Raw genomic sequence first — 102,014 nt, forward strand, 5'->3', positions numbered from 1 at the left:
AGGTATTGGGGACAGACGCCATAGATGGCGTTTCCACCACCAGGAACCAGTCATCACTTGTGTGACGCCCTTATGTCAGACTGGTGCTGCATCCCTCTATGGGGTCCCTCTACCCTATAATGTCACTTTATAATGGAGTTTCCATTTTTGTCCACCTGCGCCATTGTCGGGGTGAGGGAAACAAATGCACAGCTTGGCCTTCCTAGAGTCACATTTACAACTGTGTACTGTTGTGGGGAAGATATTTATTTTAAAATCCTCATTTCCTCAGCAAGGATTTAGTATGATTTGTACTGCCATTCCCAATATGGCAGCCACCACTATGCTTACTGAAGAAAAAAAGGAATCCCGTACCAGAGGGTGTATGTTTATTGACTGCAAAGAAAGTAAAAAGTTAACATGAATTTAAAAAAACAAAACGGTTTATCACAGAGATAAAGAATATAGCTGGACAGAATCAGGTCTGTACTATTCCAGTCAGTTGTTGAAAGCAGCCATCTTTGAAATATCTACTTAGGAAAGGGGAACTTTCCTGTCATTATCACTATGATGCAATGCAAAAGCTGGAGTTTGAAACACACTTACAATGCAGGTAATAACTCTGTGCATATTGATGGAGTGGAACAGTAGGAATTCTGAAGAAACTAACTAGCTTGCTATGCTTTGCCATTTGAGCTCTTTGCTCTATATCAAAACCATTTTGGTCAAGGTCTAAGAAATATGGGGTGTTTTTTTATTATTTCTCATACTGTAGAACAAAACTAAACTTTTAACTACAGGCTTATTAAAAAAGAAAATTTCATAAACAAAGTAAAACTGTATTCTACCATCACAGATAAAAAAAAGTAATGTTTGGGTTTCGCCATCCTTTAACTACTGGACTGCTGTATCTCTCACTGAGTGGAATGCCCCAATTCTAATCAACAGGAAATGCACTATCTCACCTTCAAAAATCATTGGTAAACACTACACATTTAAAGTTTCTCTATCTATCTGACTTTGTGGCGAGAGGAACGCCTGCAGCTTGATGAGGTTTCGTCACAAGACGTTTCTTCTTGGGCTGTCACTTGGTTTTGCTCCAAATTCCCTTCCATTTCAGCAAGCAGCACTTCAGGCTCCAGCAGGTAACCCGCGTCTTCCTCACTTGTACTCACAGTGTCAAAGACCGTAATGGAACCTTCATTAGTACCAGAGCTGCAACCAAGCTCTTCGGCTACTGGAATACTTCCTTTCTCACACTGTACTTTTTCCGGCTTTGTTGGTTTAGTGCCATCACTTTCCAAACCAACACTCCCGGCGTGCTTCTGGTTTTCTTTTTCATCCTCCTGTGGTTCCTTGGAAGAATGGTCAGCCTGCAACTGCCCACGGTTCTTCACCGCTTTGCATCTCTGCAAGCAAAGTACAAAATGAATTAAAAACCGCCAATACAGGAGTGAATCCTGTTTTCTGTACAATGGTCCTCTGTTACTCACATGGCAAACCAGGGCCACACTGTACAGTCTAAAACTGTTGTTCCCCGCTGTATCTTTTTGTTATTTTAAATCCAGAAGTCTGTCCCATATCAGTTTACGGCATGTAGATGGTCTATAATGAGTGCAATTGTTTTGGTGCCACCCAGGTGGCAAACTGATATTTTACATTATTGAAACCCAGCGGACCACATTAATAACTGGTCTCTCACACCCTCACCCACAGGCACTCAACACCATCCGTCAACCACACCCACCCAAACACAGTCAACCGCACCCACTCAACACAGTCAACCGCACCCACTCAACACAGTCAACCGCACCCACTCAACACAGTCAACCGCACCCACTCAACACAGTCAACCGCACCCACTCAACACAGTCAACCGCACCCACTCAACACAGTCAACCGCACCCACTCAACACAGTCAACCGCACCCACTCAACACAGTCAACCGCACCCACTCAACACAGTCAACCACACCCACTCAACACAGTCAACCACACCCACTCAACACAGTCAACCACACCCACTCAACACAGTCAACCACACCCACTCAACACAGTCAACCACACCCACTCACACACTTTTTAGTCCCCAAGTATAGTGTGCATTTCCACTATGGGTACAAGAGAAGATCCTGTAACTGATCCTTTATTATATTTGAAATCCTTCATATTGCTGTGAAGGTGAAAACACATATTTTAAAGAGCTTCTATGTATTCCATAATACACCTGTCAGACAAAGACGTATAAGTGTACAACCTAGTGTGTGTGTGTGTGTGTGTGTGTGTGTGTGTGTGTGTGTGTGTGTGTATCCGGTCTTCGCATTTACATACAAATCACACTATTCCACAGAGACACAAATCTTACAATCCAAACATTAAATCTAAATGGCTGCTTCCCAGCACAAGTACAATGTAGGCTGTCTGCATGGTGATCAGACTGTAGTCATACAATTATACATACTTCAGCCAGCTTCAACTTTAAAACTCACTTTTGGATGAAAGTTTTCCACCTTATTTTATGAGATTATTGACCAATTAAGCTATCTACGATTCCTTGTATTGTATAGATGGCCACCCACCTTGAGTGACTACCTAACAATCCGACAAGCAACTGCTTTGTAAAGTACGAGCCCAGCTGTATCGCTGTAAATTCAGCGTGGTCAGTAAATATTACACACCTTTTAATCGGACGGTACTTGTTATGTGGGACAGATATGAACTACACTAGAGATCGCCTGGCTTAATGCTGCGCACATAAGCGATTATCAAGGAGCAGATGCTAAACGCTGTAGGATGGCAGGGATATAAGCAGATGATCATAAAAATCCATGGTATGATATATGTAAACACAGTGATCTAAAGTAACAGCTAAGAAAAATGGAGCGGGTAGTCAAGCGACAGCAAAGAGAGAGAGAGAGAGCGCGAGTGTCAAACAAAACAGGAGCCAGGCCATGCAACAGGAGAAGGGTCTAACCTGGACGTTCTGAAAATGCACCAGGGACTTGCAGTGCGTGAGCCGGGCAGCAGAGTCACTAGGATAGAATTTGTGACACAGCCTGCAGAGATAACCCGCGACGGGGACCATATAATCCAGGCCTGCGAAACGGGAGGGCAAATCACAGAATGGATATCAAAAGGGAAACACGAAATAAAGAACAGAGAAGAGAGGGTGTTAAAGGAAACAGAGGAGAGACATGAAGGGGATGGATGGATGTTCCACAGATGACAAACAATGCACAGGACTAACAGCAAACTCCTACAGCCAATGTGACAGAGGACAGTACCAGCAGGAAACAGACAAACAAAAAGGGAGAATGGTTTTTTGAAAAGCAGAAGGAGAGAGCAATGTTGATGGTGTAGATCTCCCCTGACTACGGTGCTTCGTCTGACCCATCAAACCTGTAATAGCTGCAGTAAAAAGCATAAAGTGGATACAGGGGAGGCCCAAAGTACTCACCGTAGGCGGTGTCTGATTTATACTCTTCCCCTTGTTCATGATCCGCAAAACTGTCCTCTTTTTGAACCTGAAATCAAGTTTGCAAACCAGCTCATATTTAATACCAGCAAATGTTACAGTGCAGAACAATTGTCAAGAGCAAGGGGTTCAACTCCAGTCCTCTATCCCGCCATGTTTTGTGGATGTCTTTAATCATGCATAGATGAGTTCATCTTTTTTGCAGGGTCAGTAATTATCCCACAGACAGAAATCCTCAAAGCATGACCTGCTGGGAAAACCTGACAGTCCAGGTTGAAAAACCACTGGTCAAAAGCCAGGGATTAGGAATGGAGTCCGACCTGTTGTCTGTAATCCGGTCTGTACAAATGGTGACATGGCTCGAATCTAGGTCAGGAAGCCATGATTTAGAAATAGGGTTCTACCTATTGAGCTTATAAAGGGGGAACCAAAAGGCTTTAGAGATTTGGGCAAAAAAATAAGATTTTACTTACCGATAAATCTATTTCTCGTAGTCCGTAGTGGATGCTGGGACTCCGTCAGGACCATGGGGATTAGCGGCTCCGCAGGAGACAGGGCACAAAAATAAAAGCTTTAGGACTAGGTGGTGTGCACTGGCTCCTCCCCCTATGACCCTCCTCCAAGCCTCAGTTAGGATACTGTGCCCGGACGAGCGTACACAATAAGGAAGGATTTTGAATCCCGGGTAAGACTCATACCAGCCACACCAATCACACCGTACAACTTGTGATCTGAACCCAGTTAACAGTATGACAAACGTAGGAGCCTCTGAACAGACGGCTCACAACAATAACAACCCGATTTTTTTGTAACAATAACTATGTACAAGTATTGCAGACAATCCGCACTTGGGATGGGCGCCCAGCATCCACTACGGACTACGAGAAATAGATTTATCGGTAAGTAAAATCTTATTTTCTCTGACGTCCTAGTGGATGCTGGGACTCCGTCAGGACCATGGGGATTATACCAAAGCTCCCAAACGGGCGGGAGAGTGCGGATGACTCTGCAGCACCGAATGAGAGAACTCCAGGTCCTCTTTAGCCAGGGTATCAAATTTGTAGAATTTTACAAACGTGTTCTCCCCCGACCACGTAGCTGCTCGGCAGAGTTGTAATGCCGAGACCCCTCGGGCAGCCGCCCAAGATGAGCCCACCTTCCTTGTGGAATGGGCCTTGATAGATTTAGGCTGTGGCAGGCCTGCCACAGAATGTGCAAGTTGAATTGTGCTACAAATCCAACGAGCAATCGTCTGCTTAGAAGCAGGAGCACCCAGCTTGTTGGGTGCATACAGTATAAACAGCGAGTCAGATTTTCTGACTCCAGCCGTCCTTGAAATATATATTTTCAATGCCCTGACAACGTCCAGCAACTTGGAATCCTCCAAATCGCTAGTAGCCGCAGGCACCACAATAGGCTGGTTCAGGTGAAACGCTGAAACCACCTTAGGCAGAAACTGAGGACGCGTCCGCAGTTCTGCCCTGTCCGAATGGAAAATCAGATATGGGCTTTTATACGATAAAGCCGCCAATTCTGACACTCTCCTGGCTGAAGCCAGGGCCAGTAGCATGGTTACTTTCCATGTAAGATATTTCAAATCCACCGATTTGAGTGGCTCAAACCAATGGGATTTGAGAAAATCCAAAACTACATTAAGATCCCACGGAGCCACTGGGGGCACAACCGGGGGCTGTATATGTAGTACTCCTTTTACAAAAGTCTGGACTTCAGGAACTGAAGCCAATTCTTTCTGGAAGAAAATCGACAGGGCCGAAATTTGAACCTTAATGGACCCTAATTTGAGGCCCATAGACAATCCTGTTTGCAGGAAATGTAGGAATCGACCCAGTTGAAATTCCTCCGTCGGGGCCTTCCTGGCCTCACACCACGCAACATATTTTCTCCAAATGCGGTGATAATGTTGTGCAGTCACCTCCTTCCTGGCTTTTACCAGGGTAGGGATGACCTCTTCCGGAATGCCTTTTTCCCTTAGAATTCGGCGTTCAACCGCCATGCCGTCAAACACAGCCGCGATAAGTCTTGGAATAGACACGGTCCCTGCTGAAGCAGGTCCCGTCTTAGAGGTAGAGGCCACGGATCTTCCGTGAGCATCTCCTGAAGTTCCGGGTACCAAGTTCTTCTTGGCCAATCCGGAGCCACGAGTATCGTTCTTACTCCCCTTTGCCGTATAATTCTCAGTACTTTTGGTATGAGAGGCAGAGGAGGAAACACATACACTGACTGGAACACCCACGGTGTTACCAGAGCGTCCACAGCTATTGCCTGAGGGTCTCTTGACCTGGCGCAATACCTGTCCAGTTTTTTGTTGAGGCGGGACGCCATCATATCCACCTTTGGTTTTTCCCAACGGTTCACAATCATGTGGAAGACTTCTGGATGAAGTCCCCACTCTCCCGGGTGTAGATCGTGTCTGCTGAGGAAGTCCGCTTCCCAGTTGTCCACTCCCGGAATGAACACTGCTGACAGTGCTATCACATGATCTTCCGCCCAGCGAAGAATCCTTGCAGCTTCTGCCATTGCCCTCCTGCTTCTTGTGCCGCCCTGTCTGTTTACGTGGGCGACTGCCGTGATGTTGTCCGACTGGATCAACACCGGCTGACCCTGAAGCAGGGGTTTTGCCAGGCTTAGAGCATTGTAAATCGCTCTTAGCTCCAGTATATTTATGTGAAGAGACATCTCCAGGCTTGACCACACTCCCTGGAAGTTTCTTCCCTGTGTGACCGCTCCCCAGCCTCTCAGACTGGCATCCGTGGTCACCAGGACCCAGTCCTGTATGCCGAATCTGCGGCCCTCTAACAGATGAGCACTCTGCAACCACCACAGAAGAGACACCCTTGTCCGTGGAGACAAAGTTATCCGCTGATGCATCTGCAGATGCGATCCGGACCATTTGTCCAGCAGATCCCACTGAAAAGTTCGTGCGTGGAATCTGCCGAATGGAATCGCTTCGTAAGAAGCCACCATTTTTCCCAGGACTCTTGTGCATTGATGCACAGACACTTTTCCTGGTTTTAGGAGGTTCCTGACAAGTTCGGATAACTCCCTGGCTTTCTCCTCCGGAAGAAACACCTTTTTCTGAACCGTGTCCAGAATCATTCCCAGGAACAGCAGACGTGTCGTCGGGGTCAATTGAGATTTTGGAAAATTCAGAATCCACCCGTGCTGTTGCAGCACTACTTGGGTTAGTGCTACTACGTCCCCCAGCTGTTCTCTGGACCTTGCCCTTATCAGGAGATCGTCCAAGTAAGGGATAATTAATACGCCTTTTCTTCGCAGAAGAAACATCATTTCGGCCATTACCTTGGTAAAGACCCGAGGTGCCGTGGACAATCCAAACGGCAGCGTCTGAAACTGATAATGACAGTTTTGCACCACGAACCTGAGGTACCCTTGATGTGAAGGGCAAATTGGGACATGCAGGTAAGCATCCTTGATGTCCAGGGACACCATAAAGTCCCCTTCTTCCAGATTCGCTATCACTGCTCTGAGTGACTCCATCTTGAACTTGAATTTTTGTATGTACAGGTTCAAAGATTTCAGATTTAGAATAGGTCTTACCGAGCCGTCCGGCTTCGGTACCACAAATAGTGTGGAATAATACCCCTTTCCCTGTTGTAGGAGGGGTACCTTGACTATCACCTGCTGAGAATACAGCTTGTGAATGGCTTCCAATACCGTCGCCCTGTCTGAGGGAGACGTTGGCAGAGCAGACTTTAGGAACCGGCGAGGGGGAGACTTCTCGAATTCCAACCTGTAACCCTGAGATACTACCTGCAGGATCCAGGGGTCCACCTGTGAGTGAGCCCACTGTGCGCTGAAATTCTTGAGTCGACCCCCCACCGCCCCTGAGTCCGCTTGTAAAGCCCCAACGTCATGCTGAGGGCTTCTGCTCCTGGGAGGGAGCTGCTTGGTGCACTCTCTTACCCTTTCCTTTGCCTCGGGGCAGATATGACTGTCCTTTTGCCCGCTTGTTCTTATAGGAACGAAAGGACTGCGGCTGAAAAGACGGTGTCTTTTTCTGTTGGGAGGGGACCTGAGGTAAAAATAGGGATTTTTGTTTACTTACCGTAAAATCTCTTTCTCTGATTCCATCTGGGGGACGCTGCGCCATTACTTGTGGGTTAGAGGTGTGTGGTAGTGGAGTTTGGCACAGAACTATTAAAACCTGACTCCTCCCCCCTCTAACCCCTCCCATCTCCTTCCTGCCTAGCCAGTACCTCAGTTAACGTTTAGCCAAGCCAAAGGAGATAGACCAACAAAAATTTTCTGGTTAAACCAGACAAGATAGACCAACAAAAATTTACTGGTTAAACCAGACAAACATCTGGGAGGGATCGCAGCGTCCCCCAGATGGAATCAGAGAAAGAGATTTTACGGTAAGTAAACAAAAATCCCTATTTCTCTTTCATCCATCTGGGGGACGCTGCGCCATTACTTGTGGGATTTCCCAAAGCAAGCCAATAAGAGGAGGGAGACGGAGACGGCATAGCCGTCCGCAAAATGTGACGCCCAACAAAGGCAGTCTACAAACTGAAAGTATGAAAACTGTAAAATTTATTAAACTAATGCACAGATGACCATGTCGCCATCCGACACAGCTGCTCAATAGGCGCACCCCCGCGAACAGCCCAAGAAACTCCAACAGCTCGAGGTGAAGGAGCTCGGATTGACTCAGGAACTGAAACGGCAGAAGACTGATATGGTCGAAGGTACCCAACGAGCCACTATGTACTTGGAAGCCGGACAATCTCGTTTGGACGCATCAATTAAAAACCAACAAAGCATCCGTACGATGGATATAATCCGCACGAGATAAAGAAAACCATAAGGTCCTAAGCTCATCTAAAAAATCAACTGGGAATCCTCCGTGGAAGGGGAAAGAGTAACGCTGGAAGGACAATGTCCTGATTTAGATGAAATGCTGACACAACTTTCAGAAGGAATGTTTTGTTCGCAGAACCCCCCGATTATCATGAAACACCAACAAGGGTGGACTGCAAGAAAATAGCTGCCAATACAGATACTCATTTTGCTGAGGCAATTTTCTATAGGAAAACAATAGAGGAACGTTAGACACCGCAATTCTACAGATTCCAAAGGGTCAATGGAGATTTTTGAAGAGACGTAAGGACTAAGGTAAAGTCCCAGGGAAGAACCGGAGGAACAAAAAGGTAGCTAAATCCGCAGAAATCCCTGAAGGAACGTCAGAACCTCTGGAATGATAACCAGTCTCTTTAGAAAAAAGAACCGTCAAGGCAGAAACCTGACCCATTTGTGAAGAAAGTCTCAGACCCTTATTGAGACCCTCCGGAAGGAAGAATAACAGACGAGGAACTCTAAACAAATCCGGTGTTAAACCACGCTTTTTACACCAAGCAACGTAAATACGCCACACTCTGTGGTAAATCTCAGAAGCCACCGGCCTGCTAGTCTGAATCATAATTTACACAACAGGACGAGAATAAAACTTTTTTTTTTTTTTTTTTTTTTACTTGAAAACCAGCCGATTCAACCTGGGTAGTGAGATGGTCCTTGAATCCTAAGATGTGGATGCGGAGGGGGTCGGAATGGTTCCCTGATGACCATAGTGCGCAGAAGAGCGTACCACTGTCAGCCTGGCCAATCTGGGCCACCAGAATGATTGGAAGATCTTCTCTCCGAATGCGTTGAAGCAGACTTGGAGTTAGTGGAAATGTTGGCACCTAACCCAGCTGAAAGTGCCACAGCGCCATCAGTGCATCGATTAGAATTTCTAGAGGGACCCGAGTACTACATCGGGTATCCCCGACCAGCTACTAGAGTCAGAACACCACCCGGTGAAGTTCCCACTCTCCTGGATGCACCGTGTGACGGCTTAAGAAATCCGCTTTTCAGGTCTCGATTCCTGGCATGTGAATCTCGGATCTGGTCGGAACCCAATGTTCCGACCATATGAAAATCTTGTTTATGTAAGCAACCGCCGTGGTGGTGTTGGACCGAATCCGCACTTGATGACCCTGTACTCTGGTTTGAATCCGGAGTAGTGCCTACCGAATCGTCCTCAACTCCAAGATGTTGATCTGCAACTCTGACTCTTTGACTGGCCTCGAGCTCTGGTCAAATTGGAGCTGTGAAGCCACCAGCGAAGTGACTGACGAGTCTGTACAGACAAGCGGAACAGCTGTAAGTTGAGGTGAGGCCCTGTCCGAGTCCAACAGTTGAGAATCTGAGCCTGAAGGAGTCGAGCATGAAACTTGGCATATGGAACTGCCGCGAAGGTTGCCACCATCCTGGAAATGCAGCAGTGCTCAAATTCTGGACTGTATGTCCTGAATGAGGGAGAACACTTTCTGTTGTTGGTATCGAATAAGAGTTCCAGAAACATTATCTTCTGGGAATGAAGCCAAGACGACTTTGGACAATCTATTATTGATCCAAATAACTGTAGGGTCTCTATTGTGAGACGCAAGGTCTGGTGAAGAATCAACTCTGACGGTGCCCTGATCAACAGATCATCCAAATACAGAGTAATGTTGACTCCCTGACGCTGCAAAACTGCAACCGCATGGTCTATGATCTTTGTGAATACCCGAGGAGCCGTGGCTAGGCCAAAGGGAAGAGCCTGAAACTGAAATGTCAAGGCTGACGGTGACTCTAAGAGCTTTATGATCCGTACAAATAGGAACAAGCAGATATGCGTCTTACAGTATGTCTAATGCAACCAAATATTCCCCTGTTTCCATGGCGATGATAATCGAGGGGATGTAGTCCATTTTGAGCTTTTGGGTTGAAACGAACCGTCCACTTTGTCCACGGGTAAAATCCCCAACCTCTCTAATGAGCGGGAACTAGAAAAATTTTCTTAATTTCGTAGATGAGTGGCTGTTGCATGACGAAGAACTCGACGGCTGGAGGGACCGTTTGGAAGAGAAGTGAAGAACACACGATACGGGACTGGTTCCTCGAGATCTAACGTATATCCTCTGGATATGACCTCCGTCACCTACCTATTTGGTTTCGACAGGAGTCGCACTTCTTTGAACTGTAGTAACAGAGTCCCGACCGTCACTGCTCCCTCCGGCGTTATGCAGTAGGTTTGTCGGTAGGTTTACTTCTACCTCTGAAACTGTTTTCGTGGATATGTGGAGACAGCACGAAAGGAATGGAACTACCTCTGTCCTGTACATGAAAGGAACAAACCCTTGTATTTGGTTTCGGAAGGAACAGCCGGAAGAAAGGGCTCCTGCCCTCCTGTAGTAGCTGAAATAATCTTCTTTTATTCCGACCCAAAGAGAACTCACCTTCAAAGGGTACCGCCGACAAGGTCTGTTGGAGTCAAAATCGGCATTCCAACCCCGAAGTCAAAGAGACCGTCTTGCTGTCACGGTCAAGGCAGAAATACGGGAGTGTAGTGTAGCAGAATCAATCAAGGCCTCACCCACATAAATAAGAGTCTCTGAAATCTGTCCTGCTAATTGAATGGCTTCCGATGGATCGTCAGATTGCATTCCAGATATGACCTGTGCTAGTCCGTCATCCGCGGCCCTGAGGACCCAAGCGCCAGCTAGAATCGTGATAAAGAAAACAGATCTAGGCATTGCTTCAATCATCCTATCTGTAGGATCTTTCCATGTCACCGACTGTACCGAAGGAATAGCCGTAGCTCCTGCTAAAAGTGAAATGAGTGTGCCTACCTTTGGGCTGTTTTCTGTAAAAGGATATAGAAATTTTAATTTCTTAGGGACTTGGAACGATAATCCGGTTTAAGTCAGGCCTCCTTTAAAATATCCCTGTTATTAAGAGTCTGCCGGATGGTGTCTAACAGCAATCTAACACTTGAGCTAATAACACAATAATTTTTTCAGACCGAAACTTTGTCCCACTCTGGGTCTATGTCCCCATTCTCCAATGGGACTGACTCTAACTCCTCCCCCATAAAGTTATAGCGGGCAACGGTTGTGACCGTGTTGTAGTAGGAAAACTGTCGGCAAGTTTACAAACTTGTTTAGGGATTGAGTTAAATTAGCAAGACATCTGCCCATATTTTGAGCCCACGGAGGCAGAGACAGGTCCGCAGAACCTTCCTGTTGGTCCACCACCGATGCACCAGAGCATAAAGGATATAGGGTACCCGCGTCCGCCCTACCCTTAGCGAGCCTTGACTCACATTGCAAGTAGGCAATTTAAAAACCCCTAGGGTGTCTTCCCCCTTCTGGAAAATTCTGGTCTCGCCAGGATTCGAACACGGGATGCACGCATTACAGGTGGAGACTGAAACCACTATGACATCACAGACCACCTTATGTTCATAATGAAATTTTTTAAAAACAAATGCACTACCAATGTACTATAAACTCAGTAGAGTAGTGGTCAGCACTGTGAAGCATACTGTGTAATTTATATTGAGACAAATTCTGTTCACTCATTAAAGTATAGAATACATAATGCCCCCAAAGTATACTTGTTGTTAGGTGACCTCCACTGAATAAACAGGGTGAGTATTACTTAAAAGGTGTCCAAGCTCAGTGCTGTGTGTCTCACCGCGTCCCCCATACTGCCTGGAGAAGATGGCGGCCGGAGCTTTGTAAACGCTGTACGGGAGTGTGTGTCAGGTAGTGCAGGGCGGGAATCCGTCCCTTCTCTGAAGCAAGTGCGCGCCGGGTAGCTCAGCGTAGGCGCGCTATAACCGGAAGTTTACAGTTCCCGCCGCGTCCCCCTGTTCGGGTAGCGGCTCCCGTACACCGCTACATACAGTGACTCTGTTCGGCAGCAGCTACCGGGTGTCGCTACTTACAGCGGCCACCGGGTGTCGCTACTTACAGCGGCCCTGCTCAAGCAGTGACTCCCGTGCGCCGCCATCTGATTGCTAGTGGCTCCCGCGCGCCGCTACTCACAGCGGCTCTGTTCGGCAGCATCTATCCACATATCTCCCAGGGAGTGACTCACCACTCTCCCGGGCTACTCCGCCAACAACCTTAGTAGGAATAAATAAATCCTTGGTAATGCGCTCCTCCGTTCACCTCCCGAGAGAGAGCTGGGGTGGGGGTGGGGGGAGGGGGGGGGGGGAGATAGGGGGAACATAATAAATATATAAAGATATAGGAAGGATATAGGAAGGATAGACCAATACTGTCAGAGACAGATTGTGTCTATCCTGTACCTTCTCACTGCCGACTTCTTAGAAATAGGAATCCAGCCCCAGTGACCGAAGTGTGGTGACCTCCAGCGGCAGATTATAGAGTGGGAACTTATCTAACCCCACTCTAATAGTACCTGTCACCTGTATACAGGGACTAGGCACTTAAATAATAAAATAAGAAAATACCTAACTAAAATATTCAGAGAGAAAAAAATCTGTGTCTGTACTCCACAGGCACAAAACAAAAACTGAGGTACTGGCTAGGCAGGAAGGAGATGGGAGGGGTTAGAGGGGGGAGGAGTCAGGTTTTAATAGTTCTGTGCCAAACTCCACTACCACACACCTCTAACCCACAAGTAATGGCGCAGCGTCCCCCAGATGGATGAAAGAGAAAGGTGGATTTCCCGGCTGTTGCCGTGGCCACCAAATCCGATAGACCGACCCCAAATAATTCCTCCCCTTTATACGGCAATACTTCCATATGCCGTTTGGAATCCGCATCACCTGACCACTGTCGCGTCCATAAACTTCTTCTGGCAGATATGGACATCGCACTTACTCTCGATGCCAGAGTGCAAATATCCCTCTGAGCATCTCGCATATAAAGAAAAGCATCCTTTAATTGCTCTATAGTCAATAAAATACTGTCCCTATCCAGGGTATCAATATTTTCAGTCAGGGAATCCGACCAAACCACCCCAGCACTGCACATCCATGCAGAGGCGATGGCTGGTCGCAGTATAACACCAGTATGAGTGTATATACTTTTCAGGGTAGTTTCCAGCCTCCTATCAGCTGGATCCTTGAGGGCGGCCGTTTCAGGAGACGGTAACGCCACTTGTTTTGATAAGCGTGAGTGCCTTATCCACCCTAGGGGGTGTTTCCCAGCGCGCCCTAACCTCTGGCGGGAAAGGATATAATGCCAATAACTTCTTTGAAATTAGCAGTTTTCTATCGGGGTTAACCCACGCTTCATCACACACTTCATTCAATTCCTCTGATTCAGGAAAAACTACAGGTAGTTTTTTCAGACCCCACATAATACCCCTTTTTGTGGTACTTGCAGTATCAGAGATATGCAAAGCCTCCTTCATTGCCGTGATCATATAACGTGTGGCCCTACTGGAAAATACGTTTGTTTCTTCACCGTCGACACTAGATTCGGTGTCCGTGTCTGGGTCTGTGTCGACCGACTGAGGTAAAGGGCGTTTTACAGCCCCTGACGGTGTCTGAGACGCCTGGACAGGTACTAACTGGTTTGCCGGCCGTCTCATGTCGTCAACTGATTTTTGTAACGTGCTGACATTATCACGTAATTCCATAAACAAAGCCATCCATTCCGGTGTCGACTCCCTAGGGGGTGACATCACCATTACCGGCAATTGCTCCGCCTCCACACCAACATCGTCCTCATACATGTCGACACACACGTACCGACACACAGCAGACACACAGGGAATGCTCTTATCGAAGACAGGACCCCACTAGCCCTTTGGGGAGACAGAGGGAGAGTTTGCCAGCACACACCCAAGCGCTATAAATATATAGGAACAACCCTACAGAAGTGTTGTTTCCTTTATAGCAGCTTAATATATCAATATCGCCAAAAAAGTGCCCCCCCCTCTCTGTTTTTTTTACCCTGTTTCTGTAGTGCAGTGCAGGGGAGAGTCCTGGGAGCCTTCCTCGCAGCGGAGCTGTGCAGGAAAATGGCGCTGTGTGCTGAGGAGATAGGCCCCGCCCCCTATTTCGGCGGGCTCTTCTCCCGGTGTTTGTGAGACCTGGCAGGGGTTAAATACATCCATATAGCCCCAGGGGCTATATGTGATGTATTTTTAGCTAGAACAAGGTATTATCATTGCTGCCCAGGGCGCCCCCCCCCAGCGCCCTGCACCCTCAGTGACCGCTGGTGTGAAGTGTGCTGACAACAATGGCGCACAGCTGCAGTGCTGTGCGCTACCTCATGAAGACTGAAAAGTCTTCTGCCGCCGGTTTCTGGACCTCTTCACTTTTCGGCATCTGCAAGGGGGTCGGCGGCGCGGCTCCGGGACCGGACTCCATGGCTGGGCCTGTGTTCGATCCCTCTGGAGCTAATGGTGTCCAGTAGCCTAAGAAGCCAATCCATCCTGCACGCAGGTGAGTTCACTTCTTCTCCCCTAAGTCCCTCGTTGCAGTGAGCCTGTTGCCAGCAGGACTCACTGAAAATAAAAAACCTAATAACTTTTTCTAAGCAGCTCTTTAGGAGAGCCACCTAGATTGCACCCTGCTCGGACGGGCACAAAAACCTAACTGAGGCTTGGAGGAGGGTCATAGGGGGAGGAGCCAGTGCACACCACCTAGTCCTAAAGCTTTTATTTTTGTGCCCTGTCTCCTGCGGAGCCGCTAATCCCCATGGTCCTGACGGAGTCCCAGCATCCACTAGGACGTCAGAGAAATAAGAATGAAAGAAGGTGTACACTGCCTACAGTGTGTGGGAATGGGGAGAGACCAGACAAATTAATTTCTTTACACTATAAACTCTATACAACTATATCGATCTAAATATATTTTACACATACTGTATATACAGAGGACACCCAATATTATTCAACAAGAAACAAGCCCTATGCTCCAACAGGAGTTTACTAAGCTTGGAAGAGCAGTTGGGGACACTTATGAAGTGAATAGTAGAACTGTGCTGTTGCCTGCAGGCTCTAACCAGAAAATCAAAACAAGCCTCTTATTGGTTAATATGAGCTACACGACAGTTGACCTGTGCACCAGTTTTCATAGATGTCTCCAAGTGTGTTGGTGGCAGCGATGGGACCAAGCAGTATGCATGTGCAATTCTAACCGCTGCATATGAATATGGCACCATATAACAGAACTAGTTTAAGTCTATGTTCCACTCTGAAAACCCATTTCAAAAATAAATTCCAAATTTTTTGTTTTTTGTTTACCGGAAGACATTCGGTGTCCTCGGAAATGTCATCTGCGCTGATACCCTCTTCTTCCTCTTCATCATCTTCGTCGTCCTCGTCCTCAAAACAGCCAACGGCATCTACTGTGATCAGTTCCTCAGACTCCTCAGGGTTCCACGGTTCCTTCTCACGAAGCCGGACCTATGGAGGGTCATAAGCGAGTCAGTCACTCAGATAAATTCCTGAAGTAACGTGTCCTGGGTACATGCTATAGATAGGCATTAAAAAGACAACAAGTGTACTGAAAGCTGCTGTTAGGAGCAATAGTGGTACCGTGCATACAGCCTGATTAAGAGTTGCATGATGGAAATGCATTTGCAATTGTGGTTCTTAAGGCTATGGAATTGCTAACCATCACAAGTGACGCCCACCGAAAACCCAATCACAACCGCTGCACATACACAAAGAGGAACATTAACTGTTAGGGTAGCCCTAGGGCTACACAGACTGGACACAGCAGTAGAGACACAGGACCCATGTTTCTCTACGTAAATGATCGCAGCTGACAACATATACACTCCCTATAAACACACCTGAGTTTTTGCCACCACTCCCCGTTACATTTCCCAAATGGTCAATACCGGTCAATCACTCTGCAATGAAATCCTCACAGCAAGCGGCTTTGCGAAGGCACCTTTACACATGCTAAGCGCAATCACAGCACATGTGCAGTCTGTCGATAGTCGCGAAAACATCGACATATCGTAGAACTTTGAATCAGGCCCATAGTCCTAAAGCGGATACACACTACAGAGATCTCGCCCCGATATGTTTCTGGATGAATCGGACTGATATATCGGCCGGGCTGTTCAGTGTGTACGCCCAATCTGTGCGCTCCTGCGGTCGTTAGCGATATCTTCCGGTTGGCCATGTTGCATGTCCAACCGAACGATATTGCATGCGGCGCCGCGCAGTGTAGTGAAGGATGGAACGAGGGATCGCTCTGTCCTTCATTACATCGTTCTGATACATATTGCAGATATATGACAGCTGGCATATCATCTGGGTACACATCTTGTAGTGTGTACCCAGCTTTAAAAAATCAGCACTGGACGTGGCATAACAAAGGCAAAAAACCTAGCACACATTAGTGGTCGTCACTGCTAGAAGAGAGGAAAAGGAAAACAACAGACAAGTAAAACATCTTTAGGTAGATGCATATATCAGACTATGGATTCTGTTCAGTCTCCTCTTACCTCTTGCGACTTCTGCTTGTGCTCCGGAGACTTCATGTGCTCCACAAACTTCCGAGGGGTCTTAAAGTGGCGGCTGCACACTGTACAGAATGGTCTTAGGGAGCGTTTTGCCATCTGAAAGGATTGAGATTGTTAGCGTGGATCACAACTATCTTACGAAGCAATAGGCTTGGGCTTCAAGTCATTTTCAAAACACACACACACACACACACACACACACACACACACACCTTATATACAATACTGTGCAAAAAAGTTTCAGGCAGGTGTGAAAACTGCTGCAAAGTAAGAATGCTCTCAAAAAGCAAAGTGCTAATAGTTTATTTTTATCAATTAACAAAATGCAAAGTGAATGAACAGAAGAGAAATCTAAATCAAACCAATATTTGGTGTGACCACGCTGTGCATTCAAAACAGCATCAATTCTTCTAGGTACACTTGCACAAAGTCATGGATTTTGTAGGATTATAGTCAGTTGTAACATTAACCAATCATAACAACCAGGTGATAATAATCATTTTCAAATGTAGGTTGAAACAGTCACTAACTGAAACAGAAACAGCTGTGTAGGAGGCTTAGAACTGGATGAGGAATAGCCAAACTCTGCTACAAAAGGTGAGGTTGTGGAAGACCGTTTCAAGTCACAGGTCATTCACCATAGCAAGACTAAGCACCACAACAAGACACAAGGTCTCTCCCAGGCAAAGATTTCAAAGCAGACTGGGGGTTCAAGATGTGCTGTTCAAGCTCTTTTGAAGAAGCACAATGAAACGGCCAACGTTGAGGTCAGTAGACGCAGTGTTCGGCCAAGGAAACAGAGTGCATCAGATGAAAGACACATCATGCTTACTTCCCTTCGAAATCGGAAGATGTCCAGTAGTGCCATAAGCTCAGAACTGGCAGAAACCATGGGACCCAGGTACACCCATCTGCTGTTCGGAGAAGTCTGGCAAGAAGTGGTCTTCATGGAAGAATTGTGGCCAAAAAGCCATACCTTCGACGTGGAAACAAGGCCAAGCAACTCAACTATGTACAAAAACATAGAAACTGGGCTGCAGAAAAATGGCAGCAGGTGCTCTGGACTGACGAGTCAAAAACGAGATTTATGGTAAGAAGTTACCGTTATTAAATCTCTTTCTGCGAGGTACACTGGGCTCCACAGGGAATAACATCGGGGTGTAAAGTAGGTTCTTGATCAGAGGCACCAACAGGCTCAAAGCTTTGACTGTTCCCAAGATGCATAGCGCCGCCTCCTCTATAACCCCGCCTTCGTGCACAGGAGCTCAGTTTTTGTCAACCAGTCCAATGCAGTAGCAGGTAAAAGAGACAACAATCGTTAGTAGCCACATACACCACACATAACGACAGGAGAGGGTGTCAGCGGCTAATGCCATACCAACCCAAAGAAGCTAAGTGCGTCAGGGTGGGCGCCTTGTGGAGCTCAATGTACCTCGCAGAAAGAGATTTAACAACAGTAAGTTCTTACCATAATTCTGCGGCGGGGTACACTGGGCTCCACAGGGAATAACATCTGGGATGTCCTAAAGCAGTTCCTTATGGGAGGGGATTCACTGTAGCGGGCACAAGAACTCGGCGTCCAGAGGAAGCATACTGGGAGGCGGATGTATCGAAGGCATAGAACCTTATGAACATGTTCACCGAGGACCACGTAGCCAACTTGCACAATTGTTCAAGGGTCGCACCACGGCAGGCCGCCCAAGAAGGTCCAACAGACCGAGTAGAACGGGCCTTAATAGTAGCAGGAGCTGGACGACCAGCCTGTACATAAGCATGTGCAATCACCATTCTAATCCATCTGGCCAAGGTCTGCTTGTGAGCAGGCCAGCCACGTTTGTGAAAACCAAACAGTAAAAAGAGGGAATCAGACTTCCTAATAGGAGCTGTCCTCTTCACATAGATACGGAGAACCCGTACCACATCCAAAGACCACTCTTTGGAAGACAATTCAGGGGAGGCAAAGGCCGGAACCACAATCTCCTGATTAAGGTGGAAAGAAGACACCACCTTAGGTAGGTACCCGGGACGTGTTCTAAGAACCGGCCCGGTCACGGTGAAAAATCAGATATGGGGACCTACAAGACAAAGCACCCAGATCAGACACCCATCTGGCAGAGGCAATAGCCAGCCGAAACAACACCTTAAGAGAAAGCCACTTACGGTCTGCCGATTCAAGCTGCTCAAACGGAGACCCTTGCAACGCCTCCAGAACCACCAAGTCCCAAGGAGCCATAGGCGGGATGTAAGGAGGTTGAATCCGCAACACACCCTGAGTAAATGTATGAACATCAGGTAAAGTTGCAATTTTTCTCTGGAACCAACCCGACAAGGCAGAAATATGAACCTTGATGGAGGCTAGACGAAAGCCCAAGTCCAGGCCCTGTTGTAGTAAAGCCAAAAGTTTGGCCGTACTAAACTTGTAAGCATCATGATTGTAAGATGCGCACCAAGCAAAGTAAGAATTCCGGATCCTATGGTAAATCCGAGCAGAAGCTGGTTTCCGGGCCTTCAACATGGTTTGAATGACCGCCTCAGAAAATCCTTTGGCCCTTAAGAAGGAAGCTTCAAGAGCCATGCCATCAAAGCCAATCGGGCTAAATCCTGATATACACAGGGGCCCTAAACGAGGAGATCTGGGCGCTGCGGAAGTAGAAGGGGACGCTCTATCGAGAGACCCTGAAGGTCTGAGAACCAATGCCATCTGGGCCACACTGGAGCGATCAGAAGTAGAATTCCTCCTTCTTGCTTGAACTTCCTTATTACTCTGGGCAGGAGTGGGTAGGAGTGACACCGGAGGGAACACGTATGGCAGCCGAAAGTTCCATGGAATTGCCAGAGCGTCCACGAACGCTGCTTGAGGATCCCTTGTCCTTGCTCTGAAGACCGGAACCTTGTGATTGCCATCATGTCCACATCTGAAAGGCCCCACTTGTCCACGAGGAGTTGAAACACATCTGGATGGAGGCTCCATTCTCCGGCATGTACGTCCTGACGACTGAGAAAGTCCACTTCCCAGTTTAGGATTCCCCGGAATGAACACTGCCGATATGGCTGGCAGATGGCGTTCAGCCCAATGAAGAATCCATGATACTTCCCTCATTGCCGCCTTGATGACTGATGTACGCCACCGTGGTGGTGTTGTCCGACTGCACTTGAACAGGTCTGTTCTGTAATGCTGGGCCAAGTTCAATGAGTTGAACACCGCCCGCAATTCCAGAATGTTTATTGGGAGGAGAGACTCCTCCTTGGTCCACCGACCCACCAACCTCTCAGACTGGCATCCGTTGTCAGAAGAACCCAGTTGGAGATCCAGGAGGGACGACCCCTGCTCAAAATCGTTGGTCCTGAAGCCACTAGCTCAGTGACAGATGGACTTCCGGAGACAAGGAGATCATGCGAGACCTGATCCGGTGAGGCAGGCCTTCCTACTTGGCAAGAATCAGCTTCTGCAGAGGGCAGGAAAGGAATGGAGCGTACTCCACCATGTCAAAAGCCGACACCATGAGACTTAGCACTTGCATTGCCGTATGTATCGGCACTTGTGGACGAGATAGGAGGCATCGAATCCTGTCTTGAAGCTTCAGGACTTTCTCCTGAAAAAAGTACCGCTGGTTGTGAGTGTCCAACATCGCCCCCAGGTGCACCATGCTCTAAGCAGGGACCAGGGAAGATTTCTTCCAGTTGATGAGCCACCCGTGGGCTTGCAGACACTGGATAGTCAGATCCAGATGGCGTAGGAGAATTTCTGGGGAATTTGCCAGGATCAACAAGTTGTCCAGGTACAGTAGGATCCTGACCCCTTGACAGCGGAACACAGCTGTCATTACCGCCGTGACCTTGCTGAAGACTCGCGGAGCCGTGGTCAAACCAAAAGGTAACGCCCGAAATTGGTAATGGAGGTTGCCAACCGCAAACCTCAGGTAATGCTGATGCGACACTGCAACGGGAATAAGCAGGTAAGCATCCTGTATGTCTAGGGAGACCATATAATCCCCATGTTCCAAGGCCAGAACAATAGAGCGAAGGGTTTCCATACGAAACTTGGAAACCCTGACAAAGTTGTTCAAGGACTTGAGGTTGAGAATGGGCCGGGAGGACCCACTTGGTTTTGGGACTAGGAACAGCGGCGAATAGACCCCTGGCCTCTCTGAGCTAGAGGCACTTGTACTACCCCTCCTGTGTCCAGGAGGGACTGTACCGCGAATTAAGTTTTCACCTGATCCGAAGGGACGTCTGTCAGGCAAAATCGATGAGGGGGGACGTTTCTTGAAGGATACGGCGTAACCTCGAGTGACGACTTCCCGTATCCAGGCATCGGAAGTGGTCTTCAGCCATACCTGGGTAAACCCTAGAAGTTGGCCCCCCACCCTGGGATCCCCCAGGGGGAGGCCCGCCCCATCATGCGGCAGGCTTGTCAGTTTTGGAAGCAGGCTGACAGGCAGCCCAGGCCCATTTGGGTTTGGGCTTAGCAGGTTTGGAAGTGTGACAGTGTTTCGGGTACGCCTGACCTTTTGCTTTTCCTGGTGGACGAAAGGAACAAGAGGAAGTACTCTTAGCCTTCGGCGCCGAAGGAGCAGTACTAGGCAGACATGCCGTTTTAGCAGAAGCTAAGTCAGCCACTATCTTATTGAGGTCTTCTCCAAAAAGAATGTCTCCCCTTAAAAGGGAGCACCTCCAGGGTTTTCTTGGAGTTCAGATCTACGGACCAGGACCGCAACCAAAGAATCCGGCGAGCCAGTACAGATGTAGTAGAACAAAAAGAAACAGAGAAGGATTGGACTTGAAGTGGCGCACTTAAACATTAAATTGATACATAAATTATAACTTTATGTATCAATTTAATGTTTAAGTGCGCCACTTCAAGTCCAATCCTTCTCTATTTCTTTTTGTGCATAACTATATATTGGCAACAATATATTCAGTGGCAGCACCCCCTATATAATTCAAATATCTGATATAGAATATAACTAGGGGTTTCCTTTGTTCTAATTTGGAACTTTTCTATAATATGCTAGTGCAGTAGTATCCCTTTCCCTGCTAACGTACAGATGTAGTAGAAGCCTTGGCCGCCAGAATACCAGCATCAGAAGCAGTCTCCTTCACATAATGAGAAGCTGTGACAATATACGACAGGCATTGTCTAGCATGATCAGAAGCATTGGAAGGCAACTCAGCTTCCAACTCCTGGGCCCACGCCTCAATGGCCTCTGCAGCCCAAGTTGCTGCAATAGTGGGCCTATGCACAGCACCAGTGAGGGTGTAAATAGCCTTTAAACAACCCTCCACACGTTTATCCGTCGGTTCCTTCAGAGATGTGACGGTAGTCACAGGCAGAGCTGAGGATACTACGCAAGGCAAAGTTCCTTTATCAGACTTCCAGGCTTTTTCTTTTGGTAAATAGAAGGTGTAAAGTCCAGCTCCTCCACCAACGCGTTTCGCTGTTTGCCACATCTTTTTCACCTTGGTGAAACGCTTTGTAGAGAAGCTGGACTTTACACTTTCTATTTACCAAAATGAAAAGCCTGGAAGTCTGATAAGGGAACTTTGCCTTGCGATTTGAATACTTACAAAACGGACCCGAGCTTATAATTGGACCAGTTGGATTCCCTAATCAAGCTGTATAAAGGTACCCATCACCAATTCAAGTTGGTAATTAGTTCCATCTCGCTCATTACATGTTCCTGGACTGTGGCTACAATAAATAGGATGAACTTGATATCAAAGTTCCAGCTCACAATCATTTTTATCATCGATAAAATCAAATGCAGTGCTATGATAGACCCTTTTTCATGTAATTGAGTCTTGACTTTATATATGTTGCAACATATGGAATTTTATGTAATGTGCAAATAAATTTGTTTAAATTTTTTATTATATTCAGCTCTCTAGCGCCAATTTCATTTCTGTATATATTGTTTTGTGGGGACTAACTATGCTGATATTTATTGGCTGCTTTCAGTAAAACAGCTGACGTTCAGCGCCAGGTTTATTACTTTGCAATTTATCTACGTTCAATGTCATTAAGAACTATCTTCTAAGTAAAGAAGAACAAGGAGTCCTGGAAGTGATGATATTGCCCCCCACAGAACCCTGATCTCAACATTGAGTCTGTCTGAGATTACTTGGAGACAGAAAGTTTTAAGCAAGCCTACATCCACAGAAGATCTGTGGTTAGTTCTTTGGAACAACCTCCCTGCCGAGTTCCTTCAAAAACTGTGCAAGTGTACCTAGATGAATGGAAGATGTTTTGAAGGCAAAGGGTGGTCACACCAAATATTGATTTGATTTACATTTCTCTTCTGTTCATTCACTCTGCATTTTGTTAATTGACAAAGAAACTATTAACACTTCCATTTTTTAAAGCAATCTTACTTTGCAGCATTTTTTTCCATGCCTGCATAAAACTTTAGCACAGTACTGTACATAAATGTATGGCTTAGCCAGAGGCAGTCAGTATGATGCAGGAAATAGGTCTGCTCTATGGGCCCGAATCATGTTTGTAAGTAAAGCCAAGAAAGAAAAAAAAAAAGCACATAACTTTGTGTCTGGGACATACCATGTTGTAATGCTAGGGGAGCAAATACATTTATATTATTTCTGTGCAGCATAAATACAGGCTGCTTTTGCATGTAGCCCACAAATGCTAAACAGGTTATTCTTACACTGCAATTTCGACTTCAGTTTGAATACATTCAAATCAAAATCTCTCTGCACATGTTACATCTGCCCCTCTTGCAGTGCAGAATGGCTTTGCCCTGTTGCTTGCTTTTTTGCTTTACTTACAAAAAGGAATAAGGCACTATGTACCAACAGTCACTCATGCCAAGTGAGGAGATAATTAATACTGCAGTATTGTTCGGGGTTCATTTAAAAAGAAGGATTTCTCTAATTCCACCAATCACCGTTTTACAGACATCACAATACCACACAAACCTTATGTTCCGGAGTCCGGCGATGCTTTATAAGATCACAGCTGAAATGAGCCTGACAGACATTGCACCATCTCATCTGCTTCTTTTTACTGCATGGAAACAGAAATGTTGGTCATAGACCAGAGCATCACAATAAAGTCCATGTTATAGCCCAGTGGGATGTACTGTACTTGTCCTTATTGTAGCTGCCTGCTGCCCTGTAATAAGGTCACAACCTGCAACTCATGAACTACAACACTACAGTTTAAGAACAATTAGGAATAACTGACTTCCTGTCCTTACCCATCTCTGCACGCCATGCCACCCTGGCTGTCTTTTGCAGTGGGCATAAGGGTAACCAGACAGGCATTACTGAGATGTTGGATCTCCTGGATGTTCTGCTGGTGCTGAGCGTTCACCAGGTGAGACTGGAAATTCTGAAACAAAAAAAAGTAACACTTGTCACCACTACACCTGATTAGCGGCTATCTGTAACATTGGGGCAGATGTATTAGGCCAGGAGAAGGCATAAAGTAGTGATAAAGCAGTGATAAGTGCAAGGTGATAACGCACCAGCCAATCAGCTCCAATATGTAAATTGACAGTTACGAGCCGATTGGCTGGTGCGTTATCACATTGCACTTATCACTGCTTTATCACTTCTTTATTCCTTCTCCAGGCTGAATACATCTGCCCCAATATACCATGCTCATACAGAAGATACACTTTACATTTACACAGGCCAGGTTACCTTACATTGCACATTACAAGTGTTCCTTTCTATCCTGCACAGTGCTGTATGCTCCTGAAAGCAGTATGTTACGTAAGTTCTTATATTAGCAATGGAAAAATCACTACACATAATACACAGAACTACAGAAGGCAGAGTATGTACTGTATGTTTCCCTGTGTTTGCGCGGTAGGTACACTGGTTGCTGACAAATTAACGAGCGTGTGTTGTCACGCAATATGTGCGCTATTTAAATAACATAATTAATAAGTACACGTTGCTTTGAATTAGTGTATACAGTAGATACATCAAAAGTACACAATGCAGACCTTTTACATGGGGTAGGCATGGATGTTTAAAAGTTTTTGTTTTATTAGTGATGTTTTAGGCTTTCCTTACTTTACATTTACATGAATCTAACACTGGTATATGTGTGTATAATTATATTATATTATATATATATATATTATATATATATATATTTTATTATTATTATCCTTTATTTATATGGCGCCACAAGGGTTCCGCAGCACCCAATTACAGAGTATTTTAACAAATACTCAAGCAGGAAAACAGCAACTTACAGTTGACGACAATATAGGACAAGTACAGGGTAAATAAACATAGCTACATCAGCAGATGACACTGGAATAAGTATCAGGTGGCAGAAGACTGCTGGAGTTGGTGCAGTTGAATATTATTAGAGTAAGAAAAGGATAAGCACATGAGGGAAGAGGGCCCTGCTCGTGAGAGCTTACATTCTAAAGGGGAGGGGTAGACAGACAGGGGTGAGACAGATGGGGTACATAGAGAGCATGGAACAGAGGTTTAGGATGAGATTTGGCTGGGTTTGGTGAAGAAGTGGGTCTTGAGAGCCCGTTTGAAGTTTTGTAGAGAGGTGGAGAGTCTGAGGGGGAGAGGCAGGGAATTCCAGAGAAGTGGTGCAGCACGTGAAAAATCTTGGAGGTAGGAGTGGGAGGAAGTAATCCGTAGGCAGGAGAGTCGGCGTGCATTAGCAGAGCGAAGAGGACGGGTGGGAGAGTAAAGGGAGATAAGGTCAGAGATGTAGATGGGAGAGGAGTGGGTGAGGGCTTTGTAAACAAGTGTGAGAAGCTTGAAATGGATTCTGAAAGGGAAGGGGAGCCAATGAAGGTCTAGTAAGAGAGGAGAGGTGGACGTAGTGCGTTTGGTGAGGAAAATGAGCCGGGCAGCAGCATTGAGGATAGATTGGAGTGGAGAGAGGTATTTGTCAGGAATGCCAGTCAGGAGGAGATTACAGTAGTCCAGTCTGGAGATGACCAGTGAGTGGATAAGAGTCTTCGTAGCATCCTGGGTCAGAAAGGGTCTGATCCTGGAAATTATTTTATTTAGATGAAAACGGCAGGTTTGTGAGAGGTGCTGAATGTGTGGTCTGAAGGAGAGGGAGGAGTCAAGGATTACTCCAAGACAGCGCACTTGGGGGCTAGAGGAGATAGTAGTGCCATCAATAGATAATGAGATTGTAGGAGGTGAGGTTATGCGGGAGGGAGGGAAGATGATCAGCTCGGTCTTAGACATGTTAAGTTTAAGAAAGCGCTGGGACATCCAGGAAGAGGTAGCAGAGAGACAGTTGGGAGATACGAGTGAGGAGAGCAGGGGAGAGGTCTGGAGAGGAAAGATAGATTTGAGTGTCATCAGCATAGAGATGATATTGAAAACCAAAAGAACTAATGAGCTTACCTAGTGAGGACGTATAGAGAGAGAAGAGAAGAGGACCAAGGACAGAACCTTGGGGTACCCCTACAGTTAGTGGAAGTGAGGGGGAGGTGGAGTCATGAGAGGAGACAGAGAATGAACGGTCAGAAAGGTAGGAAGACAGCCAAGAGTGGGCAGTGTCACGCAGACCAATGGAGTGAAGGATTTGCAGTAGGAGAGGATGGTCCACAGTGTCAAAAGCAGCAGAGAGATCAAGTAGAATAAGTAGAGAGTAGTGTCCCTTAGATTTAGCAACATGGAGGTCATTGCATACTTTTGTAAGGGCAGTTTCAGTGGAGTGGAGAGGACAGAAGCCAGACTGGAATGGGTCAAGCATTGGGTGTGAGGAAAGAAAGGAAGTAAGGCGGTTGTAGACAATACGCTCAAGGAGTTTGGAGGCAAAAGGGAGGAGAGAGATGGGTCGGTAGTTGGAAAGAGTGTTTGGATCAAGGGTAGGTTTTTTAAGAATAGGAGAGATGAGTGCATGCTTGAAGGCAGAGGGGACAGTGCCTGATGAGAGGGAGAGATTGAGAAGGTGGGAAAGATGGGAACAAGCAGAAGGAGAGAGGTAGCAGAGGAAGCGAGAGGGGATAGGGTCAAGTGGGGAGGTGGTGAGGGGACAGGAACGAATGAGGGCCATGACTTCCTCTCCAGATGCATGGGAAAAAGATGTCAGAGTTGGTACGAGGGATGGGGAGGGTTGGTAAGGGATGGGAGAAGGCTGGTTACTAATGGTCTGTTGTGATGTGATGTCCTGACGTATGGAGTCAATTTTGGATGTGAAGTACGTGGCAAAGTCAAGAGCAGAGAGTGAGGAAGGGAGACGAGGTGGGCAGAGGAGTGAGTTGAGAGTGGCAAAGAGGCGCCGGGGTTTTTTTTTTATATATATATATATATATATATATATATATATATATATATATATATATATATATATATAGATATATATTTATATTTATACATACACACACACACATACAGTCAGGTCCATGAATATTGGGACATCTACACAATTCTCATATTTTGGGCTCTATACATCACCACAATGGATTTGAAATGAAACAAACAAGATGTGCTTTAACTGCAGACTTTCCGCTTTAATTTGAGGGTATTTACATCCAAATCAGGTGAACAGTGTGGGAATTACAATGGTTTCTAGATGTACCTCCCACTTTTTAAGGGACCAAAAGTAATGGGACAAATCGACTCAAAAGCAATTTCATGGACAGGAGTGGGCTATTCCCTCGTTATTTTATCATCAATTAAGCAGGTAAAAGGTCTGGAGTAGATTCCAGGTCTGACATTTGCATTTGGAATCTGTTGCTGTCGACTCTCAATAGGAGATCCAAAGAGCTGCCACTATCAGTGAAGCAAGCCATCATTAGGCTGAGAAATCAAAACAAACCCATCAGAGAGATAGCAAAAACATTAGGTGTGGCCAAATCAACTGTTTGGAACATTCTTAAAAAGAAAAAACGCACCGGAGAAGCTCAGCAACACCAAAAGACCCGGAAGACCACGGAAAACAACTGTGGTGGGTGACAGAAGAATTATTTCCCTGGTGAAGAAAAACCCCTTCACAACAGTTGCCCAGACCAAGAACACTCTCCAGGAGGTAGGTGTATATGTGTCAAAAGTCAACAATCAAGAGAAGACTTCACAAGAGTGAATATAGAGGGTTCACCACAAAATGTAAACCATTGGTGAGCCACAAAAACAGCAAGTCCAGATTAGAGTTTGCCAAACAACATCTAAAAAAGCCTTTACAGTTTTGGAACAACATCCTATGGACAGATGAGACAAAGATCAACTTGTACCAGAGTGATGGGAAGAGAAGAGTATGGAGAAGGAAAGGAACTGCTCATGATCCAAAACATACCACCTCATCAGTGAAGCATGGTGGTGGTAGTAGTGTCATGGCGTGGGCATGTATGGCTGCCAATGGAACTGGTTCCCTTGTATTCATTGATAATGTGACTGCTGACAAAAGCAGCAGGATGAATTCTGAAGTGTTTCAGGCAATATTATCTGCTCATATTCCGTCAAATGCTTCAGAACTCATTGGACAGCGCTTTACAGTGCAGATGGACTATGACCCGAAGCATACTGCGAAAGCAGCCAAAGAGTTTAAGGCAAATAAGTGTAATGTTATGCAATGGCCAAGTCAATCACCTGACCTGAATCCGACCGAGCATGCATTTCACTTGATGAAGACAAAACTGAAGGGAAAATGCCCCAAGAACAAGCAGGAACTGAAGACATTTGCAGTAGAGGCCTGGCAGAGCATCACCAAGGATGAAACCCAGCGTCTGGTGATGTCTGGTGAGGCTGTAATTGACTATAAAGGATTTGCAACAAAGTATTAAAAAGTGTACGTTTGATTTAGGATTGTTTAGTTTGTCCCATTACTTTGGGTCCCTTAAAAAGTGGGAGGCACATATAGAAACCGTTGTAATTCCTACACCGTTCACCTGATTTGAAAGCCGCAGTTAAAGCACATCTTGTTTCATTTAAAATCCATTGTGGTGGTGTATAGAGCCCAAAATATGAGAATTGTGTCGATGTCCCAGACTATGTATGTATGTATGTATGTATGTATGTACTACTACACTCTTTATGCTTTTATGTTGTTATGTTTTATTGATATTAGATTTTTTAGGGTGTAGTAGTAGAAGGAAGGAGTATGTGGCCTGTGGGCCAAATATGTATTATGTTGGTTTTAGATAGTGTATTCATGTCACATTGTGGGGTATTTTGTGTGATACATTAATGCCGCTGAAATCCCATGGGGTGTGTGAACTTGCACATACTGACATCTTTTCACTAAGCATCTGTTGGGTCGCTAGTCAGTAATTTTTACAGCTCTGTCCTCAGATACATATATTGCAGTTATCTCACGGTATTTCACCGATTTTGTATTTTGTTTGCACCCGTTTTTACACTATGGTTGTTGTTTTTAGTATTTTCTGTATATTTTTTTAACACAGTATATATGGACACTTAGGGATGTCCTCTTACACGATCAAGTTATATGTACACCCTCTGGAGCATTATCAGCGGCGTTTCTGTAAGCATGTCTTTGTTTGTTTCACAGCGTTACCGGGGCAACGCGGCCGGGACCCGAGACGTCACCATGTGACGCAAATTCCGGCGGGAGTGGTCACTTCAGGTGGGCGGACGAACGGGCCCGGAATGGCGTGGCCAGCGGGAGCCAGACATGGGGGAGGACGGAAGGGGTGAGTGTATCTATAAATAGGTTTGTTCATGCACTTTATTGTTATCCTGACGAAGGGGTGAAATACCCCGAAACGTTGATTTGCTGATGCAGCTCTTGCACTAAAGTCACTTTGCAATTCCAGCCTCTGAGTGCCGCCTCATTCTTTGCCGTATGTATATGGGGTTAATACCCTAGTAGAGGGCACCAGAGCAAGGTAGCCCATTGGGGCAGACAGAGTGCCGGCGATTGGTGTGGAGAGAGATATAAATATATATATATATATATATATATATATATATATATATATACACACACACACACACACACACATACATATATACATACATATATACATATACACACATATACATATACACACACATATATATACATATAAACACACACATATATACAGGTTGAGTATCCCATATCCAAATATTCCGAAATACGGAATTTTTTCAGGGACAGTGAGATAGTGGAACCTTTTTTTTCTGTTGGCTCAAAGTACACAAACTTTGTTTAATTCACAAAGTTATTAAAAATATTGTATTAAATTAACTTCAGGCTGTGTGTATAAGGTGTATATGAAACATAAATGAATTGTGTGAATCTACACACACTTTGTTTAATGCACAAAGTTATTAAAAATATTGGCTAAAATTACCTTCAGGTTGTGTGTATAAGGTGTATATGTGACATAAATGCATTCTGTGCTTAGACTTAGGTCCCATCACCATGATAACTCATTAGCGTTACGCTGCACTATTACATCCTCGCTGTGATTTAGTTCATTTGTTCAAACACAAACACTCAAGAAAAAGATATAGATAAAATAATATGCATATACAAATTATACAAATACTTAGAGAAGTGGATCTCAGTAAACCATCCGCCAAATTTACTGCAGCGCATAGCGTGTTAGATTTCCACCGGAGTGCTATACCTGAAGATTCTGGTAGCTGGTTTTACAGATATAACAGCAGAACCTGGTGCCGCTGTGCGTGGAGCTTCCAGCCGTACCGCTTTTCTCTGCGCAGGCAGGCTGCAGAGCAGTGGTGCGACTCTCACTCCTACGCTGGATGGTCACTTTCAGTGCACGCCCGCCACCTATCCCCTACCAAGAGAGAAATCACAAGTTATCAGCCATCTCAGCACTGGAAGAAGTACACGCGTTGTATAAATCATTCATTCCTTCACACCGACCTCGGGAGACTGCGACTCCACGCTGCGCTCTTCAGAGACATCTGCCTCTTCTGTTGTCCCTGTAATAAGGAACCCACGTAAACCAGTAACAGAACCATTAAAAGGAGTTCACAGGGTGTATTGGAGTCTCATAAGTTGTGGGCCTGTTAATGTGCAGAATGATCGCTCGTAGTCCCTCCTTAGATTCCCGGCTGCACGGCCAATCAGAAGATCTCGTATGTGACCTGGTGCAGGGTAATGAAGGATGGAACAAGGTATTGTTCCGTCATTCATTACATCGTGTAGTGTGTACTGGCAATCTCCGCTTGTCCAGGGCGACCATCGGCAAGTCATTCCTGTCACTGTAATGTATACCTGGCCTTTGCCGCAGGACTGCCACACTGCAGCACTCGGATCTGCGATGCATGCAGGTGTCTTTTTTCTACTGCATTAGTATATTTCTTATACGCTACCATACATCTAAAATCAGGTCCTAGGGCCACTGTACAGTTAATTGCAAAAAAATAAAGGCTACCCTTGTGCTGGACAATTTCAAGCCTGCTTGCAGCCTATATGGGGTCTGACGTGTTTACAACCTCTCAGTGCCGATCTTCTGCTATTGCTGCCGCTACAAATTAGGTTTCTGAGAAAGTTTGTATGAAATATGGGAGGATAAAAAGTGATGCCATGTAAATGAAACGTACATAGGCAGGGTACAGGCGTGCATATGCCAACTGCCCTGCAAAGGTCATAGATGTGCTCTGTAGGCTAGTCGAACATATGCTGGATAATTTATTTGGCAGAAAAGTCCTTTATTTACCTTCTGCTGCTTCATCTGTCAGGGTCTCAGAGCTGTCAAGAGATCAGACATACATGTATTAGCCATTACTAGTATTTACTCTGCTAAAAAAAAAATCATGCGGACACTAACTTGGGAAAAAATAAGATTTTACGCACCGGTAAATCTATTTCTCATAGTCCGTAGTGGATGCTGGGAACTCCGTAAGGACCATGGGGAATAGCGGGCTCCGCAGGAGACTGGGCACTCTAAAGAAAGATTTAGTACTATCTGGTGTGCACTGGCTCCTCCCTCTATGCCCCTCCTCCAGACCTCAGTTAAGGAAACTGTGCCCGGAAGAGCTGACACAATAAGGAAAGGATTTTGGAATCCCGGGTAAGACTCATACCAACCACACCAATCACACCGTATAACTTGTGATACACTTATCCAGTCAACAGTATGAACAACAACAGGGTATCAACAATGGATGCCAACATAACATAACCCATTATTAAGCAATAACTATGTACACGTATTGCAGAAAGTCCGCACTAGGGACGGGCGCCCAGCATCCACTACGGACTATGAGAAATAGATTTACCGGTGAGTAAAATCTTATTTTCTCGAACGTCCTAGTGGATGCTGGGAACTCCGTAAGGACCATGGGGATTATACCAAAGCTCCCAAACGGGCGGGAGAGTGCGGATGACTCTGCAGCACCGAATGGGCAAACTCAAGGTCCTCCTCAGCCAGGGTATCAAACTTGTAGAATTTTGCAAATGTGTTTGAACCCGACCAAGTAGCAGCTCGGCAAAGCTGTAAAGCCGAGACCCCTCGGGCAGCTGCCCAAGAAGAGCCCACCTTCCTTGTGGAATGGGCTTTCACTGATTTTGGATGCGGCAATCCAGCTGCAGAATGAGCCTGCTGAATCGTGTTACAGATCCAGCGGGCAACTGTTTGCTTTGAAGCAGGAGCCCTCAACTTGTTGGGGGCATATAGGATAAACAGCGAGTCGGTTTTCCTGACTCCAGCCGCTCTGGCTACATAAATCTTCAAAGCCCTGACTACATCTAGTAACCTGGAATCCTCCAAGTCACGAGTAGCCGCAGGCACTACAATAGGTTGGTTCAAATGAAAAGATGACACCACCTTTGGCAGAAATTGGGGACGAGTCCGCAATTCTGCCCTGTCCATATGAAAAACCAGATAAGGGCTTTTGCATGACAAAGCCGCCAATTCTGACACACGCCTAGCCGAAGCTAAGGCCAATAGCATGACCACCTTCCACGTGAGATACTTTAGCTCCACGGTCTTAAGTGGTTCAAACCAGTGGGATTTTAGGAAACGCAACACCACGTTGAGATCCCAAGGTGCCACTGGTGGCACAAAAGGGGGCTGAATATGCAGCACTCCCTTAACAAACGTCTGAACTTCAGGAAGAGACGCCAGTTCCTTTTGAAAGAAAATGGATAGGGCCGAAATCTGGACCTTTATGGATCCCAACTTCAAGCCCATAGTCACTCCAGACTGTAGAAAGTGCAGAAATCTGCCCAGTTGGAATTCCTCTGTTAGGGGCCTTCCTGGCCTCACACCAAGCAACATATTTTTGCCATATGCAGTGATAATGCTTTGCTGTCCCGTCCTTCCTAGCCTTTATCAGCGTAGGAATAACTTCCTCCGGAATGCCTTTTTCCGCTAGGATCCGGCGTTCAACCGCAATGCCGTCAAACGCAGCCGCGGTACGTCTTGGAACAGGCAGGGCCCCTGTTGCAACAGGTCCTGTCTGAGAGGCAGAGGCCATGGGTCCTCTGTGAGCATTTCTTGGAGTTCCGGGTACCAAGGCCTTCGTGGCCAATCTGGAACAATAAGTATTGTTCTCACTCCTTTTCTTCTTACGATTCTCAGCACCTTGGGTATGAGAGGAAGAGGAGGAAACACATAGACCGATTGGAACACCCACGGTGTTACCAGGGCGTCCACAGCTATCGCCTGAGGGTCTCTTGACCTGGCGCAATACCGTTGTAGCTTTTTGTTGAGACGGGACGCCATCATGTCTACCTGTGGCAGTTCCCATCGATTTGTAATCTGAATGAAGACTTCGTGATGAAGTCCCCACTCTCCCGAGTGGAGGTCGTGCCTGCTGAGGAAGTCTGCTTCCCAGTTGTCCACCCCCGGAATGAACACTGCTGACAGTGCTTGTACATGATTCTCCGCCCACCGAAGAATCCTGGTGGCTTCCGCCATCGCGACTCCGCTTCTTGTGCCGCCCTGGCGGTTTACATGAGCCACCGCAGTGATGTTGTCTGACTGAATCAGCACCGGTTGGTTGCGAAGCAGGGGCTCCGCTTGACTCAGGGCGTTGAATATGGCCCTTAGTTCCAGGATATTGATGTGCAGACAAGCCTCCTGACTTGACCACAACCCTTGGAAGTTTCTTCCCTGAGTGACTGCCCCCCACCCTCGGAGGCTCGCATCCGTGGTCACCAGGACCCAGTCCTGTATGCCGAACCTGCGGCCCTCGAGAAGGTGAGCACTCTGTAGCCACCACAGAAGAGACACCCTGTCCCTGGGGGACAGGGTGATCAGCCGATGCATCTGAAGATGCGATCCGGACCATTTGTCCAACAGATCCCATTGAAAGATCCTCGCATGGAACCTGCCGAAGGGAATGGCTTCGTACGATGCCACCATCTTTCCCAGGACTCGCGTGCAGTGATGCACCGACACCTGTTTCGGTTTTAAGAGGTCTCTGACTAGAGTCACAAGCTCTTGAGCCTTCTCAGTCGGGAGAAACACCTTCTTCTGGTCTGTGTCCAGAATCATGGCCAGAAAGGGCAGACGCGTCGTAGGAATCCACTGCGACTTTAGGACATTCAGAATCCAGCCATGCTGCTGCAACACTTCCTGAGAGTGCGCTACGCTGATCTGCAACTGCTCCCTCGACCTCTCCTTTGTGAGGAGATCGTCCAAGTATGGGATAACTGTGACTCCTTGCTTTCTCAGGATCACCATCATTTCTGCCATTAACTTGGTAAATATTCTCGGTGCCGTGGAGAGCCCAAACGGCAACGTCTGGAATTGGTAATGACAGTCCTGTACCACAAATCTGATGTACTCCTGATGAGGCGGATAAATGGGGACATGCAAGTAAGCATCCTTGATGTCCAGAGACACCATAAAATCCCCCTCTTCCAGGCTTGCAATGACCGCTCTGAGCGATTCCATTTTGAACTCTAATTTTTTCAGATAAATGTTCAGGGACTTTAAATTTAATATAGGTCTGACCGAACCGTCCGGTTTCGGTACCACAAACATTGTGGAATAGTATCCCTTTCCCTGTTGAAGAAGGGGAACCTTTACCACCACCTGCTGGAGAAATAGCTTGTGAATTGCCGCTACCACTACTTCCCTTTCTATGGGGGAAGCTGGCAGGGCCGATTTTAGGTAACGTTGAGGGGGCATCACCTCGAATTCCAGCTTGTATCCCTGAGACACAATCTGTATAGCCCAGGGATCCACCTGTGAGCGAACCCACTGGTGGCTGAAATGTCGGAGACGCGCCCCCACCGCTCCTGGCTCCACCCGTGGAGCCCCAGCGTCATGCGGTGGATTTAGTGGAAGCCGGGGAGGACTTCTGTTCCTGGGAACTAGCTGTAAGGTGCAGCTTTTTTTCTCTACCCCTGCCTCTAGCAAGAAAGGAGGCACCTCTGACCTTCTTGCTTCTTTGTGCGCGAAAGGACTGCATTTGGTAATACGGTGCTTTCTTAGGTTGTGAGGGAATATATGGCAAAAAGTTTGACTTCCCAGCAGTAGCTGTGGAAACCAGGTCCGAGAGCCCGTCCCCAAACAATTCCTCACCCTTGTAAGGTAACACCTCCATGTGTTTTTTGGAGTCTGCATCACCTGTCCACTGCCGAGTCCACAGGACCCTCCTGGCAGAAATTGACATTGCATTAATTCTAGAGCCCAGTAGGCAAATGTCCCTCTGGGCATCCCTCATATATAGGACAGTGTCTTTGATATGCCCCAGGGTCAGCATAATGGTATCCCTGTCCAAGGTATCCATTTCCTCAGACAGATTATCTGTCCATGCTGCTACAGCACTACACATCCACGCCGACGCAATTGCCGGCCTCAGTAGAGTCCCTGAATGTGTATAAACAGATTTCAGGATACTTTCCTGCTTTCTATCTGCAGGATCCTTTAGGGTGGCCGTATCCTGCGACGGCAGGGCCACCTTCTTAGATAAGCGTGTGAGAGCTTTATCTACCCTAGGGGAGGATTCCCAGCACACCCTGTCCTCTGGCGGGAAAGGGTACGCCATAAGTAACCTTTTGGAAATCAGGACTTTCTTATCTGGGGAATCCCACGCTCTTTCACATAACTCATTTAACTCATGTGAAGGGGGAAAAGTCACCTCTTGCTTTTTCTCCCCATACATATAAACCCTCTTGTCAGGGACAGGGTTTACCTCTGATATGTGTAAAACATCCTTCATCGCTATAATCATGTAACGTATAGCTTTTGTCATTTTTGGTTGCAATTTTGCATCATCGTCGTCGACACTGGAGTCAGAATCCGTGTCGACATCTGTGTCAACCATTTTGGATAGTGGGCGCTTTTGAAACCCTGAGGGCCTCTGCGCTGTAGGATCAGGCATGGGTTGAGACCCTGACTGGCCCGAGGTATCAGCTTTATCCAACCTTTTATGTAAGGAGTTTACATTATCATTTAACACCTTCCACATATCCATCCAATCAGGTGTCGGCACCGTCGGCGGCGACACATCAGTCAACTGCACTTGCTCTGCCTCCACATAGCCCTCTTCGTCAAACATGTCGACACACGCATACCGACACACCACACACACAGGGGAAGCTCTAAATGAGGACAGGACCCCCACAAGGCCTTTTGGAGAGACAGAGAGAGAGTATGCCAGCACACACCCCAGCGCTATATAACCCAGGGATTACACAGTAACTTAGTGTTTACCCAGTAGCTGCTGTAATATTATTAATGCGCCTAAAGTTATGTGCCCCCCCTCTCTTTTTTAACCTTCTACCGTGATTCTGCAGGGGAGAGCCTGGGGAGCTTCCTCTCAGCGGAGCTGTGGATGTAAAATGGCGCTGGTGAGTGCTGAGGAAGAAGGCCCCGCCCCCTCAGCGGCGGGCTTCTGTCCCGCGATTTTTTTTGTAAAATAAATGGCGGGGGCTCATACATATAACAGTGTCCCACTGTCTATATGCAGCTTTCGCCAGGAGGCATCAATTGCTGCCCAGGGCGCCCCCCCCTGCGCCCTGCACCCTACAGTGACCGGAGTGTGTGGGTTAGTGTGGGCGCAATGGCGCACAGCTGCAGTGCTGTGCGCTACCTCATGTGAAGACAGGAGTCTTCTGCCGCCGATTTCGATGTCTTCTCCGCTTCTGCCGGCTTCTGTCTTCTGGCTCTGCGAGGGGGACGGCGGCGCGGCGCGGCTCCGGGAACGGACGACAAGGTCAGGTCCTGTGTTCGATCCCTCTGGAGCTAATGGTGTCCAGTAGCCTAAGAAGCGCAACCTAGCCGCAGTTAGTAGGTTTGCTTCTCTCCCCTCAGTCCCACGTAGCAGAGAGTCTGTTGCCAGTAGAAGCTCTCTGAAAATAAAAAAACCTAACTAAAAAACTTTATTAGCAAGCTCAGGAGAGCTCACTAAAAGCACCCAGCTCTGTCCGGGCACAGATTCTAACTAAGGTCTGGAGGAGGGGCATAGAGGGAGGAGCCAGTGCACACCAGATAGTACTAAATCTTTCTTTAGAGTGCCCAGTCTCCTGCGGAGCCCGCTATTCCCCATGGTCCTTACGGAGTTCCCAGCATCCACTAGGACGTTAGAGAAAATAAATAAATAAAATAAATTAAAAAAAACCAACAGATTTTTGTTTTACCTGTAAAATTCTCTGAAGCCATGGTGGACACTGGGACTGTGGGTATGGTGGCTTAGGAAACCTGGGCACCAAGTAGTTACATTTTTTGAGAGTGCAGCAGAAGCTCCTCCCCACTTCACCCCCCCCTGCGCTCAAGTAGCTAGTGTCTTGTAACAAGCCCAAGGAACAGGAAAAATGAGTGAAGAAACGTAACCGGCACACACACACGTTGCACCGAATGACAGATCTAAAGACCCTCCACCAGTTAGTGTCCACCTCTGCTTTAGTAAAAAGGATTTTACAGGAAAGACAGAACTCTGTTTTTTTTTTTCTTTCAGTCTAGGTGGACACTGGGGCTTTGGGATGTCCCAAAGCTGTCCCTTCATGGGAAGGAACGCTCCTGAGCTGCACTGTGGACCCAGCGCCCAAAGGTGTCGAACTGATAGATTTTAATGAAGGTGTGGGCATACGACCACATAGTCTCCTTGCAAAGCTGCATGGCGGGCCGACCAAGAAGGGCCAATCGACCAAGTAGCATGGTCCCTGATCGATTCCGGAACTGGTTTCCCAGTCAGCAAATAAGCTTGGCGAATAGTGACATGTAGTCAACGGGCAAGAGTATGTTTAGAGGCTGGCCAGCCTCGTTTGTGAACATCGTAGAGGAGAAAGAGGGAGTCCAAGTTGTGGAAGAGTTGCATCCTGCGGACATAAATATGCAGGGCCTGGACCACATCCAACGTGACAAGAGTTACTTTCATTCGTGCGATAAGCAGAAGAAAAAGTACCACAATTTCCTGATTAATATGAAATACTACCTTAAGAAGATAGACAAGCAGAGTACGAAGCATGGCACGATCAGAGTGGAAAACCAGAAAAAGGGTTTTGTAAGTCTGAATCCCGGTGTGCCCAATCAATATCTAACAAAAAGACAGTTATACACGTGAGCCAGTGGAGATCAATGGACTCCAAAGGCTCAAACGAAGCCTGTTGGGAGCAACTGGAGGACCAAGATCAAGTCCCAGGGAGGATGTATGTTGTGAAATCCCTGCAGGAAGGTCTGAACCGCCAACGAACAAGCCGCTCGATGCTGGAAAATACTGAATGTGCAGGGATCTGCACTTTTAGGGATGCCAGACGAAGCCCCAAGTCCTGTCCCGTTTGGAAGAAAGCGAGGACTCGAAGACGATACATTAGCGGGTTGTAATCATGGGCAGCACACCACTGGAAGTATGTCTGCCACACCCAGTGATACATTCTATCCGAAGGCGGCTTCCTGGCAGAGAGCATTGTCTGGATTGCAAAAACCCTCTGGTTTTTAATACCGACCATTTAATAGCCACCCCATGAAAGCCAGTCAGGGAAGATCGGGGTAAAGACACGGGCCCTGGGACAATAGATCCTGACAGAGAGGCAAGCTCCACGGAGGCGCTATGGACAGACTGTGTAAGTCTGCCTACCAAGCTCAATTTGGCCAGTCTGGGGTCACGAAGATGGCTGTGACCTCCTACTGCTTCAACCTGCAAAGGACCTACGGAAGGATTGCGATCGAGGGAAAGAGATACACTATCAGAAAAGACCATGGAGCTGCAAGTGTGTCTACCAGAAACGGGTCTGGGTCTCTGGTCTGTGAACCATAGCAAGGAAGCTTATGGTTGGAGCGAAAGGCCATGAGATCGATATGTGGCCAATCCTAATAAACTAACAGCTGCTGAAAGACATCCGGATGGAAAGACCATTCTCCGAAATGGATGACCTGCCTGCTGAGAAAATTTGCTTCCCAATTCTGGACTCTGGGGATGAAAATTGCTAACAGAGTCAGAAGGAAGCACTTGGCCCAGCAGAGAAAGTGAGTGACCTTTTTCATTGGCGGCCCGACTTTTGGTGCCGCCCTGATGGTTTAGGTATGCGACTACTGTTGCATTGTCTGATTGGACTTTTACCGGACTGCTGTGTAAGTGGGGCTACGCCTGACAAAGTGCTCCACAGACAGTGCGAAGTTCCAGGACGTTTATCGAGAGACTTGCCTCGTGGGCGGACCAACGACCCTGAAACAAGTGACTCCGCGTGACTGCCCCACCTTTTTTGGAGACTGCCGTCTGTGAATAGAATGACCCAATCCTGGATTAAGAATGGGTGTCCGTTGTCAAGATGAGACCTCTGGAGCCACCATAGAGTAAGAAATTGACTTCCCTGGATAGAACGATCTGCTGGGATTTGAGGCGTATAGGTGAACGGTTCCACTGTCAAAGAAGCTCGAGCTGGAACGGTCTGAAATAGAACGGAGCATGCAAAATGAATTGAGACTGTGGGCTGCTTGATAGAGTCTCGGATTAAGCACTGAAGATCCTTCAGCTTTTCTCTGGGGAGAAAGACTTGTTGAGCCTTGGAGTCCAAGAGTGCCTCTAGATGAAGCATTCTGGGATGGAGTCAGGCTGGACTTGCACCAATCGATTAGCCAGCCGTGGGTCTGTAATAAGTTTACAAGGAAGGATAGAGGGTCGCACAAACTTTGTTTTGATCAAATTATATTCATATATTGTTTTATGTCCTTTCCCTTTTGTTCAATAGCATAGGTATATATTTTTTATATTGGGAGGTGCTCCAAGGAATACAATAACTATAGAAGGTCAAAAGAAAACAAAGAGATTCCTTGTATTGGGCACACTCGGACTATAATACTTTCATAAAGTCAAGTATCTGTCATGATAGATGACCACAAATTCTAAAATGTAACTTTTATTAGAATCTTTTAAAACATGTTTTAAAAGATTCTAATAAAAGTTAAATTTTAGAATTTGTGGTCATCTATCATGACAGATACTTGACTTTATGAAAGTATTATAGTCCGAGTGTGCCCAATACAAGGGATCTCTTTGTTTTCTTTTGACCTTCTATGGTCTGTAATAAGTCCAAGGTCAGGCAAAGATGGTCCAGTAAGATGTTTGGGGACTGACCCATAAGAAGAGTTTATCTAGGTATGGAAGGATGCGGACCCCCTGAAAATGGAGGTGGACCGCCATGACCTTTGTAAAAACACTCTCTTCGAAGAGGTCGAAATGCAAAGCCAGAAACTGATAGTGCCAATTTTGCACCGCAAAGCGCAGGAAACGCTGCTGGTGTTCCCGAATTGGGATGTGCAAGTAGGCGTCTTCAATGTCCAAGGAGGCCACGAAATCTCCCGGCTCCAGGGCCTGCATGATGGACTGAAGTGACTCCATCTAGAACCTGGGAACCCAGATAAAAACAGGTTCAGCTTGAGGGAGAATCCTCTGGATACAATTCCTGACAACCAGGAGTCAGACGCAGTTGCCAGCCAGATGTCGCCGAACTGCAGAAGCCGCCTGCCAGCCTTGGAAGAGACCAGGTGGGGATCCGGTCAGTCATGCCGCAGGCTTGTCATTTGGTTTAGATGCTTGGTGGCATCTTTTAAAGAGCCCTGAATTCTAGAAGAGGCTTGTCCTCTCACTTTGCCCTGTGAATGAAAGTAACAAAAGAAAGTTTGCTTGGCTTTTAGCGCCATGGAGGGGAGAAAAGCAGTCTTAGAGGCTGCAACTGTAGCCTCAATTTTATCCAATTTAGGACCGAAGAGAACATCTCCGGAAAAGGTTAGGGTCTCAAGGGCCTTCTTAGACTCATTATCATCTCGCCAAGAGCAAAGCTATAAGGCTTGCCTAGCGGTCACAAAGGAAGCAGAGATCTTAAGAGGTAGAGGCACCACCAAGAGCCGCTTCGCCCAATTATGTGCTAGCCTATCAGATGTTATTCACAATGGCTAGCTAGTCTGAATGACGTGCCCCTGACCGAAGAACTTCGTCTAAGTAGTCCACCCAGCTGCCAATGGCTTTGGACAACAAAGCAGAGGCAAAAGCTTGACGAACAGCCACACATGAGCTGGTGAAAACTAACTTAAGGAATTGCTCCAGTTTCCAGTCAGTGGGAACCCAGAGCGATGTCATGTCTGGAATAGGGAGGCTGGTTAATTTTACCAACCAAGCAATGCGAGCATCCATTGGTGGAGGCATCTCCCACTTCTTCCTTTCCCTGCCAGATAGCAGGTAGAATGAAGTAATGTGTATCGATACCAAGAACTTTTTTGTTACGGTGTGACCAAAATTCCTTAAAGAGGTCTTCCAGTTGAGAAAAAGGCTGCGGATCGGTAGCTTTAATTTGTAAGACCGATCTAACCGCCTTGATCAGGTTCTGCACTCTGACCTAGGTCATGTGGTCCTCCTGTCCCAAGGATGTATCGAAGTCAGACGTCTGGGACCAAGCATCCGCCTCTGAGGAATCCTCTGACTGGGAGGACAGAAGTCTGCCACATAGGGCATTTTGTAGAGAACTTGAAACCTGGACTAATCCTTCTACGGACTGGAATAGGCCCTATACCCAAGCTGGTTCCAAAAGAGATTGTTGTGAGTCAGGTTGCTGTGGGGTGACCTGAAGAGGGAGCTGTTGCTGACCTTCAGGCGGGGTGACAGGTGGCACAAGAAGTCTAGAAGCCACTAGCTTAGAAGCCTGCTCCCACATGGCCAGTGACACCACCCAGTCGGTTTGGGTTCCTGTGGGGGCGGCACCACCAGGGGTATCCCCGAAGCAACTATCACAAACGTCCGTGTGACCCTGTGCTAAACAGGAAAAAATCTACTTGCAGGCCGAGCACGCATAGGCATGCAGCCCAGGAGCAGCCTTTCCTTTTAGGAAGCTTGGAAGATCCTTTATAGGCCATCTGAAAACCTTTAAAGACAGGATCAATACACACACTCGTAGTACAAGGACAATGTGGTTTGTAAGGGCCAGAGCACTGCACTAAAAGACCACAAATAAAAGAATAAGTGGTCCAGGTACTGTAGCTGTGAGCCAACACAGCAGCAACTACTGTTAAATGAAACCGCAGGCACACAGAACTATAATGAAGGCTATGCTATACTATAAAGCAATAGACACACTGTAAACCTAGAGAATAATAAATGAAAGGTACTCTAACACAATAAGTTCAGTAAAACTAAGCAGTTTAACTAACAATACCAGCAATAGTCCAAAATCATGCCCTTCCCTGCAGGCACCAAGGAAAAACTGGCCTCTTGAGAGCAGGTGGAGTGCAGAGGAGGAGGAGTCTCTGCTGCACTGTCAAGAAGTTTTACTACTCGGAGCCTGGGTCTCCTAAGCTCAGTGTTCACCTTGGCTGAAAGAAAAATGTTCCTTTAACTTTACCGGGCTTCCTTCTGTGTCTTTCAGTCATGCAACTACATCATCAGCCAGGGATTGCTTTCATTGTCCTGGAACAGAATAGAGCTTGGCCGTGCCATCTGTATTGGAAAATACAGGTTGCAGACAGCAACTACTGTCAGGTATAGAAAATGAAAGATTTTCCCGCTAGACATCCTTCTCGTCAGCTTGTGTATTAATGTGTGCACAGCTACTGCGATCATACCAATGCACATATGTGTGCGTGTGACAATATTTTAACTGCATTATGCACCCTTAATGTCGCCAGGAGAGCACAAACAAATGTACATATAAAGTGTACCCTCGGGCTAACTGCGGCCTCTTAGTGCATCGCTCCAGGCACTTAGCCTAGAACCTATGCATTTCCATGGGTTAGCCACGGGTTATAACGGAATAGCTCCACGCACGTAACCTGGGAGCTAAAAGCCTACGGTAAGTCCTGCAGATAACGAGGTTCCCCAATAAAGACTGACCTACAGGTGGACTATTCGGCTGGCCAGGGCAAATTAACTAAACATTACCCCAATATCCTCATAGTCTCAAACAACTCTGTCCAATAAGAAGTACATGGCTGAAAGCACAGCATGAAAACCTTTGTATTTTGTAGAACTTGCAAAGCTCTGTATAAGCCAAAATGGAGTCGGCTCCAGGTGAAAAAACCTCCAGATTATAGGACTTCAGCATTTGCATTATACTCTTTTAGATATCTTAGTTCAGTTTATATGTACACATTCATCAACATGTGTTATACATTATTCTAAAATTCCCAAATGTGACACTTTTGAAAAATCTATTTATCTTGTAATAATGGTGCCCCCACCCCACTCCCCACATTGACAGATGTCAGTGTGCTTTAGCGTACCTCTGCCTATCACTATATTAAGGAGGTCCTTATTACAGTGTCAACCAATCAGCTGACACCTATAATTCTACAGAATGTACTTGATAAATTATACCTCAAAGCTGATTGTGGTTGCCATGGGCAACTTCTCCACTCTTTTCACTGCTTAATACATCTCCATGCTTTTCAGAGACATGGACTCTCACTGCTTGCTACTTGCAAACATTCTCTAAGTTTTGGTAAAACAAACAAAATATGACAACTACAAATCCGGTTGCTATGAGTTACCGCACATAGACCATTTTACCTATCAAGCTATTGAATATCTTAAACCGTAAAACGATCAGTGTTCAAGTATCAAATTTTAGTATTGGGAGTCGGATTATAGTACGCGGGTGATAGGACAAGGACAATAAAGGCACGCAAACAAGCACCAAGGAGAAATCTAGACAACACATAACAGGAGGATGGGACAATGAACAGACGGGTGGGGGGGCCGTTAGTGCAGCTCTGTCATCTGAAAATTACCTCCTTGCTCTCTTGGATGATGGCTCAAGGGGGTCAGTAATGCTGCATTCAGTTAGATTTTCATTATCTGCAATGACACAAAGTTACAGTGGGGAGAAATGTGACAGATCAGTGACACTCCAATAAATAGAGGTCTTTCCTTTTACATCCAAAGGACAGACTGTAGCTACAGATGTGTCCTCGTACATCCAGCCTCAATACGCCATGCAGCGTGAGATGCCAACTCTGGCCTGGCATCATTTGTGGCGAATATGCGCCTTAAGCGCAACGCTATGCGACTAGGACACACGAGGAGACTGTGCTGAATAATGTGATTTATGACGTGTGTATTGTGTGTGACCGAGTCTGTATATGGAGCAGAACTTGTATTGGAAAAAAGCTGCGGATGCTAAATTGTAGCACTTCGTGTACAGATTCAGTGTCGCACACAGATATACAAGTGTCATTTAATTAATCAATCGTGTGTCCTAATCACACTGCGACTAAGATGCATCTTTGGTAAAAAAGAAGCAACAAGACGCCAGGTGCTAGAAGATTCTCACGCGTGCCAAGAGGGGCTGTTTGTAGTGACTGCAGTAAAGATAAATGAGGACACACTTGTATAACCTTTGTATACAGCACACAAACAAGAACATAAGATGGGCATTTAAACTCCATATCTCTCTGCTGCGCTAAGCGCTCCCACCCTTACACTAATTTCTGGGGATGACACCGATCATCGGGCAATCGGCAAAACACTGCAAGTTAAAAATCCCAAACTCATAGATCCCAAACTATTTTTTGGTCGGAACCGGCTAATCAAGGATTTCCAACATGTAGGATTTCCCCAATCCCTTGACCCAGGCATCGGGAAAATGGGGAATTGCCCCAATACTTCCATGATGTATGGGACTTATTACTCTGTCAAGGAGAAGTTTACTACAACAGTCCCATCCACATTTTCCGATGTTACTTAACCTTTAAGCTAAGATACTGATAAAATGGGAAATAAAGGCACTGAAATGAGTTAATACAACTTGCCTTCACATTCAACTATATGGTTGTTTTTTTTTTTACTCTAGCCATAATTCTTAATAAACTGGATTAGACATATTCCTAGGGAAGCAGGAAACACAGGAATAAACCATTGAAGATACACGTTAGTGAAGTAGTGCGACATTTACTCCCTTACGGACAACTGGATCTGACAACTATGGATAACTTTATATAGCATCTACATATTAGGTCACACTTAACAGAGAATATTCACATCAGTCCCTACCCCAGTGAGCTTACAATCGACATTCCCTACTATACAGAGGGGGTAATTCCGACTGGATCGCTGCAGCGGCAGTGATTGCAGTCTGAATCCCTTTGTGGATTGCGTATGCGCACCCCGGGAGGCCCAGTGAGATGCTAACAGCATTTCAGGGCTGCGATCGACTCTGCCTGAATGACAGGCAGAGGCAGTCGTGGGCGTGTCAACAGCGTTAGAACGCCGTTGGCGGGGACGTTCCGGACAATGCAGGCGTGTCCGGACCATTGCGGTGGCGGGCCGCGGCGGCTGTGTGACGTTACACGCAGCTGCTGTGACCCGGGATGCTGCCAGCCCATGCAGGTAGCTACTCGCCTGGTGCGAAAGCATCACCGCCGTGCGATGCTTTTGCATCCTTGTGGGGGGGGGGGGGGGGGTAAGGCCTGACATGTGGGGCATACCCCTGCATGTCTGAGTAACTGATCGTAGATGGTCTAAATTTAGCACATCTACTATCAGATCTGAATTACCCCTGAGTTCTTACATTTATTTAATTATTTTTATTTTGAGGGGTGTCCCAACATTTTGCTGTGGCTGTGGGATCCTTGAACAGTACCTCCTCCTGCCTGCTCCCTTGAGAAATAAACCTCCAGGAAAATCCCAGTCAACGCAGCTCCATCAGGCACACACAGCTACAGTTTACAAGTGGCTGACCTTCCCTCCTAAGCTAGATGATCCCAAATCTCACCTAAGACCGCCATTACTAGAATTCCAAACACTGCTGTCTCAAAGGATTGCAAGTATTGGTAGACTGAGGCCGACTATAAGTTGGCTTACGTGGTGACCGAAGCGTTCTTTAGACCCATCTTAGCTTTGGCTATTGTCCAGTGGGATCGCTATGTGGAACAAACTCCTTACCACAATAAAAGTGACATACTGCTGTAATAGTCCGTATAAAACACCTGTAACTGTATATATCAATGTCCTGAAGCATTTTTTTCTCCTAACCCACAGGTTACCAAACGTGGCCCTCAAGGAACACCAACAGTCCAGGTTTAAAGTATATCCATGCTTGGCCACAGGTGACTTAATTAGTACACAAACAATGGCAGTTGCTCGGTCATTCCTGGAGATAATTATATATCAGGTGCTAGAAAGGGGGAGGGGGTCACAAACAAACAGCAGACAGAAAGGGGAGGGGGTGCTCTTTCCCCCCCTGGGTATCCCCCAAGCACACTAAAAATTACCTGTAACCATACCTGAACCTATCTGGTAATAGAAATTCAGAGAATTAGTCACACGTTGGCAAACGCATGTTTAGCTGCTGAGCCACTTCACGGCTTCTCCGATATCAGCAGTCCTAACACTACCGAACAGCAGTGCCCACATAGGGCCATGTAATTTGTCTACAGTAGGCCTCATGATAAAGTACTTAATTAGTACTTCAGTCAATTTAATTTAACCATGTGCTGAGCCATGTATATCTTTAAAACCTGAAATGTTAGGGTGCCTTGAGAACCACGTTTGGGAAACCCTGTTCTAACCTACCATTTTATCATAGGCAAAAACTTTAGGCAAGACGGAGAAAAGCGTCAGTTTTGTTAATAATTCTGTGTGCCAGCAAAACAGGAGAAAGCTATCACCTCTGGGACCAATAGCTGATCTAAAGGAGCTAACACTTTTCAGGTATGACTCCTCATTTTAGGTGTGGATTTATTTATAGCAGACAGAGAACACTAGGTTGGTGTATATTTTATATACAGTATCACACATGCACACCTCACAGGTCAACTTATCACTTAAATGCCATATTGTTTTATTGATCTCATGAAGAGTTCCTTTTAAGATACGTCTGTGAATTAATCATACAATTATAGAAGATTTATTAACTCATTGGGTGGTATTCAAATGACATATCACACCCAATCTCCTTTCTAAAGTGATCTCCATCATTGCGCATATTGCGGCCATAGTAATCAGGTTTAGCTGCAAAAATGGTTGGACGCCTCGCTACCCCAGGGGTAGCAAGCTTGAGGTAGGTAGGTAGGTATGTATGTATGTATGTATGTATGTATGTATGTATGTATGTATGCATGCATGCATGTATACATACATACACTCCGTATTATATATATATATATATATATATATATATATACATATATATATATATATACATACATACATACATGCTCTGTATATATATATATATATATATATATATATATATACACATACACACACACACACATATATACACACACACAGTGAGTGTGTGTGTGTGTCTGTGTGTATATATATATATATATATATATATATATATATATATATATATATATATTTCTTTTTTTTGCTATTTTAGTTTTATTGTTTCGGTGGTGAGAGGGCTTTTGTCTCACCACAATTGCCTACATTCTGGTGTGATCAGCTCCCTTCAAGGGTGAATACAACAAGGCCTGCACATTCTGCACCTGTAGTGAAGGTTTATAATTTCTGAATTGCACAGCTACAACTCGAGAAACAGAGTTCCGGGTTTTCCAGCTTACCCAGAGACAGCAGGAAGTCAGGTGCAAGGGAAAAGTTTAAAACTCCCATTTACCCAGAGTTCTGTGTGCGGATGCCTGTTAGAGGCCAGTGAGAAGGGAACAGTTTGTAGCACCAGGGACTGTGTACATTAGCCATGCCAGGAGATCATGGCATGTGCGGCTACAAGCTACTGCAGCAGTAGAACTTATAAGCACCAGAAGTGCTAGGACCTTTTATGTTTTTTCTGCATGTACCAGTGTGACCAGCCCCAAGCCTGTGTATGCTGTTCTACAGTGTCTGATACCGGTAAAGACACGGTGTTGTAACCGGAAGACCTGCCTCACGAGTCCTTATTTCAGTAACCCTTTTACTATAATATATATTATATACACACACACACAGAATATATTACTATTCTTTTCTGCCACATTTGATACTGGTAATCTATTCCTTTTTAATTTCTTTCCAGCGTCATTTTGTATTTTTGTTGTACGTAACTGGGGACTTTGGTTGCTAGACTAGGAGACTGTCACCCTTTAGTGCCATTTCCATTGTATTAGGCCTGCCAACACCTTTGTCAGAGCATGCCCGTTTTTGCAAGGAAGGGCAGTAGTGATCAGTGACGTGCAGTTAGAGGAGGGCAAATGTAACATGTGCAGAGAGAGTTAGATTTGGGTGGGGTGTGTTCAAATTTAAAATCTAAATTGCAGTGTAAAAATAAAGCAGACAGTATTTACCCTGCACAGAAACAATATAACCCACCCAAATCTAACTCTCTCTGCACATGTTACATCTGCCCCCCCTGCAGCGCAGTATGGTTTTACCCATTAGTGTGCTTTTTTGGTTTGCTAACAAACCTGAATACCTTCCTATATGCGACTTGGTAGCAGTGATGCAAATGGGACGTAAAATTCAGGAAAAAGTACTAAAGTCCGGGAATCACAACCCGTGGTGGAGCGCTTAAGTCATGCCAAGTGCCTTGTGCTATGTGGTGCAAAGACACTAGGTGAATGAGGACTAATCTGTATATAGACAGCGCAAGAAACCAATATGATGGCCTAACACTTTCCTGTGTGGGAGAAACATAACCAATTCCTTATTTTTTTTATTATAGTACAAAAATAAGAATTTACTTACCGATAATTCTATTTCTCATAGTCCGTAGTGGATGCTGGGGACTCCGAAAGGACCATGGGGAATAGCGGCTCCGCAGGAGACTGGGCACAAAGTAAAAGCTTTAGGACTAGCTGGTGTGCACTGGCTCCTCCCCCTATGACCCTCCTCCAAGCCTCAGTTAGGATACTGTGCCCGGACGAGCGTACACAATAAGGAAGGATTTTGAATCCCGGGTAAGACTCATACCAGCCACACCAATCACACCGTACAACTTGTGATCTGAACCCAGTTAACAGCATGATAACAGAAGGAGCCTCTGAAAAGATGGCTCACAACAACAATAACCCGATTTTTGTAACAATAACTATGTACAAGTAATGCAGACAATCCGCACTTGGGATGGGCGCCCAGCATCCACTACGGACTATGAGAAATAGAATTATCGGTAAGTAAATTCTTATTTTCTCTAACGTCCTAGTGGATGCTGGGGACTCCGAAAGGACCATGGGGATTATACCAAAGCTCCCAAACGGGCGGGAGAGTGCGGATGACTCTGCAGCACCGAATGAGAGAACTCCAGGTCCTTCTCAGCCAGGGTATCAAATTTGTAGAATTTAGCAAACGTGTTTGCCCCTGACCAAGTAGCTGCTCGGCAAAGTTGTAAAGCCGAGACCCCTCGGGCAGCCGCCCAAGATGAGCCCCTTTCCGTGTGGAATGGGCTTTTACAGATTTTGGCTGTGGCAGGCCTGCCACAGAATGTGCAAGCTGAATTGTACTACAAATCCAACGAGCAATCGTCTGCTTAGAAGCAGGAGCACCCAGCTTGTTGTGTGCATACAGGATAAACAGCGAGTCAGATTTTCTGACTCCAGCCGTCCTGGAAACATATTTTCAGGGCCCTGACTACGTCCAGCAACTTGGAATCCTCCAAGTCCCTAGTAGCCGCAGGCACCACAATAGGTTGGTTTAAGTGAAATGCTGAAACCACCTTAGGGAGAAATTGAGGACGAGTCCTCAATTCTGCCCTGTCCGTATGAAAAATTAGGTAAGGGCTTTTATAGGATAAAGCCGCCAATTCTGATACACGCCTGGCTGAAGCCAGGGCTAACAGCATTACCACTTTCCATGTGAGATTTCAAGTCCACAGTGGTGAGTGGTTCAAACCAATGTGATTTTAGGAATCCCAACACTACATTGAGATCCCAAGGTGCCACTGGAGGCACAAAAGGAGGCTGTATATGCAGTACTCCCTTGACAAACGTCTGAACTTCAGGAACAGAAGCTAGTTCTTTTTGGAAGAATATCGACAGGGCCGAAATTTGAACCTTAATGGACCCTAATTTGAGGCCCATAGACAGTCCTGTTTGCAGGAAATGCAGGAATCGACCCAGTTGAAATTCCTCCATAGGGGCCTTCCTGGCCTCGCACCACGCAACATATTTACGCCAAATACGGTGATAATGTTGTACGGTTACATCCTTCCTGGCTTTGATCAGGGTAGGGATGACTTCATCCGGAATGCCTTTTTCCTTCAGGATCCGGCGTTCAACCGCCATGCCGTCAAACGCAGCCGCGGTAAGTCTTGGAACAGACATGGTCCCTGCTGGAGCAGGTCCTGTCTTAGAGGTAGAGGCCACGGGTCTTCCGTGAGCATCTCTTGAATTTCCGGGTACCAAGTCCTTCTTAGCCAATCCGGAGCCACGAGTATAGTCTTTACTCCTCTCCTTCTTATGATTCTCAGTACTTTTGGTATGAGAGGAAGAGGAGGGAACACATACACTGACCGGTACACCCACGGTGTTACCAGAGCGTCCACAGCTATTGCCTGAGGGTCCCTTGACCTGGAGCAATATCTGTCCAGTTTTTTGTTGAGGCGAGACGCCATCATGTCCACCTTTGGTTTTTCCCAACGGTTTACAATCATGTGGAAGACTTCTGGGTGAAGTCCCTACTCCCCCGGGTGAAGATCGTGTCTGCTGAGGAAGTCTGCTTCCCAGTTGTCCACTCCCGGAATGAACACTGCTGACAGTGCTATCACATGATTTTCCGCCCAGCGAAGAATCCTTGCCACTTCCGTCATTGCCCTCCTGCTTCTTGTGCCGCCCTGTCTGTTTACGTGGGCGACTGCCGTGATGTTGTCCGATTGGATCAATACTGGCTGACCCTGAAGCAGAGGCCTTGCCTGACTTAGGGCATTGTAAATGGCCCTTAGTTCCAGGATATTTATGTGAAGTGACGTTTCCATGCTTGACCACAAGCCCTGGAAATTTTTTCCCTGTGTGACTGCTCCCCAGCCTCTCAGGCTGGCATCCGTGGTCACCAGGACCCAATCCTGAATGCCGAATCTGCGGCCCTCTAGGAGATGAGCACTCTGTAACCACCACAGGAGAGACACCCTTGTCCTTGGAGACAGGGTTATCCGCTGATGCATTTGAAGATGCGATCCGGACCATTTGTCTAGCAGATCCAACTGAAAAGTTCTTGCGTGGAATCTGCCGAATGGAATCGCTTCGTAAGAAGCCACCATCTTTCCCAGGACCCTTGTGCACTGATGCACTGACACCTGGCCTGGTCTTAGGAGTTTCCTGACTAGGTCGGATAACTCCCTGGCTTTCTCTTCCGGGAGAAACACCTTTTTCTGTACTGTGTCCAGAATCATCCCTAGGAACAGCAGACGTGTCGTCGGAATCAGCTGCGATTTTGGAATATTTAGAATCCATCCGTGCTGTCGTAGTACTATTTGAGATAGTGCTACTCCGACCTCTAACTGTTCTCTGGACCGTGCCCTTATCAGGAGATCGTCCAAGTAAGGGATAATTAAGACGCCTTTTCTTCGAAGAAGAATCATCATTTCGGCCATTACCTTGGTAAAGACCCGGGGTGCCGTGGACAATCCAAACGGCAGCGTCTGAAACTGATAGCGACAGTTCTGTACCACAAACCTGAGGTACCCTTGGTGAGAAGGGCAAATTGGGACATGGAGGTAAGCATCCTTGATGTCCAGAGACACCATGTAGTCCCCTTCTTCCAGGTTCGCTATCACTGCTCTGAGTGACTCCATCTTGAACTTGAACCTTTTTATGTAAGTGTTCAAGGCTTTCAGATTTAAAATGGGTCTCACCGAGCCGTCCGGCTTCGGTACCACAAACAGCGTGGAGTAATACCCCTTTCCCTGTTGTAGGAGGGGTACCTTGATTATCACTTGCTGGGAATACAGCTTGTGAATGGCTTCCAATACCGCCTCCCTGTCGGGGGTAGACGTTGGTAAAGCAGACTTCAGGAACCGGCGAGGGGGAGACGTCTCGAATTCCAATTTGTACCCCTGAGATACTACCTGCAGGATCCAGGGGTCCACTTGCGAGTGAGCCCACTGCGCGCTGAAATTCTTGAGACGGGCCCCCACCGTGCCTGAGTCCGCTTGTAAGGCCCCAGCGTCATGCTGAGGACTTGGCAGAAGCGGGGGAGGGCTTCTGTTCGTGGGAAGAAGCTGTCTGTTGCAGTCTTTTTCCCCTTCCTCTGCCCCGGGGCAGATATGAGTGGCCTTTTGCCCGCTTGCCCTTATGGGGACGAAAGGACTGAGCCTGAAAAGACGGTATCTTTTTCTGCTGCGAGGTGACTTGGGGTAAAAAGGTGGATTTCCCAGCCGTTGCCGTGGCCACCAGGTCCGATAGACCGCCCCCAAATAACTCCTCCCCTTTATACGGCAATACTTCCATATGCCGTTTGGAATCCGCATCCCCTGACCACTGTCGCGTCCATAATCCTCTTCTGGCAGAAATGGACATCGCACTTACTCTTGATGCCAGAGTGCAAATGTCTCTCTGTGCATCTCGCATATATAGGAATGCATCCTTTAAATGCTCTATAGTCAATAATATATTGTCCCTGTCCAGGGTATCAATATTTTCAGTCAGGGAATCCGACCAAGCCACCCCAGCACTGCACATCCAGGCTGAGGCGATTGCTGGTCGCAGTATAACACCAGTATGAGTGTATATACTTTTAAGGATATTTTCCAGCCTCCTATCTGCTGGCTCCTTAAGGGCGGCCGTTTCTGGAGACGGTAACGCCACTTGTTTTGATAAGCGTGTGAGCGCCTTATCCACCCTAGGGGGTGTTTCCCAACGAGCCCTAACCTCTGGTGGGAAGGGATATAGTGCCAATAATTTTTTAGAAATTAGCAGTTTTTTGTCGGGGGTAACCCACGCTTCATCACACACTTCATTCAATTCATCTGATTCAGGAAAAACTACGGGTAGTTTTTTCACACCCCACATAATACCCCTTTTTGTGGTACTTGCAGTATCAGAGATGTGCAAAACCTCCTTCATTGCCGTGATCATGTAACGTGTGGCCCTACTGGAAAATACGTTTGTTTCTTCACCGTCGACACTGGAGTCAGTGTCTGTGTCTGGGTCCGTGTCGACCCACTGAGGTAACGGGCGTTTAATAGCCCCTGACGGTGTTTGAGACGCCTGGACAGGCACTAACTGAGCTGCCGGCTGTCTCATGTCGTCAACAGTTTTCTGTAACGTGCCGACACTGTCACGTAATTCCTTAATTACGGCCATCCATTCAGGTGTCGACTCCCTAGGGGGTGACATCACCATTATAGGCAATTGCTCCGCCTCCACATCATTTTCCTCCTCATACATGTCGACACACACGTACCGACACCCAGCACACACACAGGGAATGCTCTGATAGAGGACAGGACCCACTTAGCCCCTTGGGGAGACAGAGGGAGAGTTTGCCAGCACACACCAGAGCGCTATATATGTATAGGGACAACCTTACAATAAGTGTCTATCCCTTATAGCTGCTTATATCTGTTATTTTGCCAAATAAGTGCCCCCCTCTCTTTTTTACCCTGTTTTTGTAGTTGCAGGATGCAGGGGAGATTCTGGGAGCCTTCCTACCAGCGGAGCTGTGTGGGAAAAATGGCGCTGTGTGCTGAGGAGATAGGCCCCGCCCCCTTCACGGCGGGCTCTTCTCCCGCTTTTTTCTGGAAAACTGGCAGGGGTTAAATACATCCATATAGCCCAGGAGCTATATGTGATGTATTTTTTGCCAAATAGGGTAAATTCATTGCTTCCCAGGGCGCCCCCCCCCAGCGCCCTGCACCCTCAGTGACCGAAGTGTGAAGTGTGCTGAGAGCAATGGCGCACAGCTGCAGTGCTGTGCGCTACCTTATGAAGACAGGAAAGTCTTCTGCCGCCGATTTATGGACCTCTTCTTGCTTCAGCATCTGTAAGGGGGCCGGCGGCGCGGCTCCGGGACCCATCCATGGCTGGGCCTGTGATCGTCCCTCTGGAGCTAATGTCCAGTAGCCTAAGAAGCCCAATCCACTCTGCACGCAGGTGAGTTCGCTTCTTCTCCCCTTAGTCCCTCGATGCAGTGAGCCTGTTGCCAGCAGGTCTCACTGAAAATAAAAAACCTATTTAAACTTTTACTCTAAGCAGCTCAGGAGAGCCACCTAGATTGCACCCTTCTCGTTCGGGCACAAAATCTTAACTGAGGCTTGGAGGAGGGTCATAGGGGGAGGAGCCAGTGCACACCAGCTAGTCCTAAAGCTTTTACTTTGTGCCCAGTCTCCTGCGGAGCCGCTATTCCCCATGGTCCTTTCGGAGTCCCCAGCATCCACTAGGACGTTAGAGAAATTCACTTAAATTGGCAATTATGTTTCACAGTGTGATTTACCCGATACTATATTATTGTGCAACGCTTTCAGAGCAAAGCATTGCCGCTATGTGCCAATGATAAGAAGGGACAGAAAACCCACCACCACAAATAAAGAGAGAGAAAAAAAATCTACCACCCCTTTTGGAAATTAACGATGTTCAGTGGATTGCAGCACAATTTGTCACATGACCACAGATTAAACCCAGTTTACACATTGCATATTATTACCGTTAACCTTTGACGGACGATTGACGAACATGGAACTGAATCATATATTATTGACATGAACAAAGCCCTATTTGTTAGGTTAGGGAAGCAATAACAGATTTTGTGCAACAATATGAAGCTGCAGACCACAAAAAAAAAAAAATTAGCAAAGAAATGCATCATATATCCAATTCCATCTATTACGATGGAGCTTTCCTCACCTTGTAAGGTCTCATCTGCCTCGGACGCTATAGGTGGAAGCTCTGCGTTTCCTCTCACAGAGTTTGTATCACTGGTGTCCTTGCCTAGGAAGGAGGAGCTCTGCTCCCGATCCCTCTTAATGTCATAGCTCTTGTAGTGATCCTACAGGAAGAAACAGAATTCTATGAATGAAATGACTGAGGTCACGGTGGTACATGAACAGACACAGATGGTGCAGTCATGTTTACATCTGCAGGAGGTCTTGTGTAGGTTTGAAAAGACTGAGGGGTCTATTCATGAAGCAGTGAAAAAGGGTGGAGAAGTGAGCCAGTGGAGAAGTTGCCCATGGCAACCAATCAGCACTGAAGTAACATTTATAATTTGCATACTATACAATTATACGGAGCAGCTGATTGGTTGCCATTGGCAACTTCTCCACAGGCTCACTTCTCCACTCTTTTCACTGCTTCATGAATAGACGCCTGAATCAGGCAACTATAAGTAAAACCACGTAAATTCCTAAATAAGTCTGACAGGGCAGCAGCACCCTGAAGGGCTAGTGTGAGCCCTTGTGGCACCCAAGCAAGAAACCTTGGGTGCCATTAGGTGGTAGGTGGGGAAAGCCTCCCTGTCCCCTCACACTACGAAGGTGGTGCTTGAGTGAGAAACATCATAGCCTAGCACAGTACTCCCTGCCAAACGCACACAAAGCTGTTGCCGTTTCTGTTTAACAAAAATTAAGTTATCTTCACGTCTGTTCTGTAGACATTTTCTTCTTGCAAATGCTGTTTTCCCTTTCTTAGAAGCCTCATTCACTTTGCTATAACAGTCAAGCACCCACCAACCTGCTCACCCAGTAACACCCCCACTCAGCACCTAATAACACCCCCCAGCACCCATTACCACATTCACTCACCTTGTCAGCACTCCTTACCCAGCAAACACAGCAAAATAAATAGATGCACACACAACATACACACATATCTGTAATAATATACATATACACACACACACACACACACACACACACACACACACACACACACACACACACACACACACACACACACACACACACACACATAGGGTACAGAAGCAAAGACAGGCATGACTGTTTAGTTTGGAGGCGGGGCAGAATTTCTGAAGTGACTGACAAGCTGGGACACCGAGGAGAAGCAAAGGTGGCCATTACATTGCCTGCATGAACCATGTCACTGAATACAGATAACGGACAGCTAGGAAGGTTCTTCGGATAAACCTTTCAAACCTGCCGCCACCCCTCCGTAGGAGACATGGGCACTTTAAGAAAGAATTAGATTCTGGTGTGCTCTGGCTCTTCCCTCTATGTCCCTCCTCCAGACCTCAGTTTGAATCTGTGCCCGGATGAGCTGGGTGCTGTTCAGTGAGCTCTCCTGAGCTTGCTGTAAGAAAGTATTTGTTAGGTTTTTTATTTTCAGGGAGCTCTGCTGGCAACAGACTCCCTGCATCATGGGACTGAGGGGAGAGAAGCAGCCCTACTCTCTGCAGATAGGTCCTGCTTCTTAGGCTACTGGACACCATTAGCTCCAGAGGGATCGTACACAGGATCTCACCCTCGTCGTCCGATCCCGGAGCCGCGCCGCCGTCCCCCTCGCAGAGCCGGAAGACAGAAGCCGGGTGAATGAAGCAAGAAGACTTCAAAATCGGCGGCAGAAGACTCCAGTCTTCACTGAGGTAGCGCACAGCACCGCAGCTGTGCGCCATTGCTCCCACACTACACCCACATACTCCGGTCACTGTAAGGGTGCAGGGCGCAGGGGGGGGGGGGGTGCCCGTGGCAGCAATTAGAGACGTCTTTGGCAAAAGTTTGCATATATACAGTTGGGCACTGTATATATGTATGAGCCCCCGCCAAAAAGTGTACATTAAAGCGGGACAGAAGCCCGCCGTCGAGGAGGCGGGGCTTCTTTCTCAGCACTCACCAGGCGCCATGTTTTTTCTCCACAGCACCGCTGAGAGGAAGCTCCACAGCCTCTCCCCTGCAGTTACACGGTAAAAGAGGGTAAAAAGAGAGGGGGGGCACATAATTAGGTGCAAAAATCAATATAAACAGCAGCTACTGGGTTAACATTAAGTTACTGTGTTATTGCTGCGTTAATAGCGCTGGGGTGTGTGCTGGCATACTCTCTCTCTGTCTCTCCAAAGGGCCTTATGGGGGAATTGTCTTCAGATGAGCATTCCCTGAGTTTGTGGTGTGTCGGTACGTGTGTGTCGACATGTCTGAGGTAAAAGGCTCCCCTAAGGAGGAGATGGAGCAAATGTGTGTGTGAAGGTGTCTCAGTCGACAACGCAGACACCTGTTTGGATATGTGTAAGTGCTGAGGTGAATTCATTGCACAAAAGATTAGAGAACAGACAGGGAATCTACCCATGTCTGTCCCTATGTCGCAGAGACCTTCAGAGTCTCTCAATGCTCACTATCCAAAATAATAGACACTGATATCGACACAGGGTCTGACTCCAGTGTCGACTACGATAATGCAAAGTTACAGCCAAAATGGCAGAAAAGTATTCAATATATGATTATTGTAATAAAAGATGATTTGCATATCACTGATGACTCATCTGTCCCTGACACAAGGGTACACATGTTTAAGGGGAAGAAAGCTGAGGTAAATTTCCCTCCTCTCATGATGAAAAAGAGCGGGAATCTCCAGACAAGAGACTGCAGTTTCCCACAAAGAATTCTCAGGGAGTATCCTTTCCCTACTAGGGCCAGGATACGATGGGAATCTTCCCCTAGGGTGTCACGTTTGCCCAAAAGGTAGCCCTGACTTAACAGCTATCCTCAGGAATCCTGCAGATAGCGTGCACATTCTGGTACACTACTCAGACCGGCGATTGTGTCGGCATGGGTTTATAGCGCTGTAGCAGCGTGGACAGGTACCTTATCAGCAGAGATTGAAACGTACGTACGTACGTACGTATATATAGATATATATATATATATATATATATATATATATATAGATATATATAGATATATAGATATATAGATAGATATATAGAGATAATAAGAATTTACTCACCGGTAATTCTATTTCTCGTAGTCCGTAGTGGATGCTGGGTACTCCGTAAGGACCATGGGGAATAGACTGGCTCCACAGTAGACTGGGCACTCTTAAAAGAAAGATTAGGTACTATATCTGGTGTGCACTGGCTCCTCCCTCTATGCCCCTCCTCCAGACCTCAGTTAGGGAAACCGTGCCCGGAAGAGCTGACATTACTAGGAAAGGATTTGGAATCCAGGGTAAGACTCATACCAGCCACACCAATCACACCGTACAACTTGTGATAACTATACCCAGTTAACAGTATGAACAACAACTGAGCCTTATTCAACAGATGGCTCATAACAATAACCCTATAGTTAAGCAATAACTATATACATGTATTGCAGAAAGTCCGCACTTGGGACGGGCTCCCAGCATTCACTACGGACTACGAGAAATAGAATTACCGGTGAGTAAATTCTTATTTTCTCTGACATCCTAGTGGATGATGGGTACTCCGTAAGGACCATGGGGATTATACCAAAGCTCCCAAACAGGCGGGAGAGTGCGGATGACTCTGCAGCACCGAATGAGCAAACTCAAGGTCCTCCTCAGCCAGGGTATCAAACTTGTAGAATTTTGCAAAAGTGTTTGATCCCGACCAAGTAGCAGCTCGGCAAAGCTGTAAAGCCGAGACCCCTCGGGCAGCCGCCCAAGAAGAGCCCACCTTCCTCGTGGAATGGGCTTTTACTGATTTAGGATGCGGCAGTCCAGCCGCAGAATGTGCAAGTTGAATCGTGCTACAGATCCAGCGAGCAATAGTCTGCTTTGAAGCAGGGGCACCCAGCTTGTTGGGTGCATGCAGGATAAACAGCGAGTCAGTTTTTCCGACTCTAGCCGTCCTGGAAACATATATTTTCAGGGCCCGGACTACGTCCAGCAACTTGGAATCCTCCAAGTCCCGAGTAGCTGCAGGCACCACAATAGGTTGGTTCAAATGAAACGCTGATACCACCTTTGGGAGAAATTGGGGACGAGTCCTCAATTCTGCCCTGTCCATATGGAAAATCAGATATGGGCTTTTACAGGACAAAGCCGCCAATTCTGACACACGCCTAGCTGAGGCCAATGCCAACAGCATGACTACCTTCCACGTGAGATACTTCAACTCCACGGTCTGAAGTGGCTCAAACCAATGTGATTTTAGGAAATCCAACACTACGTTGAGATCCCAAGGTGCCACTGGAGGCACAAAAGGGGGCTGAATATGCAGCACTCCCTTAACAAACGTCTGAACTTCAGGCAGTGAAGCCAGTTCTTTTTGAAAGAAAATAGACAGGGCCGAAATCTGGACTTTAATGGATCCTAATTTTAGGCCCATAGTCACTCCTGACTGTAGGAAGTGCAGAAATCGACCCAGCTGAAATTCCTCTGTTGGGGCCTTCATGGCCTCACACCAAGCAACATATTTTCGCCATATACGGTGATAATGTTGTGCTGTCACGTCTTTCCTAGCCTTTATCAGCGTAGGAATCACTTCATCTGGAATGCCCTTTTCCGTTAGGATCCGGCGTTCAACCGCCATGCCGTCAAACGCAGCCGCGGTAAGTCTTGGAACAGACAGGGCCCCTGCTGTAATAGGTCCTGTCTGAGAGGCAGAGGCCATGGTTCCTCTGAGATCATTTCTTGTAGTTCTGGGTACCAAGTTCTTCTTGGCCAATCCGGAACGATGAGTATAGTTCTTACTCCTCTCTTTCTTACTATCCTCAGTACCTCGGGTATGACAGGAAGAGGAGGGAACACATAAACCGACTGGTACACCCACGGTGTCACTAGTGCGTCCACAGCTATCGCCTGAGGGTCTCTTGACCTGGCGCAATATTTTTTTAGCTTTTTGTTGAGGCGGGACGCCATCATGTCCACCTGTGGCCGTTCCCAACGGTTTACAATCTGCGTGAAGACTTCTGGATGAAGTCCCCACTCTCCCGGGTGGAGGTCGTGCCTGCTGAGGAAGTCTGCTTCCCAGTTGTCCACTCCCAGAAAGAACACCGCTGACAGTGCTAGCACGCGATTCTCCGCCCATCGGAGAATCCTTGTGGCTTCTGCCATCGCCATCCTGCTTCTTGTGCCGCCCTGTCGGTTTACATGGGCGACCGCCGTGATGTTGTCTGACTGAATCAGCACCGGTTGGTCTTGAAGCAGGGGTTCTGCTTGACTTAGGGCATTGTAAATGGCCCTTAGTTCCAGAATATTTATGTGTAGGGAAGTCTCCTGACTCGACCACTGTCCTTGGAAGTTTCTTCCCTGAGTGACTACCCCCCAACATCGGAGGCTTGCATCCGTGGTCACCAGGACCCAGTCCTGAATGCCGAATCTGCGGCCCTCGAGAAGATGAGCACTCTGCAGCCACCACAGCAGAGACACCCTGGCCCTCGGGGACAGGGTGATCAGCCGATGCATCTGAAGATGCGATCCGGACCACTTGTCTAACAGATCCCACTGAAAGATCCTTGCATGGAACCTACCGAAGGGAATTGCTTCGTAAGAAGCTACCATCTTTCCCAAAACTCGCGTGCAGTGATGCACCGACACCTGTTTTGGTTTCAGGAGGTCTCTGACCAGAGATGACAACTCCTCGGCCTTCTCCTCCGGGAGAAACACCTTCTTCTGTTCTGTGTCCAGAATCATGCCCAAGAACAGCAGACGCGGCGTAGGAATCAGCTGCGACTTTGGGATATTCAGAATCCAGCCGTGCTGTTGTAGCACTTCCCGAGATAGTGCTTCTCCGACTAACAACTGCTCCTTGGACCTTGCCTTTATAAGGAGATCGTCCAAGTACGGGATAATTATAACTCCCTTCTTTCGAAGGAGTATCATCATTTCGGCCATTACCTTGGTAAATACCCTCGGTGCCGTGGACAGACCAAACGGCAACGTCTGGAATTGGTAATGACAGTCCTGGTACCACAAACCTGATGTACTCCTGGTGAGGTGGGTAAATGGGGACATGTAGGTAAGCATCCTTGATGTCCAGTGACACCATAAAATCCCCCTCTTCCAGGCTTGCAATAACCGCCCTGAGCGATTCCATTTTGAACTTGAACTTCCTTATATAAGTGTTCAAGGATTTCAAATTTAGAATGGGTCTCACTGAACCGTCTGGTTTCGGTACCACAAACATTGTGGAATAGTAACCCCGTCCCTGTTGAAGGAGGGGAACTTTGATTATCACCTGCTGAAGGTACAGCTTGTGAATTGCCGCCAGTACTACCTCCCTTTCCTTGGGAGCAGCTGGCAAGGCTGATTTGAGGTAACGGCAAGGGGGAGACGCCTCGAACTCCAGCTTGTATCCCTGAGATACCACTTGTAGAACCCAGAGATCCACCTGTGAGCGAACCCACTGGTCGCTGAAGTTCCGGAGACGCGCCCCCACCGCACCTGGCTCCACCTGCGGTGGACTTAGTGGAAGCAGGGGAGGATTTTTGTTCCTGGGAACTGGCTGTCTGGTGCAGCTTTTTCCCTCTACCCTTGCCTCTGGGCAGAAAGGACGCACCTCTGACCCGCTTGCCTTTCTGAGGCCGAAAGGACTGTACTTGATAATACGGTGCTTTCTTAGGCTGTGAGGGAACCTGAGGTAAAAAAGTCGACTTCCCAGCTGTTGCTGTGGATACGAGGTCCGAGAGACCGTCCCCAAACAATTCCTCACCTTTATAAGGCAAAACCTCCATGTGCCTTTTAGAATCAGCATCACCTGTCCACTGCCGAGTCCATAATACTCTCCTGGCAGAAATGGACATTGCATTAATTCTAGATGCCAGCCGGCAAATGTCCCTCTGTGCATCCCTCATATATAAGACTACGTCTTTAATATGCTCTATGGTTAGCAAAATAGTATCCCTGTCAAGGGAATCAATGTTATCTGACAGGGTATCAGACCAAGCAGCTGCAGCACTACACATCCATGCTGAAGCAATTGCAGGTCTCAGTATAGTACCTGAGTGTGTATACACAGACTTCAGGATAGCCTCCTGCTTTCTATCTGCAGGCTCCTTTAAGGCGGCCGTATCCTGAGACGGCAGTGCCACCTTTTTTGATAAGGGTGTTAGCGCCTTGTCCACCCTAGGGGATGTTTCCCAACGCAACCTGTCCGTTGGCGGGAAAGGGTACGCCATTAGTAACCTCTTAGAAATCACTAATTTTTTATCTGGGGAACACCACGCTTCTTCACACAATTCATTTAACTCATCAGATGGGGGAAAAGTCACTGGCTGCTTTTTCTCCCCAAACAAAATACCCTTTTTAGTGGTAACCGGGTTAATGTCAGAAATGTGCAACACATTTTTCATTGCCGTAATCATGCATCGGATGGCCCTTGTGGACTGTACATTTGTCTCATCCTCGTCTACACTGGAGTCAGACTCCGTGTCGACATCTGTGTCGGCCATCTGAGGTAGCGGGCGTTTTTGAGCCCCTGATGGCCTCTGAGACGCCTGGGCAGGCGCGGGCTGAGATGCCGGCTGTCCCAAAGCTGTTACGTCATCGAACCTTTTATGCAAGGAGTTGACACTGTCGGTTAATACCTTCCACATATCCATCCACTCTGGTGTCGGCCCCGCAGGGGGCGACATCACACTTATCGGCTCCTGCTCCGCCTCCACGTAAGCGTCCTCATCAAACATGTCGACACAGCCGTACCGACACACCGCACACACACACAGGGAATGCTCTGACTGAGGACAGGACCCCACAAAGTCCTTTGGGGAGACAGAGAGAGAGAGTATGCCAGCACACACCAGAGCGCTATATAACAGAGGGATTTACACTAACACAAAGTGAATTTTCCCCCAATAGCTGCTTATATCACCTTTTGCGCCTAAATGTATGTGCCCCCCCCTCTGGACTTCCTGATGACAGCTCTTAAGGATAGGTTTGATCAGGAAGACCTCAACACGCTAGCATACATTAAGGTCTTATCCTTGATGTGCTGCAGGGAAATATGTCAAGTGATTGATGTTGTTGAAGAGACACTGGGCCTATTCACTGAAGATTTTGATACTGCGAGCCTGCATATTCCACTCAAGCTGTTGAAGGATCTGCCAAGCGAAACACCCACCTACTGCAGTGGTTTCGCTGAGAAGTTCTGTAAGGAATCGGACACCACAAAAGCCCTCTCCAGAGGGTGGATTTGCTCTTGGTGCTTGTCATGACCGTGCTTGCTTCAGCTGCGACATAGGAGCACACCTTTTAGGCACTTAGTCGTCTGAAAATGTATCTGAGGTCTACCATGACGCAGAAACGCCTAACAGAGATCCTGATACTTCATGCTCATCAAGAACACACAGCAGCACTGAACTTGTACGACGTGTAGAGTTTGTAACCAGAAATGAAGAGAGGAAAATAGGATTTTAATTACCTACCGGTAAATCCTTTTCTCATAGACCGTAGAGGATACTGGGGATCCATTTAGTACCATGGGGTATAGACTGGTCCACTAGGAGCCATGGGCACTTTAAGAATTTGATAGTGTGGGCTGGCTCCTCCCTCTATGCCCCTCCTACTAGACTCCGTCTAGGAAACTGTGCCCGAGGAGACGGACATACTTTGAGAGAAGGATAAAAGGATAGTGGTGAGATTCCGAACCAGCACATACAAACAAGAGGAAAGCGATGCTAACCAAACTTGAAACAGGAACAGCAATAGCTGAACAAACCAGAATACTAAACTAAGTAACAGTGCAGGAACACACGAAGCACTGGCCGGGTGCCCAGTATTCTCTACGGATTACGAGAAAAGGATTTACCGGCAGGCAATTAAGATCCTATTTTCTCCTACATCCTAGAGAATACTGGGGATCCATGTAGTACCATGGGGATGTACCAAAACTCCCAAACCGGGTGGGAGAGTGCTGAGGTTCCTGCAGAACTGATTGACCAAACTGAAGGTCCTCAGAGGCCAAAGTATCGAACTTGTAGAACTTTGCAAATGTGTTCGAACCTGACCACGTAGCTGCTCAGCAGAGCTGTAAGGCAGAGACACCCCGGGCAGCCACCCAAAAAGAATCCACCGACCTAGTCGAGTGGGCCTGTACAGATTTAGGAACCGGCAATCCTGCCGTGGAATAAGCATGTTGGATAGTAAGCCTGATCCAGCGCGCAATGGACTGCTTTGAAGTAGGACAACCAAACTTATTGGGATCGTAAAGAACAAACAGCGAGTCCGATTTCCTGTGACAAGCTCTTCTCTTCACATACACCTTCAAAGCCCTCACAACATCCAAAGACTTTGAAGTAACAGAGGCGTCGGTCACAACTGGAAAAACAATGGGTTGGTTTATGTGAAACGCAGACACCACCTTAGGAAGAAATTGCTGACGAGTCCTGAGTCCAGCTCTGTCCTCATGGAAAATTAAATAGGGGCTCTTGTGAGACAACGTTCCCAGCTCCGATACAAGTCTTGCTGAAGCCGAGGCCAACAGTGTGGCGGTCTTCCACGTAAGATATTTTACATCTACCTTTTGTAACGGTTCAAATCAGTCCGATTGGAGGAACTGCAGCACCAAAATGAGATCTCAAGGTGCCGTGGGAGGCTGGATGTGCAGAATCCCTTTCAAGAACGTCTGGACCTCAGGTACAGAAGCCAATTGCTTCTGAAAGAAAATGGACAAGGCTGAATTCTGGACTTTTATGGAGCCCAGACGTAGGCCCACATCCACACCCGACTGCAGAAAAATGCAGGAAACATCCCAGATGAAATTCTACCGCAGAATAAGTTCTGCTCTCACACCAAGAGACGTATTTCTTCCAAATACGGTGGTAATGTTTACACGTTACCCCCTTCCTGGCTCGAATCATAGTCGGGATGACCTTGTCAGGGATGCCTCTCCTGGCAAGAATCAGCCGTTCAACTTCCATGCCATCAAACGTAGCCGTGGTAAGTCTTGACAGACGAACGGGCCTTGCTGCAGAAGATCCTCGCGAAGAGGTAGAGGCCACAGATCTTCCAGGAGCATCTCCAGAAGGTCCGCGTACCAGGCCCTTCTTGGCCAGTCCGGAGCAATGAGAATTGCTTGAACCTTTTCCCTTTTTAGTCTTTTGAGAACTCTTGGGATCAGAGGAAGTGGAGGAAACACGTACACCATCTGATAGACCCATGGAGTCATCAGAGCATTCACTGCCTGGGGATCTCTCGACCTGGAATAATACCGCTTGAGCTTCTTGTTGATGGAAGAGGCCATCATGTCGATTTGCAGATATCCCCAACGACGTGTCAAGCACCTGAACACCTCCGGATGGCCCCACTCCCTCGGGTGCAGGTCGTGTCTGCTGAGGAGGTCTGCTTCCCAGTTGTCTACTCCAGGAATTAAGACTGCCAACAACGCCACAGCGTGTTTTTCTCTATCGTCCTAGTGGATGCTGGGGTTCCTGAAAGGACCATGGGGAATAGCGGCTCCGCAGGAGACAGGGCACAAAAAGTAAAGCTTTTCCAGATCAGGTGGTGTGCACTGGCTCCTCCCCCCATGACCCTCCTCCAGACTCCAGTTAGATTTTTGTGCCCGGCCGAGAAGGGTGCAATTCTAGGTGGCTCTCATAAAGAGCTGCTTAGAGAAAGTTTAGCTTAGGTTTTTTATTTTACAGTGATTCCTGCTGGCAACAGGATCACTGCAACGAGGGACAGAGGGGAGAAGAAGTGAACTCACCTGCGTGCAGGATGGATTGGCTTCTTGGCTACTGGACATCAGCTCCAGAGGGACGATCACAGGTACAGCCTGGATGGTCACCGGAGCCGCGCCGCCGGCCCCCTTGCAGATGCTGAAGTAAGAAGAGGTCCAGAATCGGCGGCTGAAGACTCCTGCAGTCTTCTAAAGGTAGCGCACAGCACTGCAGCTGTGCGCCATTTTCCTCTCAGCACACTTCACACGCAGTCACTGAGGGTGCAGGGCGCTGGGGGGGGGGCGCCCTGGGAGGCAAATGTAAACCTATATAAAGGCTAAAAATACCTCACATATAGCCCCCAGAGGCTATATGGAGATATTTAACCCCTGCCTGTATTCACAAAATAGCGGGAGACGAGCCCGCCGAAAAAAGGGGCGGGGCCTATCTCCTCAGCACACGGCGCCATTTCCTCTCACAGCTCCGCTGGTCAGGACGGCTCCCAGGTCTCTCCCCTGCACTGCACTACAGAAACAGGGTAAAACAGAGAGGGGGGGCAAATTTAATGGCAATATCTTGATATATATAAAGCAGCTATAAGGGAGCACTTATTATAAGGCTATCCCTGTCATATATAGCGCTTTTTGGTGTGTGCTGGCAGACTCTCCCTCTGTCTCCCCAAAGGGCTAGTGGGTCCTGTCTTCGTTTAGAGCATTCCCTGTGTGTCTGCTGTGTGTCGGTACGTGTGTGTCGACATGTATGAGGACGATATTGGTGTGGAGGCGGAGCAATTGCCAAATATGGGGATGTCACCTCCTAGGGGGTCGACACCAGAATGGATGCCTTTATTTATGGAATTACGGGATAGTGTCAACACGCTAAAGCAGTCGTTCGACGACATGAGGCGGCCGGACAATCAATTAGTGCCTGTCCAGGCGCCTCAAACACCGTCAGGGGCTGTAAAACGCCCTTTGCCTCAGTCGGTCGACACAGACCCAGACACAGGCACTGATTCCAGTGGTGACGGTGACGAATCAACCGTATTTTCCAGTAGGGCCACACGTTATATGATTTTGGCAATGAAGGAGGCGTTACATTTAGCTGATACTACAGGTACCACTAAACAGGGTATTATGTGGGGTGTGAAAAAACTACCTATAGTTTTTCCTGAATCAGAAGAATTAAATGACGTGTGTGATGAAGCGTGGGTTGCCCCTGATAAAAAGCTGATAATTTCAAAGAAATTATTGGCATTATACCCTTTCCCGCCAGAGGTTAGGGAGCGCTGGGAAACACCTCCTAGGGTGGACAAGGCGCTAACACGCTTATCAAAACAAGTGGCGTTACCTTCTCCTGAGACGGCCGCACTTAAAGATCCATCAGATAGGAGGATGGAAAATATCCAAAAAAGTATATACACACATGCAGGTGTTATACTACGACCAGCTATAGCGACTGCCTGGATGTGCAGTGCTGGGGTAGTTTGGTCAGAGTCCCTGATTGAAAATATTGATACCCTGGACAGGGACAATATTTTACTGTCGTTAGAACAAATAAAGGATGCATTTCTTTATATGCGTGATGCACAGAGGGATATCTGCACACTGGCATCACGGGTAAGTGCTATGTCCATTTCGGCCAGAAGAGCTTTATGGACGCGACAGTGGACAGGCGATGCGGATTCAAAACGGCATATGGAAGTTTTGCCGTATAAAGGGGAGGAGTTATTTGGAGTCGGTCTATCAGATTTGGTGGCCACGGCTACAGCCGGGAAATCCACCTTTCTACCTCAAGTCACTCCCCAACAGAAAAAGGCACCGACTTTTCAACCGCAGCCCTTTCGTTCCTTTAAAAATAAGAGAGCAAAGGGCTATTCATATCTGCCACGAGGCAGAGGTCGAGGGAAGAAACAGCAACAAGCAGCTCCTTCCCAGGAACAGAAGCCCTCCCCGGCTTCTACAAAAGCCTCAGCATGACGCTGGGGCTTCTCAAGCGGACTCGGGGACGGTGGGAGGTCGTCTCAAAAATTACAGCGCGCAGTGGGCTCACTCGCAGGTAGATCCCTGGATCCTGCAGATAATATCTCAGGGGTACAGGTTGGAATTAGAGACAGATCCACCTCGCCGTTTCCTGAAGTCTGCTTTACCAACGTCCCCTTCCGAAAGGGAGACGGTTTTGGAAGCCATTCACAAGCTGTACTCTCAGCAGGTGATAGTCAAGGTACCTCTTCTACAACAAGGGAAGGGGTATTATTCCACTCTATTTGTGGTACCGAAGCCGGATGGCTCGGTAAGGCCTATTCTAAATCTGAAGTCCTTGAACCTGTACATAAAGAAGTTCAAGTTCAAGATGGAGTCACTCAGAGCAGTGATAGCGAACCTGGAAGAAGGGGACTTTATGGTATCCTTGGACATCAAGGATGCCTATCTCCACGTTCCAATTTACCCCTCACACCAGGGGTACCTCAGGTTCGTTGTACAAAACTGTCACTATCAGTTTCAGACGCTGCCGTTTGGTTTGTCCACGGCACCTCGGGTCTTTACAAAGGTAATGGCCGAGATGATGATTCTTCTTCGAAGAAAAGGCGTATTAATTATCCCATACTTGGACGATCTCCTAATAAGGGCAAGGTCCAGAGAACAGCTAGAGATGGGATTAGCAATATCTCAAGAGGTGCTAAAGCAGCACGGATGGATTCTGAATATTCCAAAATCCCAATTAATGCCGACAACTCGTCTGCTGTTCCTAGGGATGATTCTGGACACGGTTCAGAAAAAGGTTTTTCTTCCCGAGGAAAAAGCCAAGGAGTTATCCGACCTGGTCAGGAATCTCCTAAAACCAGGAAAGGTGTCTGTACATCAATGCACGCATCTTCAGATGCACCTGCGGATAACCCTGTCTCCAAGGACAAGGGTATCTCTTCTGTGGTGGTTGCAGAGGGCTCATCTATTGGAGGGCCGCAGATTCGGCATACAGGATTGGATCCTGGTGACCACGGACGCCAGCCTGAGAGGCTGGGGAGCAGTCACACAAGGAAGAAACTTCCAGGGAGTGTGGTCGAGCCTGGAAAAGTCTCTTCACATAAACATTCTGGAACTAAGAGCAATCTACAATGCTCTAAGCCAGGCGGAACCTCTGCTTCAAGGAAGACCGGTGTTGATCCAGTCGGACAACATCACGGCAGTCGCCCATGTAAACAGACAGGGCGGCACAAGAAGCAGGAGTGCAATGGCAGAAGCTGCCAGGATCCTTCGCTGGGCGGAGAATCGCGTGATAGCACTGTCAGCAGTGTTCATCCCGGGAGTGGACAACTGGGAAGCAGACTTCCTCAGCAGACACGATCTTCACCCGGGAGAGTGGGGACTTCATCCAGAAGTTTTCCACATGCTAATAAACCGTTGGGAAAGACCAATGGTGGACATGATGGCGTCTCGCCTCAACAAAAAACTGGACAGGTATTGCGCCAGGTCAAGAGATCCGCAGGCAATAGCTGTGGACGCGCTGGTAACACCTTGGGTGTACCAGTCGGTGTATGTGTTTCCTCCTCTGCCTCTCATACCAAAGGTATTGAGAATCATACGGCAAAGCGGAGTAAGAACGATACTAGTGGCTCCGGATTGGCCAAGAAGGTCTTGGTACCCGGAACTTCAAGAGATGGTCACGGACGATCCGTGGCCTCTACCTCTAAGACAGGACCTGCTTCAGCAGGGACCGTGTCTATTCCAAGACTTACCGCGGCTGCGTTTGACGGCATGGCGATTGAACGCCAGATCCTAAAAGGAAAAGGCATTCCAGAAGAAGTCATTCCTACCTTGATTAAGGCAAGAAAGGAAGTCACCGCGAAGCATTATCACCGCATTTGGCGGAAATATGTTGCGTGGTGCGAGGATCGGAGTGCTCCGACGGAGGAATTTCAACTGGGTCGTTTCCTACATTTCCTGCAATCAGGATTGTCTATGGGTCTCAAATTGGGATCTATTAAGGTTCAAATTTCGGCCCTGTCAATATTCTTCCAAAAAGAATTGGCCTCAGTTCCTGAGGTCCAGACTTTTGTCAAAGGAGTACTGCATATACAGCCTCCTGTGGTGCCTCCGGTGGCACCGTGGGATCTAAATGTAGTTTTAGATTTCCTCAAATCCCATTGGTTTGAACCACTAAAAAATGTGGATTTGAAATATCTCACATGGAAAGTGACTATGTTACTGGCCCTGGCGTCCGCCAGGAGAGTATCTGAACTGGCGGCTTTATCTTATAAAAGCCCTTATTTAATTTTCCATTCGGATAGGGCAGAGCTGCGGACGCGTCCGCATTTTCTCCCTAAGGTGGTATCAGCGTTTCACCTGAACCAGCCTATTGTAGTGCCTGCGGCTACAAGCGACTTGGAGGACTCCAAGTTGTTGGATGTTGTCAGAGCTTTAAAAATATACATTTCAAGGACGGCTGGAGTCAGAAAATCTGACTCGCTGTTTATACTGTATGCACCCAACAAGTTGGGTGCGCCTGCTTCTAAGCAGTCGATTGCTCGTTGGATTTGTAACACAATTCAACTTGCACATTCTGTGGCAGGCCTGCCACAGCCTAAATCTGTTAAGGCCCATTCCACAAGGAAGGTGGGCTCATCTTGGGCGGCTGCCCGAGGGGTCTCGGCATTACAACTCTGCCGAGCAGCTACGTGGTCAGGGGAGAACACATTTGTAAAATTCTACAAATTTGATACCCTGGCAAAGGAGGACCTGGAGTTCTCTCATTCGGTGCTGCAGAGTCATCCGCACTCTCCCGCCCGTTTGGGAGCTTTGGTATAATCCCCATGGTCCTTTCAGGAACCCCAGCATCCACTAGGACGATAGAGAAAATAAGAATTTACTTACCGATAATTCTATTTCTCGGAGTCCGTAGTGGATGCTGGGCGCCCATCCCAAGTGCGGATTATCTGCAATACTTGTACATAGTTATTGTTAACTAATTCGGGTTATTGTTTAGGGAGCCATCTTTCAGAGGCTCCTCTGTTATCATACTGTTAACTGGGTTTAGATCACAAGTTGTACGGTGTGATTGGTGTGGCTGGTATGAGTCTTACCCGGGATTCAAAATCCTCCCTTATTGTGTACGCTCGTCCGGGCACAGTACCTAACTGGAGTCTGGAGGAGGGTCATGGGGGGAGGAGCCAGTGCACACCACCTGATCTGGAAAAGCTTTACTTTTTGTGCCCTGTCTCCTGCGGAGCCGCTATTCCCCATGGTCCTTCCAGGAACCCCAGCATCCACTACGGACTCCGAGAAATAGAATTATCGGTAAGTAAATTCTTATTTTCTGCCCAGTGGAGAATTCTTGACTCCTCCGACATTGCTGCTCTGCTTTTCGGTTTATGTACGTCACTGCCGTCACAGTGTCTGACTGGACCTGAATAGCCTGATCTTGAAGTAGAGATGAGGCCTGCAGAAGGGTGTTGTATATAGCCCTGAGTTCTAGAACTTTGATTGGAAGGACGACTTCCTGACTTCCTTGAAACTGCACCCCCTGGGTGACTGCTCCCCAAACTCGGAGGCTTGCGCCTGTGGTTAGCAGAATCCAATTCTGAATCCCGAACCGTCAGCCCTCGATTAGGTGAGAAGTCTGTAGCCACCACAGAAGGGAGATCCTGGCCTTTGGCGACAGACGGATCCTCTGGTGCATGTGAAGATGTGATCCGGACCATTTTTCCAATAAATCGAGCTGGAAGGGTCTTTCATGAAACCTGCCATACTGAAGCCTCGTAAGAGGCCACCATTTTCTCCAGAAGGCGAATGCATAGATGCACCGATATCCGTGTTGGCTTCAGGACATCCCGAACCATCGACTGGATTACCAATGCCTTTTCCAACTGAAGAAGAAAAACTTTCTGCGACTCTGGGGTAAATTTACTAAGATGGGAGTTCTATTTAATATGGGGTGTTGCCCATAGCAACCAATCACATTCTACTTCTCATTTATCTAGTACCTTCTACAACATAATACCTGGAATCTGATTGGTTGCTATGGGCAACATCCCATCTTAAACAGAACTCCCATCTTAGTAAATCTACCCCCCCCCCCCCCCCCCCCCCCGTGTCCAGTATCATTCCTAGAAATGTCTCTAAGTGAGATTTCGGAAGATTTAGAATCCACCTGTGATCCAGGAGTAGTTTGGTTGTGACACCAATGCTGTCCAACAACCTTTCCCTGGACGGTGCTTTTATCAGAAGATCGTCCAGGTACGGAATTATGTTCATTCCCTGCTTGCGAAGGAGAAACATCATCTCTGCCATCACCTTGGTGAACACCCTCAGTGCCGTGGAGAGACCACATGGCAGGGCCTGGAAGTGGTAGTGACAGTCCTGCAGTGCAAACTGTAGATAAGCCTGATGAGGCGGCCCCGATCGGAATGTTAAGATACACATCCTTGCGTACCTTAATACTAGGAATTCCCCCTCCTCCAGACCTGAGATCACCGCTCTCAGACTCCATCTTGAATTTGAACACTCGGAAATATGGGTTCAACGATTTTCGATTTAAAATCGGCCTTACCGAACCATCCGGTTTTGGTACTACAAACAAGTTGGAATAATAAGATTTTACACTTACCGGTAAATCTATTTCTCGTAGTCCGTAGAGGATGCTGGGACTCCGTAAGGACCATGGGGAATAGACGGGCTCCGCAGGAGGCATGGGCACTTTAAGAAAGACTTTGGACTCTGGGTGTGCACTGGCTCCTCCCTCTATGCCCCTCCTCCAGACCCCAGTTAGAGAAACTGTGCCCAGAGGAGATGGCCAGTACGAGGAAAGGATTTTTGGGAATCCCAGGGCAAGATTCATACCAGCCACACCAATCACACTGTATAACTTGTGATAACTACCCAGTTAATAGTATGAACAAACAACATAGTCTCGGTCTACACCGATGAAACTATAACATAACCCTTATGTAAGCAAAAACTATATACAAGTCTTGCAGAAGAAGTCCGCACTTGGGACGGGGGGCCCAGCATCCTCTACGGACTACGAGAAAAGATTTTACACTTACCGGTAAATCTATTTCTCGTAGTCCGTAGAGGATGCTGGGACTCCGTAAGGACCATGGGGAATAGACGGGCTCCGCAGGAGGCATGGGCACTTTAAGAAAGACTTTGGACTCTGGGTGTGCACTGGCTCCTCCCTCTATGCCCCTCCTCCAGACCCCAGTTAGAGAAACTGTGCCCAGAGGAGATGGCCAGTACGAGGAAAGGATTTTTGGGAATCCCAGGGCAAGATTCATACCAGCCACACCAATCACACTGTATAACTTGTGATAACTACCCAGTTAATAGTATGAACAAACAACATAGTCTCGGTCTACACCGATGAAACTATAACATAACCCTTATGTAAGCAAAAACTATATACAAGTCTTGCAGAAGAAGTCCGCACTTGGGACGGGGGGCCCAGCATCCTCTACGGACTACGAGAAAAGATTTTACACTTACCGGTAAATCTATATTTTCTCCAACATCCTAGAGGATGCTGGGACTCCTGGGGATTATACCAAAGCTCCCAAACGGGCGGGAGAGTGCGGATGACTCTGCAGCACCGATTGAGCAAACAGGAGGTCCTCCTCAGCCAGGGTATCAAATTTATAGAACTTTGCAAAGGTGTTTGACCCCGACCAAGTAGCTGCTCGGCACAACTGTAATGCCGAGACCCCTCGGGCAGCCGCCCAAGACGAGCCCACCTTCCTAGTGGAATGGGCCTTAACCGATTTAGGCAATGGCAATCCTGCCGTAGAATGCGCCTGCTGAATCGTGTTACAGATCCAGCGAGCAATAGTCTGCTTTGAAGCAGGCGCGCCAACTTTGTTGGCTGCATACAGAACAAACAGCGCTTCAGTTTTCCTAACCCTCGCTGTTCTGACCACATAAATCTTCAAAGCCCTGACCACATCAAGGGACTTGGAATCCTCCAAGTCCCGTGTAGCCACAGGCACGACAATAGGTTGATTCATATGAAAAGAAGAGACCACTTTAGGCAGAAATTGAGGACGAGTCCTCAATTCTGCCCTATCCACGTGGAAAACCAGATAGGGGCTTTTATGTGACAAAGCCGCTAATTCCGAAACACGCCTCGCAGAAGCCAAGGCCAACAACATGACCACTTTCCAAGTGATACACACAGAAAAAACCACAGCACTCACCACACCAAAAGCGGGGCACAGCTATGCACTTACCACTCACAGGGTGGGGTGCATGTAACACCGCACTCTCCACCACAAAAGCGGGGTACACAGCTGTACTTACCACTCACAGGGCAGGGTGCATGTAGCCCATGACCACATCGCTCTAATAAATACAAACAAAGAACCCAGCACTCACCAAAGTAAACTCACTTATCCTCAACAATTAAATAAATAAATGATGGGGGTTTTAGTTGGTGGATTGGCCAATGCACGGAAGCCTGCATACACTATCACAGAGTCTTAAAACCTGACTACTTCACTGCTGTTACACACATCGGGGGTCATTCCGAGTTGTTCGCTCGGTAAAAATCTTCGCATCGCAGCGATTTTCCGCTTAATGCGCAATGTCCGCACTGCGACTGCGCCAAGTAAATTTCCTATGCAGTTAGGATTTTTACTCACGGCTTTTTCATCGTTCTGGCGATCGTAATGTGATTGACAGGAAATGGGTGTTACTGGGCGGAAACAGGCCGTTTTATGGGCGTGTGTGAAAAAACGCTACCGTTTCCGGAAAAAACGCGGGAGTGGCCGGAGAAACGGAGGAGTGTCTGGGCGAACGCTGGGTGTGTTTGCGACGTCAAACCAGGAACGTCAAGCAGTGAAATGATCGCAGATGCCGAGTAAGTCTGGAGCTACTCAGAAACTGCTACGAGGTGTGTAATCGCAATATTGCGAATACATCGTTCGCAATTTTAAGATGCTAAGATTCACTCCCAGTAGGCGGCGGCTTAGCATGAGCAAATCTGCTAAAATCCGCTTGCGAGCGAACAACTCGGAATGACCCCCATCATCTGCCTGCTAGATTTAATGTGTACCTGCCACAGACTTTATGGCTTTTAAAGGCACACTAGTCACCTATTGCACTGGCTCAAAGATGATTGCTAAGGAACAGCTGAGACAGGTTCAGGATAATAAAGTCCACACAGGGGTGCATGAGAAAGCTAGTGGCCACGGTTAATAAGAGCTAACCATAGATTAACCCCATCGTATACACACAGAAAAAACCACAGCACTCACCACACCAAAAGCGGGGCACAGCTATGCACTTACCACTCACAGGGTGGGGTGCATGTAACACAGCACTCTCCACCACAAAAGCGGGGTACACAGCTGTACTTACCACTCACAGGGCGGGGTGCATGTAGCCCATGACCACATCGCTCTAATAAATACAAACAAAGAACCCAGCACTCAAAGTAAACTCACTTATCCTCAACAATTCAATAAATAAATGATGGGGGTTTAGTTGGTGGATTGTCCAATGCACGGAAGCCTGCATACCGATTTTCAAGGTACCCCACCTTCATGCAGGTCCTACACTATCACAGAGTCTTAAAACCTGACTACTTCACTGCTATTACAAAAAAACTATAACCAGGCGCTAATGTATCATTACCATATTTAGATAATAGTATTACTGGTAAAAAAATTTTGCTTTATAAATGATATTACATTCTGCGTACAAACCAGCTGCAGGAGAAAGCTTGACTTGGGGTAAGTCAAGTCAAAAAGAACCGGCACTACACAGTCCCGGTAACACTAGAACAGCAAACGAATCCCCTCCTGCGCTATAAATGTTATGATATGGCTCAGAGTTCAATGAAAAACAAATATATAACTTATTATATTATATATATTTTTTATTTTATTTAATAGTATTTCATATAAATATATTTCTATGAGGAAGCCCCCATAAGAGGAGCGAAACGCGTCAGAAGCAGATCTTTTTGGACCCATATACCAGCTACATTACACCCTTATAATAGACCTTCATTCAGCAGTATTATCTGTGGAAGCAACGGAGAACGGGACATTACAACCGTGACTGAGGTGTCTGCATACGGCACTCGGAGACGTGGACTCATAGAGCCTGGAAGTCGGGTGAAATATCAGCACAGCAGGCGCTAGTGAAGCGCCGTTCCCGCAGCCCGAGTCCGTCTCACATGTCATTTGAACTTTCCCGTGTGACAACCACTGGTGCAAGCCGCATGTAAGGCTCCTGCGGGGAGCAGTTCTATTGCACAACATTGTCTTCTTTGCAAAGTGGTAACGTATTGAGGATATCCAATACAATACAACACATGAATATGCTACCTATTTCATGGGTGTGAATCTAGCGGGTAACCTTTTTCATATGGACTGATTTTTTATTAATTTTATATTTTTACATTTTTTCTGTGCACAGAAGTTTTATCTTAGATCCACCTCCTTTAGATAGGCAAGAGATATGTAAATGATTTTTCATAATTGACCGGTCTGAAGTGTAATTTTTATATATATACTTCACTGCTATTACACACATTATCTGCCTGCTAGATTTAATGTGTACCTGCCACAGACTTTATGGCTTTCCAAGTGAGATATTTCAACTCCACTGTTGTGAGTGGTTCAAACCAAGGTGACTTGAGGAAACTTAATACCACATTAAGATCCCACGGCGCCACCGGAGGTACAAAAGGAGGCGTAATATGCAGCACCCCCTTCACGAATGTCTGTACTTCAGGAAGAGAAGCCAATTCCTTTTGAAAGAAAAAGGATAAGGCCGAAATTTGGACCTTTATGGACCCTAATTTTAGGCCCAAAGTCACTCCTGTTTGCAGGAAGTGAAGCAGATGACCCAAATGGAACTCCTCCGTAGGAGCAGTCCTGGCCTCACACCAATAAACATATTTTCGCCATATACGGTGATAATATTTCAATGTCACGTCCTTCCTAGCCTTGATCAGGGTGGGAATTACCTCCTCCGGAATACCTTTTTTCGCTAGAATCCGGCGTTCAACCGCCATGCCGTCAAACGCAGCCGCGGTAAGTCTTGGAACAGACAGGGCCCCTGCTGCAGCAGGTCCTGTCTTAGAGGAAGAGGCCACGGATCTTCTGTGAGCAACTCTTACAGATCCGGATACCAAGTCCTTCGTGGCCAATCTGGAACAATGAGGATTGTTCTTACTCTTCTTAGTCTTATTATTCTCAACACCTTGGGTATGAGAGGTAGAGGAGGGAACACATAGACCGATCTGAACACCCACGGTGTCACTAGAGCGTCCACCGCTACCGCCTGAGGGTCTCTTGACCTGGCGCAATACCGCTTTAGCTTTTTGTTGAGACGGGACGCCATCATGTCTATCTGAGGCAGTCCCCACCGACCCACGATCTGTGCGAAGACTTCTTGATGAAGTCCCCACTCTCCCGGATGCAGGTCGTGCCTGCTGAGGAAGTCCGCTTCCCAGTTGTCCACCCCCCGGGATGAATACAGCTGATAGGGCGCTTACATGGCCTTCCGCCCAGCGAAGAATCCTGGTCGCTTCTGCCATGGCCGCTCTGCTCCTTGTGCCGCCTTGGCGGTTTACATGAGCCACTGCTGTGACATTGTCTGACTGAATCAGAACCGGTTTGTCCCAAAGCAATGCCTCTACCTGGCGTAGGGCGTTGTATATGACCCTTAACTCCAGGACGTTGATGTGGAGACAAGTCTCTACATTTGACCAGAGACCTTGGAAATTTCTTCCCAGTGTGACTGCTCCCCAACCTCGGAGACTTGCGTCCGTGGTCACCAGGATCCAGTCCTGAATTCCGAACCTGCGGCCTTCTAGGAGGTGAGCACTGTGCAGCCACCACAGGAGAGATACCCTGGCTCTTGGAGACAGGGTGATCCTCTGATGCATATGTAAATGGGACCCGGACCATTTGTCCAGTAGATCCCATTGAAAGGTCCTCGCATGGAACCTTCCGAAGGGGATGGCCTCGTACGATGCCACCATCTTCCCCAGGACACGCGTGCAGTGATGCACTGAAACCTTTTTTAGCTTTAATAGGTTCCTGACCAGGGCTATGAGCTCCTGAGCCTTTTCCATCGGAAGAAAAACCTTTTTCTGGTCTGTGTCTAGAATCAGACCCAGAAAGGTCAGGCGCGTTGTAGGGACTAGCTGGGACTTCGGTATATTGAGAATCCAGCCGTGCCCCTGCAACATCCTCACCGACAGCGACACGCTGTCCAGCAACTTCTCCCGAGATCTCGCCTTTATGAGAAGATCGTCCAAGTATGGGATAATTGTGACACCCTGCTTGCGCAGGAGCACCATCATTTCCGCCATTACCTTGGTGAAAATTCTAGGGGCTGTGGAAAGCCCAAATGGCAACATCTGAAATTGGTAATGACAGTCCTGTACTGCAAAGCTCAGGAACACCTGGTGAGGAGAGAAAATCGGAACATGAAGGTATGCATCCTTTATGTCCAGGGACACCATCCAATCCCCCCCCCCTCCAGGCTGGCGATGACCGCTCTGAGCGATTCCATCTTGAACTTGAACTTTTTCAAGTACAAGTTCAGGGATTTTAGATTCAAAATGGGCCTGACCGAACGGTCCGGTTTCGGGACCACAAACAGGGTTGAGTAATACCCCTTTCCTTGCTGGAGAAGAGGAACTTTGACTATCACCTGTTGAAGATACAATTTTTGAATTGCAGTCAACACTAACTCCCTCTCTGACGGGGAAGCTGGCAGAGCCGATTTGAAAAACCGGCGAGGAGGCACGTCTTCGAATTCCAGCCTGTATCCCTGAGAAACAATCTCTATAGCCCAGGGATCCACCTGTGAGTGAACCCAGACCTGGCTGAAAAATCGAAGACATGCCCCCACTTGAGCTGACTCCCCCCGGGAAGCCCCAGCGTCATGCGGTGGACTTTGCAGATGTAGGGGAGGACTTCTGCTCCTGGGAACTAGCTGCATGCAGCTTTTTTCCCTTGCCTTTTCCTCTGGCAAGGAAGGACGATCCCCGTACCTTCTTGCTTTTATTGGAACGAAAGGACTGCATTTGATAATGAGGTGCCTTTTTAGTATGCTGCGGGGGGACATAAGGTAAGAAATTCGATTTACCGGCCGTAGCAGTAGAGACAAGGTCCGAGAGGCCTTCTCCAAACAACTCCTCCCCCTTGTAAGGCAACGACTCCATATGCCGCTTTGAGTCGGCATCCCCCATCCACTGTCGGGTCTACAGGAGTCGTCTAGCAGAAATAAACATAGCATTTATTCTGGAGCTTAGTAAACAAATGTCTCTTTGAGCATCCCTCATATATAAAGCAGCATCTTTGATATGCTCTAGGGTCATTAGAATGGTATCCTTATCTAGGGTGTCAAGTTCCGCAGATAAGGAATCTGTCCATGCTGCGATAGCACTACACACCCAGGCCGATGCCATAGCCGGTCTAACGATAGTACTGGAATGTGTGTAAATGTGCTTCATGGTAACCTCCTGCTTACGATCAGCAGGATCCTTGAGGGAAGCTGTATCCTGAGAAGGCAGTGCCACCTTCTTGGATAAGCGTGTCAGCGCCTTGTCTACCTTCGGCGAAGATTCCCATCGTATCCTGTCCTTTTGTGGAAAGGGATACGCCATAAGAATCCTTTTGGGAACTTGTAGTCTTCTATCTGGAGATTCCCAAGCCTTTTCGCACAAGTCGCTTAGTTCAAATAGCTGTTAAGTCAGGGCTACCTTTTGGGCAAACGTGACACCCTAGGGGAAGATTCCCATCGTATCCAGGCCCTAGTAGGGAAAGGATACTCCCTGAGAATTCTTTGTGGGAAACTGCAGTCTCTTGTCTGGAGATTCCCGCTCTTTTTCATCATGAGAGGACGGAAAAGTGACCTCAGGCTTTTTCCCTTTATACATGTGTACCCTCGTGTCAGGGACAGGGGGTTCCTCAGTGATATGCTAAACCTCTTTAATGGCAATAATCATGTAACGAATACCTTTCGCCACCTTTGGCTGTAATTTTGCATCCTCATAGTCGACACTAGAGTCAGTATCTGTGTCGGTTCAGTGATCTGGGATATGGTGCGTTTTTGAGACCCCGAAGGTCCTGGTGCCACAGGGACAGGCATGGTCTGACTACCTGACTGATCCCTAGCTTCAGCCTTGTCTAATCGTTTATGCAGTAAATTTACAGTTGCATTCAAGACATTCCACATATCCACCCAGTCCGGTGTCGGCGTTGCCGACGGCGACCTGACCATCATGCACGCCCCCCTCCTCCTTAGGTGAGCCTTCCTCGTCAAACATGTCGACGCACACGTACCGACACACTTCACACACACAGGGAATCTCTTTTCTGAAGAGGCCCCCCTTGGAGAGACAGAGAGAGAGTATGCCAGCACACACCCCAGCGCTATATAACCCTGGAGAAAAACACAGATTGTTTACCCAGTAGCGCTGCTTAATGTATAAACGCCAATAATGTGCCCCCGCCCCCTACTTTAAAACCCCCTTTCACCGTGTGTCAAGCAGGGGAGAGTCCGGGGAGCTTCCTCTCAGCGGTGCTGTGGAGAGAAAATGGCGCTGGTGAGTGCTGAGGGAGAAGCCTCGCCCGCTCGGCGGCGGGCTTCTGTCCCGCTCAAACTTACTAAAAAATGGCGGGGGCTCTTTTATATACATGTACAGTGCCCACCTGTACATGTATATAGACTTTTGCCATAGGAGTGGTGTTTTATTGCTGCCCAGGGCGCCCCCCCTGCGCCCTTACAGTGACCGGAGTGTGTGAGGTGTATGGGAGCAATGACGCACAGCTGCGGTGCTGTGCGTTACCTCAGTGAAGCACCGAAGGCTTCTGCCGCCTGAGACGTCTTCTGTCTTCGTTTCTTCTGGCTCTGTGATGAGAACGGCGGTGCGGCTCTGGGGTGAACGCCCAGGACGAACCTGTGTTCACTCCCTCTGGAGCTAATGGTGTCCAGTAGCCGAGGAAGCAGAGCCTATCATTTAAGTAGGTCTGCTCCTCTCTCCTCAGTCCCTCGATGCAGGGAGCCTGTTGCCAGCAGTGCTCCCTGAAAAAGAGAAAAAATCCTAACAAAAATGCTTTCTAAGCAGGAAACTCAGGAGAGCTCCCTGCAGTGCACCCATTCTCCTCTGGGCACAGTCTAAAACTGGGGTCTGGAGGAGGGGCATAGAGGGAGGAGCCAGTGCACACCCAGAGTCCAAAGTCTTTCTTAAAGTGCCCATGCCTCCTGCGGAGCCTGTCTATTCCCCATGGTCCTTACGGAGTCCCAGCATCCTCTAGGACGTTAGAGAAAATATCCCTTGTTTTGGAGATGAGGTGGAACTGGAACAATGACCTGAGTCTGTACAAGTTTTTGAATGGCATCCTGTAAGGTTATACTTGCCTCTTGTGAAACTGGTAAGCCTAATTTGAAGAATCTGTGAGGTGGGAGCTCCTGAAACTCCAGTCTGTAGCCCTGGGAAATAAGATCTATGACCCAGGGTTCCTGGCATGATGTTATCCAGATGTGACTGAAAAACTTTAGTCGGGCTCCCACCTGCCAGTCTTCCAGGCATCATGATCCACCGTCATGCTAAAGGCTTTCAGGAAGCAGAGCTAGAGCTGTACCTGTGAACCTGCAGTTGCTGGTTTGCACGGTTTACCTCTAGCACCTCTGGTGGCTGTAGAAGAACCTCTGGTTTTGCTCTTAAACTTGGCAGTCCGAAAGGTCTGTAGATTAGGTCCTGAGTAGGCCTTCCTGGCTGGAGGAGCTGCAGAAGGAAGATAAGTGGAATTACCCGCAGTAGCTGTGGAGATCCATTTGTCTAGTTCATCTCCAAATAAGGCCTCTCCTGTGAAGGGAAGGCCTTCCACGCCTTTCCTAGAGTCCGCAGTCCACTGGCGTAGCCATAAGCCCCTGCGTGCTGACACTACCATAGCCGTGGTGCATGCATTAAGCAAACCTACTTCTTTTATGGCTTTTACCATAAAGTTCGCAGAGTCCTGTATACGTTGTAGGAGTAAAACAATCTCTCCCCTAGATAAGGAATCCTACCCCTCAATTAGGTTACCTGACCATTTAGCAATGGCTTTAGTAATCCACGCACATGCTATAGTGGGTCTCTGGGCCACCCCACCAGTCTTATACAAGGATTTGAGTGTGGTCTCAAGTTTACGATCAGCCGTGTCTTTCAAGCAGGCAACACTCATTTCCGTGACAGCCTGGATACTGATGCATCCACTATCGTTGGATTTTTCCATTTTTTCCTATCCTCAGGAGGAAAAGGAAAGGATGAGAGTAACCTTTTAGGCATCTGAAATTTCCTATCAGGATTAACCCATGGTTCTTCAAACAGGGTATTCAGCTCATTTTATACAGGAAACGTGACTGAGGACTTATTTTTTACATTAAAATTAGTTTCCTCACATTCCTCTGTCACCTTATCAGGAATTTGTAGACCGTCTCTGATAGCTTCTATAAGAGCCTCCATTCCCTGTGACAAAGCAGCATCCCCCCCACCCCTCTGAGTCCACCTCCCCCTCCTCCATGTCTGACCCTTCATCATCCGAGTCAGACTGCAGGATATGGGACAGAGTACATTTTTGCAGACAAATGGTAGAGGTCTGAGACGCTGTTTTGGGGACTGAATCTCTGTTCATAAACTCATCCACAGATTGTCTTAAGTATTGCGTCTCTTTCTCATTGCGGGACAATTCAGTAAAAATATGAGAGATAATTCCTTTAATAGAATCCAGCCATACTAGCCTGGGAAGGTGCACTACATTGAGTACACTGTAGTAAGCTCCCTGAGGAAGAGGAACACTCTGCTGTGCATGAAACACATTCTTTGCCTGACAATGTAAATGTGACAGTACGTACACACACACACACACACACAGGAAAAGGGTAAGAGCACAATTAACCCACAAAGAGCCCTTCCAGGGAGACACAGAGGTATTATGGAGCCAGCACACCTCGCCCTTATCGCTAATGCCAAGCTTAGCCAGGTCGCAGACTAAGTACCCAGTACACTAATAATCACTCCCACCCCCCTGCTATGACCCCCTGGTACCGCTGAGGTAATCTGGAGTTTCTCCGGAGGAGCTGCGGGTCCCTGTAAGTCAGCGTCTGTGTCCATTGCAGAGAGAAAATGGCTCTGGTGAACTGCTGGATCCGCTCATAGTGAAGCCCCACCCCGCTTTATTTTTTATTTTTTATAATGACTGAGGTAATCTGGTGATTAAAATGGAGTCCTAACCATTTTAAGTCTGTGTTTGCCAGTGTGTGTACTGACACTCAGTCGCCCCCTCAGAAGCTGTGCATCTGCACTGTGAGTCTGGAGACGCAGTCCGCCCCGATTAGAAGCCATACGTCTCCGTACCCTCATGCCGCCATAATGGCCGGCGACCCGCTAACTGGGATGCCGGCTTAGTACTCACCACTCTTCTGGATCTGGGGTGGCGGCGTGCTGCGGGAATGTACGCTCGCCGTGGTGTGGCTTGCGAATAGTTCCCTCAAGAGCTAGTGTCCTGTCAGCAGGGAATGAGACCACTAACCCTTCAAGAGGTTGCCACCCCCCCCCCCCCCCCTAAGTCCCACGAAGCAGACAGGCTGGTGCCATCCAGTCCTGCCTGAAAATGACAAACAGAAAAATAAATGCAGAAAACTCTTCAAGAGCTCCCCTAGCTGTGACCGGCTCCTCCGGGCACATTTTCTAAACTGAAAATACCGGCAGCGCTATTGATGAAGTGATTGGAATGGAACAATAATTGTATAATATGACAATTTATTTTACTAAAAACCAATAAAACTACTAAAATTGGCAATTGCTCTCCTCACAATGGCCCTCATTCCGAGTTGTTTGCTCGCAAGCTGCTTTTAGCAGCTTTGCACACGCTAAGCCGCCGCCTACTGGGAGTGAATCTTAGCTTATCAAAATTGCGAACGAAAGATTCGCAATATTGCGAAGAGACTTCTCTGTGCAGTTTCTGAGTAGCTCGAGACTTACTCTTCCAGTGCGATCAGTTGAGTGCTTGTCGTTCCTGGTTTGACATCACAAACACACCCAGCGTTCGCCCAGACACTCCTCCGTTTCTCCAGCCACTCCCGCGTTTTCCCCAGAAACTGTAGCGTTTTTTCACACACTCCCATAAAACGGCCTGTTTCCGCCCAGAAACACCCACTTCCTGTCAATCACATTACGATCACCAGAACGAAGAAAAAACCTCTAATGCCGTGAGTAAAATTCCTAACTGCATAGCAAATTTACTTGGCGCAGTCGCACTGCGGACATTGCGCATGCGCATTAGCGACTAATCGCTCCGTTGCGAGAAAAAAACAACAAGCGAACAACTCGGAATGACCCCCAATAATAAGATAGATTACACACATCACGTTCAGTTAATTCTGTATATACAGGTTGAGTATCCCATATCCAAATATTCCGAAATACGGACTTTTTTTTAGTGAGAGTGAGATAGTGAAATCTTTGTTTTTTGATTGCTCAATGTACACAAACTTTGTTTAATACACAAAGTTATTAAAAATATTGTATTAAATGACCTTCAGGCTGTGTGTATAAGGTGTATATGAAACATAAATGAATTGTGTGAATGTAGATACACTTTGTTTAATGCACAAAGTTACAAAAAATATTGGCTAAAATTACCTTCAGGCTGTGTGTATAAGGTGTATATGTAACATAAATGCATTCTGTGCTTAGATTTAGGTCCCAACACCAGGATATCTAATTATGGTATGCAATTATTCCAAAATACGGAAAAATCAGATATCCAAAATACCTCTGGTCCCAAGCATTTTGGATAAGGGATACTCAACCTGTATTGGGATCACTTGGTGTCTGTTCCTTTAGAATATGCCCAGATATGTCCACTAATTTCCATAGAGGTTCGATTAACTTAGCACAGTTCGGTTGTTTGAATATATACCGGTCACCACTTTAGAGGTGGAAAGGCTTCCATACATGAGAGTCCATGTTAAATTGAAAATGTCCTCATTTGTGTTGGTGAGTGCTGGAGATATCCTCTTGTTGCTGCACAGCAAGTTGGCAGTGGATCCAAGGCTGGTTCAGACACACGCTGGTGATCGTCGAAGCTGAGGTGGTGTGAAACAGGGGGGTCCTGACGCGTTTCGCTGCTCCCCAATAAGTTTAGCAGCTTTATCAAAGGATACTATGCAATGAATGAGTGGGGTTTTATATACACTTTCTAATGAGGAGAATTACTAGCACCTGTACAAATAATCAATCCAATCACTTCATATAAGATTCAAAACACTAGTGTGGTATATAGGAGGCAGACCTATTAGATAGACTTGGTGTTTACATAATTCTAAGTTCTATAATTATAGTCCAATGTATATATAAATCCTGATTTGTTTTACTTCAACTAAATATAGACCATTTTTTAACCAATAGGTGGCAATGTTTATTGTCCATTGCTGTGGTAACTGGAGATTATGTATCTCTATTGGTTACTGGTTTTGATGGACTTGGGTTGGATGGACTTGGGTTGAGGGAACCTATACCAGAAATTATGGGACGACCAGGGGGTGAGGTGAGGGATTTGTGTATTTTCGGGAGGTGGTAATATATTGGAATTACTGGGTGTTCTGAATAAAGAAAATGAGATTCCTCTTTGGAGATGACTCCCTTCATTTGTGCTACATCCAAAAGTTCTAATAATTCAATTTGAAATTTTTTGGTGGGATCTCCTGCAAGTTTCTTATAATAGGTGCAGTTATCCAACTGCCGTCTAGCTTCCAAAATATAATCGGTTTTGTCTTGTATGATTAGCCCCCCCCCCTTATCCGCCTCTTTCATCACTAAAGATGTATTACTCGTAAGGTCCTTAAGGGCTTTCTTCTCTCGTCTAGTCAGATGTGTACGTCTTATTTTGTTAGTTGGAATATTGGCGCACATTTTTAAAGTCACTGAGAGTTGTTTTGTAAAAGTTTTCTATGTTAGAACCTTTTGATTTAATTGGAAAAAAAATAAGAATTTACTTACCGATAATTCTATTTCTCGTAGTCCGTAGTGGATGCTGGGAACTCCGTAAGGACCATGGGGAATAGCGGCTCCGCAGGAGACTGGGCACAAAAGTAAAAGCTTTAGGACTACCTGGTGTGCACTGGCTCCTCCCCCTATGACCATCCTCCAAGCCTCAGTTAGGATACTGTGCCCGGACGAGCGTACACAATAAGGAAGGATATTGAATCCCGGGTAAGACTCATACCAGCCACACCAATCACACCGTACAACCTGTGATCTGAACCCAGTTAACAGCATGATAACAGAGGAGCCTCTGAAAAGATGGCTCACAACAATAATAACCCGATTTTTGTAACAATAACTATGTACAAGTATTGCAGACAATCCGCACTTGGGATGGGCGCCCAGCATCCACTACGGACTACGAGAAATAGAATTATCGGTAAGTAAATTCTTATTTTCTCTGACGTCCTAGTGGATGCTGGGAACTCCGTAAGGACCATGGAGATTATACCAAAGCTCCCAAACGGGCGGGAGAGTGCGGATGACTCTGCAGCACCGAATGAGAGAACTCCAGGTCCTCCTCAGCCAGGGTATCAAATTTGTAGAATTTAGCAAACGTGTTTGCCCCTGACCAAGTAGCTGCTCGGCAAAGTTGTAAAGCCGAGACCCCTCGGGCAGCCGCCCAAGATGAGCCCACTTTCCTTGTGGAATGGGCTTTTACAGATTTTGGCTGTGGCAGGCCTGCCACAGAATGTGCAAGCTGAATTGTACTACAAATCCAACGAGCAATAGTCTGCTTAGAAGCAGGAGCACCCAGCTTGTTGGGTGCATACAGGATAAACAGCGAGTCAGATTTTCTGACTCCAGCCGTCCTGGAAACATATTTTCAGGGCCCTGACTACGTCCAGCAACTTGGAATCCTCCAAGTCCCTAGTAGCCGCAGGCACCACAATAGGCTGGTTCAAGTGAAATGCTGAAACCACCTTAGGGAGAAATTGAGGACGAGTCCTCAATTCTGCCCTGTCCGTATGAAAAATTAGGTAAGGGCTTTTATAGGATAAAGCCGCCAATTCTGAGACACGCCTGGCTGAAGCCAGGGCTAACAGCATTACCACCTTCCATGTGAGATATTTTAAGTCCACAGTGGAAAGTGGTTCAAACCAATGTGATTTTAGGAATCCCAAAACTACATTGAGATCCCAAGGTGCCACTGGAGGCACAAAAGGAGGTTGTATATGCAGTACCCCCTTGACAAACGTCTGTACTTCAGGAACTGAAGCCAGTTCTTTTTGGAAGAAAATCGACAGGGCCGAAATTTGAACCTTAATGGACCCTAATTTTAGGCCCATAGACAGTCCTGTTTGCAGGAAATGCAGGAAACGACCCAGTTGAAATTCCTCTGTAGGGGCCTTCCTGGCCTCGCACCACGCAACATATTTACGCCAAATACGGTGATAATGTTGTACAGTTACATCCTTCCTGGCTTTGATCAGAGTAGGGATGACTTCATCCAGAATGCCTTTTTCCTTCAGGATCCGGCGTTCAACCGCCATGCCGTCAAACGCAGCCGCGGTAAGTCTTGGAACAGACAGGGTCCCTGCTGGAGCAGGTCCTTTCTTAGAGGTAGAGGCCACGGGTCCTCTGTGAGCATCTCTTGAAGTTCCGGGTACCAAGTCCTTCTTGGCCAATCCGGAGCCACGAGTATAGTCCTTACTCCTCTCCTTCTTATGATCCTCAGTACCTTGGGTATGAGAGGCAGAGGAGGGAACACATACACTGACTGGTACACCCATGGTGTTACCAGAGCGTCCACAGCTATTGCCTGAGGGTCCCTTGACCTGGCGCAATACCTGTCTAGTTTTTTGTTGAGGCGGGACGCCATCATGTCCACCTTTGGTTTTTCCCAACGGTTCACAATCATGTGGAAGACTTCTGGGTGAAGTCCCCACTCCCCCGGGTGGAGGTCGTGTCTGCTGAGGAAGTCTGCTTCCCAGTTGTCCACTCCCGGAATGAACACTGCTGACAGTGCTATCACATGATTTTCTGCCCAGCGAAGAATCCTTGCAACTTCTGTCATTGCCCTCCTGCTTCTTGTGCCGCCCTGTCTGTTTACGTGGGCGACTGCCGTGATGTTGTCCGACTGGATCAGCACCGGCTGACCTTGAAGCAGAGGTCTTGCTAGGCTCAGAGCATTGTAGATGGCTCTTAGCTCCAGGATATTTATGTGAAGTGATGTCTCCAGGCTTGACCACAAGCCCTGGAAATTTCTTCCCTGTGTGACTGCTCCCCAGCCTCTCAGGCTGGCATCCGTGGTCACCAGGACCCAGTCTTGAATGCCGAATCTGCGGCCCTCTAGAAGATGAGCACTCTGCAACCACCACAGGAGACACTCTTGTCCTTGGAGACAAGATTATCCGCTGATGCATCTGAAGATGCGACCCGGACCACTTGTCTAGCAGATCCCACTGGAAGGTTCTTGCGTGGAATCTGCCGAATGGGATTGCTTCGTAAGAAGCCACCATTTTTCCCAGAACCCTTGTGCATTGATGCACCGAGACTTGGCCTGGTTTTAGGAGCTTTCTGACTAGTTCGGATAACTCCTTGGCTTTCTCCTCCGGGAGAAACACCTTTTTCTGGACTGTGTCCAGGATCATCCCTAGGAATAGAAGTCGTGTCGTCGGGATCAGCTGCGATTTTGGAATATTGAGAATCCAACCGTGCTGGCGCAGCACTATCTGAGATAGTGCTACCCCGACTTCCAACTGTTCCCTGGATCTTGCCCTTATCAGGAGATCGTCCAAGTAAGGGATAACTAAAACTCCCTTCCTTCGAAGGAGTATCATCATTTCGGCCATTACCTTGGTAAAGACCCGGGGTGCCGTGGACAATCCAAACGGCAGCGTCTGAAACTGATAGTGACAGTTCTGTACCACAAACCTGAGGTACCCTTGGTGAGAAGGGTAAATTGGGACGTGTAGGTAAGCATCTTTGATGTCCAGAGACACCATATAGTCCCCTTCTTCCAGGTTTGCAATCACTGCTCTGAGTGACTCCATCTTGAATTTGAACCTTTGTATGTAAGTGTTCAAGGATTTTAGGTTTAAAATTGGTCTCACCGAGCCGTCCGGCTTCGGTACCACAAATAGTGTGGAATAGTACCCCTTTCCCTGTTGTAGGAGGGGTACCTTGATTATCACCTGCTGGGAATACAGCTTGTGAATGGCTTCCAATACTGCCTCCCTGTCTGAGGGAGACGTCGGTAAAGCAGACTTTAGAAAACGGCGAGGGGGAGACGTCTCGAATTCCAATTTGTACCCCTGAGATACCACCTGAAGGATCCAGGGGTCCACTTGCGAGTGGGCCCACTGCGCACTGAACTTCTTGAGACGGGCCCCCACCGTGCCTGAGTCCGCTTGTAAAGCCCCAGCGTCATGCTGAGGACTTTGCGGAGGCGGGAGAGGGCTTTTGTTCCTGGGAACTGGCTGTTTGTTGCAGCCTTTTTCCTCTCCCTCTGCCACGGGGCAGAAATGAGGCGCCTTTTGCCCGCTTGCCCTTATGGGGCCGAAAGGACTGCGCCTGATAGTATGGCGTCTTCTTAGGTTGAGAAGCTACCTGGGGTAAAAATGTGGATTTTCCAGCAGTTGCTGTGGCTACCAGGTCTGATAGACCTACCCCAAATAACTCCTCCCCCTTATAAGGCAATACTTCCATGTGCCTTTTAGAATCCGCATCACCTGACCACTGCCGCGTCCATAAACCTCTTCTTGCAGAAATGGACAGCGCGCTAACTCTTGATGCCAGTCGGCAAATATCCCTCTGTGCATCACGCATATATAGAAATGCATCCTTCAAATGCTCTACAGTCAATAATATACTGTCCCTATCAAGGGTATCAATATTTTCAGTCAGGGAATCCGACCACGCCAGGCCCGCACTGCACATCCAGGCTGAGGCTATTGCTGGTCGCAGTATAACACCCGTGTGAGAGTATATACATTTTAGGATATTCTCCAGCTTTCTATCGGCAGGTTCCTTTAGGGCGGCCGTATCAGGAGAGGGTAGTGCTACCTGTTTAGACAAGCGTGTGAGCGCTTTATCCACCCTTGGGGGTGTTTCCCAACGTGCCCTATCCTCTGGCGGGAAAGGGTACGATGCCAATAACCTTTTAGGAATTATCAGTTTTTTATCGGGGGAAACCCACGCCTCATCACACACTTCATTTAATTCCTCGGATACAGGAAAAACTACAGGCAGTTTTTTCTCACCAAACATAATACCCTTCTTAGTGGTACTTGTATTATCAGATATATGCAATACATTTTTCATTGCTTCAATCATGTAACGTGTGGCCCTAGTGGAAGTCACGTTTGTCTCCTCATCATCGACACTGGAGTCAGTATCCGTGTCTGTGTCTGCCATTTGAGGTAACGGGCGTTTTAAAGCCCCTGATGGCGTTTGAGACCCCTGGACAGGCACAAGCTGATTAGCCGGCTGTCTCATGTCGTCAACTGTCTGTCGTAAGGAGCTGACACTGTCACGCAGTTCCTTCCACAAGCTCATCCACTCAGGTGTCGACTCCCTAGGGGATGACAACTGTATAATAGGCAATTGCTCCGCTTCCATCTCATTTTCCTCCTCAAACATGTCGACACAATCGTACCGACACACCGCACACACACAGGGAATGCTCTGATAGAGGACAGGACCCCACTAGCCCTTTGGGGAGACAGAGGGAGAGTATGCCAGCACACACCAGAGCGCTATATATATACACAGGAATACCACTATCAAGTGTGCTTTTCCTTTATAGCTGCTGTTAATATAAAACTGCGCCAAATTAGTGCCCCCCCTCTCTTTTTTACCCTTTTCTGTAGTGCAGGACTGCAGGGGAGAGTCAGGGAGACGTCCTTCCAGCGGAGCTGAGATGGAAAATGGCGCCCGTGTGCTGAGGAGATAGGCTCCGCCCCCTTCTCGGCTGCCTTTTCTCCCGCTTTTTTGGTAATTCTGGCAGGGGTTAAAATACACCCATATAGCCCTGGGGGTTATATGTGGTGTATTTATGCCAGCCAAGGTGTTTTACATTGCTGCTCAGGGCGCCCCCCCCTAGCGCCCTGCACCCTCAGTGACCGGAGTGTGAAGTGTGCCTGAGTAACAATGGCGCACAGCTGCAGTGCTGTGCGCTACCTTGTTGAAGACTGATGTCTTCTGCCGCCGATTTTTCCGGACCTTTTCTTGCTTCTGGCTCTGTAAGGGGGCCGGCGGCGCGGCTCCGGGACCGAGCTCCGAGGCTGGGCCTGTCTTCGGTCCCTCTGGAGCTAATGGTGTCCAGTAGCCTAAGAAGCCCAATCCACTCTGCACGCAGGTGAGTTCGCTTCTTCTCCCCTTAGTCCCTCGATGCAGTGAGCCTGTTGCCAGCAGGTCTCACTGAAAATAAAAAACCTAAAACTAAACTTTTCACTAAGAAGCTAAGGAGAGCCCCTAGTGTGCACCCTTCTCGGCCGGGCACAAAAATCTGAGGCTTGGAGGAGGGTCATAGGGGGAGGAGCCAGTGCACACCAGGTAGTCCTAAAGCTTTTACTTTTGTGCCCAGTCTCCTGCGGAGCCGCTATTCCCCATGGTCCTTACGGAGTTCCCAGCATCCACTAGGACGTCAGAGAAAAATCAGACTTTGTTTTAAACTGGCCTCTTGAGATATCAAATATCTTTTCGGGCTTTTGAGTAAAATTCAGATTATTTTCCTCCCATAATTCATTAAGAGTTTCTATTGCAGGACAACAGCAGCACTAAATAATGAACATAACAATGAGTCATGCTATGAGCAGTCATGTGACCGTCATTGAGTAATAGGGATGATTATGATAGGCTATACTCCAAGTCTATCAATCTTATTGACCAATAGAGGTGTATAATTTTTTTTTTAACACTAGAACTTGCCATCAACACTTGCGGTCATGTGACCATCACTTCTCAATCAATTGATTCGGCCTTGATTGGTTGTAACCCAAGTCCATCAAAACCAGTAACCAATAGAGATACATAATCTCCAGTTACCACAGCAATGGACAATAAACATTGCCACCTATTGGTTAAAAAATGGTCTATATTTAGTTGAAGTAAAACAAATCAGGATTTATATATACATTGGACTATAATTATAGAATTTAGAATTATGTAAACACCAAGTCTATCTAATAGGTCTGCCTCCTATATACCACACTAGTGTTTTGAATCTTATATGAAGTGATTGGATTGATTATTTGTACAGGTGCTAGTAATTCTCCTCATTAGAAAGGGTATATAAACCCCACTCATTCATTGCATAGTATCCTTTGATAAAGCTGCTAAACTTATTGGGGAGCAGCGAAACGCGTCAGGACCCCCCTGTTTCACACCACCTCAGCTTCGACGATCACCAGCGTGTGTCTGAACCAGCCTTGGATCCACTGCCAACTTGCTGTGCAGCAACAAGAGGATATCTCCAGCACTCACCAACACAAATGAGGACATTTTCAATCTAACATGGACTCTCATGTATGGAAGCCTTTCCACCTCTAAAGTGGTGACCGGTATATATTCAAACAACCGAACTGTGCTAAGTTAATCAAACCTCTATGGAAATTAGTGGACATATCTGGGCATATTCTAAAGGAACAGACACCAAGTGATCCCAATATATACAGAATTAACTGAACGTGATGTGTGTAATCTATCTTATTATTGTGAGGAGAGCAATTGCCAATTTTAGTAGTTTTATTGGTTTTTATTAAAATAAATTGTCATATTATACAATTATTGTTCCATTCCAATCACTTCATCAATAGCGCTGCCGGTATATCTTTTTGTTTCTTGAGTTTATACGGGAGTGACTCTCCTGTTTATGTGGTAGCCGCTTGGTGCAGCAATCCCATAAGAAGCGCCTGTTCTTCTTACCAAGGAGCTCTTTACATTTTCTAAACTGAGTCTGGTAAGACGGGCATAGAGAGAGGAGCCAGCCCACACTATCAAATTCTAAAAGTGCCCATGGCTCCTAGTGGACCAGTCTATACCCCAAGGTACTAAATGGATCCCCAGTATCCTCTAGGATGTACGAGAAACATATTTTTGGCAAAGTGTAGGAGTAGGTCCTTCATGCTACTTTATGAAGACAAGGGGGTACATTTACTAAGATGGGAGTTCTATTTAAGATGGGATGCTGCTCATAGCAACCAGATTCCAGGTATTATCTTCTAGAAGGTGCTAAATAAATGAGAAGTAGAATCTGATTGGTTGCTATAAGCAACATCCCATCTTAAATAGAACTCCCATCATAGTAAATTTACCCCATGGTATCTGTACTAACCTTATGAAACTTTTTTAGAATATAAATTGTCTTAGTATAACTAATATCAATTGCCTTAGTATAAAGTGTTCTGTTCAAAAATATTTAATATGTATTGTTGAACAACTATTCACCGATGTTTAAGGGGCGCGGTCGAGGCAACGCAGGCGTGCCTGGACCGTTGGGGGGCAGGGGCTGGGCCGCGGCAGCTGCGTGATGTCACAAGCAGCCGCTACGACCTGGGCAGCAATGAATAGCTCCCTGCCAGTACAAAAGCATTGCCGCTGTGTGATGCTTTTGTACTTGTGCGACGGGGGAAGGACCTGGCATGCGGGGCGGACTAGACCTGTGCTGGGCGTCCCCCCACATGTCAGGGAATCTGATCGTAGATGTGCTAAATTTAGCACATCTACGATCAGGTCTGAATCACCCCCACTGTTACAACGGTCGTAAAATGAGATCCCTAATGCAAGAAAAAGGGGCTCCAGGCCCTATAGTAGACCTTGGCCCTTTTGCACCCCCCATGAAAATTGCTTTCCCAAGCCATGAGCCTGTGTCTACACCATGCTAGGTGACACAGAGTGTTTATCACAGGGAGAAAGAAAAGGATTACTGGGGTCATTCGGAGTTGATCGTAGCCCTGCAAAATTTTGCAGGGCTACGATCACAACAATAGACATGCGGCGGGGGGACGCCCAGCACAGGGCTATCCCACCCCGCATGTCAGTGCTGCTCCCCCCCCCAGAAGTGCAAAAGCATCGCACAGCGGCGATGCTTTTGCACTTTAGGAGTAGCTCCCGGCCAGCGCAGCATTAGCATGCTGGCCGGGAGCTACTCGTCGCTCCCCGGCCCGCAGCGGTTGCGTGTGACGTCATGCAGCCGCTGCAGCCCCCCCCTCCTAGGTCCGGCCACGCCTGCGTTGGCCGGACCATGCCCTTGAAACGGCGGCCAAACGCCGCCATTCCCCCGCGACCGCCTCTGCCCGTCAATCAGGCAGAGGCGATCGTAGCTCAGCGACGGCATCCGGCCGACGGCGCTGGCGCAGTTCTGACACGATCGCTGCGCTGCGATAAACTGCAGTGTGTGATCGGGTCAGAATGACCCCCACTACACTAGAAGATCCCAGTGTTTGAGCAGGCTGCTTCATCCTGCCTATTTTGTAAATGTAGAAGTGTGCCCTGCCCTTTCTCTGAAGTGCCCACACACTGCAAGACCACCATGCTGAAACCAGAGATGGTGCTTGGTCAAGCCACAACAATATGCTACACAGGTGAGACACAGCTGCCTGGCTATAACCCAGTACCCTGGAGGTGTACACCACTCAAACCATGGAAGAGGGAGGACTGTGAGGCTCCTTTTCAATGCTGCCGGCAGCCTCACACAAGTTGGGGGAAATCCTAGATGAACAGGGGTAAATTTACTGAAGGTTCTAAAAATGAAAAGTGGTGATGTTGCCTATAGCAACCAATCAGATTCTGTCTATCATTTTCTAGGATGCAATAGAGAAATGAGACAGAATCTGATTGGTTGCTATGAGCAACATTAGCACTTTTCATTTTTAGAACCTTTAGTACATTTTCCCCACAGACTCCACTGCAGCAGTCTATGAGGCATGTGAAGGAAAGATGAGCTGCTCGGAGCACCCCACGGCTGGAACGAGATGGTGATCAAGACAAGATGAGCGAAGCTGACCCCACAGGATTAAGTTGTCACGCCCTTCTTCTGCTCGTGCTGCACTGTATGGGGTGAGACTGCTCGTTCCCTCCTCCAGGTTGCTTGGCTGGACTGTAGTGCATCAGTTATATGGTATAAATGCACGCACTGTACGGCACAGCTGAAGCTCACATACTCTATGAATGTGCTGCAGCACTGGTGCCATGTTACCAGCAGGGTGTCCTCCATACACTGGGGGCATGCCTATAAGGAATTATAGCATGTGGGTATCGCACACAACCTGTGGCAGATGAAATTACCATCCATCATGTAATGTAAGTGTTTTTATGTGCATTTATAGTTAATAATCAATACAATTTCCCAATTAGGCACTATTGTGTGACATAACATGATTTGGGGCATTACATTACATATACAGTAATGCAATGATTATATCCATTTATTCCAATAACGGTATATTATAGTTGTAGAGATGCATCATGTCCCAAAAAAATTTCTAAATTAAAATATGCCCTCCACAGAGTTCAGCACCATCCTAGATAAAATCCTAGAGCAAGCACTAAGATCCCGGTTTCTTGTACGTAGAAACGTCACCCCTCCAAAGGGGTCATTCAGATCTGATCGCTGGGCAGCGATTTTTGCAGTCCTGTGATCAGATAGTCGCCGCCTACAGGGCTATTGTATTTTCGCTGTACAAGTGTGCAATCGCATGTGTAGCAGAGCTATACAAACTGCTTTTGTGCAGTCTCTGCACAGCCCAGGACTTACTCTTCCTGTGAGATAGAATCCTGATGATCAGGGCCGGATTTGACGTCAGGAACCCTCCTAAAACCTCTTGAGCACGCCTGGTTTTTCCGGACACTCCCTGAAAACGGTCAGTTGCCACCCACAAACGCCCTCTTCCTGTCAATCTCCTTGCGGAGGACCGTGCGAATGGATCCTTCGCACAATCCCGTCGCAGGGCGCAGATGCCCATTGCAGCCGTGCGACGCGATGGTGCGGTGCATACGCAGTTCCAATCTGATCGCCCGTTGTGCGAAAACGCACAGCGGCGATTAGATCTGAATGACCCTCCCAAGTTACATTAATAGATGGTTGCATGGAAACCAATTTCACATCAATGATTTAAATTCCACAGATATCACCAAACGAGTTCACAGTGGAGAACACCGTTATAGAGGGTTTGTTAGAAGACACAAAATAATTTTGACATTTGTGTAAACTTGTTTAAAAAAAAAATATTCTGGTGGTTTATGTTTGTAAATGTGTGTAAATGTGAGATCTCTGCATTTCCTATTAACATGTAGGATGTAAATCTCTTTTGCTGGCCTGTTCGCAGTGTGCTGGGGGAATTCTGTTTGTATTTTTTTTTGTCTCGATTAACCCCATACTTACATGCACATGTGATATACAAAAAATGGTAGGCCTATCACTTAAAATAATATTTTGAGGTTTGTTTACTGAATACCGGGTCTAAAACCCCACATTCCGGACTGTGTTTATGCCCAAAATTTTAAAGGGCAATGCTTTTACTAGCTGTGTTTTGCTAGCAAAATCATTGCCCTTTTAAACACTATCAGGGGCCAGGTTTTACATACCGACACTTAGCAGACAGAGGGGTTTATTTTGCTAAGTGGAGAGAATCAAGTGGTCAGTTAGAATGTAATTTTTTTTTTTTTCTCCTTCTAAACCCAAGTCAGGTCTGGGCAACTGGAATCAGCCGAGAAGCAACAACGCATTTGCAGTTCTCACCTTGTGATACACACGTGGCTGTTGAAAGGAACGTGGAGGAAAAGACATATTCTGAGCCTTCACAGTCACTCCCATGGGAGGTATACCCAGGATGGAATGCCTTGTTGCTGCAGAAAAGAACTGAGGCATTGGCGGAGCCACCATGCTGAGACCACGGAGATTACCTGCAAAGAGAACAGTCGTAGCTTTATTAAAGTTGTAAGTAAAAGTTTTGTTAACCAGAATGAAACGAGACTTATGGATATCAGGATATTTGTGTATACATGCGTTGACAGAAGATGCAAGTAGAGGAAAGAGGTAACTCCTGGAAGGGTAATGGGCCCTTAGCATATTCTGGAGGCCACAAGCAGGATTACACACAATACTTACCCTGCATCTGCTGCATCAGCAAAGCACGCTGTAACATGGTGTGAGTATTAAGGAGCCTGGCCGGGTTGGCTGCTTGCAGGTTCATCATCTGCTGCGACTGCTGGTGCTGGCCTGGATTTGGTATATGCCTGTTGAAGGGAGGACATTAGTGGGAGGAAAGGTGGAGAAGGAACGTTCACGATCAGAGGACAGGGTGCAGGATATCCTCACCTGGGTGCTGCATGCTGGGCCGGTATTTGGTGCTGTGCAGTCTGTGGATGGCGTGAAGGTTGCTGCTGTTGCTGCAGGAGATGCTGAAGCTGAATCAGCTGATGGAACTGCTGCTGTTGCTGGTTAAACATCTTGTCACAGATAAGTCTGAAGGAATGGGGGAAGGAAGGTAAGTCATTAAGTCAAATCAGCCTTTATTTATGCCAATGTTCTCCGATAATATCAGATGCAAACTTCTCCTGGGAAATCTGTAATATACAGTAGTTCATGGAACGGACGTATAGAATGTCTGCCATACTGGACCTTCATTCATGGAAGCTACACAAGCAGTGCATTTTTCATACTCATACAAAAGTAAGTAAGTCTTCTCCATCTTAGTTGCAGAGAGTGATGGTGAAGGACAGGCCAATGAGAGGGTGACCAGCAGGGTGGCCTAAGAAACAGGGCTTTGAGCCTACACCTAGGATTGGCCGGTTGGTGCACAGGCCACGTTGATAACCCTAGGGTTTGTTTGTGTAGCGGCCAGAACACATTCTTGATAATATTTCCAGAATTTTTGAGTCACTCCCTGAGGCGACACATGCACTATGATATGGGGACAAGTTACCACTGGTAATATAGCTTCAAATAATGGCAAACATTTAAGTATTATAAAAGTGGTGTTCATTCTAGGGGATGCGGTTATGTCACAATACAGATGCTGGGATCCCGAACGCTGTATAGCCCGCCAGTCGGCATGCCGACCAACAGGAACTATTCCCACTCCTGGGTGTCCACGACACCCATACAGTGGGAACAGAACCACCTGGTCTAACAGCCGGGACCAGGTGGACCATGTCCTCTGGGGACTGCGTCTGGCCAGTTGGACTGAATTACGGTATAGCTGGGTACACACTAGATGACATTTTAAACTAAATTTGCCAATAACAACGCATCGTTACAACAAATTTGTTTTATCGTCTAGGGTCGCTAGCGAGGACCTCTGTGTGCAGCTCAATTTTGGAAATGCCACTAACGACTAGGCGCAAATCATCCAGTATGTACGCTACCAACACAGAGCCTAAATCAGACCTGATCGCAAGCAGGTGATCGCATGTGTAGCAGAGCTGTACAAACAGATCTTGTGCAGTGTCTGAGTAGCCTTACTCACCCGCTGTGATCACATCAGCCTGTCCGGGACCGGAATTGACGTCACACATCCGCCCTGCAAACGCTTGAACACGCCTGCGTTTTTCCAAACACTCCCAGAAAACGGTCAGTTGACACCCACAAATGCCTTCTTCCGGTCAATCTCCTTGCGAACGCCCGTGCGAATGGATCATTCGCACAAACCCATCGCTGAGCGGCGATCCGCTTTGTACCCGTGCAATGCGCCTGCACATTGCGGTGCATACACAGTTTAGACCTGATCGCAGGCTGTACGAAAACGCAGCCTCACGATCAGGTCTGAATTACCCCCAATATCGTTTGTTCGGAAGTTCCGGTGAAATTGTGAGTGACATCATACCGCTTGCATGTCATCTAGTGTGTACCCGGCTTAAGCAAGGTTACAGAAATCCTCTGTGCGTACTGGATTTACACAGAGGGGATGGACCTTTTTAACATGTAAAAAGCTGTTCCTCAACAGGGGGTCTACGCACCCAATTTATAGCTCTGCTAAATCTGCACTCCCCATAAATGACACAACAAATTACACGGCTACATCTAAGCAGCACTAGGATGAGGGTAAAATCCGGATCCATGGTACTGTACATATATTGAAAAAGCCAGATCCATGCTAAATACAATAGCAAAAAAAAAAAGCCAAATGCATACTAAAGTCATTGAAAAAGCCGGATCCACTGGAAAAAAATGTGTAGATTTGGCTTTCAGCATATGTGTGTGTGTGAATTTAGCAAGTATTTGGATTTTCAGTATTTTTAGAATGGATTCGGCTTTTTCAATATATTTGGTATGGATCCTGCTTTTACCTTCTTTCGAAAAATGACATCTTGCAATTTAGCTGTCTTATAAAGACAGGAAGTTTCAAATGATACGGGGTAAAAAATGCCCTCAATGATTAGGTGTTCTTTCAATTGTCATTTGTTTTTTTATACCTTCATTTTTGCTAAGTGCCTGCCACCTGAATGCATGTGTAAATATTTTACCTTAGAGTGAATGCTACATTTACCAGTAGATTAAATGTAACAATAATAAAACACTTTAGGGTTACAAAGACTCTGTTATACATGTCTAAATACCAGAAAAAACACTAATGGAAATATACAAACATAATGCCCAGTAATGTCATTATCACACACACCATTGTCTCATGTAAAATTATAAGCATATTCCTTTTAGTTTTCGATTCACTTCTATATAACCGTACATGGTCCGCCGGCCACAATAGCGACATCAATGAAACAGGATGGTGCAATGTAAACCTGGTATAGTGTGTGTGTGTGTGTGTGTGTGTGTGTGTGTGTGTAATATGTTCCCCTCCATCCAAATATAACATGACTCTACACCTGCCTCCCACTATACATGTACCATACATGTGACAACCTCCATCTCATATTGTACACAGCAAGCTATTACATGTGCAGCTCCTGCATCATCATGCAGCCTCACATACACCACTACTTATGTAATACCATGTATGTGTTAGCCTCCATGTCATGCACTCTCCTAGCACATGCACTGACATATATGCGTCAGCCTCCATCTGATAGGATACACATAGCCTGATATTACATGTGCAGTCCTTACATCATGTATCCTTCTAGCACATGCACCACCACTAGGTACCATGTATGTGTCAGCCTCCACCTGAGTGAATAGATGCAGGGCCGGCATCCATTCACAGTGTCGGGAGAACCTGGGGACAATGACGGGGACCGGGTTGCAGCGAGGCCCCGCCCCCTTTCCGGTCGCGCGCGCCAGGGTCTCTAGTTTCCAGTCTGTATGACCACCACTCATGTACTGTATGTGTCAGCCTCCAGCTCATACGCTGCACATAGCATGCATTACATGTGCACCCTCCTGTCACATGCAGCGCCACTCACCACGTATAACATGTCCGCCTGACCCTTGCTGCCTTATATCGCATGTAATATGTCATCCCTTCCTTCCGCCACTGTAGTAGAACATGCATGCGCCCTCCCACCATAGAACTCTCACCCCAGCCAGCTGCTCTCCTGCAATGTACATGTCCCCATGGAGCCCGTGCACTACATCCATGCAATCCCATGTAAGCGGCCGCTGACAGATCTCTTACCGGCTCGGTATAGCGTTATGTGGGCGAGTGAGATCAGCTGAGGCTTCCCCGCAATCCTCCTGCTTTATCTCTGACACGCACAGGCCTCCTCTGCTGCAGCTGCACCGTCCACAACAGGGACAATGGCGGAGAGGCCGGGGAAACCATGCGTAGCGCCCTCTGCTGGCGGCGATGGGTATCGCAGCGGTGTACTGTAACCATTCCTCTTGCGCTCTCTGGAGAAAGCAGCACACAGGGCAATCAATAGAATACAGGGCTCAGCTGTATGCATACCTCCCAACATGACCCTCTCCAGGAGGGACAATACTGTAGCTCAGCCAGACAGGCAATCACTTTGACAGTACTCTACAGCGTTGCCAACTTGCCATGAGTATGTCTGTTTCTGCAGCGGGGTACACTCTGTTCCACAGGGAATACAATCTTGATCCAAAGGCACCAACAGGCTAAGGGTGGGATGTACTAAAGCGGTAAAAAAAAAAAAAACAGGGGTTTTACTGCAATTTAAAATTTACTGAGACCCTACCGCCGCGTTTTCGCCGTCCATGGTATGGCGATACCCTATATAAGCCTATGGGCTTCTTAACCCCGACCGCCGCTACCCGCTGACCCCCCTCCCCCCGGCTTACCTTCCTCCAGGCTGCCCTGGACCCAGAAGGTAATCTCCTCCTCCCCCTAGCAACGCAGCCAGAGGTCCTTCCGGCTGCAGGGGGAGGAGGAGGCGCTGGGGACTGCCTGCTGCTGCTTCCCGGCGTCCAGGCAGTGTGGGGACCCCTGGGAGGTGACAGAGACCCCCCGCAGACCACCTCACAGGTATCACGGGGGGCCTCCGTCACCGCATTGCGATATTGATCGCTTATGTTAGTACATATGCGATCAACATCGCTGCGGTAAGCGGCGAGGGGCGGCAATGTATCTTAATACATCCCGCCCTAAAGCTTTGACTGTTCCCAGGATGCCTTGCACCACCTCCTCTATAACCCCATACCCTCCAACATGACCCGCCCCACTAGGTACAAAATGCTCTGTTTCTGGACTTCACCTAATGGGGGGCTGTGCTAGGCAGCCCTGAAAAGAGCTTTTTTAGAAGACTTCAAGGGCCGCAGCACTTTCTATGTCATTCTGATGCTGTGCTGCGGCTCCATCACCTTCGCTGCAGCGCTGCATACTTCTGCGGCAGTTTCCCGGGTACATGCAATGGTTCATAGCCACACCGCTGCTGACGCTCTCCAGGATCGCTTGGCTGCACATCAGGGAGGAGGTAAGAGGATCCCCCACGGGACTCGCCGGTATATCGCGTTCCGGTCACGGTCCCAGGAGACGGACCGCAACGCTGGCGTGGACACTGTACTGCACAGGGACTCCACTATATCCACCAGGGCAGGGAGCACAGGTCAGATTTTAAGAAATCCATATTACATAGGCTCCACAGTACCCGGTGGTGAGGACCAACAGAGGGGATAAGTCGCTGACCTGTAGCTAGGGTTGCCACCTCATCCCTTTAATTCTGGACACATATTGATTACACAGGTTCTGTGGCTGATTAAAACCAGGTGAAATGGAGTGTTGAAGTCAGCCAGCCACAAAACCTGTGTAATTAATGTGTCCAGAATTAAAGGGATGAGGTGGCAACCCTACCTGTAGCCCCTCCCCCAGCTCCAGGCGCCATCTACTGCTGGTGTTCCCACCCTGGAGCTGCATTTCACTCTCCCTCACTCCCTGACTGAAATTTTGGCTCCATTTTCTCACATAGCGGCGTCTGGTCTCCGGGACTGCTGGGCAGGCTTGACTGGCCCACAGGAGTACAGGAGAGACCACCGGTGGGCCCTAGTGCCTGGGGGCCCACCTTCTGCTCTAAGGATCAGGTTCCAGTCCAGACTGTGCACTTGAATTATACGTTATACATATGTTACCTTATACTGGACTATGGTGTATTTTCTACAGTGCATTGCTGTTATGAATCTGTTATTAATCTGTTATTAATCTGGCACATTATCA

At 47.3% G+C, this 102,014-nt stretch overlaps 1 protein-coding gene and 1 long non-coding RNA gene across 6 annotated transcripts; one reads left to right on the forward strand and one right to left on the reverse strand.

Moving 5' to 3' along the window:
- Positions 1–351: 351 nt before the first annotated feature.
- On the reverse strand, positions 352–99,975 carry CIZ1 (CDKN1A interacting zinc finger protein 1). Of its 5 annotated transcripts, none has more exons than XM_063936600.1 (16): positions 99,923–99,975; positions 96,764–96,910; positions 96,554–96,681; positions 96,185–96,348; positions 54,797–54,938; positions 43,811–43,877; positions 31,358–31,389; positions 30,559–30,617; positions 30,299–30,469; positions 23,978–24,111; positions 23,697–23,784; positions 16,746–16,859; positions 15,529–15,690; positions 3,436–3,502; positions 2,953–3,074; positions 352–1,388 (listed from the first exon to the last, which is right to left on the reverse strand). In XM_063936600.1, the coding sequence occupies exons 1-16, from the start codon at positions 99,958–99,960 to the stop codon at positions 990–992; spliced, it is 2,034 nt and encodes a 677-aa protein (XP_063792670.1). In that variant the 5' UTR covers positions 99,961–99,975; the 3' UTR covers positions 352–989. The 5 variants fall into 5 exon arrangements, with proteins under 5 accessions (XP_063792670.1, XP_063792672.1, XP_063792671.1 ...); XM_063936602.1 differs by lacking the exon at positions 99,923–99,975 and adding an exon at positions 99,551–99,655; XM_063936601.1 differs by lacking the exon at positions 99,923–99,975 and adding an exon at positions 99,512–99,532.
- Positions 28,359–94,534, forward strand: LOC134948556 (uncharacterized). Its single transcript, XR_010182973.1, has 3 exons — positions 28,359–28,460; positions 29,233–29,374; positions 94,346–94,534. It is a non-coding gene; the product is annotated as an uncharacterized LOC134948556 (long non-coding RNA).
- Positions 99,976–102,014: the final 2,039 nt, after the last annotated feature.

The sequence above is a fragment of the Pseudophryne corroboree genome, chromosome 8 (assembly GCF_028390025.1).
Source record: "Pseudophryne corroboree isolate aPseCor3 chromosome 8, aPseCor3.hap2, whole genome shotgun sequence".
In the NCBI taxonomy this organism is placed as follows: Eukaryota; Metazoa; Chordata; class Amphibia; order Anura; family Myobatrachidae; genus Pseudophryne; species Pseudophryne corroboree.

What these genes read in the sequence shown, in the direction of transcription:
- CIZ1 (XM_063936600.1), bottom strand. Translation starts at nt 99,960, where the DNA reads ATGGGGACATGTACATTGCAGGAGAGCAGCTGGCTGGG. An exon ending in GCCGGACTCCGGAACATAAG is followed by an intron (nt 16,860 to 23,696) that starts GTTTGTGTGGTA and finishes CAATCCTTTCAG; the next exon opens with ATGGCAAAACGCTCCCTAAG. An exon ending in TGCATTTTCAGAACGTCCAG is followed by an intron (nt 1,389 to 2,952) that starts GTTAGACCCTTC and finishes CTTTGCTTGCAG; the next exon opens with AGATGCAAAGCGGTGAAGAA.